Here is a 143,764-nt window from a genome sequence, read left to right on the forward strand (position 1 = left end):
ACAGTGGTCCGCCATTAAATATTGGCGGCCATATTGAAAACTTACTTCCGGTTACATTTCCGGTGCTACAATTATTACAAAAGTTATGGCGTCTGATACAATTTAACAAGTGACATCATTTTAACAAAATAACATTGAACAAAATATTGTAGAAGGGAATAGAACAGTATAATTAACTTTAATAATAATGCGACGAAGTACGATATTTATTCCCTGACTTAGTTAGCTTAACTTTTTAAAGGAATTTATACCTAATAATGTGATGACTAATAATTAATCTTTTACAATAAATATGTATCCTAACTATAATTGATAAATGATAATTCTAACTCTTAATATAGAATAAAACTGAATTCATAACTAAGAATGCTAAATATTTGATAAAAATATAAAATAAGTAAAAGTTTCAATACTGACCTTTAAAATATGACAAGGTTGAGGTTATACAGTGTTTATTGTCTCGTGTCCCGAGCGTAAGTAACGGGAGGGAGACGGGATAACAAACTTAAACCTTCAACCTATCCTTTGAGAGGTCACTCAAGGGGGATAATTATATTTAATTACAATTGTCATTAATAGATTTTAATTGATATCCCTAACGGAGCCTCACAAGGATAGCGTCCCCTATTACCTAGAGTTTGATTTAACTTGCCGAAGAGTTTCTCACTTATTCTGGCATCTATTGTTAAGAGTTAATCCAGAAGTGATAGCAATTAATAGGAGCATGTGTTACGGTGTAAAATACGCCATTTTCGGACTTAATATAAATTAATGTGAAAATTAACTTTTCGGACTTTGTGTTAATTGTTATAAAAACTATTCATATATTTCGACAAATGTGATAAATTTTATAAATTCCGCACAGCCTTAATCCCACCCGAGGCATAGCCAGAGATGGACACTTAATCCCCTAATTGACATCTGTTTATATTTATTGACACTTAATCTTTCATCTTTAATTCTATTATATACATACTGCTAAAATGTCACCATTCGCTCAATAATTGTTTGATACTTGATTTCTATATACCTTTTGTTAATCCTTTTATTTTACTCTGTCTTTGTTCAGTATGTATGTTTTGTTGTGAAAAATTATAGTCAGTTGGAATCAGACCTTCGGTACTGATATATCCCAAACTCATGTAAAAGTTTATTCCACGCTGATTCTATATAAAAGTACAAAATTTGTAACTCGTGTTTGTGTCTTGAGTTTTTAAAGAATCTGGGTTCAACAATAAGAGGAAAGCTCACGGTTGAACCAGAATCAGTTATAGACGGACGAAATCAACCCGTAAAACTTGGTGTGAGAAACCTAAGGGTAACGACACCCGGGGCTGCTACATATACATTGTAGTAGTCAGATCCTGGACCTCTACAAGAGCGAAATAGCGAGTTTCCCCAGAATTGACAGTATAGATACAGATGAAGTAGACGTATGAGGACAGCAATGGATTATTCTTTCCGACCGCAGTGGAGACAGAAAAAGTTCAACTTTCTTTCATGTCAGTATCCAGTGTGCGGAAGGTGCGGAAACGTTCATCCTAACGTTTCATGTTTTGCATTTAATCAGAAGTGCTACAAATGTCACAGAATTGGACATTTTTCTAGAATGTGCTTCACGAGGATTAAAGAATCGAAACCTAAAAGTGATAATAAAGGACCGGTTGCTATCAAGAAAAAGACGCGGGACATAAAACGACTATGCAAGTATCTGGAAAATAAACGAATTCTGCGAGAATTGCCTTTCAGTTCTCTTCGAGACAACCAATTCCGTTCTTTGTGTGACACATCAGGTTCCCTACGAACTGAGCTAAAAAAGCTTAAAAATCAACTACTTACGTCCAATGAAGAGAGAAAAGGTATGGTAATTCAATTAATAGCAGCTGAAAATGAAGGCGGAAAATTACAAAACGAAAATGCGGAACTTAAAAAGAAGTTAAAACAACAATAAAACAACTCAAATATCTATCTTAAGAAAATTCAAAAATTACAAGAAGACGCTCAGGGTGACAGAGTCATTATGGAATTAATGCAACGGAAATTACAAGAAATTGGCAGTGAACATAATCAGTATGTCATGAAAATTCAGGCGGACGCCGAAAAGACTTCTCATCAGTTAAGGGACCAAAACAACGCCCTGTTGCGGGCCCTCGAAGAATTACAGGATCAAAAAGATCATTTAGAATCCTTGTTGATAGACAATCAACGCCGTTCTCATTCTCAGAGATTTCAAGGATCTGGAAGACCAAGAAGAGGCCGGATTTAACCAAAAATTGCCTATTTTAAAAGCAACTTGATAATATGTTGGTTTTTTTCATTTCTTTTTTCTTTTAAATGTTTGAAAAGAATTTCATTGGACGATAATAATTATTAATCATTTAGATAACTAAAGACCACTCCGAGATTTTAAACCAGTTTAATAATTGTTTCAAAATATTTTCAGGATTGCATTGATTGCAACTTTTTATCACAAGAAATTTTAAGATAGTGGTCTTCATCTACAAGAGCTAATTCATCAAGTTATTTCATTACACTATCAGTTTTATTATCAGACCTGAAATTCACATTTCTTGGGCACTTTGCATTGTACTACTTTCTTAACCTTGTACGCTGGTTTTACGGATTGAACGAGCTAAGCAATTATAACAAATGGTTATCTCTCTTGCCCCAGCACACATGTAGAGTTTTACAGAATTTTACAGTTAAATGGATGAAACCTCACATAAAATTTGTATTCAAGGACTTGGTATATTCTATAAGTTACTAATTCCTTTTTGTGTTTCCATAGGTCCGCATTTTACCCTGTTCACGAACAGTTTTATTTTCATCTTTTACATCCTCAAGTCTTAGCAATCTGGTAAAGTAATTTTATCAAATAATAAAAGAGAGTCAGTGAATCCCAGATGTCATTGCAGATCTGCTGACTTATACAATTACTAACAAAACTGGACATATTACAAATGTAGAGAAATGTATATTGCAGGGAGTTTATTAGAAAATTCATGTAACAGATTGGTCATTAACAAAATTACTTCTGTATACAGGAAAATTTTTGCCCTTGTTTTATTTTCGCCCCTTTCTGATCGTGATTGGGCAATTTTAAAACTGTGCGAATTCAAAGAATATCTGATAATTTCTTAAACAGAACAATGACTGGGCGAATTAAGAACGTGACATAATTGTTCACAAGTGCAAAACAAAAATATCCCGAGGCGAAAAAAAAACGGTATACAGTATGTTAACACTTTTCAACTTACTAAATTGTAATGCAAATTAAAATGAATCCTCACGTCATAGAAATATTACGTTACTATTTCCCCGCAAGCACTTTCTAGCAGAGTACAAGTTTCTCTACAGTTTAGCGTAAATAATATCATGACGTAATATTTTAATTAGAAAATAATTTTTCCTATTTTGTGAGATTAAGCAAGTATGAAAAAGTTGGAATTTGGCAATAAATTGAAGATTTAATGAACTTTTTAAAGTGCGTGAAAATGCGTGATTGTGGGGAAACGGTAAATGCGTGATTTTGCGTCAGAAATAGGAAATGGTATATGCGTTAAAATGCGTTACTGCGGGGAAGGGGGTTAAATATCACTCTAATTTTTATTCTAAATACTCTTCAATTGATATTTAAAAGATGATGAAATTCCTCTTTGACAACCACAATGTAGTCTTCAGATACTAGGCGTTTCATCATAAAACAAAATTAATGCAAAATAGGAGCAGAGCACACATGGACCTCCAGAGGTGGGATGAGGTACGATGGAGGAGTGAGCATCTCCTGCTGACCAGTCACACCCACCTGGTGCTCCTTGTCATGATCGGGAAATAACGGAAAAAATCCGTCGTCAATTCAGTATATAAATAATGGACTAACAATAAGTATGAAACACGTTAGTCAGCATTTGAATCAATGATAACTTCTGTTTTGTTGGAAAAAAATCATTGTATCGACTATAGAACTTACGAAATGATGACTTTGAACGAGAATGTTTATATTCTTGTTTCATCAACTTGTTTGTCAATAATTTTCCTCATTTTAGAAATTGTTCATACGTAGAGCATGCTCTTGCATCAAATCAACTAAGATATATAAACTCCATATGCAGGTGATGAAGGTTTATTACTGCATAATTAAGGGAAGTTGAAGATTGTAAAGTTAAAGTCATCTCGTTTATCACACAGCTCGGTTGTTAGATTATCATTAACGTCTTTTTCAATTAAAATATCCAAATATACAGATATGTCTGACTCTATGTATCTTTTATCTCAAGGTCACTGGGATATATCGTATCGACATAAAAATGGAAGTTACCATTGTTAATTGATAATATAGGTCGTCGATATATCTAAATGTTGACTTGAAGACCATGCAAGCGTTTCCTTCTTTTCATGTATTTTTGACAAATTCTGCTTCAAATGAATACAAAAATAGGTCTGCTAATAACGAGGCGCAATTGGAATCCATGGGTATTCCAATAAATTGTTAGAAGACCTGGTCTCAAAAAACCACATAGATATTGTCAATCAGAAACTCGAGCATCTTTTTGATGTCAACTTCAGAGCACTTGTGTGTACAATCAGAATGTTTTAAACAAAATAATTTTGCAAATGACCAATGACAAGGTAAGTAAATTTGCGAGTTCCATTCTTATTTTTTTTTTAAAAAAAAAAAGCAGCTGTCAATGATATCAAAAAGCCTGAAATTTAATTTATGGTGTCGAATGGTTGTGTATAAAGTTGAAAAGTCATAAGTTTTTATGCTGTTGATTTTGGTAAAACCTGGTGATTCCGAATTGTCCAAAAGTTCCTTGGAATATTTATGTATCCACATCTGATTTACACCACATCTTGAATATATTGTTGCACAGTATTCTTGAAGTTTCTCTTTCACTACTCTTAATATCTTAGTGAGGAGTAAGAAAAAGAGGCTAGGTTGAGCATTTACTGGAACTTGCTATGTATCTTTGTTTGTAACGATTTTTATGAAGTTTCGGAATCCAATATAGATATGGTAATTCAAATTAATTCTTTGGAATCTTAATAATATTCAAAACTAACATATGTATATAAAACATTTTTTTTCAAAATTCATTAGAATACTGTGGCCCACAACACATTCACATACATATATAATCAATTAACAAAGATTCCTTCAATTCAAACGTCGACTTGATATAAATGTTAAAACAGGTTGTCGCATCTACTCAATATATGGATAAAGATAAGGACCGACTAACTCCTACATTGTAGGACAAATAAGATTACTCCAGCTTTACCAGTGGCAACTTCCCTTGTAATATTCATGTAGATTACATTATTACCTGCATATGGTGTTAACGTCTTCCAACTTATTCGATAGTCAAGAACATATTCTATCATACCTTTTGTTAGAATATTCCACCTAACTGATCAAAAGATAGGACTCTCAGCGGGTGTGTTCTGTTCACAGAAGACGCTTTAACTCATCATATGAACCTGATTCCAACTTGTCTTGTTTGTAGATATTTTATTAGATCCACCACTGTTCTTTACCTTTTTACCACTTTTTTCTTAAAACAAAAATACCATATCGCTATTCAATTGTAACTACCCATCCCATTAAATTAGAACGGGCTACTGTACTCGCCAATTATATATCCGTAAGCTGCCAAAGATCGTGTCTGTGCTTCGACTTATTTAGGCACTCATCATCGCCAAGACATTAAATTTGTGGCTGCTGTGTAACAACCTTGACATAAGGTTACACTTCAGGATTAAGGCCTCTAAATTACTTATCTTTGGGATCCTTGACAGTAACATGTGATTTAACCGTTCAATATTCAATATGATGTTTATGATTTCAAAACTTCTTTCTTAAGTATCGATTTTCATGGTCATTCTTCAACGTTTATGCGCTGATGAACTTTGTAACATTTACAACATAAATTAGAAAATAGCTTACGATTTCTTGATTATAATGAAGTTAAAATTGAAATACATGTAAAAAGGTCAAAGGTTCGAGAACGTTAAGAAGTAAGCACTTGAGTGGCTAAGTATAAGTGCTTTTAAAATAATTAAAAGTAATAAGAAGCATATCAGTCTCATTAAAATCAGGTCTTTAAATCTCTCCGAAATTCTGATAAACTGAATACATGTTGTTGCTACAGAAAATGTGTGTACTGACCAACAGAATTTCAAGGAGAATCGCAAAACTTATTTTTACAGATTAAAAAGGATATTTAAATCGAATCTGAAGCAAAAGATCAAGTTGTTAATTACAAGGACGCGGTGTGGCAGTGGTTACTTTTCTTAATAGTGCTATTTTCAGAAATGGAAACGTATTTGCTTGGAAAGAAAAAGTAATACAAGTTAAAGAATTCTGTTTATTTACCCTTTTTCCTGAGTGCATAAAGAATCACAAATACTGTCTGTGTGTTAATCATTTCCGGGCGATACAAGAAGATTTTGAGCTTATGCAATGTAATTTTATACCAAATCAAATTGGTTGAGATATTGGTTGACATATGTCTTGAATGCAACAAATATCAAAAGGTTTGAAAACATGAATATATACAGTACTGTGACTTCTGCATATAAGACATAAAGAGCGTGGTTGATGGTTTTATTTGTTGGGGGATGTGAAATGAAACACATGAGGTTATAAAACTAACCCCTCGCGCTTTATATGCATACGCATACATGTATTTTATTTCCTTCAGTATACATGTATACATTTAATAATTCTACAAATTCAGACGGGGTAGCACAGGGATCGGTTGCAGTAGTAATATTTGTTCCTGGTGTAAGTGATGAAGGGGAGGTAGGGGCCTGTGACGACAATTTTGTAGAATTTTGTGTTGTGCTTGCTGTTGGAGACTGTGTCGTGTTCTTTGCTGATAATGGCGTAGAACTGATTGTTGAGAGTGTACTTTTTGATGGTAATGTTGAAGTTGTGCTTTTGGGGGGTAATGTTGAATTTGTACTTTTTGATGGTAAAGTTGAAGATGCTGTAGTGATAAGACTTAAGTCGACTACGCTGTTGCATAGATCGCCGTAGAAACCTGGGTCACACAGACACTTGAAGTTCCTTCCGTCAGGAACACACATGCCCCTTGCACATGGATTTGTATCACAGACGGTCAGCTCGATTGTACAGTTGGGGCCAGTATAGGGAAGAGGACAAAGGCATGTATGAGAAACAACATTATTCACGCATGTTCCATTGTTCAAACAGGGTGATGGTACACAATGATCTGTTACGTCACAAAGTTTTCCCGCGAATCCTATTGGGCATGCGCAATAAAAATCTTTTCCTAACTCCACACACTTTCCTTGAAAAAAAAAAAAGAACAAATGAAAATGTCATGATGACCTCCCTTGAAATAATAGTTTTTCGTCAATGTACAAGCTAGTTAAAAATAAATGCCTAAAAGAAATACTTTATACATGTACATGTCGCACAATATTGCAGAAGTAATAAATTTTCTGAAAACAGTTAATTAATTTATATAACACACATACATGTATGTCCACTCGATCAGATTTCTTATATTTACCGCCATTTTCACAAGGTTGTAAATCACACGGATGACCTCGCGTGCCACAGCTGCTGCACTTTACTGTTTGTAAAATTAAGATAAACAAAATAATAACTAAACCACTTGCAGTGGTGCCTATAATCTTACAAAAAGGCATGTGAATAATAAAAAATTTAATAATTCTTGAACTATTGATTATGAATTAATTACTGTTTTGAAATTAATAGACTCTTGTTACAGTAATTAGTTTCAGTAAGTACTTTCTAATTGCCTCATCCGGAATTCGAGAGCTGTCACAGTGTCGGTGAGGTTCTTCATTTTATCGTCCAAAGTCGATGTAATGTTATGCAACTTTTCCATTACATCTGGGCTGGTATTTGGTGCGATGCTCTATGAAATGATTTTCAAAGAAAACTTTTAAGAAATTAAAAAATCCTTCAAAGACACAGAAGATGTGTATAGAGATAAACACCTACAGCTGTACTGAATAAATGATAGCTTTTCATTTTCATGTTTTAGAATCTGAGAAAATTAATACGCGCAATTCCTTTGATCTTCCCTGATGCACTAATGATGCGGAGTCATAAAAATAGGTGGCGACAAATTAATTTGGTTTCACTCGACACATTATTATAAAGTCAAATGATAAATATTGTTAATAAATAAATACTATAAAATAAAATAAAGAACTTATAAGTGAACTCTGATATTTTGAGTGTTTTATTCCTTTTTATGAATACAAAAAAAAAATGAAAATCTTTGAATTAAATGATGTGCTTATGCTCGTAGAATATTCTATTTGATTTTTTACCTTCAAATTGTACATGTTGTATGCATTTTTAATTTCCTGTTGTTGTTTTTTTTATTTTTTATTTTATTATTATTATTTTTTTTTTTTTGAATTTTACGAATTAAACCGTATTTTGGGGGGGTTCATTAAGAACCACTAGTTCTCCTGTTCACTAATATTTCATATGTGTATTGCGCCCTTTACCCCGAATTGTGGTCAAGGTTAATAAACACTAAGATTACATTCATTAAATAAGAATTGTAGAAAACATGCAACAAAAAAGAAGAAAAAAAGAGATACATTCAATAACATGCAATATGAGAATTAAAAGTAGTCAAGCTTGAAAATTTATAGGAAAACCTATTTAGAGTTTGTTAAATCCCGTTGAAGTACGTTCTTTCTAAGATTAAAGAACTTAGATGTCAAAAATGTTTGTCTAAGAAATTTAAATTAATTTTTCGCTAAATCATTTACAAATTACGAATAGTTTTAAAGAGAAATAGTTTGTTTAAACTTTATTTTTCCATTTTTAATTCACCGAAAACTGTCCTTACATTATTTGTGATTGGAAATCATGCAAATAAAAAATTTGATTCAGATTATAAATCTTATCAATGCTCTACTTTCGCGCTCGTAGTATTTGTGAATAGACATAAGACGACAGTAAAAGTGAAACATGAGAAAGCGCATGTTATATTTAGATTTCAAGTGCTTTATTTATAATTTATCAATGATAACATCTAAACAAGTGATTGACCTATTTATTTTTAGCTATCCGTTATTTATACCCCTTTTTTAATGTCTAAATCGTCATCAAAAGATATATTGTTTTTGATAAATAATAAATTTAATTAATTTGTACTAGAAATATTGAAAGTATGATGACGCTCTTGGATGCATTTTAAACCATTTTAAATACTTTATTGCACTTTCATTAGTATTTTTAACTTTTATTACAAACATGAGATTCGTTGTGTGTATGATAATTAAAGGACAATATAATTTGACAAATTTAATTTACTTATTTCAGTTGCAAATTTCTTTCATAAATTCCCAGTCTATTCATATTTTTAAACATTTTTGTGAGAAGGCAATTAAGTAGTCTGACACATCTGTTTCATACCCTGTATTGGGATATTTTAGTAAGAAAAGACGTTAATGGTAATCTAACAATAAAACTTTATGATAAACGTGATGTCTTTAACTTTTCAATTGTCAACCTCAAATATGCAGGAATATACCTTCAACACCTGCACATAGGTTTATATATCAGTTGATTCAATTCGCAAGAGCATTCTCTGTGTACGAATAATTTCTAAAAGAAAAAGTTACCGACAGCAGTTGATGAAACAAGAATGCCAGCAGCCTCGTTTAAAGTCATCATTTTGTAAGTTTTATAGTCGATAAAAGACTTGCCAGCAAATACAATCTATTATTAAATCAAACGCCGACTGAAGTTTTTCATCTTTATTATTAGGCCATTATTTACACACTGAATTGTCCACAGATTTACCATTATTTCCTGATCACGACAAGAAGCACAGGGCGGGTGTGACCATTCGATAGGGAATGCTCTCTCCTCGATCTCGGTGTTTCGGAGGCCCGTGTCTGCTCTGCTCCTGGTTTGTATTGTTTAAAGGACTTTAAAGCATAAATACTGTTCGTTATCTCCATATAATCCATTCTGCCATAGGTTTAAAATCTCTTTTTTTTTCTATGCTATTCAAAATCAGTGCTTACGTTAACGTCTAGGTACGTCTGGTACGAAGCTTTGTTGACAGGTCTAACATGTATTTAATCTGATGCAATCTCTACATTTGTCTTTAAATATAAGTTTATTGTTATCATTATGATTTTTCAAATGAATTTATGCAGCATCACTCGTTCAAAAGCAAAAATTATACACATGTACTTCAGAATTTTCAAAGTGACCTAGACTAATAAAGCAGGGATATTAAAATCCACATCAACGTCTAGAGATGTACGAGATTTAGCGTCCTGTGAGATTTTTATCAATTTTTTACACAATTTTGCTTATCAAAATCTGAATCCTGTTTTCTACAGGAAGCCTAAATTTGCTGTAAAGGTGTGACAGTGCTTAACTTTCATCACAGTCGGTTTCCTTTTCCTAATAATGATCTACAAACAGTTATCTGGCGATCTGACTCTCCTTATACTGTTTATTAAGAGCAGTAAGATATCAAATTATGTACCTTTTAGTACTAGCATTTTACCAAGAATAAATCACATTAAATATCGACAAAATAAACGTAAGTTACAGATAAAGATAAATTAGCTAAAGAATTTACATCTATAGCAATATTCAGAAACTGTCCATTGTTTCTTTTATTTTGAATTATTGACCACTTATTCATAAAAAAAATTTAAAAAAGAACTTGGAGTTTGCATTGACAGTAAGAATTGTACTGTTTATTTATTTTTTCATTTTACTTTTTTTTTTAAACAAAATCTTTTTTTTTCAAATCAGCTCATTATTTAAGTATAGATCTTATTAAATCCTTTTTTCTCATTAAACCTATTATAATTGAAAATTTTCAGCTACTAAAATGTGCATGTATAAAGATATAAAGATAAGAATAATGAAAATAGTTCAAGTTCAGGATATCATTTCGATTCAAACCAATTTAATGAATTCATATTCGCAAAAGTGTTGAGAGAAAAAAATTCTTCCTTTAAAGCAGCTTTTCCACATCTCTCTCTCTCTCTCTCTCTCCTCTCTTTCTCTCTCTCTCTCTCTCTCTCTCTCTCTCTGTGCAGATTTCGTTTAATCAATTCATTAAGTTACACTTTAGAAGCAGACAATTATTTCACTTGTTTGGATGGACTTCTTGCTGCTAAATGCTCAACAAAACCTCTGTGATAATTAGATAATGCTGATTAAACGAAATAAAGGCTTAGCCTATATACAAAACGTCAGGCCAACAAAGCAAAAGAAACCACCTTGGCATATAATCCGACAAAAATTACTTAAAAACCTAGATTTTAATCTTTAATCATTTTTGAGATTGGTTAAGAACCAAATGTTTAGAACATCATATTGCTGCTTATTAAGCTAATGCAAGGAACACTGAGTTCATAATAATTAGGATCTTTTTCCCTATAAACTTCTCATCAAGATATTTTTTATTAAAATTCAAAACAAAAAATTAAAAACCGTCAAGAAACTTTATCTTAGAAGCGAATTAGTCGTGAAAAAAGTACGGTTTCAGCAAACTGGTCTTAGCTAGTAGCGCCAAGCATTTCTTATAAATCTGTAATGTACAGAGTGTTTTATGATGATTTTGTATTTCTGTCTATAAAAGAAAAGGGTAGAATATTTTTCATAAGTCTACTACACCCAATAGCACTTATTTAAACAATTCACTTTTTTTATTTGGATGGTTGTATGGGAATTTTTGTTGTAACTGTTGCAGAAAAAATGCCTAATCTTGATTTACATATTACTGTGGAATTATTACTTTTCGTGATGGCTTAATATTCGTGAAAATTCGTGGATTCACTAATTTCACGAATTTACATCCTTCACAAATGAAAATATCAGGGTTTCAAGGCCATATTTTCTTAGGTAAATAAGGCGGAATACACGAAATATGTCCCACAGAATCTGTATAATCTAAGCAATCCACAAAAGTTGGCCCTATAAATTCTGATGACTTCACAGTGTTTATTTTTTTTCTGCCATTCCTGTGCTGACAAGAAATATTCATTTTTGTACAAAGATACCACGGAGTCTGACATACATGTTTCATATTTGGATATTGCACTAGAAAAAGACGTGAATGGTAATTTTACAACGATGCTTTATGATACAATCGATGACTTTATCTTTTCAAAGGTCGACTTCCCTTTCTTATGCAGAAATAAACATTAATCACCTGCAGAAGGGATTTATATCTCTCAGTTGTATCGATACGCTAAAGAATGCTGTACGCTTACACAATTTTTAAACGAGGTATATGTTATTGACAAACAAGTTGATGAAACAAGAGTACCAACAGTCTCGTTAGGAAGTCATCATTTCTTAAATGTGTATATTCGATACAATAAAATTGTCAGGAACTACGTTTTTTTCAAACTACATGTAATTGTTAGCTCATTATTATCGGTCGCAGGAACGGCCGGTCTATTTGTGGTTGTGTCAGAACATGGTGAATGGAAGCGTTATTTTTTCATTGCCTCAATGAAATACATGCAATTTTTAATTGATAACAAACAAAAAAGTCATGAATAAAAAGTTTTTTTTTAATTCGCTTTATATTTTATCTTAACTTTTTCTTTTGCACTGCACATATATTTTGATAGAACTATCACGATGTAAAAGTTACATTTACCTCCCCCTAGTAAATTCAAAACCTTTTTAGACAAGAAGTCTGTTTTATTGAGTATAATTATAAAATCTAAATAAAATATCCATTTCAATCCTTTTCTTATGAAGTCAATTTTATTTCAATTTAAATTTCAATTTCAATATTTTTTCTTTTTAATTCAATGTTTACTTCAAATTCATTAAAAATCTGGCATTTTTGATACTTGTAGGAGTTGTATTTGATTCAATAATTCTATGATGATACCATGCTATTCAATATCCACGAATTTATTCATTTCCTTTGATCACACTGAAATTCAAATTTCAAAAAATGTACCATGCATGTTCATGCATTTTTTAATTTGAATTTTTCCTATGGATTCCTTTTTGTGAAAATTCTTTAAAAATACTAAAATGATACATTTTCGCAGTCGATTCGATGCTTTGCATCAAATCACTTGTTAACTCATTGATTTACGTTTTTTTTTTCGAATATGACAAGGAGCACATGGCGGCTATGATAGGGAATGCTTGTTCCTCCATGGCATCTGATCCACCTCTGATGCTTCAAAGGTTCGTGTGAACTTTTACACTTAAAATTCTTTTCAATATTTCCATATATTTTATCAAATTATTACAAAAATTTTATAGAGGAACACTTATACTTTGCCAAATATGTTTTGCTTAACAGAAATTTTCACATAGATAGAGGATGTTTAATATACAGAGTACACGGCGGGTGTGACAGGTAGGCAGGGGTGCTCAGTCCTCCATGACACCTGATCCCACCTCTGATGTGTTTGAGGTTAGTTTTTGCTCCTGTCCTATTTTGTAATGTTGAATGGACTTTTGAGCTCGAATACTGTTCGTAATCTCCACTTATTTCATATATTTATCAAAACCTGCTATGTACCCCTTTCTCTATGTGCACGAGAATTTAATTTTCGTCTGAAACTGAAGTATTCCTTTCCCTTTATAGCAATATTCATTGGTGTTTCTAGTAAATCCAACTCGTACATTAGTTTATCCGTTTATTATTTTGATTGACTGCTCTGTACATTCTGTGTCATTATGTTGACCACAATTTTGACATTTAAGTATTACACTTCACAATCATTTCATTTATTAATAGGAATACTTGTTTTCGCATCATTGCATTTTTATGGAAACATTTTAAAGAAATTGCATGTCAAGCATAATCAATATCTTGTGTTTACAAGCAAATTAATTTACTTAATATACGAGTTTTCTATAAAATTTGTGAACTCTGACTGAGAAATCGATAGTTTTTCTAGTATTCCACTTACCAGATCAGTCAAATTTCTTTTTATGACATCAATCATTTTACGGTTGTCGTAAATACTCTTCGTTTCTGCGTGAATGGTGTGCCATAGTTTGGAGAGTTCTACTTCATTATTAGAGACCCGCTGCGTGTCACCTTTAAGAACATCAACTGCAGCCTTCATCTGGCAAAAGTCTGCCTCAAAAGCTGTTAAATATAAAGACAAGTGAAAAAAATGATACATTTTATCATTTTAACTATACATGTATTCAAAGTATTTTAAGTATAAAATTTAAATAAAAATTGATTGACATTATACATTGTTATGAAAAAAATGGTTTTCTTTAAATCTAAAAGAAAAATATTGTTATAATCTGAAAATCAGAGCAACATTCATGACTTTTTTTACCTGCACTCTTTTCTTGGATGTTGGGGGAAAGCACCTGATATAAATAAAAATTATCTTCATCGTGAACTTTCGCCTACTTTGAAAAATTCATAATGTTGATTCGTTTATCATCTTGACTGTGAGTGGTGAGCACATGCATGGACCAAAAGCATATTTACTGCTTCTCGCATGGTTTTTTTTTCATCATCTCATTTTTTTTATGATTTAGACCTTCAATAGACTTCTGATCTATTTTTTATATACGAGAAGTCTCATTCCATAATTTATTTACATACAAAATATATCGCTTCTATATTTGGTTTCTATCTTTAATCTGTTTAAAGTTTCAAGGAATGCGAAGGTAACTTACATGTACCTTTTGACATCGAACATAATATTTGACTTAACTTTTTAAAATGATCAAGCATCACATGCAAAATGTCAGGTCGAGTATCGCATTAAAGCGTTCTTTTTGGAGTGATATATTAAAAGTTGGATTTCATAGATGAATGTTTTATAGCTATATTTTACTAGAAGATATTTTTATAGTTATATTTTAGAGCTATTTTAAACCAAAAGGTTATAAATTTATTATTCTTCGTAATAAAATGACATGGTAAATTGCAGGTAAATTACGGGTATTTGCCTCTTTGATATAAATATGTCAATGTGTTACAAAACAGCATCACATATTGAATTATTTTGTAAAATATGGAAAATTGTTTGTTGCTGTTTTACAGAAATAAAATTGATTTTTAGTAATTGGTTGTTGCTTCTTTATATTTATTTATTTTTATTTTTATTTATTTATTTTTTTTTTTTTTTTTTGGAAAGCTCAAGTACAAATGTAATATCCCATCTTCACAGTAAATTGTCTTAATTTAAAACCTTGGAAGTAATATGAAAGTGCATCAAAGTTAAATAAAATAAAAAGTCACTTTATTCAAACAATTATCTATATATTGTGAGATAATAAACTACAATGCTGATCAAATTAAGTTTGCATACGAAGCAGACTTTTTGAAAGCATGTTGCACTTTAAGGTAAGTCGGTTATTTAACCGATTTTGCTCCATTGTTTGAAATAATTTCATGGATATTTTAATTAAAACTCCTGTAATAAAATTTGCTTTAGTTTGGAAATGTATGAAAATACTTAAATGCTTGAAAATTGCACTTTTGAAAAATGTAATACTTGAAAACTAACAAAATTTGATCAAATTTTCTTTTTATACCTTTAAAGACCCACAAAAAGTACCATACAATTTCGCTTAACTGAGAAGGGGGTTTCTTCTAGATTATTAACGTTGTCAGTATTGTTTATTTTTTAAGTACATTTTTATCATGCCATTGGTGAGTTTGGAGTATTTTCTGGAGGCATCAGATAGAGGGTTGTCTACTTACTATCAGAATGGACCTGGCAAGACTGTGCAGTAACTGCGCCCAGAAAACTTAACCAGACAATGAGTGGCGCCATTGGTAGTGGTCCGGGGTGATCTATGGACTGTTATTCTAGGTCAATGACTGACTCCTTATCACTGATATGTATGTTATAGTCCCGTGTGCTGAGAGTACCGTAAGTATTAACAATCAGTTTGGTCTGTCGTAGGCGTTACTGTCAATAGATTATTCCATATCAATATAAAGAATAGCTCTACTCACAAAGAACAACAAATGTACAAACAACCACTATGTCGCAAACTACGGAAAACCTCATTTACCCTTACCGAAACTTTCTTCTGTGTTAATAATACTGTTGAAATAGAACAAAAAGTAATCTTGTTATCTAACTTCTCAGTGAGGAATTCAACATTTGCAGACTGACATCTTGGACAGCATATACATTTCAGCATGCAGAATTGCCATAGAGTAGCGAAGTTAGGAGTTGATTCTGAAGTCGCGGGTTTGAATCCCTATACGTGATGTGGAGACTGGACTTTTGGATGAGACCGTAAAAACTGAGGTCCCTTGTCGCGGTGGGTGCTAGCGTGGAAAATATTCCTCACAACTCAAAGGCTAAAAGTGACGAGTAAAGTTCTAAATTTGCAGTACTCCTCCAGCAAGATAAATAAATTCAAGAGAAAAATTCTTACAACACACAAACAATAAATTGAACAACATGCTTACACACATTTTACATTTTTAAGCATGCCGCACAATTACTTAGACCGATTGCTGATGTACATTAATTTGTAAATTTAAAGGGGCGGAAGACTGTTTTTCACTCAGATGAATTGTTTTTGATGGTTTATTTCATGGTTCTTATGAATTTGAGGATGTCTCCAATTATCAGTGGAAAGCTGTAAATTTAGACTTATACTTGACATGGATAGAAATTGAGCAGTGAGAGATCTCTGCCGTGCAAACATCGCTGCGACACGGGATCTCGGTTTATAAGGTCTGGTTTTGGGTTCGAATTAGCTATTTAAGATCACCTCCTTCGCGACAACACTCTTACTGCTTTGCTACACAGACGGCAAGCTGCAGAGCTGAAGCGTGAAGTTTTGTATAAATAATTAAATATAGTCTTTGATGATAACACAACAGATCACATGATGCAAATAAAGTGCAAAATACCGCGCAAAATTTTCTGCGCACGGTTGGGGGGGGGGGGGGTATTTCGCTACTTTCCAACATTGGTCAATAAACTACATGTACCTTCAGTCCTCAATACTAGATACATTCTTCTACCAACCTGTATCCATCTCCTTACCCTTCTCTCAAGACCCAAACGCACTTGTTTTGAACTTTCTACAACCATGTTGACTTACTGTCGAAAGATCGCTAATGATGCCTATAGATACGACTCTAAAAGATTAGGAGGTGGATAAGATATAGGATGACGGTTGATGAATAATGCAAGAAATACTCTGCTGGTTATACTATATAAGAGATCACTTCTGCAAAATTGTACTTTAACCTTTGCTATAACTTTAAACGATTATTGTAGGGCTTTTATATTTTTTTAAATGTATTCCATGTAACCAGATCGTTCCTCGAGTACCCAGAATTTTAACTTGATCTTGGAGTAAGTTCTACCTTTTTTTAAAAAAAAAAACTTTAATCGAAGTCCTAACTTTTCATATTCTTTGTTACAAGATCTTCCTTTGGGAACCAACATTTTTGACGTTCTGTCCTTGATCTACACATAAAGACATTTTCCAAACAAATACATATACATGTAGGTATCGATAGGATTTGAAGAAAAGTACTCACATATTACCTAAGTTGGCATCCTTGAACAAAATCAATTATCTGTTTTTAAAAGCATTTTTAAGGAACTTAATTCATATCTTTACTTGCATCACTTCGTTAAAAATATTTAAATCTATGGTCCATGTCACTTTTTTAAGTCTGAAATCTTATGTCTCTAATGTGTCTTTTCTCGGGATATTTTCTGTACATTTCCCGGTATTTGTCATAATGATTTGAACTGAACTTTGATGTTGGTTCCAGTATCTTGAGCATTAAGGAAAATAGAAGGCAGAAAAGAATAGTTTATTTTGTTTATGCTGTACATTTCCTTCCCTTTTTGAAGGTTCTGACACTGTAATAAACTTAAGATATTAATATTAGTACAAAAGAAATAGGTAAACAGAAAATTAAATTATATAATAGATGTAGCCGAAAGACAGTCATTTGTTGTTGTTTTTTTCATTTTATTTATTTAACTTAAGTGTAATAGAGTACAGCTGGATCGATGTGGTTTAATTTTTCATCTTTCAGTTTATTACGAGTAATTATTGATTCTTTTTCCCTCTTATATTTGCTCAAAGCATTTAAACCGTTATCAAATCTACACAAATCCAAAACATAAAAGCGCCTTTTGTGTCTGTTCAAAATGACGTCACGTGCCCCACTGCTGTGCGCGTTCGACTAGTAATCTGTAATTTCTTCTTTGATGGATCAATTTGTAATTGCTCGGTTACACCTCCACAATAAAAAGTGATCATTTTCCAAGGCGCATGCGATCTGCTAGCAATTAAAAGATGAGAGGGGGTTGTTACAAGGAGGATGCATAGTAATCCAATGTGTTTTACGTAAATTCGATAAACATCTATTAATTTTTTCTCTTACCAATTATTGAATATATAGGTTAGCTGCACTGAAGATTGTTCACCTTTTGATGTTTTGATAAAGTGTCAAGGTCATTACAAAGCAAGTCGTTAAAATTCGGTTCTTTGTCTTAAAACATGCATTTTCTCTCCTCTTTTTATTGTTTGTAATATCTCCGTTAAACAAAGACTACACTTTCGTTTGATTGCGGGCGTGGAACTTTTCGAAGTGCAGATGTAAATTTTTATTTATTTGATCAACAATGATATCACAGCAAAGCTGCGTTCATTTTATTTCGAAGATAAAAGAATTACGTCGAGTGTGATGGTTTTTCAATTTATCAATTATCTTTTAAAGATTATGAAGTTTCATATTATGAAAAACGTAGAACACAGCAGTTTCTTCTTCATTTTTAATGTCTAGATTTGCAGACATTACAAAGATTATCGCTTTATCCCCATTATCCCAACAAGGTTACTTTGTGATGGCCCCACTGCGAAACAGGGGTATCATAATTTCCCACATACCACATCAAATAATGACCGAAAATTACCGTTAGAACACTTCATACATGTACTTAACAAACATCAAGGTGCTATAAGATACATAAGAAAGTGTACTAGGGTACCTTTGTAATTCAGAAGCACATGTTACAGGAAAAAATACAAGTACTTCTTAGCTTTATTTATCGTACATCAAGAGTAAGTTTTGGTAAATTATTTTCAAATTCACAATTCACAACAATGTGATTAACATCAGAGAATATTGTACTAAAGAAAATAAGTGTTCAATAGTAGTATGCGATTAAAGAGATTGAAATACGTGTATATGTATCATATTTTATATTATAATACGCGTCTGGCATCAATGGAAACTTCAGTTAAAGTGTAAAAAAGAAGATTCTACCGATTAAAAATTGACAGAAGGAATCAGTATCGATTGTCATATGTTTAATTTCTCAACTCGAGTCTTAGTGCACCACGAACTCCTCTGATAATCCAATTGTTTGACGCTTTATTGGCGTATAGCTGACAAAAGTTAACCAGACATGGGGTTTTTGTAGTATTGCAGATCGTTTTTACATGATTTGAATTTCTCCAGATTACAACAGTTGTGGAAGATATTATCATTCTATTTCTTTTTTTAAAAAAATGTAACATTATAGTTGCTTTAAAAAAATCTGATTTTTCATTCTTCACAGTGCGATTAGGGATAAAGATAATTGATAGAACTATCAAGATTTCATTAACTTATTTCATTTTTTTTTTTAATTTATTTTATTTTTTATTTATTTTTATTTATTTATTTATTTTTTTTTTTTTTTGATTTATTAAATGCAATTTTACGTATTTAAAAAGGTTACTTTTCTAAGGAAAATGTTGTATAGTTTGTGTGAAAAGTGCAGGCATACATGTATATATATATTAGATTTCTAAGATCATGAAATGGAATTGTGTTGCATAATATTTATTTGAAAGACTAGGTAACAAAATGTATCGTATGATCTGTTTTGATAGCTTGCAACTTTGGCTTAATTGTTTGCTTTTGTCTTTTGTTTTCTCATTGGTTTATGCAATTTAGGCTTAAACAAGAATCAATAAGTTTGTTTTTTTAAGAGCTTACATGCTGTACGTATGAACAATTTCTAAAACGAGGTAAATTATTGACAAACATGTTGATGAAACAGGAATATCAACAGTCTCGTTTAAAGTCCTCATTTCGTAAATTCTATACACTGACCTTGTCAGCAAATACAATTTATCATTGAGACAAATGCTGACTGACGTTTTTCATACTAATTGTTAGTCCATTATTTATACAATGAATTGACGACGGGTTTTTCCGTTATTTTCCGATCATGACAAGTAGCACACGGCGGGTGTGACCGGTCAGCAGGGGATGCTCACTCCTCCAAGGCACCTGATTCCACCTCTGATGTTTCGGAGGTCCGTGTTTGCTCTGCTCCTATTTTGTATTGTTTTATGGACTTTGCTATTGAATACTGTTCGTTATCTCCATCTCCTTCATGTATGATTTCCCATCATGCTCAGATGTGAAACCTTTATAACTATACCTATTTAAAAAATACGGAGTTGGATTAAGCATAAAGTCTTCAGATGATATTTTTGACACGGAGGAACATGAATGCCGTTGACTAATAAGTGAAAATGGCCGAGAGATTTGTGTTCCACACTTCTCCAGATGACCATACAACAGGAAACAATGCTGAATGAACAGCTGATGAAGTTATATAGGATACTATAGCTGCTGTATTAGGGCTAACCTTTGAAATAAATAAATGTAGCATTTCCTTAAGTAGATTTTTTAATTGAAAGTTGTTTTATAGGGTAGAAGAAACTATGATTCGCTTAAAAAGTGGGAAATGTAGAATATTCACGGACACCGCGTTAATAATTCTTCAACGAGCAGAAGCAAAAAAAAAAAACTGTCGAGTCCATGGTTCACGTATCTATCTATCTCTCTTAAGTGTCGCGTTGTTGCTTTTTTTTAGCCAGGCAAGGAATAAGACTTGAATACCATCGCTCTTGAGTTTCAAGAAACCTGCATGTACAGTAGTAGGGACACATAAACCAACCAAAAAAATCGATGCTTGGATTAATATGTATTTTGGACTAATTTTCCTTGTAATTGATGCATGTATCAAATTTCTAAAATATTCAGAAAATGTATTAAAAAGAATTGTTTTATTCACATTTCTTCCTTTTTCTGTCGTCCTTCTAAATCTATACAATTTTTCTTCACTTAAAATATATTACTGTGTGAAACTGAGAATGAAAAATTAATTGTTGCATGGTAAATTTATTCATTGTACCCAAATAAACTTGCTTGACTTTCGTTGTCATTTTCCTCATTTTTCGAAGAACTTAGTTTCATCTGTCCTTATAATACAATAATGTTCAATAATTTTTGGAAACGGTACATGCTCCCCATATTCAAGAAATTCCGTATCTTAGCAATTCAAGGCATCCACTCCGTCAAACGGCATTCTAATTTTAATTTTTAGGTCAGAGGTTTTCAATTTCTCATTTTCAGAATCAACGTAATTTTTGCAAAGGAAAGAAATATACTATAGATTAAGTATTTTTTATATTAAAATATACACGAAATCAATTTGATTTTTAAAATATGTAACCTTGACAAAGAAAATAAAATAGATTTTATTTTAAGTATTTTTATTTTTGAAACATAACTATTTTTCATATCAAATATATGAAATATCATCTACCAGCTTTCTGCTAGGTATTATTTAAACAGATTATTTTCTTTAAATGTTTGCGATTGCCAAGGTTTTCAATATACATCATTTGTATTCTGTGAGGTTTTTACCCCTCTCTTGCGTTCCTTTATATGCTCTTTTCTTTTGGAAAATCGCTATCATTGAATGATCTTTGAATATTGTTAACCTACGAGACATTGAACAAAATGACAATATTACAGTTTTCTCATTGCTTTTACAAGAAGAGCTCAATTTGATACACTTAATTTCTGTAATGACATCATAAAACTGAAACCCTTTAAAAGCTTTATTGTAAACGATCGCTTTGGTAGCTACACGGTAATCAGAGGAACATATCAGTGAAGGCGAGCCAGAGATCAGCAGCACTTAAATGTTTTTTGAATGATATTTTATTGCTAAAATGCATGCCATCAGGTAAAAAATTAACAATTAGGCAACCAATAATATTGCCTTAAGCGGTTTCTTGCATGAAAGTTTTCTTGTACAAATAATGTTTTGCAGTGATCGTTACATCCAATATTTCTCATCAATCACCCGAGTGTAATTATATACATCAGTATAGATTGTTCATTTCGTTCGATTTTAATTTGAATAAAATGGAGGGAAGCGTGCAAATACAATTTAGGTCTTCTGGAATAAAATTGCCCTATTTTTCATAAATCGTTTGCGTGCAAATAGAGAAAGGTTAATGCCATAAAAAAAATCCCTCTATCTGAATAAAGTCACTTTGAAATTCGTATTTGAATTTACTTTAGCTAAAATAGTTCTTTTGGAAATGTTACAAATCCTAAAACATAAAAACTTGAATTAAACATATTAATTATCAAACAAAATTCAAAAACATTCTTGTAATAATAAATCGTGTGGTTCAATTAAAATTATTTTTGGGAAAAGTAAAAGTTTTTTTTTCAAGGCCCATCAAAACGGACGAAAAACATACAGATGGAAATGGGCAACAATCACACATGTAATAATAACTGACTCCAAAATAAAAACCAATATTATACTTTTCAACTGTTTTGAAACGATTTATCTAAAATTTTCATTATTGCACAATATATACAATATTTACAAACGATATAAATAAATACACTATATACATTATATACAGAACGGAGAGATTCCTCAGCTCATTGTTTCTTAGAGTTAATTGCAGACATCGCGAAGTGCCTTCCCACAGGTCCGTAACTTCAGCGAGTCACACCTTTTAAGTCTGCTGCCTTTGAGGTAAAGTTAATACCATCTACAGGTATACAACACACTCTTCAACCAGTTTTTATACCAAACTTTCCATAATATTTCCCCCTTGAATAAAATAGTTTAAGAATTCTTTGCAATTCGGCTTGTCTGTAGGAGGTCCTTCGGTAGCGACCTCTGGAATGAGAGTCTGCTTTCATTTGTTTCAAAAACGAATTGTGGAAAATTCTGTGTTGAACAGGAACACTCCTTCGTAAAGATTGAACTGAGCGTCCATAACGAATACCCATCTTTCCATCACCGCCATATGTTTTGTAAAAGGCGTGTAAAAGGGCTTGGAGGGCAGGGTCCGAGTAGTCGAGATACCCACGCTTTTGTCTGTTGGAAAAATCAGACGACTTGGACATGACCCTGTGAATCAGCGTCATCAGCCATTCGGGTGGATTCTGGGGTAGAGGCAAGACGGGGTAACTCAAGTCCTCATCAGAATTTATCAAGTTCTCATAGTTAACGAGGAATGGCACCGGCACGGACACATCCTCGACATCAGTAGATTCGCCGAAATACTGGCTGTCTCCGAGATCTGTGGAGGGTACTGGTAAAGCAAAGATCTTGTTTGTCACTCCGATCAGGCATACAAAGTAGATAAACTCCACCATTCTGAAAATAAATTCAAAATTATATGTTACTTTCATTTACATGATTTACATACAATGTGCATATAAACTAAATATAAGCAATATCAATTCACCGTTTCATTAAGATTCTAAAGCATCTTGGCAGATATGTCACGCAAATATTTTCCTACCTACATCTCTGAATGAGCAATTATACACTAAGTGTATAAGACGATTTTCACACGATTTTCTAGTATTTATAAGTTAATTAAGGGAGGAGAAAGCGCTTACAAGTTCCGGTCATTACATTGAAATCGTATATCTTAGATCATTGCTATACAACAATTTGTGTGGAAGCCGCCGATCTCTTATTCAATTACATTTCCCTTTGACTGTCTTCAAAAACAAAACACTTAATTGTTTCCCCTCTTCTTATCAAGAACTTTTGTTTTCTTCCATATTGAATAGGTTAACCTTTTGATAGCTGTCTGTCACGTTAATCTAAAAGAGATGATTGCTCTCTTATTTATGCTATTAAGACAGTTTTACCTTAAGGAGAATTCTTCAATCATAAACAATACTAGAAATTTAATTTTCACTTTACTTATTTTAACAAGAAAATAAAAATGAATGAATTAAAACCTTAACCGTTTTCTTGATATTAATTCCAGGGAAAAAATGAAAAGAATAAAAGTAAAAACAAGAAAATTAACATAACCTTCATGGGGTATTTTTAAAAAAAAAAAATATATATAAAATTATGCTTATATTTTTTTTTCTCCATGATAAAAAATACAATATAAATTTGAATTTATTTTTTTTAAAAAGAAAAAGAAAGCAATTAAAAAGAAAAACATTTTCAGTTTAATATAAGAAAAATATAACATACCTTATAATTGTAGAAATGCTGAAGGCAAATAATAAAATCCTTTTAGGTAAGTGTTTGGACTGCACTATATGTTTGCTGGTTGCTGACTTGGTAGCTTCTGGTCCGGACATCCCATGCGGGGTACATTTATATGGCGACTGTTAGGGGCTGTATAAACATCTCTGCGGGAGGCAGACATACCGGGGTTATCATCTGTCCCATGATAACGGACACTGGGGGAAGATTCTTTAAATGATAGCGACAGATAATGATACTCGGCACTAATTCCAATTATTTCACAGGATCTACGGCGAATTTTAGGCGGAAGCCAATATTTAACGGCAAAAATAAAGATCTATCTTCCCAAAAGGTTAAAAGTTTTGATAGAGATTTGATGAGTTTACATAGGTTTTTAAAAGTTAAATCGTCTTCAAACGCTGTCGCCAAGCGGTGTAAATCAAAAGTAATGAAACCTCAACACAGGGCCGACGGTTTATATAGGATACAATGATATGAACCCCGCTGAACTGGCTCGCAGTTTTTATAAGAGATAGCAATATAATGTAAACACTAATGTGTTATAGAAATGTGTACATATTGTACATAAATTTTTTCAAATGAAAGTTGATTACATCTAAACCTCCTCTTTTTTTGATTGGAGCCATAAACGTCAGAAAGTTGACTTAGCGTTATTGCATCTCTAGTTACTTCATCCTGCGGGGTTTTTTATTGCCTGCCGTGATGAAAATCAAACGAATTTGTCATCACCCAGCAGAAAAAAAAACTCCATTTGAATCGGCGTAAAAGAGTGAAAGTAACGCCTCAGAAGAGCTAGGAGCCGTAAAAACAGAAGCGTGTCTATTCGCTGGGCGCTACTTTCCTGTCTCGGGTTCCTTATTGAACCTAAGTGTTGACAAGAGTCTGAGTTTTCAGGCTTCTCAGAATGTTTGAACATTCTACAGATGCTATTTGCAATCAAACTTTATCGTAAATTGGAGATTTATTGCAGCATTTCCTGTTTATTTTAACTTTTTTTGTATTATAGTTCATTCAACAAAGATTCCATTCATTTGTGTCTCATAATTTGATAAATTTTGTAGGATTATAAATAAATGTACAAATTGTCATCATTTATACTTGGCCTCAATATATCAGGGTTTTTATTTATATGTGTTTTAAATAGAATTAAAGAGTTTTATATGGGATGTTAGAAATAGTTTTTTAAATTTTAAAGTAAAATTGATATAAAAATCAAACTCAAATATTGTCAAATGTTATACTTTGGCATGCATAAACTTTGGCATGCATACCTGTGATAATGTACAATTCAAATTAAAATTTGCATAATAGGCTCAATATGGGCAAAGTATTTTGTTTTAAAATAGTTAATCAAAAATCTGAATTTGATGGAACCAATAAATTGTAATCAATTACCATTACGCATAAACGTAATTTGATTAAAATATTAAAAAAAAAAATACTCGAAATTATTTTCTTGAATAACTGAATAAAATGCATTGCCAATTGAAATGTAGATAAAAAATATTTTTGAAGCCCAGTTAAAGAGAAAAAAACATCTTTTTGTTTAACAAAAAATTTATCTTGCTGATTCATTTAAATAAAGAATATTGTTTATCTTAATCTACAAATTTAGCACCAATCCATCACAAGTTTAATGATAGTGAAATCTAGCGATGGGTGTTATGCAAATAAAAAAAAAGAAAAGAAGAGTAGGGTAATGTCTTCAAATCATACTTTGAAGCATTTTAAAACCATCAAACATCTTAAGGTATATTTCTAACTATCAATTTTCCTCACATTAGGTACATGTAATAATTATATTATCAGAATAATTAATTGTGCACTTTAGACTGACTGCAACAGCAAGGTATACTCAGTCAATGAAAAAAAAAGCTGACTAATAAAACCAGCATCAATCGTTCACCGACAACTAAATGTCTGCTCATTACGCAATGTGGTTCAGATCCTTTTCCGTCAATTTTGGATTTAATATGATAAGGTTAAAAGATTTCTACAAGTTGCTGACAGCGCAGTTTCCTCTAGAACTGACCTTGACCCTAATCTTGAACCGAAAAGTTCGATATAGAAAATATTTTTTTTCAAAGCAACAGGTCTGTTCTGGTAATGCCTGGTCAATTTAAGGAGATCACTGAAGAGTTCCGTGCCCTGACAGAGGTCATCGTTAGAGGGGGTACACATAGGACATGTTTACGTGGTCCATCGGAGAAGATAATCTCAAGGTCTCGGTATGGGGGATATTTTGGCTGACCCTGGATGCCAAATAAATATAACTGTTAACTAGAGCCGAGCTCGTTGCAAAGCAACGAATAGGTCTTCCGTTGGAGCTACGGACTAGAAGACGTAACCTTCAGTCGAGGTCAAAAGCCACATACTAAAGATATACGAGTAAAAAACCTTGTAAGAGAAGCAACTTACAATGTTTCGCTAGGAAAAAGACTGTAAAGGAATACTAGTACGTGTGACCTTGATCTTTCCAAATGACCTTGTGCTAAGCAATAATAACTCTCGTTAGAGCTAAAATTGAGATAAAAAGAGTTAGGTCAAGGTCAAAAGAAAGGCCAAGTTCAAAAATGGTGATGCCATCAAATAGCTCTCATCAGTATGCATCAACATGTGAAGTTTGATAACATCATTTTGAATGGTATGTTTAAAACTGAGCTAAACACTAATTTAAGAAAAGTGAGGTATATACATGTATATAAAGTCAAGCTTAAAAAAATGTTAATGCAATTGTATAACTTTAATAATTTCTATCAGTATATAAAGATTGATAAAAATATCTTGGATAGTTTGTTTGAAACTAAGCTTTGAACTGAGCTAAAGGCAAAGTGTGACAAAAGGAGAGACGGAAGGAAAAAGTAGGAAGGATGGAAGACGTTCAAATACCAAATGCCTTGGCCATATTCATGGCAGGGCATAACATGTCATGTATGATTATTGGTTTACATAAAAATAGGTCGTAATTTTCAGTCTCAGAATTCAACCCCTAAACTACATGTATACATGCATGTACAAAAACAAATCAACCGACTGACATTCTCTGCTTAGAAGGAAGACATTGTATTCATTTTAAGGGATGGGGTACTTATAGTGATGAGAGGAATTTAACAACCTGTCGGTCCATGAAACATTATTTTGGAATGTCTGTATACAGCTGCGTGGCTTTTCTTAGAATGAAATTAGTATTTTTTGACATATCTAAATAATTCTTTTATTGACGCCGTGATATATTTGATAGGCTGTATAATAGCTGTTGGATATTAAATTTGAAGGTTCAACACCTTTCTTTTAATATAACCAAAGGTTCTAGTGATCTTTTTTGTACAGTAAATGCATGGGAAAAGAAAAAAAATTGTTCAAAAACAAATTAATGAGTTGTGTTTTTCACCTACACAGACACTTTTTTTCTTCTGGTTTTCCTTTTTTTGTGAATTGCCGTTTATTTTGTTTACAAGCTTGTGTTCATACCGCTGTTCATACGCGCTACCAATGTGAGAGGAGAAAACAAGACGTCGTCAAGCAACAATGACTGACCAGATGGACGTTTATATACATTGTAATCATTATACAACCAAATATCAGAGCGAATCGATAATTTAAGTACCTAGTTAAATACATAGGAATTCAATACTTAAGGGAAGAATTTAATTCATACTTTATGATAAATAGGCAATAACGAATTTTCTAATTTTGTAAAATCGTATTCTGAAAGCTCTGAATGTATATGTTTGGCCGCTCTTCTATGTAAAAGTTCATACATATAAAACATGTAATTAAATTATTATCGGCTGCGGTAGCGGCCAATCTTTTTGTGATTGTGTTAGAGAGTGCACATGGGGAAATGAGACTTTTTTTTTATTACTTCAATAAAATAATTCGTAAATTATAACAAGTAAAAATCATGCGTAAAATATTTTAAAAACTTGCTAAAACTTAATATTAAATGTTGAAATATATTTTAATTTCATTGTCATTAATATCTCATGATCATCGATAATTTTTGGTCATATAAAAAGAGTTTACATCAGATACTCCCCAGCCTGAGAGTGTGTAAAATTTGAAAAGAAATCTCTTGATTTTCCGGATAATGATGATGTGGTTAAAGTTTACGGTGAATAAAAAAATGAGGAGTTTTTCAACTTCTAGTAAAAATTGTTTTGAATTTGCTCTACATCTACAAATGACACAAAGATCATGAAGATATTTTTTTATTATTTTGCACTGCGGTTTGCAGCATAGCCTGCTCTGCAGAAACCATGAGCATTATCACAAAATCAAGATCCAGGGTATCGAGGCTCGGACAGGCCTACACCTTCATTTTGATGACAATAAATTCTTCTTATACATCAATGAACATGATTTTTTTTTAAACATCGATAAATTTATCTATGAGCAAATGCGGTAAAATTATTTTTTATTTTGCTTTGAAAACAGCCTGAAATAGAATTGAAAAACCATTTCAGCTTTGAATTTCTTGACGTGCTTTCCTTGCGTGTGAAAGAATTTTTTTGCTTTGCAGCCAATTTGATGCAATTTAAATTCGTACTGACATTGTACATGTACAGGCATGTAAAATATTCTGTTTATTGGACGAAATAGTATAATACCATTCTGTACAATATCATTTTAAGTTTAGTAGCAAATAACTGCAAACTCAAAAGTGCTTAATTTCATGTTGGATTTCCCCCTGTGAATTAGAAACGTTAACTCCACTTACAACTTTCATGCATGCGTACATGTAGTTTAAGATTCATAAAACAATTACCACTTCGATAAATACAGGAAAAAATGGTGTAAACCTAGCTCGTATTTTTTTTTTTCGCTATCAAATGGCATAAAACTTGAAATGAATAAATGCACAAGCGATTACGATTGATTAAAACAAGCTGAAATAGAGTGAAATTGAATGATATGAAAGGAGTCGACATGATTTCAAACCCAATTTTCCATTTGTAACTATCGGAGTACACAACGGATTTTCAAATCGATATACCCGCTGCTATCTGCGGACACGTGCTTGTAAATGAGGACTGGGCTACAAAATTTTAGACACAAAGCGACAAAGCTGGATGTAAACTGTTTATTACAAATACGTTAATAATAGTATATTTTAAAGTATTTTTTAACGTTCAATGTTTATTAATATTAAAAAAAATAATGGAAAAACAAAAGAGTGATGGTAAAAATAAAACGTACATAATAGTACATTACGTATCACAAGACTTCCATCACTAATTATAATTATTTGCCGAAACCCCTTTTCAATTACAATTTAAATAAAATACATTAAAACGAAATAGAGAAATAATTTTGCGTGAACAGGCCAAAGAAAGCGATCACAATTCAAAATGATTTTATGCACCAGTGTTTTGAATTAAGATTAAATGAAAGATCGGTGAAGTATTCTTTTTAATTCGATAAATTAAAAACATGATTATCTATAAATGGACAGGTCTTTGTACACAATAACGATTTTAAACACGACCACAGACACTTGCATTGTTTACGACAGGTGGCTGGTACACTAGTGACCTCGCGCGTTGGATTACATAACTGTTATATACAAACATCTAGGCGATCTTCAAGATCGCCAAATGTATACAACTAATGATCGTGAATTATTCGATGCATAAAGTTAAAATAACTTATAATTGTTATAATAATCAATGTAGAAAGATATATTTAATATATTCCGTTTATGAAGACGTGTTCACTATAAAACTAATTAATAATAAATAAAAAAGAAAGACTAATCGTTATAAATAATTTAATAGTGAACCGTAAAGCACGTATAAAGCCCTATTCAGAAAAAAAAAATTAACATTAAATACCTTAGGGTTTATTACTGATAGGAAGTTTGTGTAAATTAAGCACATGAAGAGGTCTGATTTCCTTTCCGAATGAAAAACGCTACCTGTTTACCTGGCCTGTTTTCAACTACGTATTACGCAATACCCCCGGTATAATCGAACACAAAACATTTTCATCAGATTAAAAAGGTGTCAAAGAACAATTTTGTTCGTATAATCCAGATCGAAATATTTACCGTTTTTGAGTTATAAAGCAAAAACTTTCAAGCTCCCTAAATCCCTAATCATAGGGGCCAGCCCCTTTTGAATAGTATTATATGAAAGCCCTTGCAATTATGCACAACTTTTGTTCAACATGTCTTAACAAAATATTTTTAGTTTTATATATAAAAAGGAAAACATGTGTAAATTTTCGCTCTTTTAGGCATTCTATTTTTTGACCCCTGTATAGCGCCATTTTGAATAGAGAAATCGAAAAACAAAAACCGATGTGCACAACTTCAATCCTTCTGTTATCTAAAACCAGTAAAATTTCTGCTCCAGCTCTAGTGGTCTCTGAGCCTTTGTCTGGAAATGAAAGCCTATAATTTTTCGTTTAAAGGGAAATAACTCAAAACCGGAAGTGACTTTTTGAAATTATCGACAACATTCTGATAGAGTTTATTACCGTCTATAATGTCTGAAAATTTGAGCAAAATCCATTGAGAAATGAGTGAAATATGAGGCCTCAAAGTTGGCGTCTTAAGAAAAAAAAAAGAATAATAAGAATAATCTTAATCTTCAGAATCAGTAGAAGGTCTTCCGTTGGAAACGGAAGACCTTAATAAATTCAAAGTTCGTAATTTCAAAGTTACATGGAAAAGTCACGTGGGTTACACGATTAATTACGAATCTTAATTTTTTTTTCAAAGAAGACTTAATTATTCGTAAACGCGTTTTCAGAATGAATCTAAATCTTGGGTTATATTTGGTTCAACAATTTAATATGTGGTTGCTCAAAATGAAGATGTGAGATGGTAATATACATGTAGTTTATTCATGTTATTATTAATAGAAACATTTTTTTAAGAAAAGATGTCTAAACATCCCATTATTAGAGAACAATACGTTGGCGATAAACCATTTGTAACATGGCAAATATTACAACTCGCCATTATTAAAATAAAAATTTTAACTATTTATAAATCAAAGTCTCAATATTAAAAATTCTTAAATTCAATCCCAATGCATAGCTTACATTCTTGGTTGGACAATTGAACGTAATATATTTGCATTAAATCTAAATCTTAGATGTCTGTTTATCCCACCTTTGATAAAACACCGCGTCAGAACACCAATAATTCAAGGTAAGTGGTCATTGCAGAGGTCATCAGGAGCTCCTCGGGCCGCTGGGGGTCTTCCTCGGACAATTCTAGCAATTACTTATAGGCCTAATCAATGTTTAAATGTGGATTTAAAAACAATATGAGTGTTGATCAAGAAGTTCGCAAAGTAATTGAATAACTTCCATAAAACAAATAAAATTGTTTCAGTGTTCATTTTTTTAAAAGTAGTCTTTTCCGATTTTAATGCATACATATATCTGCCACAGTTCTGCCCATGCGCAAATCACGTGATCCAGGTGGTCACGTGACATGCAAATGCTTCGTAAAATGCTGTTCATAGAAGCTAAAATATTTTCCCCGAGCCTTGTATTCTTACCATGCAAGTTATTTTTTATAACACGAACAATCCATTTTTCAGAAATGGTCAAATCTCGGAGATAGCAAGAGCGGGTAACTAAAGGATATCCTTTTCAAGAAAGAGCATGATGACCATCACAACCCGCGTCACACTCTTAGGAACTTCGTTTATCCAATATGGATATATATAGGGGGTCGTATTTTTTATCATATCAAATATATTCTTGCTGTAATTGGCAATTTTTCGTAACAAATTTCCCAACAAAGGACACATCTCTTTCCCACCTTGCTTTCACTGGTCAACGAAACAAACGTCAGTTTTCAACCATCTCCCTTCCTTCACTTAATATGCAACGGAAAGGAATAAACTTTATAGTCGTTCATTGTTCGAGTACCCTCGAATCATGAGTTTTCGTGGCATTACGGTTAATTTGTAATAAATTGCTTCAAAAAATAGTTGAGATGTTTGTAATTTATCACACATACAAACAATAATTCTCCTTATTTTAAAATGATTTTAACTCACATATCATTTATTATTTGTTTAGAGGGTCATTGGATTCTTGCATAGTTGCTCTTTCGATTTCTTTGCTGACGTCATATGTTTTCGTGGTATTTATAAAACAAGTAAACTTTGGAAATCTAGTCGGGCAAAATCCTTGTAAATTTTACAGTGTCAAAAATACTAGTTAATTGACAAAATGATTACATTATTTGACATGGAAATTTATTTGTTGTTAATTAAGACCACATCTATCTGGGCGTGCCTAAGCTGTATTGCTAAATAATGTAAAAAAAAAATCTCTTTCTCAAGAGTGGCCTAGAAATAATTTTGTAAAGCTTTATTTGAATGTTTCATGTTTTTAAATATAAATTCCATGTATACATAAAGAAATTAAATGTTTAATTTAATAAATTATCAATGGCATAATATTTTTTTCAGCATATAACTTTTTAACACCCCCGATATTTTCTTTCACAATTATATAAAAAATGACGTTACTAGATCACCGTAGAAAAAATATCAAAAGTGGGAAATTCCAAATTATTGTCACATGACCGGAAGCTGTATGGATAGTTAACAGACGATGATATGCAGGATCGCCGGCTATTAGTTTGTAAGTTTGATATTCTAGTTCAAAACACGACGAATAAACGGATATTACGCAGATTGTCAAATTTGCGAACTATGCATAACTCACTCTCTATATTTTATTTTGGCAAAGGCAAAAATGTTTAACATTTGGTCATAAATCATGCACAGGATTCCCCTTTATTAATAGCAAATATGACGTCATTTCGATCTCGCATTGTGGGATTATTCCTAAAAACAAAAAATACCACGAAAACGTATATACCACGAAAACACATGACGGGACGGTAATGTAAACCATTTTTCGTCATATGTCACCTACATATTGACGTCATTTTCACATTGTGATATCACAATGATGGAGAAAAACATTACGTATTATATGCTATTTATAGAACATTTGCATGACTACATCATTCTGATCTGAATTGTAGAAAATATGCGTGACTATAGAGGTAGTTCGCGAACTTTTTGATGACCCCTCGTATTCTGAAGTTTTACCCATTATAATGATTATAATAAATGTTACTTACGTATACTTTATTTACCAGAGTACACCAGACAGGTCAACTGATATTTCATAGAGGTCTGGAATTTATTTTTAATTTTAATTTCAGACCTCTGTTTAATACCTGTCTGTACTCTTCAAAGATTAATTTGTTTTCTGCTTTTTGAATCAATTATACATATAAAATTCTACGTATAAATTGTGTTTTTAGTTTAATTTTGTTTCGTTAATTCCTGTAATACGATTTAAAAAACATTTGCATAAATGATTTTTTATGAACGTGATTTAAATATAAATTTCAAAAATGGAAAAAGAGGACAAGAGAGTGAGAGAGAGAGAGAGAACATTTTATTTCCTTGTAAGAAAACCCTGTTTTTATCAGTATAATATCCAAAATGGACATCAGTTTATGATATAAAAGAGAACTATTGATTAAAATATATAATTATCCTAGCAGATGAAAAACGGGAGATTCGAAATGCTTAAAATCACCCTATCACTGACAAAAACTTATAAAAATAAATGTATTTCCGATGTTTTTACTAAGTTTGGAAATAAAAATATTGATATAACAAGTAGAAAAGCTTAATTAGCCATCAAGTTTGTAATTTACGACATATGACGAACTAAAGGACTAATAACATCTTGATATAACACGATACACAAACTTCCGTCATTGATCTAAAGAGAGAAAACGTCACGGAGGACCTCTTTGAAATGGACTGGTTTTTATGGCATGAAATGATTTTACATAAAAGATTGTTTTTCTTTAATATTGTTGAAAAAAGCTAAACTAGCTCTCTGACTCCCACATTTTTAATTTTAACAACTGTGTACATCTGTGAGTACATAAGAATTAAAACGATAACGTCACTGCTTTGAAAGGTAAAAGAGCATCTATGCACGGTGGGTGTTTTTTCGTTAGATCTCTTTATGACGAAAAGAAGAAATGCTCTTACGCACATATAAAAACAATACAAATAATAAAAATATCAGGCTTTATGATACATTTTTTAACCAAGCAAAGTTTTAATGAACAATTGTAACATGTATCGAATGAAATCCAAAGCAAAGTTTAAATAAACAGTTGGAACGTATATAGAATGGAAGACAAGGTATGTTGAAGGTCAAGCTAAACTTATTTTGAATAAACATAAGAATCTTGTTTACTTCTTCATTTGCTACCCAAGAACCTTGAGGTTAAAGACCCTTGGAGCCATGCCATCCAATCTACTCTCACATGCATGTCACGTGATTAATGACAGTATCTGGTAATAATTCAATATTGTCTATGAATTATTTTCTACAAATGCACTTAGCTTGAAATTATTACCAGTATTGCAACTGTTAAACATACTGTGTATATTAAATCGAACCAATTAGTTTAATTTCATAATAATTTGGCTGTTATCTTTTAATCTAATTCTCAGTTTACCAATATCATAAAAACTTGGTTTTCAAAAGATACCGTTAGATGCAACACAGTTGTTTTCTCCATGTTTTAAACTTAATATACAATATTTATGTTTTTCTTTTATCAAAGGAGATATTCATCTTAATTACATAATCCAAATGTTGTAAAACAGTATAATTAATGTTTCTTATTTCCCAGTGAGAATTTTTTTCCAATCTGCTTTTAAGTCTAGATTATTTTATCATTTGCTTGTACATGTATTCTTTTAATCAAATACTTTTAAATAGATAAGGAAAATCAGTGGTAGTAATTAAAACAATAAAGAATATCAATTGCGTTGTTGTTTACTTTTTATTCTGATACTTTGTCGTTCGTGCTGATATATGAACTTCGATCTCGCAATGGAGTTGGAGGGGACATTCGAGGGGGGGATCAAAAACCTCCGGAACTATCTCTATATTTACAAAACCACAATTCAGATCAGAATGGAATTTGGCACACATATATTTATATACATGTTCTATAAATAGCACATGTAAAAATTTTAAAAAGTGTTGCTTCATTCAAAAATTTTGTTAAAGTATGAGAAAATGATCGTTTTTGTGCTTTTTACTGTGTGTATGCTTTTTCAAAGGCAAATATTTTCAATCTTTGTGAGATTTTTTTAGATTGTAGAGATTTTACATTAAGTATTCTTTAAAATTAGATGAAATATCAAATAAAATTTGGATATAATTGAGATTAAAATTTCAATTTCTTATCTGTCGCACTATAGGCACTTCGTCCGCCTTATCCCCCATCGTCTTTCACAAGGATTAAGTATGGAACGCCAAATTAACATAAAATTATATTCAAATACTTGTACCTATCTTATAATTTGCACCTGTCTTTAAATAATTGCACCTATCTTCAAATGAATTGTATAGGTACAATTGAATTAAAGATAGAGTACAAAAAACAATATGATTTTATATACAACAATAGGTCTAGAAAGGCATTAAGAAACTTAACAAAAACAAAAAAATTGTAGATAAATGTGGTGTAAATAATTACACCAGTGTTTATCATAATGTTTTTCTATTAATAATATAACTATTTTTAGGTTTTACAAATGTAAATAATTACACCTATCTCTAAATAATATAACTAGGTACAAATGAATTATACCTATCTTCAATTCAGTTAAAGATAGGTTCAATTGAATTATACCTATCTCTAATTCATTTGAAGATAGGTATAATTGATTTAAAGATAGGTACAATTGATTTGAAGATAGGTTTGATTAAGACATATCCACAAAGGATTTGAAGACAGGTACAATTCAATTAAACCTATGTTTAATTCGTTTTCTGTTGTTGAAAATAACGTACGAGACAATATTGAACATGGAGGGAAACGCAAAGAACCTACAGAGCGACGACAACGAGGATGGAAGGAGAAATAAAGGTAAATTACTTATTAAATACACATGTATATCATGTATGTGTATCTTGTATGGCAGCCGGATGAGGATTCTGATAAACTTTCGCGCCAAGTGTGGAGTACCGGAAATGACGTATGATAAGTGGATTAGTTATTATTGCCAATTTCTTAGTAATTAAAGATAGGTTCCATTCAATTGTACCTATCTTTAAATCAATTATACCTACCTTCAATTCATTGCATTTGTACCTGTCTTTAAATCAATTGTACCTATCTTCAAATGAATTAAAGATATGTATAATTGAATTGTACCTATCTCTTATTCATTTGAAGATAGGTACAATTATTTGAAGATAGGTACAAATATTTGAATATATGTTAATTTGGCGTTCTATAATTTTGAAATTAAAAGAATTCTCAGAAGTTTAATCATTAATTGGATTGATTGTTTTAGTAAAGGAAGGGAAGGGATAAGATTAAAAATGAAGTTTGTTCCGTTGCCAAATGAAAGCAAGCTGGGGAAGAGATGTGTCCTTAGTTGAGTAATTTGTTTGTTATGAAAGACCGCCAAGTTACAGCTAGAAAAACATAACACTTAACAATAATATAATGATTTAATCCCTAAAATATCGGTTATTTTAGACTTTAAACCTATGCATCAAGCATGATCAAAAGAAGACGCCCATTCTATATCAATATCATTTGGATAAACGACGTTCATAAGAAAGAGGATTTTAAGTTGTGATGGCCACCATGCTCTTTCTGGGAAAGAATATCCTTGTCCACCGATCTTATTTCCAAGATTAGGTCATTTCTGACAAACGGACTGTTTTTGAACATTATAAAAAAAAAAATATCTTGCATGATAAGGAATATATAACACTCGGAAAAATATTTTAGCTTCCGTGAACAGAATGCTACGGAGCATGTCACGTGACTGTCTGGGCAGAAGGGTGGCAGATGTGCATTTAAATCGGAGCGGACTAGTGAAACGTAATTTTATTGTTTTATGGAGGTTATTCAATTAGTTAAACTTTTTGATCACCCCTGAAAAGAAACATGCTTGTTATTTTGTCCTTTGAGCGAAATGGAAGTGACGTAATTTGCATTGACAAACAAGTTGATGAGACAAGGATATCTACAGTCTCGTTTGAAGTCATCTTTTCGCAAGTTTTGTTTTTGTTTTTTGTTTTTTTTTGTTTGTTTTTTTTTTTTGTCGATACAATGCTTTTGTGAGGAAATACACCTCAATCACTGAGTCAAATGCTGATTGACATTTTTCATACTTATTGTTAGTTAATTCTTTACACATTGAATTATAATTATCTACAGATTTTTCCGTTTTTTTTCCAAAAATAGCTTTCGACCAAGTAAGGCCTTCCCATATGGAAAGTTTGAATTATGTCCCTATGAGAAAGATGAATGCACGGATGAATTCCATGCAATGATAACTTTTATTTTCACTTTTTAGGAGGTACAGTAAGATGAGGAACGATGACGGACACCAATAGGTTACGTACTGACCGACTCAGTACAGCGTAGTGTGTATTCTTTTGTTTTATTAATATAATCAGTAATTGAGGCGCATTTGAGATTATTTTCTACTTAACAACAGCCGTTCCTCTTTCTTTCAATTCAACAAAAAGACATGTTTAATCAATAGCAGCCTTATATATCTAGGAGCTTTCTAAAACCAAAGGCTTATCATCAATATTCAGCACTTGAAAATCCATAACTTTTTCCCGAACGGAAGGCATGGAAAAAATGAATCTAGCGGAAGAAATGAAAACAGATTATCCACTTAAAAATCTATAACACTTTTTCCAAAGAATAGAAATAAAAAGGGAAGAAATTCGGGAGTGATTTTTGTCTTGTTTCTGATTAAAAACAAAAACACGTGTTCAAAATGTATTTGTTTAAATATCGTTAATATAGACATAAAAACATTCTGATTGAACAACGCACAAGTACTCAGAAGTTGATTATTAAAAAGATGCTTGAGTTTCTACGTTTTTCTAAACCAGGTTTTACAACACTCTATTGGAATTCTCATGGGTACTTATTACGTCCCGTTATTAGCAAAACAATTTTTGTATTCATATGAAGCAGAATTTGTCAAAAGTTTTATACGTGAAAAGAAGAAAACATTTGCAGTGGCTTTCAACTCGACATATAGATATATCGTGCGACGAATTGTCAATTAACAATGGTTATTTGCATTCTTATGACGATACGATATAACCTAATGAGCTTGAAATAGAAGATACCACAGAATTGGACACATCTATGTCATATTTACTTTTTATTTTACTTGAAAAGGAGTTATAAATGGTAATCTAACAACCAAATTTTATGACACAAGTTGCTGAAACGACTTTCACTTTTCACAAAGTCATCCTTTCGTAAGTTCTAAGGTTGATACAAGACCCTGTCAGCATATACTAGTACAATTCATCATTAAGTTAAATGCTGACTGACGTTTTTCATACTAAATATTAGGCCTTTATACAAAATAAATTTCTACACAAGGTAAATTATTGACACAAGTTGCTGAAACAAGAATATCACCTGTACAAAGTCATCCTTTAAGTTCTCAGGTCGATACAAGACCCTGTCAGCATATACCAGTACAATTCATCATTAAGTTAAATGCTGACTGACGTTTTTCATACTAAATATTAGGCCTTTATACAAAATAAATTGTCGACCAATTTTTCCGTTATTTCCCGATCATAACAAGAAGCACAAGGTAGGTGTGACTAGATGAAACATTCAAAGTAAATTTGCTTATATGTCATATATTTAGGTGATAAAAGCATATTTTTCTCCTCATCACAATTGGCACCTGATTCCACCTCTGATGTGTTGCTCTGCTCAAAATTATAATTAATAGAACAATGAATTAAGTTATATTCCGAAATTTTATTGTTTTATGGACTTTTGAATATGATTTTTCAAACAAATAATGTTAAACGCTATCTCCATATATGGTATTTCATTTTTAAAAAGGATTTAAAAGATCATACATGAATCTGCCTTTCACTCTCGTAATTGTATAATTTTGGATAGCAACGGTAAACTTAGTTTGAAATCTAGCAAGGACTTTTGGAGGCTTGTGGGCGTATGGAAATATATCTCCTTTTCTGCAAATTACAATTATTGAGGAAAATAGAATTAAGTTTATATTTTCTGACAATTAAAGACTAAAAGAAATTTTTCGGAAGTTCCTTAAATCAAGTTTTAAAATACAGTGTATCTAAAATAAATTTGATTTTCTGGAAAAACTACAATCTTATTAACTTTTTCAAGCTTCCAATTATTTTTCAGCAAAAAAATCTTTTGAAACAGAAGAAGGCGTCAAATGATTGGTAACATTAATGTTTTATTCTTAATGTCAAGTAAAAAGATAATGACCTTGACCTGACCTTGCTTCTGAAATAAAACGGTCAAATTTGATCAAACTGCTACCTGTGATAATGTCGTTTTAAATCGACCTGCAAAAATTTCAAAGATAATTAATAAAAACAAGAAATAAGACAAGAATCCCTACTTACGACGTTTTTGCAGCTACAAACTATCATTCTAGTACTGCTGTATAATTGTGAAGTACTAGTTCTCCACCGAGAGCAAATAATGCTTTTTTTTTTAATTTTCACTCTCTTGATTTACGTGGGATATGGACAAAATATTTATAGTCTTGATATTACTGTAGTTTTTTTAAGTGCTAAAACAGAATCCATTAATGAGAAACCATCTTTCTTTACCGTAACTTCGCTGTTATAGTAGCATAGTAGTATTTCTTCATAATAAAAAAAGGATCACTAGAAAAGTAGTATGAAGTGGTTACTGAATGAATACTAAAATCCAAATTAACTGTACCCTAGGGACAACTATACTCGCTTTTAAATCGTTCAAATAAACATTTCCTTTTTATCAATATATATTTTATTTGAAACATAAAACTATCATTTTCTCACATGCAACATTAATTTTAAAGCGCCGTTAGTTATTCATAACATAGTATCAGGACTTATGTGATATGGCCCAATATTAATACAGTGATTTATTTTCATTGATGTTAAACTTCGCACTCTCATCTGCCTTTTACGCAAAGGAGGAAGACTATAATCGAACAGGTTTTTGAGCTACTAATACGTTTAAATTGTTTGCTATTTAACGCCCCTCTCGAGATTTTTTCACTCATACACTTGTTTATGGAAAACTTATCATGAGAATGCCATAAACAATATATCTGGCACATAAAAATCATATATACAAACTACATATACTTATCTCCAATTTAAATAAGTCATTTTATTTTGATCAGTGACGAAAACGTGTAATTAGTAGCAAGTAATACCGGTATTTTGAATTAAAAACACGATGTGTATTTTCATTTTATTTAGATCAGAGATAAATAATGAAAGCATGAAATTATTAAATAAGATTTTAAATTTGAAAAAAAACACTATGGGTATTTTCCAGCGCAAATTGTCGGAAGTTTCGTTACTAAAAATGGGACCCTGTACTTCAAATAAAGTGTTTTTCAAGTGTTTGGCAGTCCCCATATCGGATAGCGATTTGACAAGGGACCTCCTCAGCGCATGCCAGTGGCCGTGCACCTATCAGCCAATCACAAGCCTTGGTAGAAACAGTTTCCGGTTAAAACTTAAACTATGATCAATGACGCCAAAATAAAAATTCACAACTTCGATTTAATTTCATATCATCAATTTACTAAAAGTTTAGCAATATTGTTTTATTAAAGTAATAATAATCATTCGACAAACGTGACAACCATAAACATTTTAATTATGTATTGAACTTCAAAGAAAACAGCAATACAACAAAGGAATAATGTACATGCAATAACCTGGAATTTTTTTTAATCCTCAGTGGATTCATTAATAAATTATGGAAAGTAATCAAGGATGCCATTAACAACTTAAAATACCAGTTTTACTTGATTATAACTTCATCATTACAATATGTAAAAATTGCCAATTTATAATTCGATCAATTTGGCAAATATATTATATATTTACATTATAATATGTAAATATACATTCTAAAAGTATATAAGAATATAATGTACTTACTTATAGTCCCCCCAAAACTCTTTAATTTCAATAAATTGCATTACACATTCTAGTCCATGTATTAGCTCAAACTTTGAACCCTGGAGTCTTAAAAACAGCAACATCAAACTTAATTTCCAAGGGAATTTCAATCTGAAGAAATAGCTGTTGCATGTAAGCACTCAATGAATTCGTAGAACTGAACAATAGATTTGTTTTCAATTGTATACGTATACACAAAAATAAACGTATGATTCCTATATAAAATCGAATTCATAAACCAACATCATATATGGCACATTGCAAAAATTGGACAGAAAAATTGATGAACGAGGAGTGTATTGTAAGGGAGCAAACAGAAAACTTCTATCGAGTAATTTTGTTTGCAAAGAATTAAGATATTAACCAGTACTCGATCAGCGAAATTGCACTTTAAAATGTCATGGATACTAGTCTAGTAACTAGACGCAGAAAAAATATAATCTAAATCAAATACAGTATGATATAAGTACATCATATGTATAGACTTGAAAATTAGGTAATGATTTAATGAAATTAATAAATATAAATGAACCCTAGTAAAAATCCTAACGAATGACAATGATCTTTTAAAAAAAAAAAAATAGCATTCATTAGTAGTGATATAAAATGTAAATATAACTTGTACTTCTTGTGTGTGCATTTCTTATATTTTTCCTATCTTTCAACAGGTTATTGGGAGTGAATAGGATACAATAAAAAAAAAATATTTGGCTTCTTCAATTTGATTTGAAATCAACGTTGTGATAAATCTATCAATACATCAATCAATGTCATGTAATACAAACACTTATCAGATCAAGATGCATGTATCAAACGCCACACGCCATCTTTGTCTGATCTTGAGAACAAAATATGTGCACAATGCCGAAGCCCTCAAGTTATCGCATCTTAAATCAAACATATGTATAAACATTACATAAATTCTGCAATTGGGTGAGACCCATGGACTGTCAGAGTTTTCAAAGCACTTTTGTACAAGCATTAAAACCACATATGATTCAGCAACATAAACTGATAGAAACAAATTACAATTGCTTTCATTTCTTTTCAGTTGTAACAATCAACGGAGCTACCTTTCTCTCTCCCTTTTACATGTTCTAAAGACTCAATAACTGTAATGCGTTTCTTCTATTATTTGTTTCAAAAATCTGTAATTTGTTTATTCGTCGGACATGGGTATCTTTGTAAGGCACAACATCCTCAATAAATAAAAAAAGTTGTTCTTTTTTTAAATATAAACTTACAACATCTAATTCATTGAACATAATATTTAATAAAGCATGAACTTGGAATTGCAAAAATTGCAGAAAATTGATTCACAACGACGGAATACATTGAAGTATGTTCATTTGACAAATGTTTCCTCCTTTTATTCGGGTCATAACTTTCCGGAGGCCAGTGTAGCCCGCATGGAATATGGTAACTCATCCATTGCAAAATCCTGCTGGTTTCGAAGTAGCATTTGTTCTCTAAAGTAGGAAAAATTTATCAAATCAAAATAACCATCAAGTCTCAACCAGAAGTCTCTGTCGAGACTGTAGCTCTATACTGCTTTGTATATATAACAAAGGAAGAGAAAAGTAGAAATTGGAATTGAAACTTTGCAACAGCAATAAATATAACTAGGATCCTTGATTTAGTCTCTTTTCGTGGAAAAATTGCAATCACACTTAAACTGTAGGAATAAGAGCCTTTTAAATGAAATTTCACAGAAAATTTCGATCATTAATTACAAACATCGTTCATCAAAATAAAAAAAATCGATAAACAGAATTCTGTACACCTTAGTGTAGTGTACTTGTGTGTCAAGTTACATTGAAATCAGACCAAAACTGAAAGAAAAGTTGAGTTTTGAATGTATTTCAAAGAAATTTCTATTTTTAGTAACCACGGCAACCCCGTTCATCAAAAGTCGATAAAGAATTGTCTATCTTAGCATTTTGAAAGTATTTTTTAACAAGAGGCCCACGGGCCTTATAGGTCACATGAGTATCATTTATAACAACTTTCCAACAATTGAATTGGTTCGCGTTTTAAACCAAAGCCCACGAAATTCACAATTTTAAAAGATGCACCATTGCTTATCATAATTATGCATTTCACTTGCTTACTTTGGTTACTTAATATATACCCAAAGTAACAAAGATGATTTCCACTTTATAACCAGTTGTGCACCCAACCCCACAGGAAACACTGACCCTGGGGCCACAATTTCAAAATTTTGGAAATTTTATATAAATTTTATTTCATCATAAATGGCTGATTAATACCAAAGAGCAGATTTCAAAGCATTAATTTATTTTCAGACTATGTACCCCTCCCAAACCCTAAGTACCCCTGACCAAGGGGTCCTGAAATTAACCAGTTTGGAAGAGGCACCTTACATCATTATTAATATGATTTTTAGATAATTGGCATAATACCCAGGAGCAAAGGAAAAGTTTTTCAAAGAATAAATGCATTTTCACTATATAATCATTGAAGAGCCCATCTCTCACACCAAAATCCCTGACCCAAGAGCCCTGAAATTCACAAATCTGGAAGAGGCATCCAGACGCATCCTTCATCATCATAACTATGTACATAGTTCACTGGTATAAACCCAAGAGCAGAGGAGAAGATCTTAAAAGAATTAATTCATTTTCACTATATAATCAATAAAGCCCCTCCCTAACACCAGAACCCCTGTCCCTGGGGCCATGAAATTCACAATTCTGGAAGAGGCAGTCTTATTCAACAAACATACAGTGTATGTAACTATGTATTTGGTTAGTTTATTTCTTAAAACTTTTTAGGGTTTTGGCCCCACCCCTCAGACCCAAGGGGGGGGGGGGGGGGCAGGGACCATGAAATTCACAATTGTTGTTCCCCTTCACACAAAGATGCTTTATGTCAAAATTGATTGAAATTGGTTGAGTGGTTGAAGAGAAGCAGCTGAAAATGTTCAGATGTTAACGCACGACGACAGACGAAAACGGATAGCAATAACTCCTTTACTCAGGTGACCTAAAAATCTATTTAAGCAATCATGGCAACACTGTTCGTCGAAATCAAAAATTGATATACAGAATTACCAGGTGTGTACTTGTATCTTAATGTAGTCTACTCACAGGCACCTTAAGTGCGGATCCCCCCCCCTTCCAATGAAAAAAAAATATAAAAGCCTATACTGTACTTTCTCAACAATAAAAGATTTTCCCATCTATGATACCTATATGTCGTTCTATGAAAGCAGATTGTACTTTTTCTTACGTTTAGAGATTGGCCACGTACGGTATAATAAAGAAAATTTATTATAGCGTACGTGGCCAATCTCTAAACGTAACAAAAAGTACAATCTGCTTTCAATGGGAAAATCTTTTATTGTTGAGAAATTATAGGCTTTTATATTTTTTTTTTTCATTGGAGGGGGGTCCACACTTCAGCCTGTGGTCTACTTGTGTGCTAAGTTAAAATGAAATCAGACCAAAACTATACAAGAGGAATCGAATAGCATTTTTAAAAATTGTTTAAAGACAGAAAGGCAGACAGACGGACAACGGACACCTTACTATCACATAAGCTTTTCTGGTTCCTGACCAGTAGAGCTAAAAGACAATATCTTTAATATTTGTTCACTATATTTTACTTCAGAATGAGCGTACATGTATAAGAGTGATAATCGGCCATGCAGAGACTGTTCTAAGAACAGCTTCAGAATATTGAACTATGAAGTGTTTGGTTGGTTCTAAATTTCTTTAATTTCCCTATAAATGTATATGTACGTGGATATTCATTGGCATTCACTACAAGGGGGTAAGAGGAATAACTCCAAATTTAACTTGGACACTAATCTAGAAAAGCCATTCATGTAAAACACTAAATTATAGATTAAAATATTATTTGACCTTGAAGGTACATTTTAGCCTGAAATTCTTAAAATTTTGTTTCCAAATTTGGGCATATGGTTTCTTTTCAAATTACTTGTAATTATAATACTCTAAAGTCTAAATATATAACAAGAAAATAAAACATTGATCAATATATCCCTCATCTTTAAAATGAGTAAAACAATATAACAGCCCGTTATTAATTTTATTCAGTCTTTCGAGTGTCCTTGTAAGGGGGTTTGTCTGTCTGTGTGTTTGCAAGGGGTGGGGATGTTTACATCACTCATAGCAGAAGTAATCAATCAATCAAGAATATGGAATATTACAATGAGAATAAAATTAAAATTAAAAAAGTTTTTAAAAAAGCCAAGAAAACGTCAGATATTTCGGACTAGGAAATACCCCAGTATGAATGGGAAAACGTTATTTGAGCTATTTTTAAATAATGAACCCTATCATAAGTAAATAACTGACTCATATTTAACCGACGATTTGATTTAAATCCCAAAATCAATACATTAAACGCACAAGGTCACTTTGAAGAGTGGTGTAACTTTAGACAAGTTGTTACGTTTCAGATCAAGTCCTAACTAATTAGTGCAAAATTGTATTTTTTTTTTATTTGAAATACAGCGGAAAAGAATTTACAGTTACCATGAACATTTACTTTTTAAAAAAATATCTCGGACGTATAAGATTTATGTTTTACACATTTATCATCAGTGTAACTGGACTTGTGAGTTTTATCATGTATAAAAAAATATATGTAAAAGGTTTTAATCTATGCTTAAAAATAAAAAAAATGATAATTTTATCCAATAAAATATTACACAAGAACCATTTCAATATCCACAAAATATTTTTAGTGACGTGACGGAGTCGGTACGATTTCTTTATCCGGATCAGTACGGAATCGGTTTTCCCTATTAATCACAAAAAATACCAACATGGCGACTTTGCGTCCGTCACAACGGGCATAGACTGAATGTGTTTTTTGTGAAATAATACAGGTATAGAAGAACATTTTAACTGTAATATTACTTCTAATGAAGGAAATACTTTTTATGAATTTGAAATAAGAAGTTAACTTCACATGGAGTTAGCTTAGCTGCGCTTTACTACTTCTTTAAATGGCCGTTGTACAAGACAGTATTTATCATAGGCTTCAAATGATGAGCTCCGCTTTAGATAGCCGACCTACTAGTGCCTTAGCGAGGGGAGTACAAATTACAGAATTTAAGGAAACAAGAGTAAACCCAGATCCTGTAGTTTTAGAGGACAGTGATCTCTTATTAGAACAATATCTTTCCCCAGGCAAATTAAGACTCCTCACAGGAGTTGACAATTTAGAAGATATTCGTCGACTGGAACTTAAAGTTGATACAAAAGAAACAAGCTTGGGAAACTTTGGTTCCTTATTACCAAACCTCACTCAACTTAAACTGTCAAACAGCAACATCCCATGTATCCGAGACTTGGGCTCCAGTTTACGGAATGTCACAGTTTTATGGATGTCCAGATGTGGCCTAAACGAGTTGGATGGAATTTCATCTATGCTGAGTCTAAAAGAACTATATTTATCATATAATGAGATCTGTGATATAAGTGCTCTAAGCATGCTGGACTCTTTACAGATTTTAGATCTAGAAGGAAATAACATAGATGATACCCAACAAATTCATTACCTTGCTATGTGTTCAAATTTATCCAGTCTAACACTGGAAGGGAATCCTGTGTGTGTGTTACCTACACCAGACAGTTACGAGACAGATGATTATGACTACAGGTGGACAGTTAAGAAAATTATACCTCATCTCAGAATTTTAGATGAAGAACCATTAAATTCTGACCCATCTCCTTCAAAAAAGAAGAACATTTTCGATGATGACTGGGCATATTTGGAGGAATTACAGAAAGATGTAGGAATAGGAGGTTCAACAGAAAGTCTAGATTCTTCAGGTGAGTAACTTCTAGAGAAAATAAAAGTAGCTTTAAAAGTGTGTGTGACAAAGTCAGTTCATGATGTCACGTATCAGATTAAAATCCTGATTTCATTTCAATGCATTGAAGCTGTAAAATATTTGTAGAGGCAAGCCATACAGAAAGCACAGGACGACCTGGCACTGCCTCCCTTCGGCCGACCACTGGATACCGACCAGGTTCTGCTCTCCGACCTTCCTCTGGATTCCGACCTCTGACAGCATCACGGAGACCAGCAACAACTTCTGGAGGGAATGTAAGGCCACTCACCGCAGAAAAGCCCAACAAGGAAGAAAATGAGGAGAAAAATATAACAGAGGATGCCTCCAGTGAACTCACTATGGGAAAAGTTGTTTGTGGAAATCCATCCAAAGCTCTCTTCTCTCGCAGGAAAATAAATCCTGGTAGTGAACCCAAAACTGAATCAACAGGTCTAAAACTGTTCCCACAATTCCTACACAAGCCTGAGCACACCTATGACCCTGTTCCTGATGACGACAAGGAGAGGGCTGATATCGTGGCTGAACTAAAGGAATGGAAACAACATCACGAAAAAATCATGGAGAAGATCAAGATAGAAAAGGCTCCTCAGGTCGGCAGATTCATGTTCTAAATTTTGCTTTTTTTATCACTTTCATTGAAGCTATGATAAATTTGTTAGCAGAGGTTCATTACACATGTATTAATGTAATTGCTGAAGAAATTAGACTTCTAAGAATAAAAGAAAAACTGGAGTCCCAAAAGATTAAATGCTGCTTGAAATGACACATTTTTGATGCGAATTCTTTTCCAGTAAAATTTTCCTTCATTTGTTTAGGTGTTAGTAATTGATCACGATGATGCGGTGAGTGTATCCAGTGATGAGGAGATATCTGATGAAGAAGACACTGGGGACCTGGCATCTAGCTTCACTCCTCTGGACGACAGTGACCGACCAATTAGTGCTGACCGACCCTCCAGTAAAGGGGAATCTGTCACTTCAAGTCCATTACTGGGTACCTCATTTCTTGTTATTAGACTATTATCCTGCACATGTATCACAAAAGACTTTTTTAATTTTTTTAAAAATATGAATACATTACACACCACAAAAAGACAACATGAAAGTAGCATATGAACATTTTATTAATATATTTTAGGGAAATTTTTGTTGAACAAGTTGAATAAATGAGCATGTCCTGAGTGACGACTGGTAAAATGGTTTAAATGATCATTTTAAATTAAATAATAATTTAAATTGATTTAAGTTAATAAAATTTTAACAGTTATTTAAAAAAATTGTCAACCTTGTAAAAAAAATCAAGTCAAATTATTTTTATTCAATCATGAATAGATCTCCCACCACCCCCAACCCCACCTAAGATGTTGGGACAGATCCGTGAGCCTCCACCGAGAGAGTTCCAGGAGGGGATAATTGAGGTTCTAAAGATGGAGGGACTGACCACAGACAGCAAGAGGGAGGAGCCAGAGGAACCACCAGATACCCCCGAGAGCATCCAGTTAAAGTCGCGGCTGGAGAACCACGCCCTGAACCCCCACCGCCCCTGTCCACCCATCAAACCCCTGGGAAGGTCGTCTCCAGACGGCCCTATCATGCCCCGAGTCCCCCCTCCATCTGCCGTGGGTAGGAACCTGATGAGTAAAAGTATGACTGTCCCAGCAAAAAGAACTAGCCTACAAAGCCCCGAGTCGGGATCTCCAGTGATTGGACCGTCTGCCTCTGTGGATCGACCCGTGCTGCAAAATCGTCCCTTCACTGCTAGAGCTGTCCTGTCACAGGTCCGCAGACAGCTGCCTCAGGTTCCTACACTTCCTTCTAAACCAAGCTTTCCAAAGTGAAGGAGGAGTCCATTCAGCTTTAGGAAAAGAATATTTCGATGGAAAGCAAACTTGGTTCTGGTTTCTAAACTTATTGTCTTTCATTTGTTGAGCAGTGTTTTATAGACAGAGAGAACTGTATTCAAATTATTATAGTATGTTCAATTTGAAAGTCAACAGAAAGGATAAATGGGTCAAAGGTGTCTTTAGTGATGGTTAAACTCCAAAAGGGTAAAAATACTTAAATTTTATTTTTTCTTGACATATTGGGCACAGATAAGCAAAAGTTTCAACGAAAACAGTGTACATGTAAATCTCTGTCAAGTTGTTGATAAGATCTAGCAACACCTTAGTGTCAACCAAACGTAATTGTCCATAGAAATACAAAACCAAGGTCACTCACTGGTGATCTTTATTGCAGCAAGCAGATGCAAACCAAATTCATTCCATGTTACAGAGAAGGCCTTTTGCTTAATTTGCAGATTTATGTTTATATATCAGAATGATCAGTATTTACTATATTTTTCAGTCTAATTTTTAGATATTGTCATGGAAACTGTAGTGATCTTGTGTGAGAACTTTTTTTTTTTATTTACTGACTGATATTTACATCATTTTTTATATTTATCTTAATGCATCAAATTTCCTCAACAAAAGGGATGTACTCAAACCTATATATTACATCCCCTGTATCAGACCGTGGCTGAAGGTTTATTATTCATAATATATTTTCCATTCCAATATCTTTAAGAGTCCCAGAATTTATAAATTCCATCAACAAAAACAACAAGAGTAGATGCTAGAATCTTGACATGTGTACTTTGAAAAGAATTTTCTCTACCATGATTTCAATTGTTTAAGTTATTAAAATATATGTATGTAATTTGAACATCTGAGTAGAATGTAAAATTCATTTTGTATCAAAATGCTTGTCGCATGTTTTTTCAGGATCAAGATATGTCTGTGTGTTACGAATTATTTGCATTTAATTTATTGAGTTGAAAAGGCTTTTTGTTTTCAATGATTTTCTCTTTTTTTCACAATGCATATGTAGATTGTATTTTTTCACAATAAACAATGCTTATCATTTCATGTTTTTCTCTCAGCGAACTTAGAAAACAATTGTATCTGAAAAAACAATAAAAGACAAGCTGAGTCTTATGGAAATGTTGTTAATCCAGACACTTGTATTCTATAGCAAATTGTTTAAAATATTGCTTGTAAACAACTAAAACAAGCTTTATATTCATAAATTATTTCAAATAATTTTCATTCAGAAGGTGGAGTGTCTGGATTGATCATGTCTTGGATAATTAAGGCCCCACTCCACATACATAATGTCTTTCTAATGATTTTCTGAAAAAATCTTTTTCAATTAGGTTTACAGTAAACTGTTGTCTTTGTGAAAATTGTTTCTCATGGATCTTAGCTACACATTTTACCTAAAAGAATCTTGTCTAAAATATTTGAAACATTTTAGACTACAATATCTGAACACTGCACTGGAAGAGTAAGGAACTCAAAAACAATCCAGAGGTTAAAAAATATGTTAGTCTGAGGTTGGGATTTGAAGCTTATGGGTGGACTAGCTAATTGTCACCTACCAATGTCCATTGGGTCAGTCAGGGATTTTCCACACCATTTTGGGAATGGGGCCCAGGCCCTTACAATTGGGAATTTAACGACATTTTATCACTTTTTGGGAATTTTTATTGCATGATATTTTTCAAGAAATAAACACTTATAATTGATTTTTACATCATCATTCAGAACTATTATTTAGAGAATAGATTAATTATTATGAAGTTTTACTCAAGTTTCCTAAAATTTTGTTCATATCATTCAGATTTCAAACCTGACCATGTTTGTTTTACATGAATTTTGATCAAGTTTACTTTGTGGAGTTTTGTGCATTCAAAAATTGAACACATGCTGTTCATTTTTGGGAAAAATGGAAGAAATTTGCAATACGCAAGTTTCAAGATTATCTTCCTTGGTGCGCTCTTTCGTTGAGGAGGGGAGTTTTGTTGCCGCGTAAACAAACAGGTGGGACAGATATTTATTATTGGATATATCGCATCATCGATATACTGGTTTATCGTAACTAAATAATTGTAAGGATGCACTGTTCAACTCAAGAATAACCGAATTAAAGTAGTCATTTTTTAAAGCAAAACAAATCGGAACCAAAAAGAAAATTCAGTGGATGTGAGACTTTTCAGACGAGGGAAGAGATATATGGACCTCTGATAAATACGGTAAACATGAATCTGATCATTACATATATCGGCAATCTAAATGACACATTGATTTTTTACCTTATTATAACTTCAAAAAACCCACTAACCTTTTAAAGAGTGTTTGTACAATCAAGAAAGTCATTTACTTTTTATAAAGACCACGACGTTTATTTCGTTTTCAAGTATCCTATAATTGAAAGTAGATATGTAAATATATACAATTGAGCTTGATAAAATCATAAATGCATCACTGCTTAACATTTTTATCTTTCTATAACATTAGATAAATTTTAAAAGCCATAAACATCGTTCATTTATTTATGCACGTTTGTACATAAACAAACTGTCCCACCTCCATGCTGAAATCGATACTTTTTTGCGCCTCTATCGCAGGAGAGTTACAATCTCGAAACGCGCATATTGGGAATGGGGCCCATATTCGGCCCTACACAGGGTAGTGGAAAATCCCTGGTCAGTATTAATATTAAAGCAGAACGAAAAAAAAAAGAGGCCCATGGACCACATTGCCCAACTGAGCAATGTGGCTAGGATAAAAGCAGAAAACAGTTCAGTATTGAAAAGTAATGATGCTTAAATATTTCTTTGACTAATTGTGGCTTTTTTACCCTTTAAGTTTGAACTTACACTGTGGTCCCCCTACATCCCCAACACTGTCATAATTTGAACAAAATTTAAAGCTCCAGTCTGACAGCATTAATTTGATGGCATGATAGAAAAAGAGTCATGCATATGATATGATGAGTAAACAGGGTTATCAATCATTAAGGTTTGGTTTTATTGGCCAGTGGATTATTAATTTAATGTAGTCTAATGTATTTCATGAGTTTAGCAGTTCTTAGAAAATTGTATGTCTCAGGAAAATTTAAACCCCTGCAATCCAAATGAAATGGATAGTAAGATTATATCACCAGGAATCAATTTACTCAGTTTTCATATTTCAATGTCACTTTTATGGTTACAATTAAATTAACAAACACCTAGCAAATGATTGAAATTGTGGCTTACATGTACATTTTGTGTCTTTACTCTCACAAGTTTGACACTGTATGTGTTTCAATATCACATTTTTTAATAGCTATATATGATTAAGAAGTAGAGCAGTGCCCTATGTTTTTATCTAGAACCTTTAACTTCAGGCTATTTGTTTTCAGGACTAACCTTCTTTGTCGTATCATCTTTTTCTGTCTGTAGCAAATGGACACGATGACAAACACGAACACGGAGGGTACGATGATCCCCATCACGATCAGGGTCACCAGCACCGTGTGGTCCTTCCCGGTCAGCGGGTGGGGCGTTCTCTGGGCGGGCATCCAGGGGGTCGAGGTTTGAAGGGAATCTAGACATTTTTAAAAGAAAATGAGCTCAATTTATTTTTTAAAATTATATTTACAAAATACCTTATTATTCAAATATCATATCATGATCATGTTATCATTAAGTGTTTGACTATGATTTTTTTTTTTAATTTATAATTGAGAAGTATATCACTTTTATTATATCTTGCATCAGTGAATTTTTCTTTTCATTTTTTTTTTCCTGGGCAAAAGATTTGGTTATTTAAAAATTTTGAGAAGGACCAAGCAGGACCCTGTATATAAATAAAATTTGCTTGTGATTTCATAATTGTGTTTTCTTTTATCATTCTATGGTTTCTATGCTTTTGATCCAGTGTGGTGATGCACTTCTCAATGTCAAACTTAATCACTAGTCATGTTACATTATCCTTAATATAGAATTGTAATCAAGTTATCATTTTGTAATAATTGTTCATGCCCCCCGTGGGCCCTTGATTGGTGAATAAACATAATATATTTAAAAAAAAAAAAAAAAAAATATATAGGAAATCGCTGTCTTGATTTTGTAGTAAGAGAATATATAACATGTTACCTGTCAGGGGTTGTTTAAATCCATTTAGTTAGAATAATCTAACTGTGTCTTGGGACAGTCTTTCGAGGGAGTATTTACCTGTTAATTGTATTTCCCAGTACCAGTTGTGTTTCCGAGAGTGTATTTTCCTGTTAACGTTGTGCTTCTGTCAATGTATTTACCTTGTTTACTAACCTGGCATGCTTCTTAGGGTGTATTTACCTGCTGTGCTTCCGTGGGTGTAAACATGTATTTACCTGTCATGTTTCAGAGGGTGTATTTATGTACCTGTTGTAATGCCAGGTGTTGATGCTGTGCTGGAATCATTTGTGAAGATTCCTGTTGTCTGAGACACCACTTTGTTTAAAGCTGAAGAAAGGAATGAACTGACATTTGTTGTAGGCAGATTTTGCGTGGAACTCTCCAATGACCAAGGCTCTGTTGCAGAATCTGGCATCTTTGATTATTAGATGATGTTTTAAAAAGTGCCAGCCTCTGTATCTATCGTGTATGACCTTGACGATGTACGAAATGAGGTTTTTAAAATACCACAGATAAACAAATGTTAAATAAAAAAGCATTTAAAAATTCATCGAACATGGAAAATTTTACCTGTAGGTAAAATTAGCCTTTTTTAAAATCCGTTCTCTTGATTTGTTTACATCGCAGAGTTACCTTTCTTGGATCGATTACTATTTTTGTGGATTCCGATCTCGATGGAATAAAATTTATTTTTATGGTACAAATAACAATATTCATAATATTTATCCATATTTGTCATAAGTGTTGGTTGAAATCATTAACCAGTGTGTAGAAAAACGTTTCTTTTGTACATTGTAGTCCTATCTGTAGAAAGAGTAAAATTACGAAAGTGAAATTTCTGTAAAAAGAATTTCTGAATTTCTCTTTGAATATTATGTAAATATTACGGAAAATCTACAAGGGATCCCCAAAGTCATGTAAAATTTTTCATTCATGTTTCGTGAGGGTGGTCGAGGCCCGGGGCTGGGGTTATGCAAGAAGGTACACGGAGGAAGGCAATAAGCAAAACTCTATCTACCAAGCAGGAAAGGCAGAGATTGAGCGTAAACATATCTACTTTACATCTCTCTCTCTCTCTCTCTCTCTCTCTCTCTCTCTCTCTCTCTCTGCAAAAATAAAGGGGTGTTCAACCCCCGAATTCCCCCCTCTGAGTCTCTAGATGCGGAAAATGTATTGACTAAAATTAACAAGCATTTTGAAACAACAAATCCTTTTAATCGACTAAGAAAATCATCCAAGTCCATTTCCTCTTTTTGTGGCCATCTTTATCCAATGACTAGCGTTTCTTCCAATCTAGAGATAAATAAAGAAGGGTAATCTCATGCAGTGCATTTGAAGGACATCAACTTTTAACCAAGAAAGAAAATTAGTGTTTTACTCTGTGGTGTTTTTAATATCAAAATGAACTTTTTAATTTTAAATTATTATTACATTTGGGATGTATATCTTTAACAGTGCTTCTAGCTCCATATATTTATGTTCATAACAGGACATTTTTGAAGCAAGAAAATTATTACTTTTTTTACACACCCAAAATTTCTTTTGATAAAATTGATATCAATTGATTAATGTTCATAAAACATTTCTTTGATATTGATATCGTTTGATGGTAAAATTATTTCAGTGATACTATATTTCCATTCAAAGATGGATTTTTTTCCTAAGAAACTTACTCTTTTTCACAGATGAAATTCATTCTCTCGTCACAATGTGAATCGTTCCAGGAGAAGTCGACCTCGGACCACATGTGGGCACAGTCTTCATTACTCTCGTAATCGTCCGGGAAGTTCCGCGCCCAGTCCGTGTACGAGAAGGGCGTCTGGGACTTCATCCAGATCCACTCCCCCTCCACCACGGCGTCCGTGCCCCCGATCCAGAACCCGGACTGCTCTGTAAGATACCTCTCAGTCAGGGTGTTTTGTAAAGTGTGCTTAAATATGATGCTTTAGGATAATACGGCATGGAGATGAACAGTTTTGCAAGACAAAGAAAGAGACAGCCTTTGGTCATACAGGTACCTTCTTTGTCGTATTTGACACATTCTTTCAAGTTTGATTAGCAAAACAGTTCTGCAATTATTCTGCAATCATATGTGCAAGTTTCATTTTAATTAAATAGGAACTAGAGGTACTATGAGCACTACACTCACAAAACACTTCCTCTTGTTCTCATATAGGTAATGTATAAAGGCAACCTCATTTTTGTCGTTGTGGGGAAATCTCAAATATATACATGTGTCTAACAGAAATATAAAATAAGAGATGTAGAGTGTCAGTATATAAATATTCTTTAAAGATACATGTAAATGAATTATAGTTTTACTGTGCTGGTGTGCTGTCCGTGCATGGCTCCGAATATAATTGTTCTCCTCCTCTGTCTCAATTTCAACCAGTTTGGCTCCCAACATGCTACAGAAGTACTGAAGAGAGGATCGGTATTAATGATATTTCAGGACAAAAATCTGAATAGTCAAATTTCAAAATAGAAATGTGGGAAAAGTGAACATTTTGAATCCTCTTACCTCTGATTCCGTCCAGTCGTTATCGACGTGTGTAACAAAAAGGTAACATGACGAACTATTTCTCAGCCAGCCGTGTGGACAGTTCCCGAATCCAAAGTCTGGCTGTGCCAGTGCACCTGAATCAATGGGAGATTCCGATTTGTAGACGGTATACATGTATAATACGGCTAACTTATCTGAGATGTAGCGAGCTTACGAATATCTTATATAAATATTGCATCTATTTACTAGTATTTATAAAGGGCGTTAATTTCTCTTGCATATACAAATTTACATTAAACTCATACACTTATATATTCTTATGATATAGTAAAGGACATAGAGTAAAAATTTACTGCAATAAAACATACACTCTTTTTTCTCCTTCATTGTATAAATATAAAACTATATTACTTATGCGATTATTTACCAGCTATGAAGGTAGTGAAGAATATCCAAAACATGATCAGGAATTGACCATTTCTCACTCTGTCTACACATGTAATTATGTAGGTTAACACAAGATAAGCATTATTAAAATATGTGGGTCAATGAATACCAACGAAAGCTAACAGAGTCCTACTTAATGACTTATCTTCATTGATGTAGTAGATTAATTTAGGTCTTATCCATATCAGTCTAATTATATATATGTTCATCAGTATATGTATATTTATATTTCAAAAGAAGCGCTCAAAGGGGAGTAACACTATTTTTGTTTTATATTTTACAGGGTCTTTTTTAATATATCAGAGAAATCAGGAATTAAGGATACCCTTTTTCAATTGTCCTAAATTCAAACTGTTTTTAATATGACTAATTCAAATCTTGTATCAATGGAATGATAGTTCCAAAGGTTTGCAAAGCCAAGGACTGGCAATGTGGATACGATGCCCTTGTCTATAACATGCTCCTAATGGCGTGCGCCTCAACTAGCCTCCGACAATCAAGACCAATTCCTAGCCTGCTCGTATGGCTTTCAACAAGTACAGCGGAACCGCTACCACTGGAGAAGGTATGAGGGCGAGTTACATGGCGCCTGAAAACCTGTGCTTTAGATAGATGGGGTTCATCAGTCTGGGAGGATTGCTCATCTAAGGATTGCTCATCTAAGAAGAAGAAAACTCTGATTCCAAAACTCCGCTGCCTTGCGGCCATACCAACTTATGGAAAGGGCTAGGTGAAGGAAATACTGATATAAAACTGAATAGAAAGACCAAAACTCCAAAATCAAACCATCTTTCCCCGGGATTACTAGAGGTTTGCACAGGGCCAACAACCATGCTTATAAAATGCTTGTTACTCATCAGTCAATCAGTTTTTTTCGCTCAAACCATATATTAGGAACATGAGGATAAACGACAGCATCAACAACAAGCCAAAACCAACATAACCTGGGCCAGATTGGGCCTACTTCAAGGGGAACTGTGATGCTTTACAATGAAAGCCGAACGGAACCTGCAGAGCTGACTTCCTTTCCGTCACCCAGGAAAACAACCAGATTCGCTACTTGGAACACAAGAACAATGTATAAGCAGAAAGAACAGCATAGGTAGCAAAGGAGATGAAGCACTACAACATTTGTCTCCTAAGACTGAGTGAGACGAGGGGGCTACAGACAGGACAGCTGAGGCTGACCACCGGGGAAAGACTGATGTAATCAGGACACATCGAGGGGGTAGCCCTCCAAACCTAAGTTGTAGGCCCGATGCTATCCCTGGAGGCAGAACGTGCTCTTATCGGATGGAAACCTTTCAACTCCCGGATAATTACAAGCAAGTTCAATACCAAGTAAAACACGATCCAATTCAACATCATCCATTATTTTACTTCCACCAATGACGCTGATGATAAAAAGACGCCTTTCATTTGCAACTACAGACAGTCTTAGATAAAACGGGGAAGAAAGAAATGAAAATACTCGACCTCAGTGCCAAGAACTGAACTGATAACACTGGCAATGAAGTCATGGGCGCACAAAGACTGGGCTACATGAATGAGAATGGCGAGAGATTTGCAGACCCATGCTCCCTAAACCAGCTTGTAATAGGAGGAAGAATCTTCCCTAATAAACGGATTCACAAGGCTACAAAGAGATCCCTTGACCATATTACAGAAAACCAGATTAATCATATTTGCATCAACATAAAATTTCGATGAGCATGGAAAGATGTCAAGGTGATGAGAGAAACAGACATTTCATCACACTACCATCTGGTGATGACGGCATTTAGGCAACGCATCAAGAAGTTCAACAACATGATAAACAAGAGGACACGGTACAACTGGAGTGTCCTCAAAACAAAGGATGTGAAGACAGCATTCCACCTCAGATTACCCAACAGATTCCACTGCTACAAGACCAGCTAGAAAACAATAATACTAACATAAAAACCCACTGGCAGCCCATCAAGGAAATGTGGCAAGGCACGTGTGAGGAAGTCCTAGGTAGAAGAAAGACTCAACACAAGGTGTGGGTCTCTCCATGAGGAAACCGGATAAGCAAAAGTTCAAGAGGACTACGCAGCCATAGATGAAGTTAAGAAAAGCATCATGATAAGTAAACGGGATTACATTGACAAACTGTCCAAAAAAAACTGAAACAACAGCGGGATATTGAAACTTGAGAGAACTTATATGATCACAAAGAAGCTCTCCTACAAGTTTCAGCAGACAGTAAAGCTAGTGAAGGACAAGAATGGGAAACCTCTCACAACAACAGACAAACAATTGAAGAGGTAGGTAGAACACTTTGAAGAGCTATTTAAGGATGAACACCAGAAAAACAAGCCAACAAAGACAGAGATCAGGAGAGCTATTATTAAGAATGGAAAAGCGGCAGGGCATGAGGAGATACCAGCAGAAGCAATCAGACTGATAAAGCATCAGCTGTTGACATCCTATACCACCTCTTCAAGAAGATCTAGGAGGAATGGAACATGCTGGAAGAATTGAAAGAAGCATCCTTTTTAAGCTGCCATGAAGGGAGATATGAGGAACTGCAGTTATACAGGGGGATCATGCTCCAGTCAGTGAATGCAAGATCCTTAACAGAATCCATCTCTAGAGGATAAGAGAGGCAGTCGACCCAAAAACCGTTACCAGCAGGCTGGTTTTAGAGCCAACAGATCATGAGCTGACTGGATAGCCAGTCTGTGTATCATCATTGAACAAATACTTAAGTGGAAATCCCCGCTCTTTGTCAACTTCATCAACTGTGAGAAAGCATTCGACAGTTGTGGAAGGTATTGAAGCACTGTGGAATACCCAAGAAGAAGCTTGTCTCCCTGATTCAAAACACCTACAAAGGCATGAAGACAGGTCGACATGGATGTTTGCTGTCACTCTTTCTCTTTGTTGGTCATTGACTGAATCATGAGGACTACCACATCAGACAGGAACAAAGGTATACAGTAGACACTCCTGACGCAACTTGACGATCTACATTGCCGACGACCTGGCTCTCCTTTTGCACAAACACAGTCAGATTCATTGAAAACAACTCGCCTTGCAAAAACATCAGCAGGAACGGGACTTGAAATAAATTTGAAGAAAACAGAATTGATGAACAGCACTGTCAGAACACCAGTCACATTTGGTGGTAAGCTCATCAGAGAAGTTGAGTCCTTCATCTACCTGAGGAGTGTGATGGACAGACAGGGTGGCATAGTCCATGACATCAAGTCTAAAGTTGGCAAGGCGAAAACTGCATTTAGCATGTTTAAGAACATCCGGGCTTCAAAGAATATCTGCATTACTTCCAAACTGCAGATCCTCAACTCTAATGCAAAGTACTATTGTATGGTACACTGAGTCAAATGCTGATTGACGTTTTTCATACTTATTGTTAGTTCATTATTCATACACTGAATTGACGACGGATTTTTCCGTTATTTCCCGATCATGCACACAAGTAATATTGTATGGTACAGAGATGCTCCTATTTTGTATTGTTTTATGGACTTTGATATTGAAACAACACCTGGAAGAAAATCCAAACATTTTACAAAACCTTTCTCAGGCGCATCTTCAACATCCTATGGCCTGAAGGGATCTCAAATGACAAACTATGAAAGAAAGCAGGACAGGAACCAATGGAAATACAAATCAGACAAAGGAAGTGGGGCTGTATCAGACACACATCCAGCATCAAAAGCCAGGACCTGATATGGAATCCACAAATCAAAAGAAAGAGGGGACGTCCTCCACCAATCACCTGGAGGCGTGACTCGGAGTCAGAACTAAGGCTTAGGGCATGTTTTGGCATGATGCAGTGAAAGCAGGCAAGAATCGAGTTCGTTGGAGGACTGTTGTCAATGGCATATGTTCCTCATGGAACGACAGACCTAAGTAATTGAGTATCAATAGAATGATGGCCATCTTCAGATGTCAAAAGTGGAAAACTCCTTCAGGTGTTACTGTATATAATTGGTTACATGACAAACTTCATGTCCTATCCCAATATAGAACTTTGAATATGGCATCTTATTTTTATAGATTGAATTTTAAATTCATTATTATTTTAATATGTTAACTCACCTTATTTTGCATAATAATAAAGCCCATGTTTTAAGGACCCAAAATTTTACAATTTGATAATGGATCACTGTTCATTGTCTTTACACACTATGCTTTCTTAATGTCCAACAAACAACTAATTTTAAAGGTACAACTAAAATCAATTTTCAATATCAGGGTACATGTGACTAAGATATAATATTCTAGAACTACTAGTATGCGAGTCGTGCATAGTTTCACATTTTTAATAGAGGACCCTTACTCTTTGTAATCCTTTAAACATACTAGTATTTCCTTCCAGATGTCCAGGGGGATATTGCATTTAAATGATGTACATGTATTGTATATCACCCTAAAGATTGATTGATTGTATATTGTTTAACGTCCTTCTCGAGAATTTTTCACTCTCGAAACCACTTGCCGGTGGGGAGCTACGATTTTTTTTCTATACTCGGCACTGAGGGCCATTGAGCAGAGAGGGATCTTTTTCGGTTTATAAGGTCTCATCCGAAGGTTCTGTCTCCACGTCCAACAGTGGGAGGATCAACTCGTTACTTCGCGAAACAAGAGCAGACCCTCTAACAACTGCGTCACGCGGGCAACTCCCCAAAAAGAGGTCTACAGAGGTCTGAACCAAAGGCAAAAAAATGTTGCATTTTTCATTGAATGATACCTTTGTTTTGCCATTTTTCAAGTCCATTAAAAATGGGGATTATTTTTTATATCTAATAGCAGTTACCAATATAATTTCCAAAATATTTTAATCCTGTCAAAAATCACCAAACGTTTTTCTTCTAGCTTATTTCTTCAGTGCATGCACCTGTCATCTGGGCATTTTGACTGTGTTGGTATTATTAAAAGTTAAGTAAACCAATACTGTAAAAATATTAATTCTGTATTGTGTTTAGTGTAAATAACATTTAACCCTACATATGCATGTGGATTAAATTTAAGGTAATTAAGAGAATGCACCAATATCCAGCCTGGCTTCGAGTTTCCTTTTCTCAAAAGAGAAACTGTTATTAATAGGGGGTCTAATCTTTTGTACAGCTTTAAAAATGACATTCAGTACATTGAACGTTTTTCCATTCTTTATTTTTCCCACATTATCTCATTTTCCGACGACGACAAGCGGGGTTTCCTCCAGTCTGTGAAAAAAGAATATGAAATACTTAGTACTTTAGCGTAAAATATATGGAGAAAACGAACGGCATGCAAGCCCAAAAGTCCATTCAAACAATACCATCAGAGGCAGAGCAAACATGGACCTCTAGAACATAAGAGGTGGGATCAGGTGCCATGGAGGAGTGAGCATCCTCTAACTACTGGCCACTCCCGCTGTATGCTCTTTGTCATGATGGGAAAATATCGAAAAACCGTTAATAAAATAAATGTGTAAATAATGGCCTAACAATTAGTATGAAAAACGAATATTTGTTACTAGTATTTTGCTTACGTTCATTAATTTTGAGGATACTTACTGCATACTCATGTATTAATAATTATTAATTATATTCTTATTACCTTTAAATTACCTTTATCTCTATATTCATCGCATTGTGAAACAACTGTGGTGTCTCGAATGAAACAATATATTAGCATACTGAAGGAGATTTTGTGACTAAACAATAATTGTATCATAATTTTCATTACGTGAGTTCACAGATAAAGCTCATTCTGTGGTCACAATCTTCATCATTCCACTCAAAGTGTTCAGCCTTGAAGAGATGGGCACAGTCCTCGTTTTTACGATAATCATCAGGAAATCCCGGGGCCCAGTTAGAGTAAGTAAAATTCTGTCCAGAGGTGATCCACATCCACTCGCCTTCTACAACGGCATCCGTTCCTCCAATCCAAAACCCAAAGGTCTCTGGAAAAATGCAAACGTTTGATTCTTAAAGTAATACATGTGTTTTTAATATTTGAAAGTTCTGTAAAAGGAGAAATGTTTACCTGGATTTTCGTGGATGTCTAATGACTTGCATCTTAACCTGGATTTTTGTGAACATGTCTAATGGCATGCTTACTTTGATTTTCGTGAACGTGCCTGATGGCCTGTAACTGGAGGAAGTTGTCCTCTTCCATCGTCTCTATCTCCACAAGTTTAGAATGTAACATATGGCAGAAGTACTGCATCAACAAAAATACTCAAAATAGGACTATTAGAATAATATACAGAGATAACTAAAATTCATCTTTCTATAAAAAGGAAATCGGCAGAACATTTTTTCAGATAACCTCAGATTTAATAATTAGGAGTGCCATGCCCAACGTTACAAAATTAGCCTCTGAAATTTACTCAACTTTCATACATTGTTGAAATATACATGGGATTGGAATTCATGCCAATGTCAACGAGTGTAAAAAAAAAAAAGTCAGTCTCTTTCGGCAAAGAAGAGGGGCTTAAGTTGACTCATTGTTGTCAACAAAATTTCAAAGTTCCATGGTGTTATGAACTTCTTAACCAGTGAAAATCTCCTCGCCATTTGACAGACGCCGAGAATGTCACGCCTAACTGAGAGTCCAAGGTTAACTGAGAATTGTACTAAATGATGATATATCTTGTTTTTGATATCGCACATCACAGTAATCAAATATATATACCTGTAGTTTCTCTTAATATCATATAGAGAATGACACATCATATTAAGGGGATTTTTAGTACATGTATGTATCCAAAGAAAAACGTGAGTCAGACACTTATTTTCAGCAGCCTAGCCCGGATGGACCTTGTTAATTAGTTAATTAATCAGACCTGAGATTCCGTCCAGTCGTTAGGTACGTGGGTAACAAACAGGTAACATGACATCCCCCACTTCGTCCAGCCATGGGGGCATTGTGTCTGAGAAACAGCTCCTAGAAATAATAAAAATAGGCGCTGGATTAATTAAAATCTACCTAAATGTTGGATATGTTCTGTTTGGTTGATTCCTTCGCAGATTAAAAATTAATTCACAACTCTTTATGAAACACTGATGCCCTCGTATGGCACGTATGGCGAAGGTTCAACTTCTCAAATGAAAGTTAAACTCAAAGGTCGAAGTCAAAAGATTAAATATGTTCTTACCCACGTGTAGGACGTGTCAATGAATATACTTGTGAAATACGAAAGCCCGACCACCAACAAGGAGATGGGTGAACTTAGCGTGCAGAAAGCCCACTAGTCTCAGATATATAAAAATCATATTCAAATTGTAAATTTAGTATTAAGAGTAAAGTTCTCATCATTGATTTTTATGAAATCATGATAAACAAAAAGTTTTGAGGAAAATTTTTAGTTAAAATGTATTTTGTTATAATAAAGAAAATAATGGGTATCCATTGGGTTCGAACCCTGGCAATGAAAATCCTGAGTTAGTAGATTCTCTATTGAGACAAGCATGCTAACGACTACGCTACACAAGTCTTGATGAAAAGTGGCATTTAAATCATGTTTGTGATATGACCATTGACTTAAGGAACTTCAAGTATTTCTTGAAAAGATACGAAAGTTATGTCTGTCATAGAATTATATTTTTAAGGTACAGTGGGTCATTGCTCCATAATTTTGGAAACCAAAATATGTATATTTAAATACGCAAACTTTGAGGATTAACTTTCAAAAAAATGGAGAGAGGACCCACTCATATAGAAAAATAGTGTTATAGTGGGAAAAATGACTCGTTTTGTCCTCTTTCGTGTGTGTATAATATTTCATAGGCAAATAACTTCAATCTTCATGAGATTTGTGCAAGTTGTAGAGATTTTACATAAAGTATACTTTAATCTTAGGTGAAATATAAAGGAAAATTTTGATATAATTGAGATTTAATTTTTCACCTTAATGTTTGTTGCGCTTTGGGCTTATCTCTCGTCATGTTCACCCATCTCCTTTAAACGTTTTTTTTTTTCACCGATAAAGTTAATTAAAAGTGGAAAAAATAACTAGGACAAGGTCAGAGGGTCAAAACTGGTGTTACCCAGGAGAAAGCATTCACATATGAAGTACACAAATGTTCAAAAGTTAAGAGGACGTTGAGGAAGAAGATACTAAGACAGACAAACGCACAGGGAAGCCTCCCTTGAGAAAGTATCAGTGACTCACTCCTCCATGGCACCTGATCCCACCTCTGATGTTTTGGAGGTCCGTGTTGCTCTGCTCCTATTTTGTATTGTTTTATGGACTTTTGATCTTGCAATTGAATACTGTTCGTTATCTCCATATGTCTCATTAAATCAACCCTAGTCGAAGAAAAACGACAAGGTACACTGTCCATTTTCGACGATCAACGCTTCCCTATGTAGTCAGACACCGAATTCAACTAGTTGCATTTTACCAAAAAAATAGAAAAGAAAAAAAAACTCCTAAAATTAATGATTTGACAAAATTTAAAAAAAAACAGTCTACGTTTTTTGAAAATGATTATAATCATATCTGGTAGGCAATCTTTCTGCATTTTGAATCGAACCCTAACAACTGCCAACTGCAAGGACAATGTTCATTATTACCTGGTTTGTTTTAAGTTTGATTTTTTCATAAAACATACCTTCGAGAAAGGACGCCAAAAACAGTAACCACAACATTTAATTTGATGTTCGATATAACAAGCACTGTGTTCCAGATTTTGCGATCACAGTGACGTCTCAAATCAACTTCTGGAAGTCACAGCCTAAAATTCTTTGATTGGCTGATTTGGTTTCCATGGGCGACCCTTCGTAAAATCAGTACATATGTCCGATGGACATAACTAGTTACACAAGGCGCAAACAGTCTCTTGCTTATAAATTTTACTCAAGAAGAAAATACGACACAATTTTTACTGCAGAATTTTCAAATCCTTTAATTTTTTGAACGCGAGTGCGACACATTCTGCTAAAAATGCCGAAGGACAGTTACATGTATAATAGACTAGACCTGACTTAATTGTATAATTGCATTTACTCTGTATAACAGGAACCAATTTCAGAGGTTCATCAAGTTGATTTTTATGAATTTCGACAATATTCAGTTTTCACCAGTTGTCACCGTTTCAAATCCAAAACAGCCAATCCAAAGAGTTAAGCCAACACTTCTAATACTTGTGCAATGCGCTTGCTCATCGTGGATATCAAACATTTCATATATATTGGTCAATATATCTCACGATTTTATTATAGAACTATATCATTAAACAGATAAGAAATCTAGACCGACCTTTGTATACAAATGTCAGAGTATTCCTAAGGGCTGATTATCGGTATTGGGTCATTCTTCAGGTAATCCATTTTTAATGCTGATAGAACCTAAAGATGGCACTATTCATATACGCAGACCACTCAATACTCAGATAGCACCTGTAGCACTTATACATGGACAAACCCTTCATGGCTGATAGCACCAACTATAGCACTATTCTTATACATAAACCCTTCATGGCTGATAGCACCTTTAACACCATTCTTATGCATGGATAGACCCATCATGGCCGATAGCACCATGCACATATAGCACTATTCTTATACATGGACAGACCCTTCATGGCTGATAGCACCTGTAACACTATTCTTATACATGGACAGACCCTTCATGACTGATAGCACCTGTAGCAACATTCTTATACATGGACAGATACTTCACTGCTGGTAGCACCTATAGCCTAATCATATACATGGACAGACCCTTCATGGCTAATAGCACTATTCTTATACATGGACAGACCTCTCATGTCTGATAGCACCTGTAGCACCATTCTTATACATGGACAGATACTTCATGGCTGATAGCACCTGTAACACTATTCTTATACATGGACAGACCCTTCATGACTGATAGTACCTGTAGCAACATTCTTATACATGGACAGATACTTCACTGCTGGTAGCACCTATAGCCTAATCATATACATGGACAGACCCTTCATGGCTAATAGCACTATTCTTATACATGGACAGACCTCTCATGTCTGATAGCACCTGTAGCACCATTCTTATACATGGACAGATACTTCATGGGTGATAGCACCATATATAGCACCATTCTTATACCCTTCAGATAAGAAATGGACATGGACAGATACTTCATGGGTGATAGCACCTGAAGCACCATTCTTATACATGGACAGATACTTCATGGGTGATAGCACCTGAAGCACCATTCTTATACAGGGACAGATACTTCATGGGTGATAGCACCTGAAGCACCATTCTTATACATGGACAGATACTTCATGGGTGATAGCACCTGAAGCACCATTCTTATACATGGACAGATACTTCATGGGTGATAGCATGGACAGACCATTCTTATACATGGACAGATACTTCATGGGTGATAGCACCTGTAGCAACATTCTTATACATGGACAGATACTTCACTGCTGGTAACACCTATAGCCTAATCATATACATGGACAGACCCTTCATGGCTAAAAGCACTATTCTTATACATGGACAGACCTCTCATGTCTGATAGCACCTGTAGCACCATTCTTATACATGGACAGATACTTCATGGGTGATAGCACCTGTAGCAACATTCTTATACATGGACAGATACTTCTTGGGTTATAGCACCTGTAGCACCATTCTTATACATGGACAGATACTTCATGGGTGATAGCACCTGTAGCACCATTCTTATACATGGACAGATACTTCATGTGTGATAGCACCTGAAGCACCATTCTTATACATGGACAGATACTTCATGGGTGATAGCACCTGTAGCAATTCTTATACATGGACAGATACCTCATGGGTGATAGCACCTGTAGCAACATTCTTATACATGGACAGATACTTCATGGGTGATAGCACCTGTAGCAATTCTTATACATGGACAGATACTTCATGGGTGATGGCACCTGTAGCAACATTCTTATACATGGACAGATACTTCATGGCTGATAGCATCTATAGCAACATTCTTATAAATGAACAGACCCTTCACGGCTGATAGCATCTATAGCACTTTTCTTATACATGGACAGACCCTCATGCATAGGGAATCTCGGAACCACAAATACATTTTTTCAATCTGTTTACTATTAAATTAACTTCCAGAATTCATTTAAAGCAATCTTTATTATGAATAAATTATTGCACAAAAGCAGTAAATAACAAAAATATTTTGCATAACAGACAGATGCAGACAAAAATTGCTGTAACAAATAAATCATTGAACAGTCAGTTTAATAATAATCTGCTCACTCACTGTTATATAAATAACTTATTTAACCAAATATGCATACATGTACATCATAGATATACAAGAATTTAAATCATCCTACTGCATGATCATTATCATCAGAAATATGTACGAAGTCACCCTTTATGAAAAGAGAGATTCATAACAATATGTGCCAATAAACAATGATTCACAAGATTCATCATCCATCTCTATAATAATAGCATAGTTGTCAAATATTTGACCAGGTCAAATTAAATAGATTTGGTCTGGTTAACAAGGTATGTCTGTTAAGATTCCCTCTGGTCTCTCTAACACAAGCAAAGGTCAGTCGTTAACAGGGTATGTCTGTAAAGATTCCCTCCATTCTCTATTACACTAGCACAGGTCAGTTGTTAACAAGGTATGTCTGTGAAGATTCCTTCTGGCCTTTGTCTCTGGGGATCTTCATCTCCAACTGTATCACTTACAATCTGAGAAATAAAAGGAGAAAATCTATGTTTTATCTACTAAAAAGATTATAGGATCAACTTTTCCAGTTCTTTATTGCAATTACGTTACCTTATCTCATTATCTGATTGACATGCTATACTGTTAACCAACTTTTATTCGTGTGCGAGAAATTTTCGTGAGGTTTCCGAGAGCCTTTTCATCAGGAATATTTCTCTCCGCAAACTGATCCGTAAAGTCTCTGTGTCTATTAACAACACATCAAAAATGGCTCGATCGGAAAAATTAATCATCATGAACTAGTTTCCTCCTGGTAAATTGCACAATAAAGTCATCTCGAATAAAAGTTGGTTTACTGTGTGTAGATCTAACTAAAGGAATTCTAATTGTACCTGTCTTGCATCAGCACGACTTAAGTCACCTCGACACATCAGTAGATTTATCAGCTGTTCAGGTTTCATGTCCGGGTACTTTGTTACCAGACCCTTTCAAAGAGATAATCAAGTCAGGAAAACTAACCTAATACTGTATTTTCTTGTAGAATGTACATCTGAAGTACTTAATATTAAAACTTAGTAGCAAAACTTAAAACAAAAGCCTTAATGAATGCAAACAAACTTAGAGAATTTTTCAGGATCTTTTTGGTCTGGCTGCAATCAACCATCTATGGCATATTGTAAAAAGTTAAACAGTGTACAGTTGTACATTTTCTGAAGCATTTCTTGTCTGATGCTAAATAATGACTATTAAGATTAAAGTTTTTTCAAAGTTAACCTTCAAGGACTAGGCCATGAAGTTGAAAATCATAATTTATAGAGGAAAGTCTTTTCACTGGCAAAGCTCAGGTGAAAAAATAAGAAAAATTGGTCACTTGAGTGCAGAAAATAATTGATTTTTCAAAAAGAAAGTCAAATATCAAGGTTAAAACACATGCAACATTCACAAATGGCTTTGCTGTTCACTAGAAGAGATTTTTTCCCAATAAATTCCTACGTAAAACTTTGATCACCCCACGGCACCCCATTCTTTCCTCATCAATGACAAAGAAATCATTGATAAATTGTTGGGAAACTTACCGTCAGTTCTAAAGACATCATTGATGAATCCCTCAACCTCAAAACTTCAGCCAGCATTGGTAAAACAGCAAACATATCTTCTGTCTACATTTCAGAATTAAACCTTTGTAAGGCCATGTTATACCATAATGATTATAACAAAAATAAAATCTCTGCTAAATCAAATTAATAAATAGCAGATAACCCTTAGAATTAAATTTCTGTTCATTTTCTACAAAAGCTGAAAAAAATTATCATGATTTGTGTGAACATGAAAGTCTCATTTTACTAATTTTGAATTCTTAAGTTTTCATTTATAAGTTGTGTACAGAGTTTTATATAATTATCACCTGAGTTTACTCAGGTGACCTAAAAAGTTAAACAGTGTGCAGTTGTACATTTTCTAAACTCTTGTCTGCTAAATAATGACATAACTATGTATTAATTAGAGGAAAGTTTTTTCAAAGTTTCAAGATTTTTCAAAAAGAAATACCATGCAACATTCACAAATGGCTTTGCTGTTCACTGAAAGATTTTTTCCAGCACCTGTTTTAACAATTCAAAAAACTTTAATTATTTGTGTTTAACTAAATTAAATTCTAAATTATTTTAAGAAGAAAGTCGTATTTCAAAACAATCTTGTTGTAAAACAGTTGTCCTGCAACTTACTATGGCAGGACAACCGTTACATGATCTAAGTAAACATCTAACAAGTTGAACATGCTTAACTATAAGACACGTTAATTTATATACATGTAAATGGTATGTATGATTTCCCTGGCAAGTAATTCTTCATACAATAGTCTGTAAATCATCACATACAAGTAATATTTTGAAGTATTGATTACATTATTGCAATGCCAGTTTAATGCAGACATACAGAATATTTTGAAGCCATAAAATCAAGAATATTTGATAAAATCGAATGCCCATGACATAATTATTCTTAATAATTGCCTTTGAATTCATATATTATAGTCACAAATAAACTTTCTTTATTTTATATACACATGTTTCAAAGATTGGGTATACAATTAATGTAGCAAGAAAAGATCATAATAATATTTAAGTTCAATACATCTTGTAGAAAAAGAACATGCTAAAAACTTGTCTAATCTTCAACATTCTGAAAAAATAACTCAACTGTAATAAATGTTTGTGGGGTTGTCATGCAAAACTTACAATTGGTAATTGAATATGTTGACTCTAGAATCACAGCAGACATCTTATGAACTATTCTTTTATATACTACTCTATCGAAATTTTATATATTCTTTCCCAAAATGATGGGGGATAAAAATGAAGATGAGATTGAATGTCCAGGTCCAGAGAAATGCAAACACAGGGATGTAATTAAAGCTAAAAATTTATAAAATTTCAATTATCAACAATCAAATATTGATTTTTTTTATTCATTTTACAACGGAAAATAACTCTTCCATGATATCCAGTAAAAAGCAAAATACCCTAGATGCCAATAAGCTGTAAAAATATAAGGAAATTTGACACATTGGATACATAAGACAGATTTTATAGAGAATAGGAGCCCCACCTTGTTAGTGTACTTGTGGAACAGAGCGGCCATTTGTTCTGCCTCTTTACAAATCTTGTCTGCAGCCATCTTCCTCTCATCGTAAGTCTTAAACGACAGCTTCCTATACAAGATATTTATATATTTATCAATGTCCAAGTCATTGTAGCATAAAGAAAAGTATTTGGAATCTATTTTCTTTCTTATAATTGGAGTATATGTATATTTCTTTTTTCAGGGCAAAATGAAATTCCTGGTACTAAAAATGGTGCAATCATACATGTACATGTAAGTTATTTCTTGGGAATAACTGATATGAATTATTCCTTCTTGGTGTCAAGTGATTTTTTTATTATTAAAGAGAATTGATTTCAATGATTAATATATTACTCAAAGAGAAGTCATACATATTTTTACTTATCACTTAGAAGTGATTTGAAATTCATGCAGTTATTCTTACTTAGAAATCAGCCATTGTAGATATTTTTACTTAGACACAATTAATATATTACTCAAAGAGAAGTCATACATATTTTTACTTATCACTTAGAAGTGATTTGAAATTCATGCAGTTATTCTTACTTAGAAATCAGCCATTGCAGATATTTTTACTTAGACACAATTAATTTTAGGTATTCTTACTTAGACAGAAGTGCTTTCAGATATTCCTTTAGAACCCTTCTCTGCCCTTCCTCTACCAAAGCTGTGTGGAAAACAGGCTTAAGGTGGACAAAGTCCACACTATAGTCATTCCACGTGGCGCATATCACCTCCACAGCGTGGGTACTCTGCTGCCTGTCAAATAAAGAGACTCGGTATAGAAATCCTCTTCAATTGTCTTCACAGAGAGCTGATGTTTATATTATCTTAACATTTTTACAGAAGGTTAAAGGTGAAACTTGACAAAAATTTATATAGAGATCATTTACTGAGATTATTTTTTTGTTTATCTGAATATCTGAGTGTATGATATGGACTGCAAATCAGTGATTTACAGGGTTTTGCACAACGTAAAGTCAGACATTGTATATTGATTTCCAAGAATTGAGTTAAATTTGCCTACCATTGTTTGGTCATGAGCTCCTCAAAGCATTTGATGTTTTTGAGGTCTATGAATACTTCTTCCAATATACAATTTGCCCTGCAAAAGTTCAGAAAAATATAATAAAAGCTTTCAAGTACATTTGCTTCTTTGAATTTTTTTTTTGCAACAAAACTAAAATGAGCAGTGTGGCATAATACAAGTGAATGTCGTAATTATTTCCCCTTATGATCATAAAATTTTCCATGATAATGTAATTAAATTAAATAAACCAAAGCACTTAAAATACACAAATCCAGTGTGAAATTTTACTTCTATACATTACCCAAAATTAGACTCATTGACTATTGGTAAATTAGTCTCGTCTGACTGTAATTTGTCATAAATAAGGTGTTTGATTGAACAAGACTATCATCAATCAATAATAAGAGCAAACTTTGTTTCCAAACCAAACCACAGTCTTTACTTAAAGTATAAAGGATTACAATGTTGCATTGTTTATTGAACAATTTATTTTAGAAATGGTTAATAATTTTATTAAATACACATTGCAGTAGATAACAATATTCCAGTAAAAAAGCTTTCTTTTGTTTGATATCCAGTTTTAGCTTTATCTTCCAGTAAAATGGCTGTATTTTTGTTTGATATACAGTTTTAGTTTTATCAAATTGTTTAAAACAAACTGCTTTGAGACTTTGTATTGGACCCAAACTCTCATCAAATGAATTTTGTATGTTTACCAGATACAAGAACAATTTTAAACAAATCTGAAATATTCTATGATCTTTTTAATTCAAATTAATATATAGTATACACATAAAGTATGAGCAAAATTATCATAGGGACTTCATACACTGTATATGTACTTGTTCTCTGGGACAAGATGTGACTGAAATTTGTAATAATCCTTGAATAGATTGATTGCAATTGATTCAACTGTTTTTATTGGTAAATGTGTGAGATTTTTTTTCTGTACTTTGTGAGACGGATCATCCTTAAAATCCCACATAAGTATACCATATACCTTAATGAGCTGAAGAAGCTAAAATAGAAACCCCTCTTCATACCGTCTGTTACACGACATTTTCAATTTTCACTCCCAACAATTTTTTTATAACTCTGCCTATAGCAAGTGGTGATATCTTAAGAACCTTCTTATCTGTAATATTTTCTTACTTCACAAAATGAGTAGATGACTTCATATTCTCATTCAGTTGGCACAAAGATGTTGTAATACAAGCATGAAAAGCTCCTTGACTTATCTTGAGGTTAGCAAAGTAACTGTTTTCCAGCCTACTCAAATATGTTGTCTTGCAAGATTTGATAATTTGGACAGGGGCAGACAAATTTCAACCTCCTTAACACAGGTTAACCCAAAGTTGCTTTAAATTAATCAGCATTATTGTTCTGGAGGACATTGAAAAAAAAAGTTGGACCAACAAACTTCTATCAGACCTTTAGCTCAGATAATGGAGCAGAAAACCTACCCAAAACTTCCTATCCTGTTGAACTCGTCGGTGAGTACCTGGAATCGGTCCTTTCTGATATAAATGTGTTCATCCTTGTTGTCGAGTTCTTCCTTCAGGTAGCGCTTCCTCAGCTGAGTCATGTATTCTCCAAACGCTATACAGTTGTTAGTGTTGGCAATCTAAAAATAGGACATAAAATAACATACAATACATCAGCTGAGTCATATATTCTCCAAACGCTATCAGTTATTAGTGTTGGCAATCTAAAAATAGGGTGTAAATACAACATACGATCAATTAATCTAAACATATACAAAGGGACAAGTTGTGTAATCTCCATTATCTACTGTTCATTGTTACATCACTCCCTCTGAACACAAAGCAAGCTACCAGGGTGATTCAAGTATAAAAGTAAAATTATGTAATTTAAAGCTTATTGTATGATTATTATTAATTCCATTGTCCTTTTATTGGAAGGAACATTGTCTTTTTATGACAATTATCATCGATATGTCGAGATATTTTTGTCATTATTAAAAAAAAATGAAAGTAACTTCATCTAAACAAATTTTAACAGCAAATACAGAGTAAGTTTCAATGATTTATACATGTAGCTATTTTCATTCAGAACTTTTTCAAATATACCATGTAATGCAGGAAGAATTTGGGAACACTTCTGTCCTGGAGATGTCTCTCCTTATAGCTCTGAATGGCCCCTAGCAGATAGAAGAAAATAGATTGATGTAAAACCTCATATAGGTACTGTATTTTTTGTTTTATTTAGTATGTTCAGACAATTTCACATAATCAGTTTTGCTAATATACTTTATAAACTTACCATAGAACTCATCTTTTGATATATAGTAAAGGAGAACAAAGGCCCATGGGCTACAATACCCACCCGAGACCCCTTGAGCCCAAGTTCCTAATCATATAAGATATTATTATTATTATATACCTACCTTTATATTTTTTGGCACAGAGTATTAACTATAAGTACATGTATATTTTACCTTAAAGTTTAATATACTCTAGTGATTTGGAAATTAGTATATTTTATTTTTTACCAACCATTAAATTCTATAATATAGTCATAATTGTTTGCTAGATATACCTATATTTTACCTTTATATTCCTTGGCATAGTGTGCTAGTTCATCTGTAAATAATTCTATGACTTTTTTAACCATATCTTCTCCAATCATTTGGGCAACTTGAAGCTAAAAAAAATGAAGTATAGAAAAAAACTCCTGTCTGTGATATTTAATCTGTAATTGAATCTCAGAAGCCTGCCTGGTAACCTTTTATTTTAATGAGAAACATAAAAAGAATGTTTTCTCTCATCTGAAATGTCATTGACAGTTTATTAAGTAATAGTTTCTTTGTTAGAGAAATATTTTGACAAAAATAGTAAAATTTTTTCTGATATCCTATTGTCTGTATTTCGATATTAGGTTAACCAAAGTCATGTAATTATTGTGAAATGTTAATAACTGAATGGTACTATGAGCATCATGCATACAAGTTTGAAGGTTCAATTAAAGCTTACAGCTACTTGGAATTGCCAAGTATAGCAAAAGCTTAATAATTGTGACTTGATAGAGTTTAGCTAAAAATCTTACTTTTAATCTTAAAAACATGGTCTCTTCATGAAATAGAAATGAAATCAGCATTGATTTCAAATGCTAGTACATGTATTAAATTTCTGTTTGGTGCAGACTAACAACTTCTCCCAGTACTTCTGGGATGGTCTTACATTCTGCTCCATCATCTGGAATATGATGACTGGCAGCGAGGTGGAATAATATCCGTCTCCGTCAGCGTCAGGGTGTTCATCGCGATACCAGTCCTGAAATCAAGCATTAAAATATCCAGTGACAATTTACTCAACACAAACTGGAACCAGGAAAACAATAAGGTTATTCAGTAAAGCTTTTATGACTTCATTTGTATATCGTGTCATGTATGCTGAGCTAGCTGATCCATTTAAAATAACAATCATAGTGACGGAATACATTTTATTTATTAACATAATTTTCCTTTATTTTTCAACCAAAAATAGCATAGATACTTAAATCTAACCTCCGACATGTGGCTTGTGACTTAATTCTGGCCTTTCGCATGCGTCAAAATTTGAATAAGCTTTGCTTAGCGTTCACACTACATTGCTTCACACCAATATATCATTTTGTCATGAAGCGTTAATACATCCTAATTTTAAAATTCTCAAAATTAAATCCATTTTTTAAATGGCTAATAATGACTTTGTTGTTCTTAAAAGAGATGTTTTCCTTTATCCTTTTCACAGCAGTATCATAATAAACCATATATAAAAAAAGATTCATACAGCCAAGGGTAATTTCCTGAGAGACAGCTTCAACCTAGTAAATCCTAAAGTTTATAAAAATCAGGTTCATATAGCCAAGGGTGCTTTACTCTAGAGCAGCCAAGGATTTTGCATGAAATCCTAATATTCAGAAACATCTTATGAATTTTAGAACAGATATTTGAAAAATCAAATGAGTTTTCTTGCAAATCTACGTGAACCACATGCTTATTAGAAAAAGTGTAGGCATAAACATCATTTAATTTTCTTTTTAAAAAAAATCGATTAAGAATTGCATCATCAATATTTTGCAGATAATTCAAAAAGCTCCATATATTACACTATCCTCAAGGACTTCAAGATTTTCAACAAGTATGTTTATCTTTTTTGAGGCAAGACTACAATATTGTTTTTCAAACAACAACCAAATCATGAGTTTACATATGTAACAGCTGTTTTTAAAACGTTTCATAAGCAGATTGAAGCATTTATAAACAAAGGTTGACATGTAATCAATATATGTTTGAATACCTTAGATCTGTTTCAATTACATCAAATATCTACACTGTAATGTAATCACTTATAGAAAAAAAATATGACTCTTGAACAACTGTGTCATATTAATTGGTAAATGTATGAAAAGTATGGAATATACAGCTAGAGGAAAATAATATGACTTGTTCTATATCTTGTGGATATAATAAAGGTTTTTAATATCAGGTTTATTACATATTATGTTATGTAGTGCAGCTTCAGAAGTGCCTGGAAGTCAGAAGGATAATTCTGATTGCCTAATATGGCTTACCCTACTCCAGGAGGTCTTGATTTAAGTTTTCTAAAGATTTCTTCTTTTGCATTCATATGTAAAACTTTGATCCCCCACTGTGGCCCTTCCAACCCCAAATTTCATGATTTAAAATTAAACTGAATCTATACAAAGAATGTACCACCTATTAAGTTACTACTTTTCTGACCAAGTGATTCTTGAAGAAGATTTTGAAAAATGCCAATTTTAGCTTCCACCTGGGGTCTGGTTTCTTGGAAGGGGGACATGAATTTAATAATTTCGTAGAGTGTAAAATGACCTTTATAAAAAAGAAAAAAAAATCTATTACTTGGTGTCATTTTTAATTTTTTTTTTTTTATTAAAGAAAAGTCCAATACCAAAGAGAATTGGTAATTCTGTTTAAAAAAAAAAACATTCAAGTAAATGGAATTTGGAAATTTGTAGACATTCTGTAATTACTTATCTTTTCTTGAAGCTTTAATTTGTAACTAAAACAAATATTCTTGATCGAAAATTACAGTATTTGGGTTGTTCCAATACCAATTCTACTTCTTTTTTATTTTTCACACAATTTAAAGATTTTACTTGATCTTTTACGGAAGCTTTATTACTATACTGTACAAAAATATCTTTGGAAATTAAGAGACAGTACTTGGATTTTAGCAATTCAATTTTAAAACTTTTTTATACATTTTTAAGATTTTTTTTCTCAAGATTTATATTAATATACCTTGAAAGTCCTTAATAAAACTCAGGTTGATAAGGTCATCATACATGCATCAGCCTCTAGCATGAACTTTTAATTATATTTGTTTATGTACCAAGGATAACATTCAATCAGCAAACCTATTTTTTACATGAAAATATACCAGGAGAATGCTAAAACTGTCACATCATGTGACAGGTGGTCTCTTTAGGCAGAGAATCATATTCTACCAATTAATATTTATAACTTTTGAATCATGATAAATAAAATATTGTCAATAAGTATTTGTTCATAATTATTGCTTTTATTCCTCAGTGCTCTAAGTTTAGAAATTATACAATAGGTTTAACTTATTTTAAACGTTTCACACTTTTCTAAGAGAGTGTTAAGGATAAGCACTATTCTTGACAAAATTATGCCCAAAATAGAAAAACAGTTCTGAAAGTAATTAAAGCAAATGCAAATGCAAAGAAATATTTTTTCTATTGCAAAAGCAAACAAAATTTTTATATACTTCTTGTTGATTCATTAAATGTAAGCTTAAGTTTATCTATATTACTTATATTCCTCTTCTAAAAATAAATTTCAAGATATTTTAGTGACATATTCCATTTATGTATTTGTTAATTCTGCAAACTGCAGACATCTTCTGCAGGGATGGGGGGGGGGGGGGGGGGGGGGTTAAGCATTTCATAAAATTTGCTATCAAAAGTCACCAAATTCAAGGACTTGAATTACTAGTACTTTAGGAAAGAAAATGATGGTTAAACCCTCTTAAGGGGCTCCGCTTTTAGCAAAGAACATTACAATGAAAGATACTTTATTCATGGGCTCTTTAGGGGAACTACTAAGTTCTAGCCAAAAGGAGTAATAGAGTTGTAAAGAGAGAAAAAAATTCTGGGGAAAACTCTGAAAAGAATTCTACAGAGATTTTGCGATGACCTTGACCACTTAAATTAAGTTCAGTTGGCTCATTAGGACACTGCACACTGTTTACATGTGGGCACACTACAGGGAAATTTGATCCTGGTTGGACTATGGGGAGAAAACATACTAAAATATACTAGGTTATAGCAAACAGGTTCTGTGTCCTGCAGAGGTGAAAGATAAGGATTTACATTTTTAAACAAATTTTTTAAGAACTGAAAATTTCAAATATTGAACTACAGTTAATTCTCGATAAACCGCCACCTTTTGTAATTTAGAAATCACTAACGAACGATGTGAATTTCCCTCTTTTTACAGTTACCGTTCTTAGAAATACCATTTAACGTTTTTATTCTTATTATTACATGTACATGTATATAAAAACATATTTCTAAATTTGAAAATACTTCAAGTTATTTTTTATGTACAATTTCAAAATGTGCAGTTCTGAAATAAAGACAAGTACATGTGGATGTATGTAAATCTGCATGTCTGATATTGAAAAAAAATATACTGGGTCGATTGTCGTGATATATTGCCGAAAGTACGTAAAATGAATTCTTGAATAAATTCATTCTTTATGGCATCATTGGTAATGAAACGTTCACAATTTATACCGTATAATTATTTTTAAAGCAAACTTTGCAAGGTTTAAAGCAGAGATCATCAAAATAATATCGTTACCGGCGTACTTTAATTATGACCGCTTTCGTGGTGAACCATGACTATAAATGATTTTTATTAAACAGAAAACAAAATTATTATAACAGTTCATGTTAAAATTATTGTTTATTTAATTCTTATTTAATTATTTAATTGCATGTACCTTGTCTGGCTTTGCATGCTTTACAACAGGATTGCATCAACCAATTAGCCGCGCTTCACTGACCACATGCACCTGTGGCGGTATATCGAGATAATTGACACTTAAAAATGGACCTTTGTTTTGAAAACAGGGTGGCGGATGGCGGTATGCGAATTTGGCGTTATAAAGAGAATTTTATATAGCAGGAAAAACGTTCTTGGGAAATCATGGCGGTATGGCGAAAATGGCGATGAATCGAATGGCGATAATTCGAGAATTGACTGTACATGTATTACATTATTTTTTGTTAGTATAATTATTTTTAAAAAGTATTTCCCTTACCTTTTGGTCTTGTGTCAATGAGTTTTTGGTCCATTCCATTATGTTTAACTTCATGTTCTTTAGATATCTGTAAAATGTATGCATTAGATATTTTTTTTTAATTTTGAAGGACTCTGAACCACATTTTTGTTTTGCCACAAGCATATACCATACAATTTTCAAAAAATGTCAAAATTGATTTTGTCCTTTATTTCTTATATAAAATTTGAATAGAATTAATGTGAAAAAGCAAGAGTTCAAATTTCTTGGCAAATTTCATAGAGATCAGGTGAAAATATTTTAAAAACATCTTGGAGCAAATGGAACATGCATTTACAGACCAAAAGGACAGAAAAAAAGACCATGACAAGGTCATTTCAAATAGTATTACAACTATGAAATAAATTCATTTGATAAAAGTTACATAAATTGAAAGATTGTGGCCATTTATCAAAGTCTTATTTCCATGGAAAAGCTTTTAAACAGTCAACCTTGTCTAACCCAGGTGTTGTGTGATTCAAAACCTTGCCTAATATGACATTAACTTAATCTCCCTTTCAGTGAACAGTAAATTCATTTGTTTAATGCTGCCTAACTCAGAATATTGTCTAATCTAGTCAATATGGATGGAACCAGTGGGGGCCAGGTTAGACAGGTTTTACTGTATATCTTTTCTAAGAGTAGTAATCAAGAGCAATAACTTAAAAGACACTGGTATTGGAATAAACAATCAATTACCAATGAAGCCTACAGGTAATTTGCATTCAACAAAACTTGATAAATTTTGTCTTTATATTATGTGCATGTAATGTGTACACAGGAATCTATGGAGTTTCCATGCATAGTTCTTTCATACTTTGTGAAAATCAGTTCATATATATTTGGATTTTAAACACATTGTAAATGATGTATATTTTTAATACTACCTGACGGAATAAAAATAACAGGATATTAAAACCTTCTCAAAATACTCTAAACCAGATATTAGAGATAAAAATTTTATTAACACACAGCTATGTTAAAATTTATCTGTGACATGTAAAAATCATGAATAATGTTTCCTGTTTCAGATGTCGTGTATGTCTTTTTGCGGCTTTTAATACTCATGACGCAAAGTTGCTTGTAAATCCAACACATATTTCTGCACCCACCCACACACTTTCCTTAACTATATACCTTATGTTTTGGTTTTGCCGGGCTCAAGAATTCAAGTGAATAAAATTTTTAGACCCCCCTCCTTGCTATTTATGCTAATTGTGCCATCATTTTACACTCAATCGAGAGGCCTATGAATGTACATTATTGAGAGATGTTAAATGAGAAGATATTTTCTCATTTAACATCTCTCAATAATGTACATTCATAGGCCTCTCGATTGAGTGTAAAATGATGGTACTTGAGAAGAAAAAACATAAGTTATCAAAGATTACGGAGCTCATCTCGACAAATAAGTAAAATAATATCACATCATGTTTTTTTGCTAGTTAGTGTGCATTCTAAGTTCAATATCCATTTCAGTTTGGTTTAAGTAGGACTTATAGTTACTTGGAAATGAATTTGCACCAAAAGCTTTATCCTGGTCACTCATCTGAAAAATGTAGGTCAGATCCAGCATCTGAAGCAAGTCTGGTAGTGTCCATCCCTAGATGCATCATCCTTGTAAGTTTGGTCTAGGTAGGGCTTATAGTTACTTGGGAATAGACTTGCTCTTAAACTTTAACAGGGACGTCGACACTAAAAATTAACACCAATGCAGGGAGTACAGCATAAGCTCATATCAACTTTGTCGAAGTGAGCTAAAAATGTGTACAAATTAAGAGAATGCCAAAAATAAATGTTGGTAAACTGTACAGTATCAAATCTTATGGATTCTGCTATTCACCTATCATGTGACATGAATGTGGTTAACATCAGTATTAAAGCTTACTGATTTTGTAGTTCATCTATGGCTGTGGTTTCTAACAAAGGACCAAATTCTTTGGTGTCAAAGTCCAACGCCGGGTGCCTCATAAGTTCAGGGGAACTGAAAAAAAGATTAATGACTATAAAATATGCACATAAAAAGAATACATAAAGTATTGTTATACCCTTATAAATAGCTTTCTATATATTTATTACTAATAAAAGTCCAACAAAAGAAATGTTTATTACATTGGTCTAACAATTTCACTGTTGACTGGCCTGCCAGTCCAACATAAAAATTGTTAGACTGCAACGTCACTGCTAGTCACAAGTAATTTTAAAATCACCGTTCAATATCGGCGACATGGAAATAGCCGAAGTTAAAAGCCGCAAGAGTTGTTGCTACCAGCAAGGCAAGGAAAAAGGGAAGAGTATGTTTTGTGATAAATAATTTTTGTGATATAATAAAAATATAATTAATTTTGTTCTTTCTAAGCTATTGTTTTATATTTACTGATTAAGCCATAATTTTCCATATAAAGTAATTGGTAATATAGTGTGTATTGATTAAATCTTAAGTGAGCACTGAAGGGTATAACAAAACAGTTATAGACTGGGATTCCGGCAACATATGATTTGTTGGACGTTGCAACATTTTCAACTTCAGGTCTGACAAATCATATGTTGCTCTCATACCCAGTCAATAACTGTATACTGTTATACTGTTATTCAATTTCATTCCTAATATTTTTTCTGTGTAATTATGAAATATGCTTGTGAAAGTTTCATTCTCACAAATATATACTTCAGTAAAACTCGTTTAGTACGAACACGGATATTGCGAATTCACAGATAGAGCAAAGTTACTTTGGATCCCCAAGTATATATATTTAATGAATTTCTTATATGAATACATATAACGAATTACGAATGTATAGCGAAGTAATATCTTAGGTCCCAGTGACTTTGTTATAACCGAGTTTTACTGTAACTGAATAAAGAATATATTATGCACCAATGATCAACATTTGCAATTTTTTTTAAAGATGCTTTCTCATCCGTACAATAGACATGTATGTCACAAACAGGAGTCTAAAACATGCATGATCATACATATTCCCAGGGGTTACATTTACTCAAGTCTGGCTAACACTCAACATTATAGCTTTTTGGGGAACTGAAAAGGAGACTCACTGGTAGCTTGGTTGTGGTTTAAGCCTTTAGCTGGATTGCTTAGCACTAGACACAGCAGCAAGCCTGAGGTCCAGATTTCAATTCAAAACACAGAACTGACACAAGAGTCTCTCTATTTCACATTAAAATGTTCAGCCACTACATCATCCAAAGCAAGATACCCATTCTGTGTGATTTAGCTTATGCAAGGCTGGTCAATAATCAGGACTCATGTCTATTCCAAAGGCTCAATTTTCTTATATCCAGAAAATCTTTATATTATGCTGAGTTTCAAGTATATAAAATATTTCATCAAGTTTGTTACCATCAGGAATGAAATCAATTCAAAACTAATAATCAGATGTCTAAAACATTAATGTATCTCCACTTCTTTATCATTTTGGGCATTATTTTAAAACATGACAGAGCATTTCACACATTAGGTGCATGGAGACTCACTTGTAAATCCCCACCCACTGCAGAAGGGTCACGATTTCATTTCCTTCTAGCCCTTGCTGGATCATATCTTGAAACTAAAAAAAAAAGACATTCTCTTGAAAAATTAAACACCTCTAAGACTTTTCAAAAGTTGGGAAGAAAAATGAGCTTGCATGAGTACAATGATTTCACTTCCAGTAATAAGAGGCCTTGGGCTAGTTTGATTTATCATTTACTTGAATCACAAAGCAAATTTTTCCAAAATGACACATGTATCAAATTAAAATAACTTTCTCCAACTTTTTGAAATTTTTCCAACATTTGACAAAATGGCAATATTTGAGGGACAATGAATTGTTTACAGTATAAAACATATGTACTTACATGATTGGACAAGGCTTTATGATACATCTGAACATACTTTCTCACAATGTTATATTCTGGTGGGAAAATAGGTGGCAGCATTTGCTGTAAATAAGCAAAAAAAAAAAATCTTGTAAGGTGTAAACAAAAGGCATGTGAACAACATTTACTCCAACTTGATCAGATGTAAAGGACACAAAACAGACATTAGACTGTGGGAGTCCATTGCCAGTTTCATTAATTATTCCTTGTGGATGTTCTCGTTGAATGAGTATTATTTAAAGGTTACTGTCAGAATATCAGAAACAAAATGTCACCTAATGTCTCTGAGCAATAAAACCAGTATCAGGAGTAATATACCTCAAGAAAGGACAGAAAATCATTGTTACATCACAATCACGAAAGTAGTCCCTGTGCATTTACAGTGAGGACAGATACAGCTCTGTAGAAGCCCAGGTTCTCTCTACAAGACTCTATAAATGTATTAAAAGTACAAGTACAGGTAAAGTTTGAGACTGACTGGACTTATGGGAGGGAAATTATGCACTGAACAAAGATTTTAAACAGAGAGGTTATTTTTACCTTAACCCTTGACCTAGAAACCTTGTTCAATGTCACTTCACATCCATTGAACTGTGCCACTCTGTGAGTGAAGTATGAGCCACATTGGACCAAAGGGAGAGAAGATATGCTTCGGAAATGATTTTTTTTTTTACCAGTATATAATTCTGCTATGACCTTAACCTTAGACCTAGAAAAATGGTTCAAGGTCACTGGACACCATTTACCCAAAGGCACTCTATGGGTGAAGAATAAGCCAGACTGGGCAAAGGAAAGAGAAAATATGCTATGGACAAGAATTTAAACAGAGGCTATTTTTGACCTTGATCCTTGACCTAGAAACCTCATTCAAGGTCACTGCACATCCAATGACCAAAGAGTGGCACTCTGTGCATAAAGTATGAGCCACATTTGAACTAGGAGAGAAAAGAGATTTTGCGGACAAGGATTTTTTGTACAATTCTGTTATGACCTTAGACCTAGAAACATGGTTCGAGGTTACTGCACACCCTTTACCCAAAGACACTCTGCATGTGAAGTATGAGTCGGATCGGGTAGAGGTGAGAAGATCTGAACAAAAAAACTCAGATGGACAGAAGGATGGAGACAGACTGATCCCTATATGGTGTCTGCAGAGCCACCCGAATTATCTAACAAGGCAATTTAGCTAGAATATCACAGACTACATGTACAATGTATCTCTAAACATGTATCTTATTAGAAATATATATGGTCCATTTACTTCAGCACAATGAGATTTTCAAAGACAATATCTAACCACCTAGAAAATTTTCCACCTATAGAAAATTTGGGAAAATTTGGGAAAAAACATAAAGTCAATTTGTGTGAACTTCGATAATATGCACACTTTCCATATTAGGAAAATATAATTGCACATACAGACAAAACCTAGAGACCAATCAATCAATGATCATCAAATCTTCTAACTATTAAAACCAGTCTTTTTATAATTGACCTTTATGCCCTGTTCACACGGAGAATTTAATTCGAATTAAACGTAAAGTTACTGCGAATTAGCTTTGCTTAGCGTTCACACGGAGAATTTAATGCGAATTAGTTTAATTCGAATTAATTTACTGCGCATTAAATTACTTCGCATTAACTCCGTGTGAACGCTAAGCGAAGCTAATTCGAATTAAATTTTGACGCATGCGTAAGGCCAGAATTAAGTCACAGGACACGTGTTGGTGGTTATATATAGGTTTTTGTGCTATATTTGGTTCAAAAATTGAGGGAAAGTATGTTAATCACTAAAATCAATGAATACTTGTAGCCACTACATGATGTATCAAACGATGGCTCTGCATACATGACGTGATTTACAAATGACGTCATAATAGACTTACTGACGCCTGACTGTAGAAGAAAAAATTTAATTCGCATTAGTTTACTTCGCATTAGCTGTCGTGTGAACGCAATTTAATTCGCATTAATTTGATTCGCATTAGTTTACTTCGCATTAATTTACTGCGAATTAAACTCGTCGTGTGAACAGGGCATTAAAATGAAAATGTTTTCAGTCCTTTTTTTAATAGTAATACTGTGTATTCCTACCTTCACTACTTTAAGGTCCTCCAACATCAGTTGTCTGGTAACCTCAAGATGGCGAACCAGCCACATTTTGTTGATACTTCGGTCTTCAAACTGATTACCTTCAATTCTGTCAATGAGAAAATGTTCAACACAATAGGTTTTGGTCATAAAATAAAAAGCTATTATAAATGATTGCAATAAAATGAAAGACAATCAAAATGGTGTACATTTGAAATGAACTTAAAAAACAGACTTTTGATCCAACCAGAAAATTCCCATGCAAATGCAGATGAGCAAGATTCTAATCAGAAAAAAAACTCTGAACTTTCCAATGATTCAAAAAGCAGTTTGAACTTTCAAAACTCACATGACATCTATGCATGATGATCATGATAGTGAAGTTATGATAACCAAGTTCATATGTATACTATATGTACAGAGGTGGAAAATAGAAATTAATGCTGTAATTTGAGATTGCTGTATCAAACTATTCACCTTGAAGAAATAGATTCTTCCAAAATCCTGAAACATTTTTCTCTCCACTTCTTTGGACGACCTGGAGGTATAAATCCCGTCTGGGCTTTCCGCTTGAGGTAAAATTCATCAGTTCTGAAATTAGAATTTTGATTGGATATAAAATCTAATATTTACATTTCCATTTCTTTTTCTTTAATATTCCTTACAAATTAGAATTTTGTTTATTTTCTCAAGAACTACCATGGATGAGTATGGATATCGCCATTGTTACATCATAATACCGCACTTGACATGAAAACTATAGTGCAAACATTTCTGCTTTAAAAATAACATTGGATGGCGAAAATTTGCAGCAACTTATCAGAAAAATAATGTAAATATAAGACATGAATTTAATTTTTGAAGATTCATGAGGTATATGAACTACAACACTTCAAGCCGTCATATTTATCATGAAATATGCCATCGTGAAGCGTCGTACTTCATAACCTCATGAATCTTCAAAAATTAAATTCATTTCTTAATTGATCTTATGCCAAAATGTCATGTAATTTTATTTAAAAAAATATATAAACCAGAAGTCTCTATACAGTTGAAAATGGGAAAAATTGACAGATGGAAGGACGGACAGACAGTCAGTCTGAGGATGATGGACATCATGGTGATCAGAAAAGCTCACTTGAGCTTACAGCTCAGGTTTAAATTAGCTCAAGTTAGGTAAAAATGGTTTACAGACAGATGGACAGCTACACAGACGGACGTATGATGGACATCTTACTATCACATAGGCTAGCTCTTATGGTCTCTGACCGGTAGAGCTAATAAAAAATTTTACCGATTTTAAAAAGAGAGATACAGTTTTCATGAAATACACCCTGGACATTACCCTGTTTTGGCTTTTGTACAATTCTTTTGCCATGTTCACACTGAAAGTTTAATGTGCATTATAAAATTAATGCGAAGTAAAATAATTCAAATTAAATTGCATTCACATGACAGTTTTCATGAGATACACCCTGCATGGTCATTACCCTCTTTTGGCTTTTGTACAGTTCTTATGCAGTATTCACACCAAGAGTTTAATTCTCAGAAAATTCATGCGAAGTAAAATAATTCAAATTAAATTGCATTCACATGGTGTGAAGAATGTTTGAAATACTAAAACTAGCCTAAAATCGCACTTACCTGTTTAACCCGAAATTCCTTTGACATTATGTAAACTAAAACAGGAAATTTCACCACTTTTGACTTTGAATATTATTAGAACTCATAATATACTAAGATATTCTAACTATGGATCATTGTTCTTACATTATAAACAAAGAATTCCTCAACTAGACTGCTGAACATCATTGTAAATATTCAAATATTGAAGCAAGGCGAACTTTCAAGACTTCAATTCGTGAAATAAATGCAGTTTTACTTTGAATTTATTTGTCTCAAATGTAAATATAAGTGATAAACAACAGTGTTAAAAAGTTCACTAGGAAATGAACTTAGCTGGTACATGATCAAATCAACTGAGAAGCCCTTCAGGCTTCACAGGATTTCCTCAATCTTAAACCACTGAGTGAAATTTAATGAAACTTTGACCAACTAAGTTCATTTCCCAAATATTTTGGGTTTCCCGGCCACCGCAAAACAACTTTTTAACATTGTAGTTTATTTCTTAATAAAACTAATTTGCATATTAAATTCTTCATGTGAATGCAGTTAAAATTTAATACATAGTAAAATATGTTTAAATTGAATTAAATTATCCGTGTGAACAGAGCCTTTATCTTCTCATACTTGTAATAGGCCTGAACCCTACCTGACTAGGAGTTTATAAAGAGAATATTGCATTATTATGATGGTTTTGGCCAAACCCTTCATGTCCCAAAATGACACAGACCATGAAATTCTTATATAGAATAAGTGTTCTTTGTACAAGTAGTTAACAGGAAATACTAAATCCAATCTATAATTTATATAGCACTATGATTTGGCAACATTACAGAATAAAAATGTCATTTTTACCTGGAAGAACAAAATTGTTAAGATTTGCACCTTGAATACAGGTATGCTAAAAATCATAAACTAGCTGTTAACAATTTTCAGGGCAATATCAAGAAGATAAAATGTCATTTTTTAAATAGGAAAATAAAATGGTTAAGAATGTTACCTAGAAAAACAGGTTTGTTAAGAATTATAAACTGTATACAAAAAAAATATAATGAGAGTGTTTTGTTAAATGAATAGAAGCATGTGCTGCCTATAATTTTCTTTCAGCCATAATCTGAATTACCCTTAGAATACTTCATAAAACACTTCATACCAGATTATATGTTTGATGTAAATTTATGCACGGGATGGTTATCAATTCAATAGAATATTAATTTCAATCATACATACACCGGTACCCACCTCACATGCATCATCTATATTGTCTCACATGCATTTTTACAAAAGGTGTCAAACACCAATAGTGTGAATACTATGATCACATTTCTTAACTATAACTCTATTTCATTACACTTCTATTAATACTACATTTTATTATATACCTAATGTGTATCACTCAATTTTACTGTTGATTTTACGCTCTCACGTGACATCGTGATCCGACTCACCACACTGAGCCTCGTCGGATAGAAATCAACCTTATCGTATGCAACGTCATAATGAGAAAGAAACGAATAAAGTTAAGAAAGCTTCCCAGTATTTTTACTGCACATGGTTTTCACGTTAAGGAATGTTTTAGACATCATCAACTGCAGTTCAAAGATTTTTTCTTTAAAAAATCGGATCATTTTAAATATGTCCTAATAAATTAAACAAATTTAAATGTATTCCCCTTCGTGCAGCCTTAAATTTTTTATTTTTACCATGGATCAATGTAAACACAAGCCAGAGGAATGCCGAGTCCGATCTATGTTTATTTTTTTCAAACAGCAGAAGACGTGAGGTAATATCTAACACCAGATAAAAATTAAGTTGGTAGACAAAAACCAAAGAAAAATTGACATGGTGCTTTACTAAGGAAGTACAAAATATATCTTTTTATCGTAGTTTAGAGTATTTTTAGCTAAAGGAGGCGTATCGGGCACAGAAAATCGCATATGTACTGAGTTGTGAACTTCATTAATAGCATCGTGTGTATTCATTCACTCAAGATTAAATTCACAATATTATATTAGATATATTATAATGTTTCATGCCATCGAATGGATTTACGTGTAATGATGTCAAATTTATATAGGAATTAACCAACCAAAACAAAAACAACATTAGGCCTATCAGTATGACTATTTGAAGGTATTCATCAACTTTCAAAACACATTTTTCTAACTACAGTATTCAAAGATATCAGGAAACTAGTAAAACCGGCTCTGTAGTTTTTCCTGTACATTCATCCAGAAAATGTATGTCAGATCCAGCATCTGAAGCAAGCATGGTAGTGTGCAACCTTAGATAGATGTATCATCCATGCAAGTTTGGTCAACATTAAGCTTATACATGTAGTAACGTAAGATTGAAGCTGATCCAAACATTTCAACTGTTAATCAAGCATCCATAAAATGTAGGTCAGACCAAGCATCCATAAAATGTAGGTCAAACTGAATATCTATAAAATGTGGGTCAAATTAAGTATTCACAAAGTGCAGGTTGACAGATCAAGGATCCATAAAATACAGGCCAGATCAAGCATCCACAAAATCTAGGTCAGATCAATTAAGCTTCCACAAAATGTAGGCCAGATCAAGCATCCATAAAATGGAGATAAGATCCAACATCCAAAGTAAGTCCCTAAATCCCTAAATGCATGATCTGATCCATGCAAGTTTGGACCAGGCATACGTAATCAGTATACCTTCATCCAGAAAATGTAGGTCAGATCCAGCACTGAAGAATCAACATACACGCAGTAAAGTCATGCAACCATGGCAGGGCAATAAGTAAGGGTTATTAATGAGTAATTAATGAGAGTTATTAATGATTAATGAGTAATTAATGAGAGTTAATTATGAATAATTAATGAGAGTTATTTAGCCCTGCTATGTCACTTTTTAAGGTTTCATCCAAGAGACTAGTCTTGCAATTCTCAAATCTAAGTTCCAAGCTCCAAGCAAATGAACATATAACTACAGCTTACTCCACTTATATTGAACTCGCTTATTTTGAAATTCCAGTTATTTTGAAATAGAAATAAATCCCCAGTTTTTGCCTCTAATATTCTTTGCATTAAAATAATGGTTATATTGAAATCGGATATATTGAAATTTCGCTTATATTGAAGCCACTGATCGGTCCCCACAGATGATAATGAGTTGTTTTCATAACGGTTATATTGAAGTACTCCCTGGCGGCTGTCGTTACGGTTGGTGACAGTAATTATGCCTGATTGACCAGCTGATATACAAAGGTGTGAATAATTAAGTTTTCACCTTATGTGTTTTTATACTGCATGCTCTTACGAAAAAAAATCTTCACTGTTAAATTCTTTGCGTTCACGTATATAATACGGACATATCGAGACTAAACAGCTAAACGTAATATAGTAACCCCCACAGATCTAGGAAAAAACATAACTTTGAAATTAAATACGAACTGTTAATGGCTATTGATATGCCTACATTCGAAATAACTAAGGTATTCACCCGAATACACTTACGATGAAATACAAGCAGCGTTCAGCAGTACTCAACCTTTTATTAAGTCCGGTAAATTATCTCCACAACGTAAATAAATGCGATCGGGGGAAAATAATGAGGGGTGAAGATTGTCTTTTTCAATGAAACAGAAATTAAAAAAAAAAAATTTCAACCTCATATTCTATGTAATCTGTTCACTGTCATAGATAAACGATGACAAATAAATTTGTTTGGGTTTGTTCTTCTTTATTTAAGATCGGGATTGAACTTGTAAAAATGGCGGCTTCACGATTTCGCTTATATTGAATTACGGATATATTGAAATAATTTGCATGGTCCCCTGAATTTCAATATATCCGGAGTAGGCTGTACATATTTTTTACAGGTTTGACTTTTTGCAGATTGGGACACAAACTCACATCTTCTTTCTACAAAGTTAAAACTCTGAGGATATGGTCGTGATAGCTAGTTCATTATTCCAACAAATTTAATTTTTTTTACTTGTTCACCTATTAAGAATGCTTCAGGCAGTTTGGGGTGAAATTAGCCATGTGGTTCTAGAGGAGAAGTTGAAATTGTGCTAATTTTAGAAATAGATAGACTAATATACAGAAAAAAAGACATTTACAGACATAGGATCAGAACCAGTGCTCACTTCAGCCTTCAGTACTAGTGAACTAAAACTTGTGTGTGGAGGGGTGGGCTTTTTCCATTGATTTTGCTAAAAGACTTCGTGTTAACAATGCATTTGAAAACACTATATTATCTAAGGTTCTCATATTAAAACTATGAACATCTCTATTTTCTCTGTGTGATTACTTTGTAAGTGGAGTACATAAGAGTGGTTACAACATTATCATTAAGACTTAATATTTTCCCTCCTGGCTCTGTTTTAATATTTCCAACAATCGCATGTCCCAGCCTTCATACAAAGTACTGTAAATATCAATGTCATATAGAGAGAAGAAAAAACATACAATTAAAAAAATAAATTGTTAATTATGCTGTACTCATCATTTCAGTTTCATTAATTTCAAATTAATAGTCAGAATTTATATGTTATTCATAAATTCATGTAGATTTTATGCTATTGAAAAAATTAATTATAACAAAAATTAATTAAAATGAAAGACAAGAGGCCCATGGGCCACATCGCTCACCTGAGAAGCTTTGACCATTCTGTTCTTTACCAGATTTCCCCCTTGTAATACATTATGTATCCCCACCCTACCCCACTGATCATAATTAAGACATTTTGAAATCAACTACCCCAGGATCCTTCCATGTGCAAATAAGTTTCAGCTTTTCTGGCCCAGTGGTTCTTGAGAAGAAGATTTTCAAAGATTTTTCCTATATATTTTTATGTAAAACATTGATCCCCCCATTGTGGCTCCACCCTTCCCCTGGGGGTCACGATTTGCACAATTTAAAATCTACATTACCCAAGAATGCTTCCACATAAGTTTCAACTTTTCTGGCCTGGTGGTTCTTGAGAAGAAGATTTTCAAAGATTTTTCCAATATATTTCTATGTAAAACTTTGATTACCAATTGTGGCCCCACCCTTCCCCCGGGGGTCATGATTTAATTTAGAATCTACACTATACCAGGATGCTTCCACATAAGTTTCAGCTTTTCTGGCCCAGTGATTCTTGAGAAGAAGATTTTCCAAGATTTTTCCAATATATTTCTATGTAAAACTTTGATTCCCCATTGTGGCCTCGCTCTTTCCCCGGGGGTCATGATTTGAACAATTTAGAATCTACACTACCCAAGAATGCTTCCACATAAGTTTCAACTTTTCTGGCCCAGTGGTTCTTGAGAAGAAGATTTTCAAAGATTTTTCCTATATATTTCTATGTAAAACTTTGATTCCCCATTGTGGCCCCGCCCTTCCCCAGGGGGTCATGATTTGAACAATTTAATATCTACACTCTCCTAGGATGCTTTCACATAAGTTTCAGCTTTTCTGGCCCAGTAGTTCTTGAGAAGAAGATTTTCAAAGATTTTTCCTATATATTTCTATGTAAAACTTTGATTCCCCATTGTGGCCCCGCCCTTCCCCCGGGGGTCATGATTTGAACAATTTAATATCTACACTACCCTAGGATGCTTTCACATAAGTTTCAGCTTTTCTGGCCCAGTAGTTCTTGAGAAGAAGATTTTCAAAGATGTTTCCTCTTATTTTTTATGCAAAACTTTGATTACTAATTGTGGCCCTGCCCTTCCCCTGGGGGTCATGATTTGAAAATTTAATATCTACACTACCCTAGGATGCTTTCACATAAGTTTCAGCTTTTCTGGCCCAGTGGTTCTTGAGAAGAAGATTTTTTAATGACCCAACCCTATTTTTCTCTTTTCTTCAATATCTCCCCTTGCGAGGGGATATGTCCCTTCATTTTAACAATTTAAATTCCCCTTCACCCAAGGATGCTTTGTACCAAGTTTGGTCAAAATTGGCCCAGTAGTTCTTGAGAAGAAGTCAAAAATGTGAAAAGTTTACAGACGGACGGACGACGGACAAAATGTGATCAGAAAAGCTCACTTGAGCCTTCGGCTCAGGTGAGCTAAAAAAGTGAGCTAGCTCACATACCCCACGCTCCCCCAAAACTTGATGGTGAAACACATAATGAAAGGCACAGCTAGTGCACTTTAAATACATAGTATAGATCAACAAGAGGCCCAGGGGCCACAGCGCTCACCTGAGCACATCAGCTAGGAAAAAAACACATATCAGATCAGAACTGAAAGTTAACTTGAGTTGGGGGGGGGGGGTTAAAATTTAACCCCCCAGGGGATCATAATTTCAATGAACTAGAATCTACATTATTTGAGGATGATTCCATATAAATATTACTAATCATGGCTTTGAAATACTTGAAAAGAAGATTTTAAAAGGTTTCCCTATATATTCCTGTGTAAAACTTTGGTCGGCCATTTTGGCCCCACCCTTCCCCCGGGGGTCATGACTTGAACAAACTTGAATCTACACTACATGAGGATGCTTCCACATGAATCTCATTTCCTGGCCCAATGGTTCTGGAGAAGATAGTTTCTATATATTCCTATGAAGAACTTTGATCAGCCATTGTGGCCCCGCCCTACGCTCAGGGGTCATGATTTGAATAAACTTGAGTCTACACTATCTGAGGATGATTCCACATGAGTTTCATCTTTCCTGGCCCAGTGGTTCTTGAGAAGAAGATTTTTAAAGATTTTTCCTATATATTCCTATGTAAAACTTTGATCGGCCATTTTGGCCCCGCCCTACCCCCGGGGGTCATGACTTGAACAAACTTGAATCTACACTACCTGAGGATGATTCCACATGAGTTTCATCTTTCCTGGCCCAGTGGTTCTTGAGAAGAAGATTTTTAAAGATTTTTCCTATATATTCCTATATAAAACTTTGATCGGCCATTTTGGCCCCGCCCTACCCCCAGGGGTCATGACTTGAACAAACTTGAATCTACACTACCTGAGGATGATTCCACATGAGTTTCATCTTTCCTGGCCCAGTGGTTCTTGAGAAGATTTTTAAAGATTTTTCCTATATACCGGTATTCCTATGTAAAACTTTGATAGGCCATTTTGGCCCCGCCCTACCCCCCGGGGTCATGACTTGAACAAACTTGAATCTACACTACCTGAGGATGATTCCACATGAGTTTCATCTTTCCTGGCCCAGTGGTTCTTGAGATGAAGATTTTTTAAAAATGCCATTAATTTTTCTCTAATTCATGATTATCTCCCCTTGGAAAAGGGCGTGGCCCTTCATTTGAACAAACTTGAATCCCCTTTACCCAAGGATACTTTGTGGCAAGTTTGGTTGAAATTGGCCCAGTGGTTCTTGAGAAGAAGATGAAAATGTGAAAAGTTTACATCGACAACAACAACAACGACGACGACGACAGACGACGGACAAATTTTGATTATAGAAAAGCTCACTTGAGCCTTCGGCTCAGGTGAGCTAAAAAGGGCAATAATTGCAAAAAAATCTTCACATCAAAATGTCTTGCATATGAGGACATTTAAATGTGGAATGAAGTTTCTAGATAAATAATGGAATCAAAATTTCTTGGCATTATACAAATCCAAACATTAATTTGAAGTGGTTGGGGGGGGGGGGGGGGGTTGAGAAATTTTCTTGAATAATAGGCAAAACTCTTTGGGATAAAATAATGGAATATGTCCTAAATACATGTATCTGCATAGGTTGACGAAACTATGTACAACAGTTTAAGAGGAGTGGTGCTGACAAACTGTTCATATGTATATTCAAAATATGGCCAAAAAGTCTAAGTTGGAAAGTGTGGAAATTCCCGGAAAAATAAAGGAATCGGAATTTCCTGGTAATATGCACATCTACATATTGTGTCCTAAATATCTGCAAAGTTTAACGAAATTCTGTGCAGCGGTTTATGAGGAGTTGTGCTGACAAACTGTTCATCTCTATATAAAAGGTATGGCCAAAAACCTAAGTTTTTAGTGCGGAAAGTCCCGGAAAAAATGAAGGAATCGGAATTTCTTGGTAATATGCACATCTACATATTGTGTCCTAAATATCTGCAAAGTTTAACGAAATTCTGTGCAGCAGTTTATGAGGAGTTGTGCTGACAAACTGTTCATCTCTATATAAAAGGTATGGCCAAAAACCTAAGTATTTAGTGCGGAAAGTCCTGGAAAAAATGAAGGAATCGGAATTTCTTGGTAATATGCACATCTACATATTGTGTCCTAAATATCTGCAAAGTTTAACGAAATTCTGTGCAGCAGTTTATGAGGAGTTGCGCTGACAAACTATTCATCTCTATATTCAAGGTATGGCCAAAAACCTAAGTATTTAGTGCGGAAAGTCCCGGAAAAAATAATGGAATCAGAATTTCCTGGGAATATGCACATCTACATATTGTGTCCTAAATATCTGCAAAGTTTGACAAAATTCTGTGCAACGGTTTATGAGGAGTTGCGCTGACAAACTGTTCATCTCTATATTCAAGGTATGGCCAAATGCCTAAGTTAAAAAGTGCAGAAATTCCGGGAAAAAATAATGGAATCGGAATTTCTGGGAATATGCACATCTACACATTGTGTCCTAAATACCTGCAAAGTTTGACCAAATTCTGTGCAGCGGTTTATGAGGAGTTGCGCTGACAAAAAAAGAGGACTGACTGACTGACTGACGGACTGACTGACTGACTGACTGACGGGTCAAAAACATTATACCTCCCGCAACTAGTTGCGTGGGGTATAATTAATAAAAGTCTTATAAAGACAGCCTTTAAGTACATAATGAGGTACATATAATAAGATACTATTTATATAAGAATGAGGTCCACATACCCTGGTATTTAAAATAAAGGTATATTACTTACGTCAGACTTCATAGGAAACACGAGATTTAATTGATTATATGGCAATAGGATTGTGTGGATTCTTACGACTGCTGGCTTAATAAAATCTCGTCAGTATTTTGGTACTCTCAGGTTAATAATAAACCACCTCATGACTGCGTGGGGAGGGGTGTAAATATTCCCCTTATAGGAAAATGAGTGTTTTTTAATCTTATTGACAACTTGACATGACTCGATTTCAAAAAAAATTCTGTCGACTAATATATATCGCTAAAAAGTACCGTATATAAAAACAGTTTCTCCCATTTATTGATCCTTTTCATTTCATTTGAGAAAACCTACTGGGTATATATATATAAAATAGCATATTTCTGATTTGTCAGTTACACCTTATAGGCCTCTGCTAAGAAAATGAATTTGGTAAGTTCTAAGTTTCTTAAAGAAATTGTTTCCAATAAACTTATTTCAAGAATCTTGAATAAATAAACTGCATATATTTAAAAATTTATATACGTGTATTTAAAACATCACAAAAAAGTAAACTTGTGATAGCATATATAAGAATTTTCAGCCCCAAAAAATTTCAGATTGTAAAAATTGGATAAAAAATAATTTTAATTTTCTCTATTTGTTATGGATAGAGTTAGTTATGTATCTTTTCTACAAATTATGATTATTTAAAAGCATTCTTTTAATGAAATGACTTATTTTTATTGTATTGAGTTAATTTGTAATTTTTCTAGGAAATTATACTTATCTAAACTCATTCTTTTAATTAAATGCCTTCTTTTAATGTGTTCATTTGTATTATTCTATGAAATATGTTGAAAATTCAATGAATTCAAAGCATTCTTTTAACTTATGAATTATTTTTATGAATACCTTTCAAACAGTAAGAAGTTTTTTTTCTTGTTTTAAAGAACTTGTTTTAATATGTTTATTTCATAATCAAATTTACAACAAATTGTCTGAAATTATGTGCATTCCTCAAACAAAATCAAATACATTAATTTAAAAGATGTTTAAGGAAAAGCAAAATGACAAGAATTGAGCAATATCATATAGGCTAATTTTTACCATTTTGCTTTTCCTGATAAAATTCACCTGGCTTGGTATACTTTTCTAAAGTTTATATTACACTTTTAGCACCAATGTAACATATTCTAAAATTTGTTTCCATCTGTAAACCTTTACTGAGTGTGTTTTGTCCATATTTGTAATTTTATAGAAAAATTACTAATATTTTCCCAGTCTATTTCATGTTCCAGTTCTTTGGAGAAAAACTTCTAAGAAATATCCACTTTTCTGAACTTGTGGCATGATATTAAGTCTCCACCAAAGAAAACAGTTGTTTGTATCATCTGTCCTTAAAGGTACTTGGACACAGATTTGAAGTTATTATTTTCTCTATAATATTACGACTTATATATTTTAATAGCATTTCACACAAAAATTAATTAAAAATCTTATTTCGTTTAAAAGATATTGAAATTTCAAATTTTTCGGCGGGTTTGATTGACATATCCTTGCACTCTCACAAATTTAATTTTATTCTTAATCCTTAGGAAAAGTGGCAATCTCGTTTTGTATAAATGAAAAATATTAATACTATAATCCAGAAAATTCAGAGTAGACACGTTCGAAATCAAAACAAACACACAATATATTGTCAGTCCGTGCAGTTGTGGTAAGCAGACTGTGATGATTGAACGCACCCGGTGAATTCTAAATATAAACAATAACAGAACTTGAGCCCTATTTACAAAAACTGTGTACATAACACGAGTGTGCTCGATTTGCTAAACTCTGTACGCATTTCTTAGTTCGAAATGACGATACTTGTGAAGGTGTTTTGCTTTCTAACATTTCTACTCTGAATAAAATTATTTTTCTTGATAAAAGTTTTAATATTTCTCATTAAAACACATCAAAATTGCCACTTTTCCTAAGGATTAAGAATAAAGTTAAAATTTGTGAAAGTGCAAGGATGTGTCAATCAAACCCGCAAAAAAATTTAAAGTTTTAATAACTTTAAAATGAAATAAGATTTTTAATTAATTTTTGTGTGAAATGCTATTAAAATATATAATTCCTGATATTATACAGAAAAAATGAGAAAATATTAACTTCAAATCTGTGTCCAAGTACCTTTAAGACAATAGCAACGGTATTATCTATGTTTACTAAACAATGTCTTAGATTTTGAAGAATGTTTTATCTTCCATTACAATTTTATAGTAATTCAAACAAATTTTACACATTAAAAAAAATTCCTTATTCCATATTTTTAATTCAGCTTGGCTTTTTTTAACCAATTAATTAGCAGTCAGACTGTTTGCATGATAAATATCAATTCGAACTTTACCAAAATTGTGAAATTCACAACCCAGGATCATGGGTCTCTGGTTAGGACAAGGTTCCAAGGCATTAAGTAGACAAACTAAGTGCATGATGGTAATAATGAGCAAGGATACTTCTGTCTAAGTTGTGAATTTCATGGCTTCGGCTCTGGGGCTAGAGATGAGCTCACATTTGATCAGTTTCATTTTTTACAAAAGGAAAACCGGTATATAGTGGAACAGGGAGATCAAAGGTCAGCTCTTTTAGATTTTCTGGCCCTAGGGTCAGGTTCTGGCATTCTCATTATATTTTCTTCAATAAAAAAATGCATCAAGAATGCAATCAATTTATTAAAATGCCTATTCTCTACACTAAGCATCTAAGTCGAACCATGTTCATATACATATTTATTGTGATGAGCGAGGGTGCCTCAACAAGATTTAGAAGGTACATAGTTTCAAGACATCAATATTTTTGGCTCTGGGACCATAAAACTTACACAATCTCAGATCTACTTAAGGAATGAATGGAAAAGTAAGACTGAGATCAAAAGTGGGCTTGTCAAAGTTTTATGGCCCAGAGCCTGGTTGCAACTACACTATACTGAGTCCATTCTTCTTCATTCCAGCAAGCAATCACAGTTATGAGTGCAGTTTTGGGAACTGTTCTGCCACTATTTACAGGTGATACCTCACCGACAGAATTGCTACAGCAGTATTCCAACCTTACTTCTAATTTCTTACTATCAAAGAAAAGCAGAAATCCCACAATGCATGGAGAAGTCAGTGAATACGTGAGACAATGGACCTGTCAAACAGTTCTCCACTGGAGAAACCTGGGTTCTGGCCACTATCCTCAGTTCATTAAGGAGTACCGCTGCACCACTGGCCAGTGCTGGTATGGACATTTCTCCTGTGTACCCCAGCATTACATGGTTAAGGTACTGTCTAACCGATTGGACAACATGGATGATACAGTATTGCTAGTTCCTGGACAGAATCGGTGGAGACTAGTCAATAAGAGAGTATCAGTGGGGTGTGTGTGTAAGGCTCGGTAACATTTAACTGTTACAGTAGTACAGCGTATCACTTGTGATACTTGTGACAATAAATCAACAGTATAGTGTGTGTGGGTGTAAGGCAAAATAACTTTTAACTGTTGTACATCATAATCTATCCTGTACAATAATTAAAATATTAGTATGGTGTGTCTGTGGTGCACAGTAATATTTAAACATTAAGTAGAGTGTACCAGTTGTGTGTAATGAAACTAAATCAACAGTAGGGTGTGTCTGTAGTGTTGAATACATGTTTGTCACTAAAACTGTGGTAGAGTATTTCAGCAGGGGGAATATACATTGACATTGTATGTGTACATTTGAGGAAGAGTAGAAATGAAATATCCAGTGCTATGATAAGCTGTGGGATGGAAATCGGTATTATATTCTCTGTAATTGTTATGTTGATGCTATACAAGTTTTCATCTCAATAAATGATTTATTTTTCTAACATTTTGACACATCATGATTGTCTTGGTTTTTCCATTATAATCATGGACTACAGCTGATTGGAGACACTCTTTTGCATGCTACGCTCTACTGCACTTGGGGAAGTCTTTTTACAAAACTCAACAATGACCAAGCATGTGGATTGCACAAGTTCTTAAAGATCTAAAAGTTACTCGTAGTAATTAATTAATACTACATTTACAGTTCTTGATTTGAAATTAAGAGATAAAATGACCTATTATACTGATTTTTGATCGAAATTTTGTACATTTTTTGGTGAGCGGTTTCAATATTTTCACCAAAATTCCAGTATTTTCAAGCCTCTTGGACAGCTCTAAAAATTATCACATTTGATCAGTGAAAAGAACACCCCGTAGTTTTATAACAAATACAAACAAGGGCACTGGATGACTGCATCAATGGTACACACTGAAGCCTTTAATTCTGCTGGCTTTCACAGGGTCTGTGACCTCTGGCTAGCTTTGAGTGCTCTTGCCTGAAGACCATAAACTGAGAACAGACTGGATCAAAATTTCAAATTTGTATCATTTTTGAAATATTCAAGAAAATTAAGCCAAATTTACAGTAAGTGTTTGTATTCAAATATTTCACATACTTGTAATTTTTTTAAATATGATTGTTTAATTAAAACCAAGAAATTGAAAATCTAAATTTTGGCTTCCATCTATTCTCAAGTTTTGGTCTTAGGGCCTGATATGTTTTAGATATTATAGCAGCCTTACCTCTCCTCCCGCTCGATGATCCTGAGGGCCGTAACAATGAGAGTTGGCTCCCTTCTGACCGACATTAACGTCCTCTGTATAATCACCCACAGCTGTTTACCAAGCTGATCCGACAAGCTTATAACATCTCGGAAATACTTCTCCAAAGTCTGCCAAAAAAGTGAATATAAAAAGCTACAGTACTGTTTCTGAAAGACCAGTTTTAATATACCTCAAATCAGGTATGATAAGCATTATATTGTGCAAGACTTAGTATTAAACATCTTCTTGCTAAAAAAAAAATCTTAAAGAAATAAAAGCTTAGCACAGAAAAGAGAAAGAGATAGAGAGCTGACCAGAAGCAAATGTCCACCTGAGGGGTATACACATCAGAATATGTACCGGTAAAAACTCAACTAGACCTATCCAGAATGAATAAATACCCCCTACCCCAGACTGGGATTTTTTTTAAGAAAAGGTATGTCTCTGGAAGTATTTAATATATCTTAAGTGTGTTGAAGTGTGAACATTTACAGTCAAAATTTAATTGCTTGTATATATTTTCAGAATGATGAACTATGCCATGGCCCAGTAAAACATTAAAATACCATTCATTGTATTGTTTCAATTTTTGAAAATAGATTGTAAAACTTAATAGCAACCACCTGTCCTTTAATGAGGTACCATACTTTACAAATTGTTGAAATACAAATATATGTAATTAAAGTATCATATCTCATTAATTTTGGCATCTTCAGTCCAAATTAGTATTGGTCAAAATTTCAGTTAAGCTTCTTTACTTTGTGAATCAAGTGTACAGAAATATATAGACAAATCCATGCTTCAGTTTCTAAGAATTTTTCTTGACAAAATCATATCCATGGATAAAACAAACAGAGGCTAACAGACAGACTTCTGTACAGACTTCAAGAAATATTTCCATTTAAAAATCTACCCTGTTACCCAGTTGTTATCTACAAATTTCAGCCAAGCTGTCAATTATGTCTTAATTATCAATGAATGGTGAAATCAAATCCAGGTACTAAATTTTAACTTTTTACAATAAATCAGGAAATTTGTGGACAGACATACTACTGACAAACAGATTGACTACTATGGGGCTCTTGTAAATTAAACCAGGGCCAAAGAGCGATATATGGTAAGTGTCTAAATTGGCCCCTTAAAATGAGTATCTTAATTTTACTTTATATATAGCTTTAATTTATACAGCTATATATTTAATTGGTCATTTTCATTTTGATCAATATGCCATTATTTTAGAAATATGACATCATAAAAATCACGTTCTCCCGCCATTTTAGCATATTTTGTATAAAACTGCTAATTTTCAAGCAGTATTTCTTCCAGAAAATATAGAGCACAGCCTTGAACAAGCTTTATATTTTTACCAAAGATGTATCTATCTAATACTGATTAGTGACAGAAAAATAATGTATGTTCTACTCTGCGCTCTATGTTTCCCATAAGAAAAAACATCAAGAAAAAGGCATATTTTTGGCTTTTTTGTTAGATAGCAAAAATAGAATTATTTCTCATGTCAATTACAGCTAGAGAGTGCATATAAATATGAAAAATATATTAGAAATATTTCTAATATAATCTCTTCTTCAAAATAAATATCAATTAAACATATCTGAATGTCATTCTTAAATGTTGATTTTTAGGGGGCCAAAATTAGCTCTTATCATATATACTCCTTAGAACAAAAAGTGTGTGTGCTTAGAGGAATTTTTAATTAGCAGCAAAAGCAAATAATTGGTGGAATGTTAACCTAGTTAATGGAAAAATCACTTACATCATCCTCATTGTCTAAAGGGCTCTCTGGTGGCTATACAATATGTTTAGATCAGTACCAGTGTTTGTATCACAACCTGTGTGATTTTTATAAAGACATTGTTTGTCTATTACATGTATTTGTAAAAGACATCCCTAAGTTATTGTATTCAAAATAAAACACTTTTGGCTGTAGGGTTTGTGTGTGTGTGTGTGTGAGGGTGTGTGTGTGTGTGTGAGAGAGAGGGTGTGTGTGTGTGTGTCTGTATTATTATTCAAAGAATGTTTTTAAGTTTTGTGTGAGTTATTGGTGTGTAAATCACACAGACTTGTCATGTAGGCATATTTCATGAAGAGTGCTAGGGCTAACATAGGCATATTTCATGAAGTGTGCTGTGCAAGTCTGTGTGATTAACACTCAAATAATTCACACTTAACTTAAAAACATGCCTTATATTTACATTTTACATTTTTAAGAGCACCAAAAATATACTCAAAATTTGAATTTCTTGCTGCCCTATACCGTTGCAGTTTTATTAAGGTCTCTGTAGCATCATTTTGACACTACCTTAGCCCAAGTTTCTTTGTGATTATTTCTACACATGAGTATAAAAGAAAGGTATTCAAATCAATTTCACAGTTGGGCAATTGCAAGTGGAAAAACACAGCAAATGTAAATACTGTACTTCTAAATCACACACTTACATTATTGTCTGTGGGGCTTTGCTGGGGCTGTTTGTATAATTCAAACATAAGGTCATCTCTAGACTGCTCCAAGTCTGTCAAGCTGCAAAGATAACACTTTAGACCTAATGATGATGCAATTCTGAGGATATTTAATACATCATTTAACTTGTCATTAAAGAAATAAATTATGCTGTTCATTAAAAGAGTTGCATCCCTTGAAATCCATATTTTGTTTGAAAAACAGTCAAGGAAATCAGATTATATGTTATATTTGAGATAAAGAACAGAAATGTTGATGAGAGACTGTAAATTATAAACATGCTGAATAAGTATAAACCAACTCCCTCTTGGTTTAGTGTCAGACTCACTGTTTGTGGGCCTGAAGTAGTTTTCCTTCGTTGATGAGCTCTTCCGTCTTTCTAACAATTTCTGGTGCAGTAAATATGTGCTTCAGGTTCTCCATGGCAGATGCAAGCTGTAATGAATTCCAAATTTCAAAAAAAAATTTTAAATATTTATCCCTGTTGTTTTAATAGTCGGCATCCTCTGCTGTGATTCATTCATCAAAATAAGAATGCATAATTCATGAAGACTGTCATCACTTTTTACAGGGGTTCAGATGCTTGGAAATAGTTTCAGTATAAACCAACTTTTATTGGCATGTGAGAAATCTCCACTAGTTTCGTGATCTACTTTAACTCACGAATTTTAATCGCCACAAACCATTTATTTTGCTTTGCATTGGTAGAGAATTTTTCCTAAGTCATGAATTGTTTGCTAATTAAATTATGAATCGCAAATACACGTAAAAGATGTCGCAAATAATAGTTGGTTTACAGTATAAACATTATGTTTAACAATAATGTGTACACTGTTATTAATCCAGTCTAAGTTTGACAGACCTGGCAGTATCTGGTGTTTTCCTTCTTGAGATCCATCAGTTTTGTATGGAGAGGAGAGATGGATTTGTAAGCCTCTTCTACTTCATCAAGTCTGTTATAAAACACATATAAGGCAAAGTATTATAAAAGGGGTATACAATGATAAATATAAAGGTACAACTCCTAATCACATATATATCAAGACCTCCAATGATTTGTGGTTGGATATCATTTTATCCAACAAGTTGTTTGTTATTTATCCTGAGCAATAGGAGATTTTTTTATCACATGTTTATCCTAAAATTCAATGTTTTACTCTTTTTTTATATACCAGGTAAAGAATCCACGCACACAATTTACATCATCATTTTCACGCAAAACACATTATGACACAGCATGATACTGTAATGATACTTTCTCAATCACAAATAAAAATTACAGATATATTTGAGTCCTGATCAAAAGACCTGAGCTATTTCACCTCTGTTTTATCTCGTAAACATCCTGGAGCGCACTCTGTAGCTGATTTAGTCCAGTTCTGACTCCATCCAGCTGGGACTGTACAGCAGTCTTCAACATCGTGTCCACAGATGCCTGAAATACCAGGGTACATAAGATTTATTGTAATTCAATATTTCTTTGTTTTTAAACATGCACACAATGTTTTTTTTTATGTAATACAGATTTCAGTCTGGTATGAAAACAAATGCATTTAAAGGGAGGTAACTCTTATCAAAATATGATGGAATATTAAGGAACATGATACATTAGTATTTAAAATACTCCAGTAAGCATATAAACAGTGAATATTACTTTCTTGACCTTTTTTATCCAAATGCTATCTATACACATAAATTAAGTTTAAAGAACCAGAAATTAACCACTGGTACATTTTATGAATTCTTTACTAATATGATGCGTGTACCTTTTTTCGAGAAATTCTTCTCTTGTACTGGTCCACCCTCTCCAACTGCTCTGGTCGCTGTCAGATATTTAAAAAACAAATGAGCTTGTCAAACATCCTGAACATATGCATTATTTACTTCAGAAGAATTTCATATAAGTGTAAACAAGATTTTATTAATGCATTGTTTGCTAAACTTTCTGCAAGTCCAAATCTTTGCCTGACTACTTAAAAAATCTGCAGAAAAAACATATGAGATAAAGACCTAAAACAAAAACTTATCTTGATAAAACTTAAGAAAATATTTGCTTTGCTAGCTGATGGTAGTGGTTATTTATGATCAGAATGAATCCCTGGCTCCATGGCCTTAAAATCAAGATGAACTCTTTTTTTATTTTAGTCCTAATTTAAACTTACAAAAAGAATGTATCATGAAAAAAGTGAGACTGAGATTGAAAGTGGGCTCATCTAAGTTTTCTGACTTTGGAGCCTGATGATGCACATCCTGTAATCTCAAACTTAATAGGACGAAGAAAAATCTTTGAAATTGCTTCAATAAATACATGGTTTTTAAATATCAAATTCACCTGTAAGCAGACAAAATATCACTCTTTGTGTGCTGTAGCTGATCTTAAAAGGACAAAGACAGACTGAATGCATTGTCAATTTGTTTATAATTTTTTATTCATTTAAAGATAACCAGTTTAACATGTTTAGTGATTTGATCTTGCATGATTTCTTTTCAATCATCTGAAGCATTGAGTTTATCAAGTTTACCTGCAACAAATTAGCTATGTGTTTTTTGGCAGTTTCTTTTGCCTCCATTTCCATCCTCCCAAGATCTAATGGAGCTGGTGGACTCAGTGTAGACTCTGCAGCCATTTTGTGAATACTCGAATAACTTCTTTTTTGAGTCTTGTATCTGAAATATCAGTTCATGTTTTTCGTTATGCTAAGGCAACATAAATTCTACCAGTTCATTTTCATTTTTAAAAATCTATCCTGTACTGTTTTGTGGGCGTGGACAAACACAGAGATATTTCGAGCTAAATATACGTACGAACAAAACGCTGTGAAGAAAATCAATTGTTGATCTATGCACAGGTGTTTTTCATTTTCAAAGAAACAAATATTTTCTTGATTACTCTGCATTAACTATTATCCACGTTTATTTGATTTGTTTACATCATCTCAGCACTTCCGTTGTTCCCCCACTAGTTACTCTCGTGACCTCTCGCGTAGGCTCTCACGTGATTACGTGTTATGCCAAGTAACGTAGGGTAACGTCACACCGAAGAGCGTGCAAATCACGACATGTTTGGACGTCCATTTTAGACAAAGAATTTACATTTTTTTGGCGACGTTTTAAGAGATTTTACAACTAGAAGCTCTGGAACAGAAGTATACGTGTATGTATGAATAACGTAGTCATTCGTTCTGCTTATATCGACGGTTAAATGTCCCAGTATAGAGTCCGGGATTTGTAAATATCAACAGGAAGTAAATCGATACTGAGGCAATGATTATTAAATTCTCGGAATTTTAAACGAACGTAATTTGTAAAGAGATTTATAGGTTTAATAAACCTAAGAAAAAATAATTGAACTTAATTTAGGGGCCTATTTTAGTTTTATGCGTTACGTCATTCTTTTTACAAACTCTATGAATATTCATTCAGCTGTAAACATTAAAAATTTTGGTCCATGTGAATTGTCAGTAAATATAACACTTATATTAAATAACATTTCAATGTTGGAAATATATCAAACACATCTAGTCTCAGCACATGTACAATACTTGTTTATTTTTTTTTCTTTTCAATTAATAGCACTTATTTCAGGATAGATATTGAGGCAAAGGCAGAAATGGAAACTGTAACCTTTAAAAGTGTTATGTCTCCAAAAAGAGAACCAAAGATGTTACCGGTAAACTATTTCATCATGTTCTTAACTTTGTTGATATAGTCTCTGGGAGTATTATATAAAAGGGGAAGTTTCTAGTATGCCGGTTCCCAGAAACACGCGATTGCGCATGAGCAGTTATTTCCCTTGCCGTTGCTATGCAGAATGTAAACAAACCGCAATTTCCCACTCACTTCAATAAGACGCATCCAGATCGAGTGATTAGGGTTATATAGTTTTTAAAATTGGGGTTGTTTTATAAATTTACTCTGAAATCTTTCTGACTTTGGGGTAATTTATATACTGTAGAAGTACTTTTATCCGCGTGGTATTAATTTACGCTATGTACGCGGTCGCAAATATTCCGCGGAAATTTGTCCAAGCGTACTTAATATAAATGAAAGCCATATAGTGACAGTCTAGAAAATCCGCGTAATAATCTACCCGCGGATTAAACAGAAATTGAGATTCCGCGGAATTATGACCCCTTGGAAAAAAGTACGTCTACAGTAATTTTTGCCTTTTGTGACCAAAAACTTACTTGAATCAGCCTAATGTCAAATCGTGCCGATATAGGCCTACATCGGTCTCCATCACTTTGCCTTTGGGTTAGGCCTAGTTCATGAAATTTTTGCATACAAAGAACAGGAATTTTTTTATGAACGAAAATTCGGATGAATCAATCTAGGTCTAATGTCCATACATGACCACCTTTGAGTGCTAAGTTTAGGCAAGTAAAAGTGACTTACCGTTTACTGCATCTCGATATCCTGACCTCCTAATGTCCAAATTCAGAATATTTTCCCTATCATATCGATGATGATGCACAATTCGATCCATCAATGACTAGTAATTAGCTAACATTTGTTAAATCCATATATTTCTCACAAAAATCTCGCAATTTTAATAACATTGCACTTTGAGACAGTTGAGTCCTATCAGGCATTTCTTTATTACGTCAAAACACAAGTGACGCATATCATGAATATTTATGAGATTACGTCAAAAAATGATCATGTGACCACATTCCTAAACAACGCAAGATGGAGTTTTACTTTCTAAACAAGTACGTTATTTTACGAAATCTCTTAATTCTCATTTAAAAAACTGTGTTTAAAAACCAGTTTTTTTAAACCCAATTTTTCACAAGGAACACGAATTTGGGGTCAAATTTGCAATTTGTGGCTTCTTTTTCGATTTTGTCGATCGCTCACGCGATCGTCTATATATTGTACACCGCCTTCGGCGGCACCTATTTTAGCGCCATATTTATGGGGACCGGTATACTAGAAGTGTTCCTATAAAAGAATGCATAATAAATTTGATATCCCATTTTCACTATTTTCCCACATTCTGAACTTAGTAAGTTGTCATTTATAGTTCAATATGCAAGTTTTGAGATTATCTCCGTTGTGCTCTTTCGTAACTACTGGATTGTAAGGATGCACTCTTCAACTCAAGAATAACAGAAATTAATTAAAGGTGTCATTTTTAAAATTAAAAAATAGGAAAAAAGAAAAAATATCAGTGGTTGTAAGACTTTTCAGACGCGGGAAGAGATATGGACCTCTCCTCTAATAAATATGGTACACATGCATCTGATCATTGTACGCTGGCATTCTAAATGACACACTGATTCTTTCTCCCTTATTATAACTTCAAAGATCCCACTAACTTTTTAGAAAAGGTTAATACATTCAAGGAAATTTTTACTTTATATAAAGACTATGATGATTCTTTCGTTTTCAGGTACTAGTATCCTAATTGAAAGTCAATTTGAAAAATATGCATAGTTGAGCTTGATAAAATAATGAAATGCATCATTGCTTAACATTATTATCTTTTTATAATATTAAATGAATTTTAAAAACCATAAACATTATCTTTTTATAACATGTATAATATTAAGTGAATTTTAAAAACCATAAAATCTTCCATTTATTTATACATATTTGTATACACTAACAACCTGTCCCACATCCATGCTGATATGCATACTTTTTGGACCTCTGTCGTAGATGAGTTATAATCTGGAAACTTGCGTATTGCTTTTTTTTTCTATCTAATGCTACCAAAATACAGACTTAAGGTTGGATTGATAAGTAATTAACTGTGAATGTACACTTATGATTTGGAAAATGCTATATTACTGAATACTGACACTTTTCAAGAACTCCGGAAAAAGGAATTAGTACAGTCAAGAAAGTATGCCTCCCAACTTGCCTTTAGTTGACTTCAAAGGGAAATAAGTAATGCAAAGTCTACATGTAAATTTATGTATTGATTGAAATATATTGCAATTTCTGGTTTAAAAAAAAATCGTTATTTTTTTTCTTCATTCAAAGAAATTATCAGATGAGAAGATACTTGATGTGTCCTGTGGGAATCTGAGAGGTAGGCTCCACAGAGAACTATTTACCTGCCCAGGGATACACAGAGAATGTATAGAGCTAGAGGATCAGACATTCGTCACCCCCAAAAAGTTCATGTACATGGGAGAAAAAGCCAGATTGAAGGACTGGAAGAATGCAGTCAGGATCAATGGCATCCAAGTCAGGTAAGATTATAACAAATTACTAGATGCCTATACAATGCCTTGCAATGGTAAATACCCGTGATCTGGAATTTTAACTCCTAAGACTACTGAGAGAAAATATGTACAATTTTTTGGTTTATTCATGGAGTATTAAAAAAAGAATGTAAATTAATTGCTAAATACCATATTTGTTGAAGGATTTTACAATAAGAATATGTTTACCAGGAAACATATAGATGCAGGACAGTTGACGTTTTGGAATCATGAGAAGATGTGTACTGGGAGATGTCAGGCCAGGACGGCCACACGACCCGATTCTGTAGTGTACAACATCCCTCAACCCACCAGTTACCAAAGCCCAGTAACCCTGCTCACGACAACAGCTGAAAACGGAACCATGAAAATACAGGTTTGTTACCATTGGAAAGTTCAATGATCAAAAAGAAGTACCATAATTTTCAAAACATAGAACCATAATATATTTCTTGGAGGTGCTGATTCTGTACCCTGAATCTTCCCACCTTTAAAAAGTTGAAATTTTTTGCTAAATTGAGTCATTTATCCGCATATTCACCATATGAACATATTTTCCCAAAATTAAGTATAATTCTTTAAAAGTTAAAATTTAAGATGTCAATTAAATCTTAAAGGATGACCTTCACTTATGTATGTGTGATGACTTACAAGTATAGTGATGTACTTGTACATGTGATGACCTACTATAATGTACATGTGATATATTACAGAGTGTGACCAGTGGTGAGAGGGTGCCCTGGGATGAGGAAATCACTGAGGAGCCGGAGGACATCAAACCGGACCTGGCACAACTCCAGCTCCAGATGTTAGAGAACATGAGCCAGGCTCAGAAGAAGATCCAGTCCTCACTCAAGACTCCAGTCACGTATCCAGACATCCAGGGGGAGACCACTGACGAGGGTAAATACCAACTGTAATCCAGATGTCTAATATTGTAAACTACTTTAAAGAAGCTCTACCAGTATGTAAAATAATTCAATGCAGATTAATTGCAGATGGTGAACAAATAGGTAATATTTAAGTTAAAGTTCGTTTTTAAATGTTTTTTTTATATATTTGTTTATTCATTACAAGTTTCTGATGTTTGCAAATGGTTTCCTTTTCTGATATAATGAGTATAATTTTTGGTTTATGAAGATTTATATGTTTATCCCATTTTCATACTTTCTTAATTTATGAATTAAGTAAGAAATTTCATCAATGAATCATGAAAGTAATGATTTCAAATGTCTTAAATTTTTACAGAATTTTTGGAAAAAATTTTGGGGAAAATTGTGTTATGGTTGGGAAAGTATCAAAACATAAAAAGCCTCAATGGTAAAAAGTCTGGCAGTGTGTTGTTTTAGATATAGATGATTTAATTATCTTACTCATTAACTAATCTTTATTCTACATACAGAGGATAGGACACTTTGGAAAGGTATTGTGGAGCTGGGATTAGTTGATGAATTTTTTCGGGAAATTAAGGCATCTTTGGATGTCCTTAAAAACAGAATGGTCCGAAGGATGGTTCCCCTAGAAGGTAGGAGATTTCTGCAGAAATATTTATCCATCGTCACGCTTATGCATGCAGTATACTGATCATTCTCAATTGATATCTCCTCTAAAACTGCTCTACACACAAAAACATACTTGTATATGATGAATACTTAAGTCAGTTTGATATATATCATCTGAAAGTAACTTTAAATTTTTGAATTCTATTTACAGATACCAGAGTGATTTCAGTGATTGTTAAACAGCTGGGATTGATGTCAAAAATGAAGTACAAACTAGAAGCTCACCAGATTGACATGGAAAAACAAAGAATTCGACTAGATAGGGAAATGGAAGGTAATATCTCTTTTTTCATGAAGTTTAGTATAGGGGAGCTCATCTTTCTGTAAGGTTGATCACAAAATATGATGAAATTAGTTCTGGTGTTATTTTTCATTCACATAAATGATCAACAGTTCCATGATAGTTTTATACATGTTGAATCCCTGTTGCTGACTGCATGAAGATATAAAGTTTGTTGATAATATGCTTAGCAGTTTGTCAGAAATGTAAATTAAAGCAGATAGAACATGACATGTGGAGTGCATTCGAAACCGTCGTTCTTGTTGTTCTTGAGTACTGTTCGTACATTCACGAACGCCGAGAATATGTGCGTACGAACATGTTCATACACAGATACTCGAACGCCAAGAACACGTGGAAAAATGGCGCATCAGAATGAAGTGCTTTTATACTACAACCTATTTGATATGCTCATTGAGGAAGATGACGCTAATGAACAATTATTTCATCATATTTTTGACCCTGTAGTAATGTTTTCTCCACTGTACAGAAGACTCAATGCCCCGAAAGTTGAAAACTTTGCCGAAAACATAGTCCCCTCCTTCTCCAACAACGATTTTCGCCGACATTTCAGGATAAATAGAACTGTGTTTAACATATTGAAAAACCGATTCAGTGAAAATTTACAAAGAAAGAAAGGAGGTTTGTTTCAAATTTCACCTGAAAAGCAATTACTTATTTGCCTGTGGCATCTAAGCAACCTGGAAAGCATCAGAGAAACCTCAAATTTATTTAGTGTGTCCACAAGCACTGCACATGAGTGTATTCATTCGGTTGCGGAATTGATTGCAACTAATGCTTCAAAATTCATACGATGGCCAACACAAGAGCGTTTAAATGACATCTCTCAAGAGTTTCAGAACAGAAGCGGATTGCCAGGTGTTGTTGGTATTATTGATGGAACGCACATCCGACTTGTTAATCCACCCGGGGGCGAAAGAGACTATATAAACCGTAAAGGTTACCCTTCTGTGCAGCTCCAGTTAGTCGTGGATGATAACATGTTAATAACTGACGCCTATGTAGGCTGGCCTGGTTCAACCCATGATGCCAGAGTGTTAAAAAATTCACCTCTATATCAAGAAGCAGAAAATGATAACAAATTTTCTCAGAATACCTTCATACTTGGTGACGGTGCTTATCCTGTAAGAGGGTGGCTGCAAACACCCATAAGAGATAATGGTCATTTATCATGTTTATCTCCTCAACAAAAACGATTTAATAAATCTTTATCTTCAGTGCGACAAACAGTTGAAAGAGCTATAGGACATTTAAAAGGTCGATTTCGGCGTCTTCGTGAAATATACTGCACAGATGTAGAAAAAATATGCAACATCATTATGACTGTCAGTGTCTTGCACAACCTATGCATTCTTGCTGATGATGATATTCCATCATTCATCGAGTATGAGGAGGACATTAACAATTTCCAGAACATATTTCAAAATGCAGATAATGGACTAGCTACCAGACAAAGACTTGTGAATATGTTCTAATTAAATAAAGATTAGATGATGACAACCACTTTTGTAATTATATGTGAAATGAATACTTTATTTGAAAAAAAAATAATAAACAGTTTACAAAAATACTGATCATTTCTTGATCTCTCCATATCACAACAAAAAATCTTCATAGATCAATAAAAACTTGGTAATTAATAGAATCACCAACAAACTGCACCGTAAAAAGCACAAACAAACAAAATATAATAAACTTGACTAGTTAAACAAAAAAATCTCAAGATCCAAGATTACAAGTCTGTGATAAAATTTCTCAGTTATTATTTCAAAAAAAATGGCACAAATAAAACATCTTCATAAACAGTAACGTTAACAAAGTTAACAAATTCACTTCTTTTCTCCCTTCTTATCAAGGATGTCTAACAATCTGTCCAAACGTGACAGCTTCGCAGCTTGTTGCTCTTTGAGAAAATCCTGTAAATTGCTTCATCTGCTCCGACTGTTTTTCTGCATAATTCTGCAGGAAGTCCAAAACTGTATTCTTCTTCTTTATTTGTCGACCTGGTATTTTCTTCACCATTTTCACTGGAGTGTCTGATTCGGAGCTGCTTCCGCTAGGAGATATTGCTCGTTTTTTAAGTTTTGTTTCAGAAGAACTGGTTGCTGATCCGGATCCAGATGAATGCAGAGTGTAAGCTGGCTTGGTTGATGGTTTGTTTCCATATAACATATTGAAATCGGTCATATATGGCACAGTCTTTGCATCATTCCCACTTTTGGAATTGTGGTCAATCACCTCCATATATGATCTTTTTAAAGACTTCCATTTATTTGCCGCTTTTTGACCATTCACTTTATAGCCTTTCTGGGTCATTTCTGCTGCAATATTGTTCCATATTCTCTGATGTACTTTGCTTTTCCTGAACTCCTCATCTTTCTCCATACGGAGAGCGACCAGCATATCCGTTTCTTTTCTTGCCCAGGTTTTTGGTAATTGCTCGTTCTCTAAATGAAATAAATTTGAATATGCTCACGAATCTTGAATAAGTACAAGGAAAAACTTCTTACATGTATTTATTTAAGACTAATAAGTTCAAAAATAGGTTATATATGCAGCTGAATACAGACTATCAATTTTACCCCTATTTCATTGTTAACACAAGTAGTTCCAGTTTAAAAAAGGTTTCTTTTAAAAATTCTTTGGGGTGTTTATGGAGTGGAATTGGTTTATTTTTGGGCATGAATGGAAAGGAGAGGGTTTGTAAAAAAAATTATAAAATTGATAACAATGGGAAATTTCCCATTTAAGCGTGTAGCAGGAAGGGTGTAAAGAGGCCCATATTTACCCTTTCCACGAAGAGAAAGTGAAAAAAGGATGGTAAGTGTTACATTGTATTTATGATGCCATTCAAGGACTTGCAGACTAATTATCCTGAGAGTATGAAAAATATTTGGACTTGAAATGGTCTTACTCTGTGCCAAGTTTCAGGTAAGTTTGGCTGGTGTGTGTTTTTTTAAGTTATTCATGTCATTATATTATAAAGGAATTAATGCATAGCAAAATAATAGGTAGTCTGTGTCGAGCTTCATAGGTATTACAACATCTTGACCACTTTTAATACCTTCAACATGTTTTTCATCCAGAGCTTGTTTGGACTTGTCAACTGAAAAATTAACATCAAAAGCACTTTTTAAAAAATGTTTAGCAATTAATTCATTACATTATAAAGGAATGCATAGCAAAATAATAGGTAGTCTGTGTCGAGCTTCATGGGTATTACAACATCTTGATTACTTTTAATACCTTCAGCATGTTTTTCATCCAGAGCTTGTTTGGACTTGTCGACTGAAAAATTAACATCAAAAGCACTTTTTAAAAAATGTTTAGCAATTATATGTAACTAATTAAATAATATTTCTTTTAAAAATAAACAAAAAATACATATCTGAGATTGGATCAACAAATGAAAATACTGTAAAACTACCTGGTTTTAGCCCATCTGCTTTCATACTCTGGAGGAATTCCTCTCTTGCTTGTGCATCTATAAAATAGAGAATCCAAGAGTGTTTTTGTGTGTGTGTATTGAATATTCCCCTTTAAGTATTCTAAGTTACAAAACAGTGTAACAAAAATGCATTTTTAATTCCTCTTTCGATATTGCAGATACCTGTCTGAAGAAGCAGGAAAACTTCCTTTGTTACATCACATTCATACTCCAATTGGTCTGTTGTGTCTAATAAACTTATGGTAAAAATCTCCTCCTCCTGATCCATAGCTTTTTTTGTACTGAAATTTTAAAAAGATGATTCATAGTCTTATTAATCAAAATAAGGGAATACACTATAATATATACCCCGGTATGACAAAAGTTTTATGTGACAATGCCTCAGTGTGTGTGTCTTGAAACATTGCTGATTTTGAACAATTTTAAGCAAAAGATGCATTTTCTTTCTTTGGGTCACATGTTAACCGGTGGGTTCATCCCGATTACTTGTTCGCACCGAGTGGTATTGTGCCGAGTGGTTTCGCCCCGTTTAACTACAGGTTATGTATATTTATCCTGCAACTACCCCTTGCATTGACCTAATAAAGGTAACCTAATAAACCAAAGCTTTATCCGGTCACAGCCCTAATAAAGCCTCATGCATGTATTCCGACGTTCAAAAAGCACTGTGACGTCACGTTTACTGCAATGTTTACGCCATGGCGTCATAGTTTTAACTGCAGAGATGTGCCTAAATCTGTCGGAATTAGCTTGTTTTGATGCTCAAATGTAAAATTTTGTTGCAGGATAAACAAAATACATGATAACTGTCTTGGAATATAAGCTATATTTGGGCTCGGGTCGAAAATGTAAGAGGGCTCGGCAAGCCTCGCCCTCTATCACATTTTCTTACCCTCGCCCAAATATCGCTTATATTTCAAGACAGTAACCATGCATTTTATATACATGTTCTTCAATTAAGTGATTTATTTTACACACAGTGGTAATTAGATTTAAATTACATTTTATATCTGATATTGAGTGAAATTCTTTACAAATTCAAAATTAATCCATCATGAAATTGAATGCAATATATCCATTCATTTATCTAAATAAAAAGTAGGGCCTACATAAATAAATTTGATATTTCATCCCTATATTTTTTTTGTTTTACAGGTCCACAACAATACCCTGATGAAGTATAGCTTGATAAAGCTACATAGATTTATCAAGGTATTACAAATAACTTGATATCGAGCTACTAGTATATATCTTTATCAGGGTACTGTGCTATTGATGAATACGGGGCTCTACATGTAGCCATTGTAAAAAAAATAATAATAATCACCCACCCTCACACACACACAGGGGCGACTTTTCATCTTAATTTTTTTATTAATTAAGCTGCTCGTCATTAGTCACACTAGTCACACAACAAGTGTGAAACCACTCAAGAGCGAACAAGGAATCGCATTCGGTCACATGTAACTGTGGGCCTGTACATACCCCCTTGTGTGTGGAGAGACTTTGATAAGCAGTTGTTTTGTGTCCGCACCAATTACTTTTAGAATGAATTATAAAGGATGTCAATTATTTTATTTTTAATTAAAATCTGCTTTCAATAAAAATAACATTTTTGGCTTAAAATTCCAAATATTACCCTCAACAATTCTTTTTTCACTCACCGACTACCTTTTCCCGCCATCTTGTTCTTGTTTCACACTACCTAGCGTGGTGGTGTATATTCTTGAATCGCGAACCCGTTCCTGAGTTGTGTTCTTGGCGTTCGAGAACTGAGAATTTAATTACGAACGCGTTCTCGGATCAAGAACAAAGGTTTCGAATACACTCTAGGTTTCTTATTGACTGTCTACAGATGTTTATGAATTGTTAAAGTCTGTAGAAGGTGATTCTGACTCTATCCCTCTGTGGACTTTTACAATCTAACAAATTTCTGTAGGTGGTGAACTAAAAACCAAATAAGTGCTTTTTTTATGGAGGACCATTACAATTTGTATTGAATATGTTGACTGTGCAAAATATTCTGTACTTATCTTATTGTATACTGAATACATCAGTGAGAAGGGAGGCTACTCTAAATTTAAATGCAGCATTGCCAAGTAGATAATGACTTGAATATTTTAAATTCATATTAAAAAAAAAATGTTTGCAGTTTCCTACTGACCCACTGAAATTGCATCTGACTCAAACTTTTTTTCAGCTATTTTTTTGTTTTTTTACTTTATATATAAGTTCCAGGTTTCCTAAATATTGAAACTTCCATTTTCTATTTTTGATTTTTTATTTCAATTAATTGGTTTTAACAAGTGAAGCATATTTATGTATGGAACCTAATTTTAGTTATTTAATTGTTATTTAACAAAAATCAGAATGCTACATTTTTCAAAACAGAAAACCATTCTCACTGACCTACCCACTTTCATTATAAGTCGGCAACTGCAAACAGAGAATTTTTAAGCTTTACCTTAGCATGAATTTTTCAGAATACAGATGACATATTATTGTTTTAATCTGTCTTATGGCCATCTAAATTGTGTTACCTGTAGTCAACAGAAATATAGCAAGAGGCAGACGTCCATTACCCATTGACAATCATTCTCACTAGAGGCAAAACAAACAATAATGAGAGATACGGCATGTATAAGAAGTATTATGTATGACCAATAAGAAGTAATATATTCTGAGCATTTTAACTCTGCATATATTTTAAATTTTCTATGTGCAGATTTGCAGAAGAAGGTCAAAGAGTATGAGCAAAAGAAAGAAGTACTGAAGCGTAAAAGTGAGTGTTTCACACAGCTGCTGGATATGACAAACAAGGAAGCCTTGCCCGAGGCCAAGAGAAGTCGGGGAGAGGATGATGCCTCACCCGTGCAACTCGTTTTTGCCAATGCTTGCTCAGATTCCAACTCTAATTTCGAGGAAGGATACAATGAAGAAGAAGGTATACCCATGGCAGAGTGTGACAACTCCACAGAAGTGTGTGTGGTGGAAAGTATCAATGGAGACAATGCCACACAAGTGAGAGTCATAAAAAACATCACAAACAACGGAATGTGTATCGAGTTTGAGAACGAAAGTCATGATGTGAATGAAGACGAGATAGACACTGGTGAAAGTGACAAACATTCAAAGGTTTCCACCAAAGCTGACATGAAACAAGCAACAAAGCGTGAGTCTAGAGCAGTGAAAGGTGCGGACCATGTGAGGAAAACTGCCCGACCAAGGAGGAGTACTCAGAACAAAGAGTATGTGTCTTCAGAAACCATTTCAGATTGAGGTTGTGAAATCCATCGCTAACAGATACATGGTTTATTCTGATACTGTTTAAAACACTTCTACAGGCAAACTTTGCTGAATTATTCCATTTATGCAATATTATATACATGTATATACATTGTGTGTACAGTGTTCTTTTTACAGAATATTCATATATCAAATATAAACTCATACATTAATTCATTGTTAGATCTCATGATACTGTGAGATTTTAGTTGAATCTTTGTTCTGTATTCCATATTATGTGAATTGTAAATCATGCTCAAATTTTTATGATGACAAAGTATTGACTAGCAAAATTTAAGAACAGGAACATTGGTTTATAGCTCATTAAGTATATGTTGTGAATTTTTTACTTGATAAAAATAATATACATGTTTTTGCCCTTTTTTATTGGCAGAAATGTTGTTATGAGTTACTGCAGTACTTTGATTGGTAAAGTTTTGTGTGAATTTTCTTGTGGGCTTTTTAATTTAAAACTTCTTATACATTGTACATTTACTGTTTACAAGTTTCTTCTATATTCTGTTGAGATATGTGACTTATGTTGATAACTGAATAGAAATCCAAATTAAATGTTGAAGAAATAAAACATTGTTTATGTGAACTGTTACCTCAAATAATGAAGATTATTCTGTACAACATTATCTGATTGGTTCTAGATTGTCACATGACAGGGCCATACAACTTCATATTGCCTTGTCGTTATTTCATCTTATTCAACCTCTTTGGAAACCTTATGCATTTTCCAGCAATAAATCCTTTGTTCAACGAAACTCCCCAAAAAAAAAGCAAATTGTAGTGCTGAATGTTTTATCTCTAAATCAATTATAAATTAAAATTGACAGTCTTCTTTTTAATTAAGCTGCTTTTAATAAATTAATTAGTAATCAGTGTCTAAGGAACTTCAGTCAAATGTTTCCGTATAAACTCTACATAAAAAGTGAAGGTGAATTTAAGAGCGTATGCATGCTGAAATTGAAAGTTTTGTTAATTTTCAAAAGCTTTGCTTGCTTCCATATGATAAACAATTTATAGCATGAATGTTCAGGAAACATGACTTATTCAGCCAAGAAAAATCATTTACCCCATGACCCTTTTGGATTTTGATTTTTCTTGACTGAATAAATCGATTTTTCAATTGAATAAATGAATATTTTAAAATTTTGATGGAGGTCCTGTATGTGATAGAACTCGCAAAATAATGACTGTTTTTGCATTTTTAAGTCCCAGTTTGTAACTTTGTAAAATTACACACCCTTTGGTCATAAGTAACTTTATGCCCTGTTCACATGGAGAGTTTAATTCAAATTAAATGTAAAGTTACTGCGAATTAGCTTCGCTTAGCGTTCACACGGAGAATTTAATGCGAATTAGTCTAATTCTAATTAGTTTACTGCGCATTAAATTACTTCGCATTAGCTCCGTGTAAACGCTAAGCGAAGCTAATTCGAATTAAATTTTGAGGCATGCATAATGGCAAAATTAGGTCAAATGCCATGAAGTATTTGTGCTATTCTTGAGTGAAAAACTAAGGAAAATTGTGTTAATCACTAAAATATGTGTACAGACAATGTAACACTATGTCAAATGCATGTGCTCATGCATAAGGTGACGTGATGTTGCAATTGATGTCATAATAGCCTTACTGATGCCTTGCTGTAGAAGTAGAATTTTAATTCGCATTAGTTTACTTCGCATTAGCTGTTGTGTGAACGCAATTTAATTCGCATTAGTTTGATTCGCAGTAGTTTACTTCGCATTAATTTACTGCAAATTAAACTCGTCGTGTGAACAGGGCATTAGAGTAAGATACAGACTTTCAAAGATTCTCCTTTAGAAAAATATAGACCAGGCACAAGTTTTGCAAGATATTTCTGTCCCGATTGTAACTCTCAAAAGGAGGCTTACCGTATATACTCGCCTATAAGTCGGTCCGCCTATAAGTCGGTTGTATTTAATAAATAGAGGATATTCAATGTTTTGTAGTTGAATATGGAATTTATTTCACGAGTGGGACAGGATTTTTGATATGTTCACGAGTGCGAAGCACGAGTGAAAATCAAAAAATCCTGTCTCACGAGTGAAATAAATTCCATATTCAACTACAAAACATTGAATTTTCTGTTTATTACATTTAAAAAAAAAATCTTTAATTTTTCCTTTGCCTCTGTCTTTTTGTAATACAGCCATAGGCTTGTGACGTCATAGATGAGCGGTTGAGACGTCATAGATAAGGAGGTAAAAACACGGTAAACATGGATTTAGCAACATATTTTTGGTAATTTTGACAGTTTTATTTGCTGCCAGAATGGTTTATTTATTTCCATCTACCTTATATTAGGGCAAGGAAGATTTTTTTTACAGCAATCTTTGTTATAGGAAGGGAAATCGAGAGTTTTCCCGCACTTCTGATATTCGTCACACTGTGACAGGATACACATTTTGATATCCTTTCACACTGTGACAGGATATCATTTTTATTGAATGAATAAATTACAGTATTTCACAGGTAAAAATGTAATAAGCTTGTATATCAGATGGACTGACTTCATATAAAACCATACTTTTAATAGCTCGCCTATAAGTCGGACAAAGAGTTTTAGACCAGAGATTAACTCCAAAAAAGCCGACTTATAGGCGAGTATATACGGTATTAGAAGTTGATACTAGACACAAACATTGCTAGCTGTAGAAACTAGCTTTATGGTTTTAATATTATAGTCTTTGACCATGAAATAAAACCATAACGCTGCAGTTTCTGCAGCCAGAGCATTGCTTCAGACTTGTGGACATTTGAATTTGATGGAATGACCTTGGTCATGGTAAATTCAGATTTCAGAAGTATGTTATATTTTAAATGGCTTGAAGCTATAGTTTTCTATTAGAAGCACTGACTTTTTTCCTAAAAGTCACCTTGAATGTGATCAAAGGACTGTTTCACGGTTATGGGACACTTTCAGGACATGAGCAACTTTTGTATGAAGTATGAACCTCCAAAGTTTTTCCAAAAGGAAGTTTAAATCTATGCCAACAGTATGACTGCTGATGTCCAGGAGTTAACCACCCCTTGTGTCCTAGAGGGACAGAAAAAATGAAATTCAGTTTTTGATCCCATTTGCCTATAGATGATATTTATTTACCAAAACATGATTGAAATTGGTTCAGTTCCAGAGAAGCAGAAAATGTTTTAAATTTTAAAACTGATGCAAGACAACAGACAAAATACAAGATCACAATAAATATCTGACATACTTTATGTGGATACTTTGATGGAAAGGGGCGTTGATGGTGATCTGGCAGCAGGGCTTTGTGGTGGGCGTGATGGCTTAACTTTTCGGTCATCAACTTCCCTTACATGTATGTACTTATGCAGCAGAATGCCATTGTCGACTGCATACGGGGTTGATTCGATACGCCGAGCCGAAGCGTGCTCTACGTATAAACAATTTCTAAAACGGGTTAAGTTATTGACAAACAGGTTGATAAGACAGAATTGTCACTAGTCTCGTTTGGATCCATCATTTCGTAGGTTCTGTTGTCGATGCGGTGGACTTCTCAGTGTTTGCAGTCTGTCGTTAGTCCGAATGCGGACTGACGATTTTCATACTTATTGTTAGGTTGAAGGAACAGTTGCTACCCATTTTTAAATTCGAACTCACGACCTTACGATCACGGAGCGAGCGCTCTACCCATTGAGCTACCATGAACAGTTGAAAGAAGAGAAGTGGAAAATGCAACACTAAGACTCTATTTGCAAGTGAACGATCATTCAATGTGTTGCAGTGATGGCGGAGATTAGAGTGGTTCCGGGCTTGGTCTTTACCAACCCCCAGTCGGAGTACATCTGGAGGTTGTATTGGAAATTGCCAAAACAACCAATGAAGGAGGATCAACCTGAGGACGGGACCATGATGCATCCTATATCTTAAAGATGTTTACAGGTACATTTCATCCTGGGTAACCAGTAACAGCCAGATCCCATGTAGATCGCGAGGACCAAATGAAATCCCATACAAAGTTTACAAGATATATCCGAGATTAACCCAACGTTTTTAGAAACATCGGAGAGTTGTTTAGAGAAGGGAGCAGTTAGCTGACAATTGGCACCAAGCCGAGGGATGCTTCATTGCAAATGAGGAAAACTCAAAGTCACTCGCAGCTCCATACCATTACCCTGTTATATATCGAAGGGAAATTTTTTCCTGGCTGTTTTGGCCAAGAAGATTACAACCTATATGCTGTTTAACAAATACTTACACATAGCTGTACAGAAAGGAGGTGTGTCAGGGGTCTCCGGATGTGTAGAGCAATAAGAGCATACAAGTGTTCTAAAGAAGATAACTTGAATGCCTCATAAGCCAGTCCAACTTATACTACAGCGCTACCATACACCAGACAGGATACAGACGCTACTCAAGAGTTACTATGACAGGCTTCAGTGACAACTTAGGACTTCACAACATCATGGCAGCGCCTAGAAGTTTGGATTCTCACAAACTGTACAGTATCAGTAATTCTGCATGTTCTCTGCAGCCATGAAATTGATGGTAAAGTCGGTGGAGAAGATGAGCAGAGTTTCATGGATAAAGGTTATCTGAGACAACCCCCCTGTCAGAACGTTTGTGGATGACATGACAATAAGCACAAAGACCATCATACGCGTAGAAGTAACATGGACCTTGAAGGAGATAGTAAATACCGGTATCATAGGTTGATCCCGTATGAAGACCAAGCCAACAAAGTCTAGGAGACTCGTATTGAAAAAAGAGGAAAGTCAAAGAAGAGAAGTTCAGAGTGGGATAAGAGATCATCCCCCTTGTCTCAGAAAAATCGATCAAGTGCTTAGGAAAGTTCTTTGATGATTCACTGAGCAATAAACAAAATGTTGGGTATCCTAGTAATAAAATGAAGAATTAGATGGACATCATAGACAAAAGTGCCTTACCAGGAAACTACAAAGAGTGGATATACCGGCTCGTAGTACCTCTACGAATTCTTTGGTCTCTACTTGTTAACAATGTGCCACTGACGTCAGTTGGATGGAGAGTCGGATCAGTGGGTACCTTAGGAGATGGCTCGCATTTCTTAGAAGCTTCAGCAGCATTGGTTTATACAGCACAGGAACATAGTTGCAATTACCACTGACATCAGACAGTTTCTGATGTGCAACAGTAAGGATTTCAAGGTACGGGAGGCAAGAATGAACATCAAGACTGGTAAAAAGTAGTAAGCGAAGAAAACAGCGCAGGAGACAGAGTCAAGCTTTAGGCAAGCCAAGTGTGTGGGAAATGTGACAATAGGCAGGCAAGGAATAGGAACAATAACATCGACAAGATATGGCATGTCGTCAGAACTTGGGAAGAGGCAAATTGTGCGGAAAGAAGTGCGCGCAATGGAAGAACACACAAAAATGGTGAAAGCAACTGGTATGAAGAAGCAGGGAAGTTTTTTTTAATTGGGAAAGAGCCCGACAAAAGAATGAGATCTGGATAACAGAGCCCAGTAGACTGCAGTTCCAGCTTAAGTCGGTTTATATCATGTTGCTATTGCCAACCATTCTGACAATATAAGTTATGATACATCATATACTAGTACCAGCAAGATGTTTACAGGTATAGTATTGTATTGAATTAATTGTGGAAGCTCATATACTCGGTATATCATCCCAGTCGGCTTGCCTCTGGACGTTGTAAAAACACTGAAACAACCATTGAAAGATATTCACCTGAGGAGGAGACTATGACGCACCATACGCCATCAAGATGCATACAGGTACATGTATTTCCATTCTGGGTATAAAGTAACAGCCAGGAAAGTCTGCATGCATCTGTGAATATATGCAACCTGGAAAGGTTTAGAAGGACAAAGCACATCTTTAAAATAATTGCATAAGTAGGAACGTTTAGAATCTGCTAAAGATAGATACATAGAAAGATGCCACCGGTTCGCGAGAGAGTGGCATGTTTTAGAGCATCTAACGGAAACAACACTGGACCAAACAAGGGCTGAGAGTTTGAATTCGAGTGTATGAAGTTGTGGAAAGACATTTTTAAAAAGTACGGGACTGAAATACACATGGGAAAGAGGATGCGCTCCGAGTCAGCCGCCGATGCAACGCACAGGACAACCTGGTGAGACGGACGAAAGGGTTTTCCAGGAATTTAACCACAGTGACCACAGAGTCCAAGCACCATTTAAGACTGCAAAGGATCAGAAAAGCTAACATAGGGAAGCTAGGAAGTTGAACAAAATTTGAAGGATACTGAATGCATAGCGATCCAAGGAGGGATGAAAATTTAGGAGAGTTCGGAAATTTTAAGCTGAAACAACTTGACAATCCATATCATTTGTTCGACGAGACAGAAGCAAACCTGAAAGCTGCGTAAAGTCAAAGATGTCATTGGGAAGACTAGAGCTGCTTCATCAACGGGACCAAACGGAATCCCATACAAAGTTTTCAAGAGCTGTCCATGACTAACCCCAACGTTTATTGAACATCTTCACCTTGTATCCCAATATGATCACAACAACTAGTATACGCTGTCTAACAAGTATATATACATAGCTGTGCAGAAAGGAGGAAAACAGTATAATTTCTTAAACAAATCATGAATTTAAAACGGGGCAAAATTGTTTCAAGAGTGAAAGGGGTGTATGTATGTTATGCAGAAAGGAGGACAGTTACATGTAACAAACTGGCAGTCTGTTAGTTGGATCTAGCCACTGCTTATTGTGCCATGCCTCATAAACTCGTCCAACATACACTACAGCGGTACTATATACCAGACAGGATACAGACGCTGCTCAAGAGATAGTTTGACAGGCTTCAATGCCGGTTCACAGCTCAGAACTTCACAACATCGTAGCAGCGCCTAGAAGTTTGGATTGTTACATGCCATGAAATTGATGGTAAAGTCGGTGGAGAAGATGAGCAGAGGTTCACGGAAAAGGGTTGCGTGAGACAGCCCCCTGACAGAACGTTCATGCATGATATGACAATAAGCACAAAGATCACCATAGAGGTAAAATGAACCTTTAAGGAGATAGAAGGTATCATAGGTTGATCCCGTATGGAGACCAAGCCAACAAAGTCTAGGAGCGTCGTTTTGAAAAAAGAGGAAGTCAAATGAGAGAAGTTCAGAGGGGGAAAAGAGATTAATTATCCCATTAGTCTCAGAAAACCAGTCAAGTGCCTTGGAAATTTCTTGGATGATTTTCTGGGCGATAAACAAAATGTTGGTGACACCAGTAATCAACTGAAGAATTAGATGGAGATCATGGACAAAAGTGCCTTACCAGGAGAATACAAAGAGTCGATATACCAGCTCGGCGTACCTCCATGCATTTTTTGGCCTCTACTTGTTTACGATGTGCCACTTACATCAGTTGAATGTAGCTTCGGATAAGTATGTACCTTAGAAGATGGCTCGCATTCCTCTGAAGCTTCATCAACATTCATTTATACAGCACAGGAACAAAGCTGTATAGCGTTTCTCTATATTATCTACTATTTATACCCAGGTGCGGTGATGGCGGAATAGAGACAACACTATGATAAAATGACCCCCCGCTGTTTATTAGTGCCCGCGATTATAACATACAAGATACAAGAATGACGGAGCTGACATAGACACGTCTGTGTTCTGCGGCATGTAATAGAAAAAGAGAGCGAGGATATGTACACGTCACAACAGGTGCTGTGACGTATACCATGTGATCGGAGGTAGCAGGGCAATCCGTGCCCAGTACCTCCAGGACACCACATTCCTCCCCCTTTTGAAAAAGGGTGCCCAAGCCCGTTACAGTGGGACAAACTATAATGTACACATAAATCTTAACGGGGCCTAACAAATTTAGAATTAATTATACATAATCACTAACACCTTTACATAGATAAACAAGCAAGCATATAATCATACAATATCAATATTAGTTAAACAATAATGTTCATAATAAGAGTTATAAAATTAATAAGAATTAACAATTAATATCACAGTTTACAGAATCTCTTATCCGTCCCTGGTCCTGGGCACCTCTCGTTCGAGTCTTCTCTGGTCCACCACTGGGTTCTTCATTGTCTTCCTCGTCTGGTGGTTTCACGGAGACTTCTTTGGTCGGCACCTCCAGATCCGGACATCCGAGCCCAGGACAGACATGATGTGACATCACGTCCACGACTCTGTCGTGAACGCTCAATCCTGGAACTGGCTCACCAATGGATCCTCTTTGGAACATCAATGGTAAATAAAAAATCAGGAACATCAAGGATCGATCATAAGATTGGGGAAATATCCTTGTGTAATTTTAGGATCTGCTTCCCTAGCAGTAAGAATAAATATGTACAATCCAGCTAAAAATAGCTGCACATGACTCTGCTTCCCTGCAGGAACATAATTCTCAAAACTAGTCGCGAGCGATGACGACGGGGCTGCATCTTCGCTAGCCAAGGGTTTCTGATACGCTACTCTCCTCATAAACCCTTGGCATACGGTGAAGTCAAAAGATGGGATTGTTTTCCGTCACGTGATCTCGAATCTATCAGGTACGCACAGATTGCGTCATCGCCAGAAATAAAGACACGTGTTAAAAAAAATTAAATCAAAGTTTTTTCAAGAATAATTAAGAAGCAATAATTGAGTTATGTTTATTCATTACTTATAGAACAAATCTGAAGCTTCAATATAGATTCTTAATCACATATTTAGAAGATATTGGATGACACCATGGCTATTAAAGAGTGAAGATGTATCCCGAACGCAGATATCGTCATTTACAAAAAACAATAGCTGATTGGTCGACCTTGGTGTACTGAAATCCAATCAGAACTCTGGAAAAAAATCCCAATTTCTATGAACACCGTAGGCCAAGGGTTTATGAGGAAAGTAGCGTATCAGAAACCCTTGGCTAGCGAAGATGACGGGGCTGCATTCGGGGCAGATATACTGAGGCACTGTCTTAACATAATCCTCACTAATGCCTACACACCAGGATGAAACCAATCCCGGCAGCTGTCGCACTGCACCATTTAGCCCCTTAGGATCTGACTGCAAACAGACACAATACTGTCGGGTCTTAGTCCCCTTAGTGGCTTTAGGTCGTTTAGGTGGTTTGGGCTGCTCTGATTGTTATGCCCTTTCCTGTACCCGTTTCCGGGTTCCTATATAAGGACCTACTGTTTCCACCGATTTAGGGTTGACCTTAGATTTATTCCCACTTTCAGGATCCTCAGGACTTAATCCTGAGTCCGCGGTCCCCAGCGGCCTAACCACGTCGTGTACAAGAGAACTATCCCCATCTCGGTCTACTGACTGTCCGGGCTACTTATTCTGATAGTTAACCAACCATTTAGGAAGTTGCCTGGCCTTGCATTTCTAAACTTGTCATGGTGCATGACCTTGACCTCGCGCCGAGATTAAACAACAAATATTGTGTCAGATTTGGCTTCAATAATTACCCCCAGGACCCTTCCAAATAGATTCTACCTTCTTTCCTGCATTGCGGCGCCAATACACCAAATCTCCGACCTTGAACTTGCTGGTATGGATCTAAATGCCACGCGACCTTTTCATTGCCTTCTGCGCAACCTTAAGTTTCTTACGGCGCAGTACAGTTAAGGTGCGCAATGGAAATATCGACTAAATTTTGTATTTAAAAATGTAGTTGTAATCGGGATGGCGATTATTTTTAGTCCATTATTTATATCGGATAATTGTAATTATGATTAATAACTACATATCGAGGACGATTATATTTTATATTCAGACTAGTCACGTGATACGGCAGCCACGTGATTTTAGCACATTGACTTGAAGTATTGATATTATATATAAATATCACTAGTGCAAGGGCATAACCAAGTTAAATTTCCAAGTTTAGTATAAAAATATTTTCAACACGCATTGTAGTTTCTAAAAAGTGCTGCGATCCTGTCTAAACTCTGCAATTTCATAGTTAAAATTATACTTGTATGACCGAATGCTATATTTTTTGCTGGTCAGCGGCATGAAATATTGATATAATTAATTTGTTTTTAAGATTTCATCAGGATCGCAGCACTTTTCAAATACCTTAATAGTTCTATTGTTGAAATGTAAAAGCCTTTGATTTAGAGTGTATGCCCTTGCACTAGATCGATTTCCCACCTCACAGGATCCTCCGATGTACTTGCATACAAATATACGGCAGTGTCAATTAAATACGTAATATACAGAAAATATATGAATAAAATAGTGAAGAGAACATAAAATTCAAGTTATTGGCCCACAGAACATCTGTAAATAATATTTTATTTAATTAGACAATACATATTTTGTTGAGAAAATATTACTTGATATATCTATCACTGCATACAAACTACGTCACGTTGTAAGAAATGACGTCATATTGACAAGTGTATTGCGATCAGTGACTTGTTTATAACTTGTTATGTGGGATTTAACTAACGACAAAACAACACGCTGTAGTAAGTTTTTACGTAGTTTGATGATTTCTTACTGGTTAAATTAGCAGGTAAACGCATTTTGTGGTATTTTAAAGAAATGTTGTATGACGTATATTGTGTATGATGTCATAGTCAACCTTTTCATTGCCTCCTTTGCAACCTTAACCGTTGCTGCGGGGCAGTGTCGTGCGCGCTCTGAACATTCTCTTTTAGATCTCGTACATACCGGTCAACCTCACCCTCCTCCTCATTTTGAAAAGATGTGGAGGGGCGAACATCAAAGTTGCTGGTATATTTACTTCACGGCCCAGCATAAGGCGGTTTGGGGTATATTCGGTATGGCGATTTACCGCCGACCGCAATGCTCCAGCCAATGGGCCTAGGTATATTGTCCTAGCGAACTGCGTCCATTAGAGTGTGGTTGTAGCACTATACCTGGCCATCCCCGGAAGAATAGTAAGGTGTGGTTCGGGCCTTGTGAATCCCTAACATGGCGCAAATCTTGCAGAATAACTCGCTTTCGAAATTTCGGCCTTGATCTGTAAAGATTTCGTAAGGATAGCCAAATCGCAAAAAGAAGTCATTAATGGCGGAGTGGGCAGTAATTTTCGCTGTTTGAGACATAAATTTATCTACCATCATGGGAATATACTCATTTTTGCTATCAGTTCGGGGAAGCGACCCGAGAAAGTCCAGTTGTACTCTCTTCATCGGGCCTCCTGCATGATAACTCTTAAATTCGGATCTGTTCGCCAGCGAACTCCGCATATTTCTAGCACATACGTCGAAAGTTCTGACATATAACTTAACGTCCTTGACCATGTGCCACCAGTAGACCTGTTGTTTAAGACGTTCCTTTGTTCTCTGGATTCCTTGGTGACCGGAGGACGGAATGTCATGACATGGGTGCATGACCTCGGATCGGATTTCTCGCCAAATAACACCTGATTCATCGAGATAGAAACAGTCACATTTCAGAAGATAGCATTTCCATTGCGGACTGCAAATAATTAAGTCTTTTTCAGTAGGTAAAGCCCCAGACTCTAAGTACTGTCTCTGGTATTCTAAAGCTTCATTTTTCTGTTTCTGAGCTAAATTTGCGGGACTGTAAGAGGATAGCGAAATTCCCACAGTAGCACCTGTTAACTGACAGACCTGAGGATTAACTGCCTCAATCTTGGGATCTAGATTCGACACCCCATTGACAGCAATCTGAAAACTGTGAAAAGCAGAAGCACTCGCGGTCAAGAGAGTATCTTCCCAAGAACTAGAAACAGTGGCGTGATGGACAGTGGGATCTAACGTATCACAGTTATCCCCCTCAGCGGACGAACCTTTCGGCACAGACGTTTCGTCAAAGAGCTGGGACAATGGAATCACATCGTCTTTTTCGGTATTAAAATCATGCCAGCGCTCGTGGGCTCGGCGGCAATACTGGCATCCGCCGCAAGGCAAGTCCTCGACCCTAATTTTCGTCGAGTATCCCTGGCATGAATCGGGTATGTCCCGGGATAGCGCGTCAGCATTGTCATGTTTCTTTCCCGGGCGATGTACGATCCGCATATTATACTGGCTCAGCTCTTCCAGCCATCGAGCGATCTGAATTTGAGGGTGTTCATCAAGCAGACCAGACTATGGTGGTCGGTCCTGACCGTGAACTCTCTACCCAGCAGGTAGTGGCGAAATTCTAAATTTTATCACCGCCAGCAACTCCCTACTATTGGTGTAATACCTGCGCTATTCTGTGGATAACAAAGCACTCCCATAACCTATTGTTCTTTCCACCCTGGACTTGGCTTAATTCCCCGCCTATGGCATGATCCGAGGCATCAGTATCCAGGATGAAATGACCTGCACTGTTCGGTATGGCTAGTACTGGAGGTTTGGTCATTAACTGGATGAGTTCCGCGAAAGCATTATGCTGCTCTTCGCCCCACCGGAAACCGCTTTTCCGGTAACCGCATAAAGCGGATCCGCAATTCTGGAGAAGTGGGGGATAAAGCTACGATGGTAATTGGCGAAGCCGAGAAAAAGCTCTACGCCCTTAACATCACACGGGACAGGCCAGTCACGCTCTGACTCGATATACATCTCAACCACGTGCTCGCTTACGGAACTCGAACTTAGTTTTAAACAGTTCACATTTCTGAGGTTTGAATTTAAGGCCTTACGCTCGGAACCTGTCAAACACTTGTCGTAGGTTATCAAGGTGAGCTTGTGCTGAAGATCCAAGAACTAGGATATCGTCCAAGAAAGCTAAGGCAATCTTCCAGTTAAGTCGGTGCAACACCAAATTGATAGCCATAGCGAAGGTCGCGGGGGCATTGTACAAACCGAAGCCCATTCTGGTAAACTCAAATAATCCATATTTCGTTATGAAAGCAGTCTTCCTCCGGTCTTCCGGAGCTACCTTGGCCTGCCAGTAAGCCGCGTTGGCGTCTAGCTTAGAGAACCAGTGGTTTCCCGCTAGTGTGTCCAAGCACTCCTCAATGAGCGGCAGAGGGTACGTGTCCTTGACTGTCATCTTATTCCAGGCTATATAATCCACGCACCAAAGGACGCTGCCATCCTTCTTCCTGACCATAATTATGGCGGATGCCCAGTCTGAGGAAGACGGCTCGATGACTCCGGCTTTTAACATCTTATCGAGATGACCTTCTTCCTCCCCTTAAAACACAGCAGGAGTGCGACGCATCCGCTGTTTGTCGAGGGACGCGTTACCAGTATCTATTCGATCGTCGATCTCGGAGAAGTTCCCGAGATCAAGGTCATCTACAGCGAAGACGTCGGCAAATTCTTTAACTAGCTCTGCAACCTCAGGCTTCACTTCCAGAGTGCGACGCATCCGCTGTTTGTCAGGCTTCACTTCGAGATCAAGGAGTGGCGCGCAAATTCTTTAACTAGCTCTGCAACCTCAGGCTTCACTTCCACAGGCGCGGTCTTGCATAACTGTTCTAGGAATGGGGCGATATACTTATAACTGCCCCCCCCGGCTGAAACACGACGCACTGTGGGATCAGTACCTTTAACTGACACGGCAGGGACGGCTTCCCCTACCATAGTACCAGTCTTAATAATATGGCTTCTGTCGGTCAAGTTTAGAATGCATAACTTGGCTTTATTTCCTGTGGCATTGTATGTTCGTGAAGCTATTACACCTGGCGGAAATATGCTAGCTGGTTCCAGCATAAACTCTGGCATATCGGAAGTAAGGACGCACTCGATAACTTGGGCAGTGTGCGGGGAAGCCCCACTCTGCGAACTGAAACTGCATCGAGCACTGGCATTTTTTCTTCAGAACTCAGGGCAAAAGGCGTGTCTATGTCCTTGACCCTTAGAGTTCCTGCTTTGCATTAAACTTCTGCCTCATGTGTGCGTAGGAAATCGATCCCCAAGCATTTCATCTTGCAAGGGGCCAACATAGATCTGGTGAACAAAATCATAATCCCCAATGCGTAAGTTGAGATTTCCGAGGTACTGGGAGGTCATACTAGCCCCCTCGCCAGCTAGCCTAACACTAGTGTCTCTAAAAATTTCGGGCTGCGGCATCAAGGACTTATAAACTTTACTTGAGATTATTGTGATGTCGGCTGCCGTATCTATATTCGCTGTATTGTGCTGGCCTCCTATGCATATAGGGATGCGCCACGCACTTGAGCCTATGCAATGACTACCGGAGCTTACGGAGGGAATAACATAAGTGGCCTTGATAGTTGGAGTATCAGCAAAGGTCACCCTATTAGCACTAGTCGAGCGTTCCCTAGACCTAGTCTCGGCAGATTTTTTCAAACACGGGAACAGGGACTCTGGGTTGTTCCTACGCGGACAATTCCGCCGTATGTGTCCCGGTTCTTTGCATTCATAACAAACTACTGTCCCTGATTTGCTGATTTCCCCGTCATAGGTTTACGTGTTGGGCTACGTCCCCTACTGCTCTCCTTAGAGTCGCATATGGAACCAGTCCTCCACTCCACAGACTTACCTCGGCTTCGGGAGTCCGAGAGCTTTCGTCGGTGAGCAGGCGGCGAGCGAGAATCTCTCCGACCTTCAGGGTCCCGCTCTGAGGAAACGGACCTTAAAGCACGTGGACGACGAACCGCTGCTAGGCGGCTTAACTAAAGTTTTTACCCTTTTTATTGCCTCCGCCAGAGTATAAAGGGAATTGTTGATCAACTGTTGACCCGCCTCACCATCACTGCAACCAAGAGCAAATCTAACAAAGAGCTGCTCCTGGAATATTTCTGGCGAAGTTCCGTCACCAAAGGCGTTCTGGGCAGTGACCATGACTCTATTTGCCCATTGTTGCATTGTTTCTTCCGGCTTTTGGGCTATCGAGCTAAATTTTAGCTGAGAGAATGCCCTTAAAGAACTTTTCCCAAACCTCTCCTCCATCCGCAGTACAACTTCTCGGAAACTTAACAGCCCCCCCCCCCCCCTTGCGTCGCAAAATATCAAGGTAATTGAGTGCTGCCCCCTCTAATGTCAAACTAGGGCAAACAAACGATCGGGGTCACCCCACTGGTGGTATTCAGTTATTGCAGAGAACTTTGAATAGAATGGTCCCCACTCTACATCCCCATTCTACTTCATCCACTTTATTTCAGCTGGAATATTCCTGCTCACGCTACTCCGAGTACCAGGAGGTTTTAAACTCGGAAATTGGGATGTATCTGCAGTAGTCATTAATGTGTGACCTTGAGGTACCCAAGACCAACCCCCTATTCCAGGTACTAATGACGGTCCTCTTCCTAGTGCCGCCGACTGCCCTACCAACCCACCCCAGAGCACTGACTACCCAAGTTAGCTGTACTAGAAGACACAGATGCAGTTGGTGCTGTCACGAGCACACCCATACCCCCAGCAACATGACCCAGTACAGATGGGCCCATGCTGGGATGTACAGGATACCCCCCATTCATAGTGTTCCCTGATAAGAACGAGCCAAATGTAATACTACTCGGCAAACTCGAGCCAAGACTACTGTAGCCAAATGAAGAAAGTGGCTGACCTTGCGATGCGGAAACAGACGCGACCTCAGGGTTATGCTTAGGAACAGATTCGGTACTAGGTAAACTAGCGACGGGCTGCTCAACGGGAGGGCACTGCACTGGTAATAAGCTAGGAACCGAGGGACCCCTCTGGCTACTAGTCGTTACAAACGGACTGGCAGTGCCCTTGAGCTCCTGTGGCTCAGATACTGACTGCGGTTTGTCAGATTTCATCATTCCCGCAAGTATCTGAGTTATTTCATTTAACGGTCCCCATTGTTGTTTCCATAGACCCCATCTGAGACGTCATGTCGGTTTTCAGAGTCCCCATGTTGGTTTCCATAGACCCCAGCTGAGACTTCATGTTGGCTTCTAATGAGCCTATATCTCCCAGCAGGGATCCTCCTCCTGACCAAGGCTATCTACTCTGCTATTTACGGCACCAGTTTAACCCTGAACTTGGGAAATATTCCCTAAATCTGACCAATATCCCCTCGGAATTGACCCATTTCCCCTTGATTTCGGTCAACGACCCCCTCCTGGATAGTCTGTCGTTGCTGGAGCAAGGAATAAAAGTGCTGGAAATGTTTCCAAAGACCCATCACCTCCCTGTTTAAGCGACATATCTCCTCCCTCATACTGGGTGACATTATCCGGGGCACCCTCCCCCTGGGGCATCGGTGTGCTACACCTGGAGCAAATCTCACGCTTACGGGAGGCGGAACTTTCCGCGGACTGCGTTCTCCCGGGGTATTCCCCAGACCCACTTGGTTATTTCCCCCAACACAAACGTCCCAGTCCCCACTAGGCCTTAAAGTCCCCTTCCCCCTACCAAAGGAACTGAACACATGTTCCATATCGTCCGGTATCCTCAAAACGGCAAAAATACAAACTTACACGAAGCGGTTAATCCGCTAAACAAGAAACGCAAGTATAAACGTATATACAAAATAAAATAAATACTGCTACCTTACATCTCGGAAAAATATCCAAAATGGCGACGGGCACTAACACGTGCAGGTTAGGTTTTACCCCGCGGTTAAAGTAAAATACCCTGGAACGCCGCGCCAATATAGCGTTTCTCTATATATTATCTACTATTTATGTCCAAGTGCGGTGATGACGGAATAGAGAAAACACTATGATAAAATGATCCGCTGTTTATTAGTGCCCGCAGTTATAACATGCAAGATACAAGAATGACGGAGCTGACAGAGAAACGTCTGTGTTCTGCAGCATGTAATAGAAAAAGAGAGCGAGGATATATACACGTCACAACAGTTGCTGTGACGTATACCATGTGATCGGAGGTAGCAGGGCAATCCGTGCACAGTACCTCAAGGACCACCACAGCTGCAATTACCACTGACATCAATTTTCGAGGAATTCGAGGTCACCAAGGTCAGACAGTTTCTTATGTTGTTTCACAGTAATGATTTCAAGGTACGGGAGGCAAGAGTGAAGATCGAGACAGGCAAAATGTGGTAAGCAAAGAAAACAGTACAAGAGGCAGAGTCAAACTTTAAGCAAGCCGAGGGTGTTGGAAGTGTGCACTAGGCAGGCAAGAAATAGGAATAATACCATCGATAAGATGATGTGGTACGTCGCCAGAAATGTAGAATATCAATTGATTGATTGTATATTGTTTAACGTCTCTCTCGAGAATTTTTCATTCATATGGAGACGTCACCGTATTGCCGGTGAAGGGCTTCAAATTTTTGACAATTACTCGGCACTTAGGGCCATTGAGCAGTGAGGGATCTTTATCGTGCTATCGCCTGTCGCTGACACGGGGCCTCGGTTTTTAAGGTCTCATCCGAAGAACCCGCAACTTTCAGTTCAAAGTGCCGAGCGCATGGCGAAGGAACAGTTGCTACCCATTTTATCGACTAGGACAGTCTCGGCCGAGATACGAACTCACGACCTCCCGATCACGGAGCGAGCGCTCTACCGACTGAGCTACCGTGAACGGTAAATGTAGAAGATGCAAATTGTGCGGGGGAAAATGCGCAAAATGAAAGAGCACACAAAAATGGTGAAGGCATGTGGTATGAAGAAGCAGGGGAGCTTGCTAAAGTGGGAATGACCCCGACAAAAGAATGAAATTTGGATAACGGGGCCCTATAGACTGCAGTTCCAGCTTAAGTCGGTTTATCTCATGTTGCCATTGCCAACCAATAAGACAACACGGGGCAAGAAGGACGACAAAAACTGCAATCTTTGTTGTAGATCAGCCAACCTGGAACATATTTTGTCTTCATGTTCAGTAGCTTTACCAGATGGGAGATATACATGAAAACCCAACAAAGTTCAATCTGTTATTGCAGACGTGCTGGAAAAATCAAGAATGAAACCTCGAAAGATAAGGATAGCTTAAATTTTGTAAACTTTGTTAAGGCTGGTGAACAGAGTCGTTCCGAGGAGTGGAAGGAGGTGGACTATTGGGGACCGCCAGTCACTTGGCAGATCTGAATGGCCGTATGGAATTTCCACAGGAATTATCATCTACCTATCAGAGACCTGATGTTGTTATTTGGTCTCCTACAGCCCAGCTTGTTATTTTACTGGATCATGATCATACAGTGGCGTGGGAGGACAGAATTGAAGAAGTCCATGAATAGAAAAATGAATAAGTACCAGGATCTGGTGGCAGAATGTAAACAACCGGGCTGGAGAGTGTGGTGTCTCCCAGTGGAAGTTGGATGCCATGATTTGTAGTGCAATCTATGTGGAGGGCATGTGTATTGTCCGTGTGACAGGCACTGAAATAATGCAATCCATAGGACGCCTGCTCAGAGAGCCAGAAATGGCATACATGTGGATGAAAATTGCAACACTAAGACTCTCTATGTAAGTGAAACTAGAGGTACTGTGAGCGATGAGCTCACTAAATGATACCCCCGCCTCCATATAGTTATAATTGCAAAGTCCATGTTTTGCTGTGACCGGGAAACCCAAAATATGTGTCGGATCAAAAAGTTAAAAAGGAGGCGCACATTGGCAATATGTAATAAGGATTCTGTGAAAGTTTCATCAAATTTCAGTTGCGGATAAGAGATGGGTACCCCAAAGCGTAACAGACGGACGGAAGGACGGACGGAATTAACGATTACTATATACCCTCCCGTTTTTCAAGCGGGGAGTATAATCAATGTGTTGCAGTGAAGGAGAGCTGAGTGGTTCTGGGTTGGAACCTCATCACCTTAGTCGGCGTACCTCTGTAAGTTGTAGTGGAAAACGTTGAAACAACCATTGATAGAGGATTCACCTTAGGATGGGACCATCTAGTACCAACAAGATGTATACTGGTTATATTCCCGCTTGAAAATGTATATGAATCAATTATGGAAGCAACTCCTTATACTGAAGGAAATCTAATGAAACTTTCACAGAATCTTCATTACATATTGCCATTGTGCACCTCCTATTTTTCTTTTTGATTTGACATATATTTTGTATTTTCCAGAGCAAAACATGGACACTGCCATTATATTCATATGGGAGGCGGGGGGTATCATTTAGTGAACTCATTGCTCACAGTACCTCTAGTTAAGTAATGTATTGAATCAATTATCCGAAAAGTTCTATGACTGAGTGTGGAATGGCCTGAAAAAAATAAGTTCAAGGTCCTTGGCAGAAAAAAATGAAATAATATTGTCGGGTCTACAACTTTCTAATGAAGGATCACAGGAATTCAATATCTTGAATATTCAGTTCATACACACAAAATTGTCATCTACTTTATTCGAGGTCAAAACTGAAAGGTCAAGAAATCTGGAACCAATGCAATGTGATATTTAAAATCAGAAAATTGAAACGGTGCCGAAAACAAGCAGTAAACGAAGAGAGAAACCATCATGTAGACTGAATTCGTTATTACGAGTTCAGTCCCATTGATGCTCGTTATCCAAGAAATTACTCGGTTATGAAAATGAAACCCGTAAACAAATTGGTTGGAATCCAAATTAACTGAAACTATAGAGATGAAATCTTTCAGCACACGAAAATGCTCCAATGAGATCCTTGAACAAACTACGTGATATTGCTTAATGCATTCTATTGATTATCATGAACAGAATTAAACAATACAATACTGAGTATTTACTTAATGGGACAGCAAATTGACTTCACAAAAGCTCTGCTTTCTGAATGAACAAATAGCCTGGAGGCTTCTGCGCTCACCTGATTCCATTTCATTCACCTTCAGGAGTGGATCAAATTACGTACATTTATTTCATCGATATCGATTTCATCGTATACTTAGAATTAAACGCTATATAAGTATGATGGGAAAGCAAATGACCTTTCACTTAAAAATAAACATGGGTGAGTGTTCACAAGTTCATTGTATACATACATGTATGTACATAATTCATAAAATGATGCCTGTCAAGCAAATGGCCGAGTTCCCAAAATATTGTCTGGAGACCGTTAGATTTGAATTCTTTTTACCTGAATAATTCATACTTAGGGTGAAGTTGGTGAAATTGTAGCAAATGTTCCTTCACCAGGCGTTCGGTACTTTGAATTGAAAGTTTCGAATCCTTCGGATGAAACATAAAAACCCGAGGTCTCGACAGGCGTTGGCTGTAAAGACACCTCACTGCTCAATGGCCCTTTAGTGTCGTAGGTCTAAATATGAAACCCTTCACCGGTATATGGTGACGTCTTTATACGAGTGAAAAATTATCGAATGGGACGTTAAACAACATACAATCAATCAGAAGAGATCAGCTCAATGAAATGACGAACACGTGTTTAAATTTGATGAACATTCAATTCTATGAATAGGGTTTCCATAACTAAATAGGTATATTGAAGCTTCAGATTTGTTCTATAAATAATGAATAAACATTCAATTATTCTTCTTAATTATTTTTGAAAAAATTGATTTAATTTTTTTTAACACGTTTCTTTATTTCTGGCGATATAAGTAGAATTTTAGGACGGAAAACAAGGATTTAATTTTGGCATTATTAGCAAGGGTGCTGAGATCGCTAAAATTTCATATCGCTAAAAATTAATTGCTTTTTATTTGTAATAGCTTATTTAGTGAATATTTTAAAATCGCTTAAATTACATCTCGCTAAAAATAAACACCAATTTTGAAGGACAAATCGCTAAATTTGCGTCTCGCTAAAATTTCTACTTATACGGTATTTTTAAATGAGTACGTATTGGCATAATATTTGAACGAAACTTTCGGTTTTACAAATGTTGGACTTTGTGCTCATTTCTTTAAAAAAAGAAAAAAAAAGCAAATACTTGTGTTTAATGTGGGGGAAGAAAATTTCAATAAAGAAAATGCAATTTTTGTGCGTTCTACGTATTGGTATTTAAACTGACTTAATTAACACCTATGAGCTCAAAGTTTTGAATCTACATAAACACTGTTTACTATCTCACTGTATATTTAGATGAATGAAAAGGCGAAAGACATAAACTTACAAAATTAATCAATCTCTTTAATCTATGTTCAACAATAAATATTCAAAAAGGCAACGCAGAATTCATGTTATATTTTTAAACAATAAACCCTCTATATACGTATGTGTACATTAATTAGTCTAATAAAGAACTCACAATTAAGAATAAAAACTCAACAAATAATTCAAAACACACGAACGTTCTAGGATCCATGTTCCATCGTAATGCTAGGAAAGTGTACCCCGACAACAGCAACACAAACAGGGCAAAGTTCACCCCCGTGATGTCAGAGAATGTCGGCACAACACTGTGGTTTGCTTGGCAAGACAGTGCCGCATTGTCCGTAAAACTGTTACTGATGTCAGGTAAAGGTCTTACAGTATGTGGGACGTTACCATTCTGTTTTAGAATAGATAACGCGCACCTGTCCGTGTATGTATTTGCATTCATGTCTTGGTCTATCCTACAGGATCCGTTAGACCTTTCTGTAAATGAATTGGAGAAGTTTTTATTCTCAAAAATGAGATTTTGTTTTATAATGTTTGCCATTTCCGAGTCTGAATCACTGTTATCCTGGAAATCAGGAAATTTAACTTGTGTATTATTTCCAGGTTCTGACAAAAATACGTCATCTTCGTCTGTATCCATCGATTCCAAGTCATAATCTGCTTAAGAAAAAAATGTATTAATTACCAGCTGTAATGGAATCATTTGAAGGTATTATAAAGAACAACAATCTAAGAGTTATTGCATGTAGTTCCTCTATCTATATCATATAAACTTGTCAAGATAATCTCGCTATAGAAATACGATGCCCCCATGGCGAGATAAAGAACATGCCATTATTGATGCTTGTATATAAACTAACAGCAAAGAACATATCTCGATCTTAGAAAACATACTCTCAGAAAATTGCAATTTACTTCAGAGTGTTGTTAGTGTGTTTCAAAACGTGTTAATATGTTCGTACTTTTCATAGATTTAAAGAACAAAAAAAATGTTGATATGCACAAGACGCAATATAGGAACATTTCTAGTAATGTATACATTGCAAATTATATATAGTCGTATGCCAAACGAGGGGTAGACAAAATAATGTTGCCGCATCACGAAAGGTGTTAATTCTTTGACAAAAATTAAATGTGTTTGAGTATCTTGTGCCCGTGACCGACTTGTTTTCAAAGTTGAGGATTCTTCTTAATTTTCAAGAACTATCTGGTAGGAGCTCACGAAACACCAAGACATATCGAAAATTCGGCATTAGTTCCTACATGTTTGATTTTTTTTTACGTTAGTTAACTGTATCTTTCTATTTCTTTGAATTTACCTGATAAAATCAATGTTGATAGCAAGGCGGGCTTGTAATAGGTTAAGAATACTATTCAGTATTTGAGATGTTTTGTAAGATATTCAGTAACTCAAGCTAGCATTGCACCAAGAAAAAGGTCACAATAACTGTTAAAATTGACCAAATCGTATTCGGGATAACTGCTTTCCTGTCTGGAATGATCTCAGACTTTTATGTTGCTGATACGAGTGCTCACAAATTTAGGCTAGTATTTTTAATCCCTATTCTTTTGAATTCTGTGAAATTTAGATTTAAGGACATTTCATTAAGGTCACAGGATGTCCAAAACGAGCTTTAGGAAAGAGTATAACTAACCTTTTAAATATATATATTTTTTAAGTTAATATATCAAAGATAATTAATGCTACGGAGAATTGTCAGTGAAGTTGCATAGTATTATGTGGTAGTTTACATAAAATTGTGTTGTACATGGGTTTCAAGTAGCAAATGCATATATTTGACCATCCAAACATAACACTCTACATCAACAACAACAATATATATTTTTAACAAAAACAAAAGAATAGAATCTTAATAAAGAAATGACCAAATGCCACATGCCTCATTAGTAAATTACTGAATTGTAGTTTACCCTATGAAAACTGAAGAATATCACTGTTAAGTATAAGATTGTTTCAGTCTTAAAGTTAACATTTTTTTGAAAACCAAATATTAGTGAAGCCTGTAGCATGTGACTGCAGCACATTCCACGCCATGTTCCCTGCAAACAGAATTTATTACACAAGCCTTGCTTTACTAGACAATTGTTTATACAAGGGCAATTAAAACAAGTTGCAGGAACATCCTCTCCTTGGAGTTATCAAGTAGCCTGAACAATGCTCTACAGTGGAATAAACCCATGATGCTCGTTCTGAAAAGTTAAACATACCGCCGAGGGTTTTCTGGCCTAGAACTTGGTTTTCAGTTTGGTTCTGACTATATAGATAACATGCGCTGTAACAAAAAAGTTCATAGTAAAAGGTGTCTGAGTTAAGACAAAACAAAGCATTATGAAATAGGGGGCAGCTAAGTTTTTAAATGAAAACTCTACGTGTTAAACACTACCAATGCAGCTAAGAAGCAGCATGAGCACAATCATGAACATGATATACGAAAAAGTACTTTAATTCAAAATGATTGTCCTCATCCTGCAGAGGGATACATCTATCACAAATACATGTATATATAAAAACTACAACAGGCTTCCTACTATTAAAGATTCAAATCTGTTTTTAATTAAATGAGACAATCACTACGAATTTATCCAAAAGTAAGTTTTTACCATAATAATTTACAGCAAACGATTTGTCATATAAAAAGTCTGGCCAAGTGCGGTTCTTCCATCTTGTTCCACAATACAGAGAAGTTAAGGGAGAATCTGGTTGGTTCCGAAAGTATTCTTCTTCCGCTTCCTCCTCTTCCACTTCCTCTTTGATGACTGGAAATGTTATTGCATGTGCCAATACTCCACTGGAAGATTTCTTAGGTTTGTCCTTTTTGACAGCTGCAAAGAACATTGAATTTTATATGAATTTAAATAATGCAGAGCACAATTAACGTTCCGCTTTTTACAATTTACAAACTTGCAACGGATTAAACATATATAAGAATTAGAAACTAATGTATATATTTAAGATAATTATAGGAAATAACTGATCACCCTATCTAAATTTTGTAACTAATTTGTTAATTAAATAGCTAAATCCCATGATTATGTCAGATCGATCTTTCCCGCATTTTTTTGTTTTACTCTTGTATACCATTGTATCATTTGCAATTTAAGCATGTTCTTTCTATCTTCCACAGGAAATGGATCACGATTTACCTTGACAAAGGTGACATTAACATTGATATACTTTGTATTTTATACAGGTTTAATTAGGTAACTTGGGTTCTTATCGATGTCAATGAGGCGGAGAACATCATTAGCAATGTTTCTCGAAGTATTAATATTAAAGTTACGGACTTTTTTCTCAACTTATATAATTTACAGCAAGGTTATGGATTTTTTTTTTTTTACATCTTCATTTTATTCAGTTGATATGCTTAAAGAATGAAATCACATCTGTTAAATGAATATGATGAATGTAAAGTAGAATCTAGAATCTACATTGTTGTGAAAATATTATTTTTAACTGTTATCTTTGATACATTGTATCTTAGTATAATATACATGTATATCATATCATCTAATGTTAATTTTTGCTGTACAAGTACTTATTATATCGAAACAAATTGGTTATTTCTACATATTGACTATAAAATAATATGGTTTCACACACCGAATACAGTATATATAATGGTCCCAGTCACAATTCACCGTGTAGCATTATTTTCCTATATACTGATTAGTCTACTTATGTTGTTGTCACAGCTGAATGGACACTAGGCAGTATAACGGATAAACCGGACTTTCTCGACGTCTTAGTTCAGCGCATTTAGTTGCCGTTTGTTTCTCAGACGTTGCATTTGTTTTTTTTAATGGAGATCGTTCACAGCCCTCAATAAATATGGACAATGCTCAAAGGAATGTTTTACAAACGAACATTCGTTACGAGAATGATGAAGCTCTTTAGTTAGCAATGGCTTGTACTTTGCTTACGTCCGATTACCGTTCGGATTTTTTCCTTTACCTTAAGAGACTCAAAATGCGATGGGAGACAATGTGTTACCGAGGACATGCGTTTTGTTTTGCCTTCGTTTTTTATTTGTCTGACATCCGTTAGTGCTAGCCGGTAAATTGTGACTGGGCCCAAAGACAGTTAATATTTTTGTGTGTTCATACAACACTTACAGACTCTATTTATCTTATAAAATATGTTCCTTTCATTATAATGTACCAGCAGACAAAATATGCTTGGCATCTATTAAAAAAAATTACATGTATGAGCTTGATCCATGATCTTTATTTTCCCCTTTCACATTACATCAAAATACAATGGAAAAAGACAATAACATTTATGATTTCGATATGAAAATACAATAAAGAGCAAGGGCAGTTGGAAGAAGGGCGAACATTAAATTGTGTCTATCGATAAATTCCACTGATTTATTGGCACGGATCTGATCTTAGAGCAACATCGATAGATTCTAAATAAGCTTCCATTCACGCAGTTATAATCAGCTAAGAATTTATGACAATTCCGATGAACACCAGATGTTGGCGTCTCTATTGAGGTACACATTATTACTTTACAATGATTCCCTGGACTAAATGTTTCCGGTTTCCTCTTTTACATTATAACCCAATTCTCGTGTTTGAAATGGTGACCTTATTAATTTTTCTTAATTTTTAGCAAAACGTGTACACAACCTAATCTTAAGACTGAAATGACACCTATTTAGATTACCCGATTGTCTCAGGTGACATACTGATATGTTTTTGTCCGATCTCGTACGTCGTCCGTCGTTCATGGGTCGTAAACTTGATACTCTCTTTAAAAATCTTTTTTCCTTACTTACTCTTGGACATTAAACAGTAAGTCAATCCTGTCTTGGATATTCTGCTTAATGGAATATATGTATTTTATTTTCAATAGACTGAAATTTTAAATATTTCACTTAAGTTTGAACATAAGATATATAAAATAAGTAAAATAATCAGTCTTTAGACATGGCAGTCACATTATAGACTACTGTATAACACACATCCAAAACAAACATTCAAATTAACAACATATAACGCAATTTAATCTAGCATTATACAAAGAAAAGTTCTGCATGCAGATTAATATACCCCGAAGCCACATTATCATTTGGCGTAGCGTTTTTACTAAGTACATGCAATGCAGCCATTCTGCCTCCTGTCAGCCAAGCCTTACGTACACAACATAGAATGCACTTAAAACACAACAACACGACATTGATTTGTCGTGCTAATGATGACATCCTATCTATCAATCTGTTAATTAGAAAACTAACGAAAAATTAGAATTATAACTGACAGAACATAAATAACGTTCCCCCCCCCCCCCTCCCCCTCTGAGAACGTAAGGTGCACTCTCTTCAGATACATCTTTATTTCGGTTATCGTGACAAAAAATGTTTTTTCCTTGCTGTCGAATCTTGGTTCATACAAAAAATGCTTTTTAATTAATCATTTTAATTGTTGGTTTAATATAAATAAGAGCATTTATTAATAATTATTATGAAATTTCCCTGATAATACAAGTGCCAAAATTATTCTGTTTCTTGTCCTACAAAGACAATGATCTGGACAGACGAAAATGTCATTACATCTTTGTTATGCAGTACTTCAGAGAATAACTGACATATTTTCTAGGTAAATCACACACATTGCGTTTGCCAAAGCTTATGCCAAAGCTACATCAGGTTGACATAGAAGTCGGGGGTTGTTAAAGTGCTTAACGTATGTTGTTGACTTAATATGTCCT

General features: G+C 34.5%; 10 protein-coding genes across 18 annotated transcripts in view; 2 read left to right on the plus strand and 8 right to left on the minus strand.

Moving 5' to 3' along the window:
* Positions 1 to 15,896, minus strand: part of LOC134267175 (uncharacterized) — a 17,123-nt gene extending 1,227 nt beyond the window's left edge. Inside the window, exons 1-5 of the mRNA XM_062749393.1 lie at positions 15,714 to 15,896; positions 13,948 to 14,129; positions 7,784 to 7,913; positions 7,542 to 7,604; positions 6,718 to 7,316 (exon numbers count right to left, since the gene is read on the minus strand). Coding sequence (XP_062605377.1) covers positions 6,718 to 7,316; positions 7,542 to 7,604; positions 7,784 to 7,913; positions 13,948 to 14,129; positions 15,714 to 15,786 — 1,047 coding nt within the window. The 5' untranslated portion in view covers positions 15,787 to 15,896. The remainder of the gene's footprint in view (positions 1 to 6,717; positions 7,317 to 7,541; positions 7,605 to 7,783; positions 7,914 to 13,947; positions 14,130 to 15,713) is intronic.
* A 6,729-nt stretch (positions 15,897 to 22,625) lies between these two features.
* Positions 22,626 to 24,785, minus strand: LOC134267170 (uncharacterized). Of its 3 annotated transcripts, none has more exons than XM_062749387.1 (2): positions 24,328 to 24,785; positions 22,626 to 23,481 (listed from the first exon to the last, which is right to left on the minus strand). In XM_062749387.1, exons 1-2 carry the CDS (start codon positions 24,435 to 24,437, stop codon positions 22,890 to 22,892), a joined length of 702 nt encoding a protein of 233 aa, XP_062605371.1. In that variant the 5' UTR covers positions 24,438 to 24,785; the 3' UTR covers positions 22,626 to 22,889. The 3 variants fall into 3 exon arrangements, with proteins under 3 accessions (XP_062605371.1, XP_062605372.1, XP_062605373.1); XM_062749388.1 differs by lacking the exon at positions 24,328 to 24,785 and adding an exon at positions 23,573 to 23,677; XM_062749389.1 differs by lacking the exon at positions 24,328 to 24,785 and adding an exon at positions 23,630 to 23,675.
* Positions 24,786 to 40,972: 16,187 nt separating this feature from the next.
* Positions 40,973 to 53,876, minus strand: LOC134267180 (uncharacterized). The gene is made up of 4 exons (XM_062749398.1): positions 53,804 to 53,876; positions 53,480 to 53,706; positions 52,484 to 52,661; positions 40,973 to 42,866 (listed from the first exon to the last, which is right to left on the minus strand). Exons 2-4 carry the CDS (start codon positions 53,646 to 53,648, stop codon positions 42,776 to 42,778), a joined length of 438 nt encoding a protein of 145 aa, XP_062605382.1. The 5' UTR covers positions 53,649 to 53,706; positions 53,804 to 53,876; the 3' UTR covers positions 40,973 to 42,775.
* Positions 46,209 to 49,742, plus strand: LOC134267179 (leucine-rich repeat-containing protein 56-like). The gene is made up of 4 exons (XM_062749397.1): positions 46,209 to 47,225; positions 47,354 to 47,838; positions 48,064 to 48,241; positions 48,580 to 49,742. Exons 1-4 carry the CDS (start codon positions 46,397 to 46,399, stop codon positions 49,083 to 49,085), a joined length of 1,998 nt encoding a protein of 665 aa, XP_062605381.1. The 5' UTR covers positions 46,209 to 46,396; the 3' UTR covers positions 49,086 to 49,742.
* Positions 53,877 to 54,400: 524 nt separating the features above from the next.
* LOC134267171 (perlucin-like protein) lies at positions 54,401 to 56,240 on the minus strand. The gene is made up of 5 exons (XM_062749390.1): positions 56,164 to 56,240; positions 55,755 to 55,870; positions 55,556 to 55,652; positions 54,907 to 55,123; positions 54,401 to 54,526 (listed from the first exon to the last, which is right to left on the minus strand). The coding sequence occupies exons 1-5, from the start codon at positions 56,195 to 56,197 to the stop codon at positions 54,499 to 54,501; spliced, it is 492 nt and encodes a 163-aa protein (XP_062605374.1). The 5' UTR covers positions 56,198 to 56,240; the 3' UTR covers positions 54,401 to 54,498.
* Positions 56,241 to 61,328: 5,088 nt separating this feature from the next.
* Positions 61,329 to 65,085, minus strand: LOC134267174 (perlucin-like protein). Its single transcript, XM_062749392.1, has 5 exons — positions 64,778 to 65,085; positions 63,007 to 63,107; positions 62,279 to 62,381; positions 61,905 to 62,121; positions 61,329 to 61,399 (listed from the first exon to the last, which is right to left on the minus strand). Exons 1-5 carry the CDS (start codon positions 64,812 to 64,814, stop codon positions 61,363 to 61,365), a joined length of 495 nt encoding a protein of 164 aa, XP_062605376.1. The 5' UTR covers positions 64,815 to 65,085; the 3' UTR covers positions 61,329 to 61,362.
* Positions 65,086 to 67,273: 2,188 nt separating this feature from the next.
* LOC134267182 (exocyst complex component 3-like) lies at positions 67,274 to 105,255 on the minus strand. Of its 3 annotated transcripts, XM_062749402.1 has the most exons (27): positions 105,164 to 105,255; positions 104,881 to 105,025; positions 104,125 to 104,181; positions 103,681 to 103,793; positions 103,221 to 103,311; positions 102,687 to 102,793; positions 102,337 to 102,418; positions 99,859 to 100,007; positions 85,300 to 85,413; positions 84,826 to 84,931; positions 82,711 to 82,794; positions 82,348 to 82,421; positions 80,741 to 80,836; positions 78,835 to 78,901; positions 74,698 to 74,790; positions 74,068 to 74,161; positions 73,588 to 73,658; positions 72,961 to 73,121; positions 71,495 to 71,572; positions 71,074 to 71,226; positions 70,453 to 70,555; positions 70,083 to 70,106; positions 68,922 to 69,005; positions 68,238 to 68,330; positions 67,819 to 67,868; positions 67,737 to 67,757; positions 67,274 to 67,675 (listed from the first exon to the last, which is right to left on the minus strand). In XM_062749402.1, exons 1-27 carry the CDS (start codon positions 105,253 to 105,255, stop codon positions 67,669 to 67,671), a joined length of 2,409 nt encoding a protein of 802 aa, XP_062605386.1. In that variant the 3' UTR covers positions 67,274 to 67,668. The 3 variants fall into 3 exon arrangements, with proteins under 3 accessions (XP_062605386.1, XP_062605385.1, XP_062605387.1); XM_062749401.1 differs by having other exon boundaries at positions 67,274 to 67,757; XM_062749403.1 differs by lacking the exon at positions 70,083 to 70,106 and having other exon boundaries at positions 67,274 to 67,868.
* Positions 105,256 to 105,376: 121 nt separating this feature from the next.
* LOC134267184 (glucocorticoid modulatory element-binding protein 2-like) lies at positions 105,377 to 117,945 on the plus strand. 3 transcript variants are annotated; one of them, XM_062749404.1, is made up of 9 exons: positions 105,377 to 105,512; positions 105,944 to 106,028; positions 108,350 to 108,561; positions 108,766 to 108,949; positions 109,287 to 109,476; positions 109,572 to 109,586; positions 109,976 to 110,098; positions 110,287 to 110,409; positions 116,610 to 117,945. In XM_062749404.1, the coding sequence occupies exons 2-9, from the start codon at positions 105,969 to 105,971 to the stop codon at positions 117,161 to 117,163; spliced, it is 1,461 nt and encodes a 486-aa protein (XP_062605388.1). In that variant the 5' UTR covers positions 105,377 to 105,512; positions 105,944 to 105,968; the 3' UTR covers positions 117,164 to 117,945. The 3 variants fall into 3 exon arrangements, with proteins under 3 accessions (XP_062605388.1, XP_062605391.1, XP_062605389.1); XM_062749405.1 differs by lacking the exon at positions 105,377 to 105,512 and adding an exon at positions 105,637 to 105,655; XM_062749407.1 differs by lacking the exon at positions 109,572 to 109,586 and having other exon boundaries at positions 116,610 to 117,943.
* Positions 111,995 to 115,711, minus strand: LOC134267181 (uncharacterized). Of its 2 annotated transcripts, XM_062749399.1 has the most exons (6): positions 115,549 to 115,711; positions 114,047 to 114,165; positions 113,864 to 113,920; positions 113,683 to 113,724; positions 113,501 to 113,542; positions 112,070 to 112,883 (listed from the first exon to the last, which is right to left on the minus strand). In XM_062749399.1, the coding sequence occupies exons 1-6, from the start codon at positions 115,566 to 115,568 to the stop codon at positions 112,288 to 112,290; spliced, it is 876 nt and encodes a 291-aa protein (XP_062605383.1). In that variant the 5' UTR covers positions 115,569 to 115,711; the 3' UTR covers positions 112,070 to 112,287. The 2 variants fall into 2 exon arrangements, with proteins under 2 accessions (XP_062605384.1, XP_062605383.1); XM_062749400.1 differs by lacking the exon at positions 113,501 to 113,542 and having other exon boundaries at positions 111,995 to 112,883.
* A 20,094-nt stretch (positions 117,946 to 138,039) lies between the features above and the next one.
* On the minus strand, positions 138,040 to 141,354 carry LOC134267185 (uncharacterized). Of its 2 annotated transcripts, none has more exons than XM_062749408.1 (2): positions 140,653 to 141,354; positions 138,040 to 138,690 (listed from the first exon to the last, which is right to left on the minus strand). In XM_062749408.1, exons 1-2 carry the CDS (start codon positions 140,885 to 140,887, stop codon positions 138,158 to 138,160), a joined length of 768 nt encoding a protein of 255 aa, XP_062605392.1. In that variant the 5' UTR covers positions 140,888 to 141,354; the 3' UTR covers positions 138,040 to 138,157. The 2 variants fall into 2 exon arrangements, with proteins under 2 accessions (XP_062605392.1, XP_062605393.1); XM_062749409.1 differs by having other exon boundaries at positions 138,040 to 138,687; positions 140,653 to 141,343.
* Between the last annotated feature and the right edge of the window lie 2,410 nt (positions 141,355 to 143,764).

This window comes from Saccostrea cucullata, unplaced genomic scaffold (assembly GCF_032062105.1).
Source record: "Saccostrea cucullata isolate Sc308-1 unplaced genomic scaffold, CSIRO_AGI_Scuc_v1 ctg1951, whole genome shotgun sequence".
Classification (NCBI taxonomy): Eukaryota; Metazoa; Mollusca; class Bivalvia; order Ostreida; family Ostreidae; genus Saccostrea; species Saccostrea cuccullata.

Bases quoted from the DNA above. Each gene is read 5' to 3' on its own strand.
- LOC134267171 (XM_062749390.1), bottom strand. From the start codon at position 56,197: ATGTTTTGGATATTCTTCACTACCTTCATAGCTG. The intron at 55,653-55,754 runs GTAAGAGGATTC...TCCTCTCTTCAG, and splicing joins ACGACTGGACGGAATCAGAG to TACTTCTGTAGCATGTTGGG. The intron at 55,124-55,555 runs GTAAAACTATAA...GGTATCTTACAG, and splicing joins ACGGACAGCACACCAGCACA to AGCAGTCCGGGTTCTGGATC.
- LOC134267181 (XM_062749399.1), bottom strand. From the start codon at position 115,568: ATGGCGGGAAAAGGTAGTCG. The intron at 114,166-115,548 runs GTGAGTGAAAAA...TTAAAATTTCAG, and splicing joins ATGGCGGGAAAAGGTAGTCG to TACAAAAAAAGCTATGGATC. The intron at 113,725-113,863 runs GTAGTTTTACAG...TTAATTTTTCAG, and splicing joins AGCAGATGGGCTAAAACCAG to TCGACAAGTCCAAACAAGCT.
- LOC134267184 (XM_062749404.1), top strand. From the start codon at position 105,969: ATGGAAACTGTAACCTTTAAAAGTGTTATGTCTCCAAAAAGAGAACCA. The intron at 110,099-110,286 runs GTAGGAGATTTC...TTCTATTTACAG, and splicing joins AAGGATGGTTCCCCTAGAAG to ATACCAGAGTGATTTCAGTG. The intron at 110,410-116,609 runs GTAATATCTCTT...TTCTATGTGCAG, and splicing joins ACTAGATAGGGAAATGGAAG to ATTTGCAGAAGAAGGTCAAA.
- LOC134267182 (XM_062749402.1), bottom strand. From the start codon at position 105,255: ATGCAGAGTAATCAAGAAAATATTTGTTTCTTTGAAAATGAAAAACAC. The intron at 100,008-102,336 runs GTAAGTGTGTGA...CTTTTTTGGCAG, and splicing joins AAAGCCCCACAGACAATAAT to ACTTTGGAGAAGTATTTCCG. The intron at 80,837-82,347 runs GTGAGTCTCCAT...TCTTTTTTTCAG, and splicing joins CAGTGGGTGGGGATTTACAA to TTCCCCTGAACTTATGAGGC.
- LOC134267174 (XM_062749392.1), bottom strand. From the start codon at position 64,814: ATGTTGTGGTTACTGTTTTTGGCGTCCTTTCTCGAAG. The intron at 63,108-64,777 runs GTATGTTTTATG...TATTATTTCTAG, and splicing joins TTTGGCGTCCTTTCTCGAAG to GAGCTGTTTCTCAGACACAA. The intron at 62,382-63,006 runs GTCTGATTAATT...TTGTTGATGCAG, and splicing joins ACGACTGGACGGAATCTCAG to TACTTCTGCCATATGTTACA.
- LOC134267180 (XM_062749398.1), bottom strand. From the start codon at position 53,648: ATGCCAGATTCTGCAACAGAGCCTTGGTCATTGGAGAGTTCCACGCAA. The intron at 52,662-53,479 runs GTACATAAATAC...AAAAATGTCTAG, and splicing joins AACACCTGGCATTACAACAG to ATTCCCTTCAAACCTCGACC. The intron at 42,867-52,483 runs GTTAGTCCTGAA...TTCCTACTTTAG, and splicing joins AAGATGATACGACAAAGAAG to AGAACAAATGCTACTTCGAA.
- LOC134267170 (XM_062749387.1), bottom strand. From the start codon at position 24,437: ATGTCCGGACCAGAAGCTACCAAGTCAGCAACCAGCAAACATATAGTG. The intron at 23,482-24,327 runs GTATGTTATATT...ATTTATTTTCAG, and splicing joins AGCATTTCTACAATTATAAG to AATGGTGGAGTTTATCTACT.
- LOC134267185 (XM_062749408.1), bottom strand. From the start codon at position 140,887: ATGTTCTTTGCAGCTGTCAAAAAGGACAAACCTAAGAAATCTTCCAGT. The intron at 138,691-140,652 runs GTAAAAACTTAC...TTTTTTCTTAAG, and splicing joins GTTTGCTGTAAATTATTATG to CAGATTATGACTTGGAATCG.
- LOC134267179 (XM_062749397.1), top strand. From the start codon at position 46,397: ATGGCCGTTGTACAAGACAGTATTTATCATAGGCTTCAAATGATGAGC. The intron at 47,226-47,353 runs GTGAGTAACTTC...AAATATTTGTAG, and splicing joins AGAAAGTCTAGATTCTTCAG to AGGCAAGCCATACAGAAAGC. The intron at 48,242-48,579 runs GTACCTCATTTC...AATCATGAATAG, and splicing joins CACTTCAAGTCCATTACTGG to ATCTCCCACCACCCCCAACC.